The sequence below is a fragment of the Varanus komodoensis genome, unplaced genomic scaffold, assembly GCF_004798865.1.
Source record: "Varanus komodoensis strain SLA01 unplaced genomic scaffold, ASM479886v1 scaffold3, whole genome shotgun sequence".
NCBI classification, from domain to species: domain Eukaryota; kingdom Metazoa; phylum Chordata; class Lepidosauria; order Squamata; family Varanidae; genus Varanus; species Varanus komodoensis.
In genome coordinates, this window is record NW_025335761.1 from 61,429,153 (window position 1) to 61,571,319 (window position 142,167).

General features: G+C 44.8%; 5 protein-coding genes, 1 long non-coding RNA gene and 1 other non-coding gene across 20 annotated transcripts in view; 3 read left to right on the forward strand and 4 right to left on the reverse strand.

Moving 5' to 3' along the window:
- Positions 1-24,630, reverse strand: part of KIAA0586 (KIAA0586 ortholog) — a 92,999-nt gene extending 68,369 nt beyond the window's left edge. For all 3 annotated transcript variants that reach the window (XM_044436313.1, XM_044436314.1, XM_044436311.1), the window contains exons 1-16: positions 24,558-24,630; positions 22,993-23,349; positions 22,151-22,236; positions 20,727-20,793; positions 18,944-19,013; positions 17,279-17,444; positions 14,641-14,877; positions 12,056-12,221; positions 10,499-10,684; positions 9,872-9,989; positions 8,560-8,695; positions 7,742-7,783; positions 5,765-5,881; positions 3,723-3,946; positions 2,143-2,215; positions 63-218 (exon numbers count right to left, since the gene is read on the reverse strand). In XM_044436313.1, coding sequence (XP_044292248.1) covers positions 63-218; positions 2,143-2,215; positions 3,723-3,946; positions 5,765-5,881; positions 7,742-7,783; positions 8,560-8,695; positions 9,872-9,989; positions 10,499-10,684; positions 12,056-12,221; positions 14,641-14,877; positions 17,279-17,444; positions 18,944-19,013; positions 20,727-20,793; positions 22,151-22,236; positions 22,993-23,317 — 2,169 coding nt within the window. In that variant the 5' untranslated portion in view covers positions 23,318-23,349; positions 24,558-24,630. The remainder of the gene's footprint in view (positions 1-62; positions 219-2,142; positions 2,216-3,722; positions 3,947-5,764; positions 5,882-7,741; positions 7,784-8,559; positions 8,696-9,871; positions 9,990-10,498; positions 10,685-12,055; positions 12,222-14,640; positions 14,878-17,278; positions 17,445-18,943; positions 19,014-20,726; positions 20,794-22,150; positions 22,237-22,992; positions 23,350-24,557) is intronic.
- A 234-nt stretch (positions 24,631-24,864) lies between these two features.
- On the forward strand, positions 24,865-30,859 carry TIMM9 (translocase of inner mitochondrial membrane 9). 3 transcript variants are annotated; one of them, XM_044436982.1, is made up of 4 exons: positions 24,865-25,134; positions 27,903-27,975; positions 28,203-28,298; positions 30,281-30,859. In XM_044436982.1, exons 2-4 carry the CDS (start codon positions 27,937-27,939, stop codon positions 30,413-30,415), a joined length of 270 nt encoding a protein of 89 aa, XP_044292917.1. In that variant the 5' UTR covers positions 24,865-25,134; positions 27,903-27,936; the 3' UTR covers positions 30,416-30,859. The 3 variants fall into 3 exon arrangements, with proteins under 3 accessions (XP_044292917.1, XP_044292918.1, XP_044292919.1); XM_044436983.1 differs by lacking the exon at positions 24,865-25,134 and adding an exon at positions 25,165-26,870; XM_044436984.1 differs by lacking the exon at positions 24,865-25,134 and adding an exon at positions 25,165-25,576.
- TOMM20L (translocase of outer mitochondrial membrane 20 like) lies at positions 30,812-36,982 on the reverse strand. The gene is made up of 5 exons (XM_044436257.1): positions 36,850-36,982; positions 34,627-34,670; positions 33,366-33,447; positions 31,608-31,750; positions 30,812-30,974 (listed from the first exon to the last, which is right to left on the reverse strand). Exons 1-5 carry the CDS (start codon positions 36,980-36,982, stop codon positions 30,930-30,932), a joined length of 447 nt encoding a protein of 148 aa, XP_044292192.1. The 3' UTR covers positions 30,812-30,929.
- A 5,621-nt stretch (positions 36,983-42,603) lies between these two features.
- Positions 42,604-106,677, reverse strand: ARID4A (AT-rich interaction domain 4A). Of its 3 annotated transcripts, XM_044435658.1 has the most exons (25): positions 106,416-106,674; positions 104,949-105,017; positions 101,987-102,097; positions 99,171-99,236; positions 98,051-98,141; positions 89,846-89,925; positions 89,659-89,753; positions 88,061-88,193; positions 82,795-82,874; positions 80,848-80,924; positions 77,033-77,202; positions 63,713-63,785; positions 60,936-61,030; positions 60,461-60,558; positions 59,598-59,826; positions 57,675-57,919; positions 53,818-54,012; positions 53,085-53,169; positions 51,887-52,088; positions 51,630-51,692; positions 49,709-50,833; positions 48,247-48,351; positions 47,397-47,609; positions 46,291-46,437; positions 42,604-44,476 (listed from the first exon to the last, which is right to left on the reverse strand). In XM_044435658.1, exons 2-25 carry the CDS (start codon positions 104,952-104,954, stop codon positions 44,373-44,375), a joined length of 3,888 nt encoding a protein of 1,295 aa, XP_044291593.1. In that variant the 5' UTR covers positions 104,955-105,017; positions 106,416-106,674; the 3' UTR covers positions 42,604-44,372. The 3 variants fall into 3 exon arrangements, with proteins under 3 accessions (XP_044291593.1, XP_044291594.1, XP_044291595.1); XM_044435659.1 differs by lacking the exons at positions 77,033-77,202; positions 80,848-80,924; positions 82,795-82,874 and having other exon boundaries at positions 106,416-106,677; XM_044435660.1 differs by lacking the exons at positions 88,061-88,193; positions 89,659-89,753; positions 89,846-89,925; ... (3 more) ...; positions 104,949-105,017; positions 106,416-106,674 and having other exon boundaries at positions 77,033-77,241; positions 82,795-82,846.
- Positions 106,678-107,289: 612 nt separating this feature from the next.
- LOC123026328 lies at positions 107,290-118,218 on the forward strand. 8 transcript variants are annotated; one of them, XR_006415275.1, is made up of 3 exons: positions 107,290-107,432; positions 107,910-108,133; positions 111,234-118,218. It is a non-coding gene; the product is annotated as an uncharacterized LOC123026328 (long non-coding RNA). The 8 variants fall into 8 exon arrangements; XR_006415276.1 differs by having other exon boundaries at positions 111,237-118,218; XR_006415279.1 differs by lacking the exon at positions 107,910-108,133 and adding an exon at positions 110,594-110,682.
- A 1,697-nt stretch (positions 118,219-119,915) lies between these two features.
- On the reverse strand, positions 119,916-136,646 carry PSMA3 (proteasome 20S subunit alpha 3). The gene is made up of 11 exons (XM_044435806.1): positions 136,493-136,646; positions 132,459-132,541; positions 129,608-129,731; positions 129,201-129,302; positions 128,582-128,655; positions 127,209-127,281; positions 125,422-125,487; positions 122,579-122,625; positions 122,001-122,068; positions 121,431-121,495; positions 119,916-120,079 (listed from the first exon to the last, which is right to left on the reverse strand). The coding sequence occupies exons 1-11, from the start codon at positions 136,511-136,513 to the stop codon at positions 120,035-120,037; spliced, it is 768 nt and encodes a 255-aa protein (XP_044291741.1). The 5' UTR covers positions 136,514-136,646; the 3' UTR covers positions 119,916-120,034.
- A 182-nt stretch (positions 136,647-136,828) lies between these two features.
- TRNAK-CUU lies at positions 136,829-136,901 on the forward strand. Its single transcript has one exon. It is a non-coding gene; the product is annotated as a tRNA-Lys (tRNA).
- Positions 136,902-142,167: the final 5,266 nt, after the last annotated feature.

Here is a 142,167-nt window from a genome sequence, read left to right on the forward strand (position 1 = left end):
CAGCCTCAAGCCACAAGGCTCCTAGGCTGAACCCCCAGCGTCTCCAGGCTGTGCAGTCTCACCTTATCTGCTAGCTTTTGAGAGGGCCTTGCCACAGGAAAAGGCTTCTTAGCAGGGATTCCCGGAGCAGATCGAGATTTTGCATTCATTTCCCTGCTGCCCTTCACAGTCCTGATGGCCTGCTGTGTCTTGAGGCAGTCGTTCTTTGCCATTTCATCCTGAAAACAGAATGAAAAAGCAGCAGTAAGTTTACACTCTGCAATGCTCCCGTGAACAGATCTGACACATCAGTTATGGTTCCAACAGATGGTACTAGGATACAGGAGGGCAGGTAAGGCGTCCGATGACACAAGACCATGAAGGTCATATTGAGCCATTCAACCAACCATTGTCTGTTTTTCAAATAAGCCCTCAAAGGTGCATTTCCACTAGGCCACCAGTGCTCAGTCAATTCACACAGTGCAAGGATAAGCGACCTCTAGCACTACACCAGTAGTGGACGTTTTTGTGGGAAACCTGTCACACTAACGTACACCAGTGTGCTGGAGGCTGCTGATGCCTGGGCCCTGTCAACGCCTTACGTATGGTGGCCCTGTTGGCCAGTCTTTTCCATAAAGTAAATGTGACGAAAGGCACGATCCTACATATGCCGAAGCAGCAAAAAGCACTGCAATTCCAACGATGCCCAGACAGCTAAAGCATTAATGTATTTGTATTTTAACTTAATGTTGTAAGCCACCCCAAGGCTTCGGCGAATGGGGCGGCATAAAAATGTCTTAATAAATAATATAAATAAATAAATAGCCTTTATCACGTCTACAGGTTCAAATCAGGGCACTGTAACAGGCCTGAACCCCAAGAAGTCAGACCTGGGTCTCCAGCCCTTGAAGCTGCTAGTACAGAAGCGCTTTAGTCAGCATTGCTCTGACAGTCTGCGTTCACAAAACTAGGGAGTTTTCCTTTCCTGATGTCGAGATGGCACAAGGACAATGCACACTGCCCTTAAACACTCTTTATCAGGTGTTACTTCTGTGAGCAAGAGGCAGTAATGAGCTATGCTTTGATGTTCAGAGAGATGAAACATCGGCCATCAGGGAGGCCTCTTCCTTGCTAACTCACTATACTTCATTCTCTCTTAGCACCTGTGTAAACAATGTAACTCCTATAACCATATATTTTGATTACGTAGAATGTTGTATGCATACATTGCAAGGCCACAGGGTTTTAATCTATACAAGCTAGCCACTTTCTTTGTTCTTTGGTTCAGAGTCTTTTCAAGGGGGAGTCTGCTTTTTTTTCTGAACCTAGCTGACTGGAGTCCTACCTTGCAGGAGCCCTTGCTGTGTGGTGTAAGAGGCCTGCTGCTAACAGTTTTGGAAGGCTAGCTAGTATGTTTGGATATTATTATTTTGTAAGCTTCTTTTATATTTTTTATTTATTTTATATTGTTAATTTTAATTTTATATTGTTATTTTTGTATTTTATTGTATTTTATTGTGTTGTAAGCCGCCCCGAGGCTTCGGCAAGGGGCGGCATAGAAATGTTTTAATAAATTAATAAATAAATAAATAAGCTGTCCTAAGCACTTGAAGTGATAGGACGGGGTATAAATATATGGGAGGGAGGGAGGGAGGGAGGGAGAACGAACGAATGAATAAATGACCTTAGTAAAGACTTAAGACATTAGATCTTAGTAAACCTGGAGGTGGCATATCACTCTCTGGAAATTATCTAAAAAACATCCCGCCCCCAGACAGGGCAACAGACATGTCTAACGCAGCCCACTGCTGTATTTTCAGGAACCACCCTATACTCTAGATAACTTTTACAAATGTCCTGATGAGCTTTTGCTCTAGGGCAGTACAGAGCGAAAATGAATGATGGCAGTCCCAAAATAAATATGGTCTTCACCATTATGAGGCCCTGGTATCTCGACCACTGAATTATTCAACACAAGAATGACTCTGCACATGACAGAGATACACAACTGAAATATGGACTCTCCCTTGCCTTGGAAGAGCCACCAAGGAATGGGTGGGAAGCTCATCCAGATTGCTGTTAAATCATCTTCGAGGCCACCTAAAGTCAGTTAAGAAGTCAAATATCCTCTTGCTCCGTTAGCCATAGGTCAAGAGGCCATACCTGGATTTCCTTGCTGATGGCTTTAATCCATTCGTCTACAGTCTTTCTGATCCTTATCTCCTCCAGGACATCTCTAGAAGAAAGGAGGAGAAGGCTAGGTAGCAGAGCATTCCAGCACCTGCTGAAGTGAAACATTGTCCCCAAGGAAGAATTTTGACCTTGTGCAGAAGTGGATTCTCTTTTTGAGTGACAGGAATGTGCACTTTAAACTTTGTTTATCTCCCTGCTCTCTCCAGTGTAACTTCTATAAGTAATTCTGGGATGCACCAACTGTGCTGCCGAGTCTCCCCGATCTCTTGGGAGCTTCGGACACCATCATGCTCGCTATCTTGTGGCACTGCCTCTGTGCACTGCAGCTAGAGCTCTGGGCCGCTGCCACACCGCAGCCCCATGCGCATGCGTCGGCTGGTTTCAGAAAGTAGCACTGGAGCTGTGGGGCCCTGCGAGACTCCATCTTGTCCTCAGTGCTCATTGGTATCCATGGGAAGCTACAGTTTGTGATCTGCAATCCCAGCAGAATTTCAGAAAATCAACAGCTGAAACCCTCCCGCTTCCATTATTATTCCTCCTTCTATATTTTCTGCACCTAAGCCCCTTGTCAGCTAGGTCTAATGGAAGGAATTTTTGAAATGCAGATGTATTTCTTACTTCTAGACTTCCAGACTAGGTCTTACAGTTCAGGAAATACAGAGCATTTTAAGTTAAATTTCTTTTTGCAAAAGTTGGCTTGAAACTCAACATTAAGAAAACTAAGATCATGGCATCCAGTCCTCTCACTTCCTGGCAAATAGATGCAGAAGAAATGGAGGTAGTGACACATTTTATTTTCCTGGGCTCCAAGATCACCTCGGATGGGGACTGCAGCCAAGAAATTAAAAGACGCTTGCTTCTGGGGAGGAAAGCTATGGCAAATCTAGACAGCACACTAAAAAGCAGAGACATCACCCTGCCAACAAAAGTGCGTATAGTCAAGGCTATGGTTTTCCCAGTTGCAATGTATGGCTGTGAAAGCTGGACCATAAGGAAGGCTGAGCGCTGAAGAACTGAGGCCTTTGAATTGCGGTGCTGGTGGAGACTCCTGCGAGTCCCTTGGACCGCAAGGCGATCAAACCGGTCAGTCCAGAGGAGATCAACCCTGGCTGCTCTTTAGAAGGCCAGATCCTGAAGATGAAGCTCAAATACTTTGGCCACCTAATGAGAAGGAAGGACTCCCTGGAGAAGAGCCTAATGCTGGGAACAATTGAGGGCAAAAGAAGAAGGGGATGGCAGAGAATGAAGTGGCTGGATGGAGTCACTGAAGCAGTCGGCATGAGCTTAAGTGGACTCTGGGGGATGGTGGAGGACAGGAAGGCCTGGAGTAATGTTGTCCATGGGGTCATGATGGGTCGGACACGACTTCTCAACAACAACAACAACCTTTTTAATTACCAATCTGAAAGGTCAGTCACGACCACTTTCAAATATGTAATGTTCGATAGGGGAGGAGAGTGGATGAATATCAGTGCAGCCTTGTGGCTAATGGAGTGGGATAAAAAGCTAACAAACTAACAAACACAGATTAAAAAGCAACCGAACTCTACCTGTCTGCTGTCAGCTCATCTATGAAGGAATGCAAGGCATTGCCATCCTTGGCACGAATTATGGCTTCAAGGTTTTCTTCAAGGAGCTTCTTGTTCTTGCGTACTGTTCTCAGGATCTTTTCGGCATCTCTCAGTATGGATTTTGATGCCTTGGTTGACTGGAGAATGGATGACTTAGAAATCTGCTGAAGTTCCGTCAAATTTGGGGCAATGGGATCTTTTTGCTAGATTTCAAGCAAAATCAGCAATGGAAATATCAGCCCCTAATATCCAGCCATTTGAGATATACTGGATAGCACGCCATTAGCCTCTACCTGCTGACAGAAGTGCTTTTCCCAGGGAACTCTCCCTCTTCCTGCAGGCCCCTCACATCCCCTCAGAATCTGTTCCATGGGGTCAAGGACAGATTAGATGGGGGCTGCAGGAGGGAAGGAAGGGAAGCAGCTTTGCGTTGTTTTACTTTGTTATCTACTGTCAAATAAGCACCTCTTGAAATACAGAAGCCTTCCAATGGGACTAGCATTATATGAATATCATTGCCAAAGGCAAACACAGATCACAACATTCATAAAGGAGCCTACCTGTTGTTAAAGCACTGAAGTATAGCTATAGTGTTTCACAATGAAGACTGCAAGCACAGTTCTATAAACATCTACTCAAAAGTCAGTCCCACTGAGTTCAATGGAGCTTGCTTGCACATGTGTGTGACTCCGGCCTTGCCCTGGACGGGGTTGCACTCCCTCTAAAGGACAGAGTCCGCAGCTTAGGAGTGTTCCTCGACCTGGAGCAGTCCTTGGAAGCCCAAGTGACGGCGGTGGCGAGGAGCGCTTTCCTTCAGCTTCGGCTAATCTATCAGCTGCATCCCTACCTGGAGAACGACTGCCTGGCAACAGCAACACACGCACTGGTTACTTCCCGGTTGGACTTCTGTAACATGCTTTATGTGGGGCTGCCCTTGAAGACAGGCCGGATATTTAAGATGGTGCAAAACAGAGCTGCCAGGATGCTGTTGGGGACTGGGTGTTATTCTCATATAACCCCAATCCTCCGTCAGCTCCATTGGCTTCCCATCAAAGTCCAGGCTCAATTCAAGGTGCTGGTTATTACCTATAAAGCCCTTAACGGCTTGGGACCAGGATACCTAAAGGAATGCCTTTTTCCCTATTTGCCCTCCCGCCCCGAGATCGGCAGCAGAGGCCCTCCTCCGGAGGCCCTCCTCCGGGAACCCTCCGTGAAAGATGTTAGGAGACAGAGTACCCAGAGGAGGGCCTTCTCTGCGGTGGCACCCTGACTATGGTATGCGCTCCCCAGAGAGGTCCACCTGGCACTGTCGTTATATGTTTTTTGGCACCAGGTTAAGACCTTTTTATTTAATCAATATTTTAATATGTTTTAATATTGAATTTTATTATTGTATTTTATTAATTTGCAGCCAGAGTGGGTCGTCAATTTATTTATGCTGTTAGCTGTCCAGAAACGTTAGTAATTGGACGGCATACAAATTTTTCAAATGAATAAATAAATATAAGACTGCAGTCTGCAGGGAAATGTTACCAGAAAGCTAAGTAGAAGTAGCTCTGGGTATTTAAGCATACTTCATTCTGATAACACAGCATTTAATGGGATAGCCCACTGCACAGAGCTTCTCGGAATTCAATTTAACTCTTTTTGCTTCTAGAAAATGAACTAATTTTCAGTGAATATGCAGAGTGAAAACATGCCTAGGCCACCTAAAAGCAACCTTTCTAAAATTCCATACAAACTGTATACATTTTCCCTTGCCCTTCACTTCTTTTTTTCTATGGAAAGATCATAACTATGAAATGTAAAAACTCAGCATAAATATAACAGAATTGCCATTAAAAGCAGCATTAAATCAGTCCAGTGACTAAGTTATTTTAAAAGCTGAAAAATGAGCAGGTTTTGTCTGGAGTCAAAAGCAGAGCAATGTGAGTATCAGGTGAGCATTTTTGTGAAGAGCACTCCAACAGACAGAACATAGCAGCTAATGTAGACCTGCACCTGCTTGTCACCAACTGTACCTGAGTCAGTGGGAGCACCTGGTGAAGAGCCTCTGATGACGACTGCAACGAGCAGGCGGCCTGTTCTGGAACTACACGGTCCTTCCCTCGGACGGCTTCTCTTAAGTGTGAGGTAGTCTACAAGTGAACAGAAAAAGGAAGTGACGGAATCTTCACTACTAAAAAAACATTGCCCAGTCTTGCTATGTGTTTGGAGGGCAGCCGGGGGCAATCTGCGATAGCAGAAGCCAGGAAAACCAGCTCCAAGTCCCACTGGGGAACCTTGATTCTTACTGCATGAGGAAGAAAAACAGGAGTGCCTTCGAAGCAGAGGCGGCCTGCTTCGGACCATGGGACTGCCAGTCCCCACTACTGCCCAAGCTGTACAGAAGCAGCACTATACTGTCAGCAGGGTTTTTTTTTAAATAAAGCAACACCCATTTTGCTAATATATGGTGACCAGAAGTTTGACACCAGTGCATTAAGCTAGACGTGTCCACAAACTGAAAGTCTGATGGCCAGACTTATTTAAGTTGTGCACAGACCACTGCTGCTTTGGAGGATTTCAACTGTTTCATGTTCTTATTTAAAAAAAAACTAAGAACATATGAAGAGCTGTACTGAATCAGGCAATGTCCTATGTAGCCAAGCAACGTGTTCCCACACTACCCTACCAGATGCTTTTGGGGAGCCCAGAGGCAGGACATGACGACAACTGCACGCTTCTGCTTGTGTTTCCCAGCAACTGGCATCGTCAGCCACATTTTCTTTATTAGTGGAGATAAACTCTGAATTAGGGGACTGCTACACACTCCCATGGGGCTGCCCTTGAAGATTCTTCGGAAACTGCAGCTTGTGAAACCTGTGGCAGGCAGGCCAATCCCCAGGACCCAAATATCTGAGCACCCACACCAGTTCTGGCCAGTTTGCATTAGTAGCCTATTATGCTTTCAGGCCTGATGCAAATTTGTTCAGCTTAACCCATGCGTCCTCAGACTATGGCCTGCAGGAACGATCCGGCCCACCATGCCCTTTCATCCAGCCCGTGCTGCCGCCCTCGCACGCAATTGCCGTGGGGGCAGGAGGCGGTGGCTTGCTCGCTCCGAGATGGTTTTGGACTCGCTGGGAGATCTCCAAGTGAGCAAGTCGGTGCCGCGCGCACCCAACACCACTTTGCGCGCATTCTATGACGCCTCACCGGCCCACGTGCCCAACCTGCCCCCCTCACCAGCCCGAGTGTGTAGCTGCCACCTTTCCACTGGCCCCCTATTGAAAAAGTTTGAGGACCCCTGGCTTAACCTGTAAAGCTTTACACAGCTTTAGACCACAATTCTTGGCAGAATGCTTCTAGAAGTGGTCTACCAGGATGCTACAATCAACATCTGAGGACTTTCCCTGAGTGCCACCTCCAAGGAGGCTCAGAGGGTGGCAAAAAGGAGGAAGGTCATCTCAGTGGCAGCCCCTCCCCCAACCTCTGGAACGCCCCCCCCCCGCCCCCCCCCCCCCCCCCGGCTGCAACTTGGTCATCTTTTCAGCACCAGGTTAAGACAATCCTCTGTGCAGAGGCATTTAAACATATTAAAGATCTTACGGCCAATGGGAACACCCACATCTGGGGTTTGAACTGGTCATTAAGCACTGTTCTAGCTATGATTTTTTTTAATTCAATTCTTTATTATGGAATATGTTAACATGATTTTTATTGTATCAGGATTCTGTTTAGAAACTACTGTAAGCCACTCAAAGGGTTTTGGCTATTGAGTGGTAAACATGTTAAATGACTATGTAAATAGCCTTCAAGACAATTTTTAATGTTGCCCCATTTCAGGAACAGAAACAAGACAAGTGCTGCTGCTACAGTTTAGTTGTTGCATTGCTATGTTTTGGCACATCTATTTTACCAAGGTTTTTATCTTATTCTTTTGGTCTCTTGGAACAGAAAGGCAGTTGATAAATATCAACCAATCAGTAAATAAATAAATAAATGTGACGTAGGACCTTTATGAAATTATGTGTGTCTGATTTCCATTCCTTTGCATCCTGTAAGACAAAAAATAAAAATACATTATGCTTAAGGCAAATGTCTTAACAGATACACTAGAACTCTGTTAAGATCCACTCTGTATAACTGCAGCAGCTGCTAATACAACTGTGTACTCTTGCTGAAGATTGCATCGAACACAGCCACAAATTCTTCCGCCTGTTTATTAAAAGTGCTTTCAAACTGCTCTTCATTCCTACGGAGAGCGCAGTGGCATGCAAGACCATACAGTCCCTTTATGATCATGCTGGTACATCAAATCCTAGCATTCTCTTATTCTTGGAACACTTTACACTCTGATTAAAGAAAGATCTTGACTCCTTCAAGTCTAAAATTACTCTCCAGGTCTAATAAAAGTGCAGCTCGCAGAAACATGATTTGTACATGATGGTCTGATATAGGGAAGACTGGCTGAGCAAGCTTCATGGCCAGGCAGAGCAGTTTCCCGGGTTCAAGACTCTCTTTCCACACCACCACTCCGTACGTGCCGCAAGCCCTCCCCTTTCCTTCAGAAGCAACCCTAACCCCAACCCCCTCCACCCCGCAAGGGGATGCAAACGGCTTCTGACCTAAAATGGGGAGTGCTGTGCCACTGCATGCTGCCTGCCTGACTTAACCTGCTTACAGCTAAGGCTGAAGACTGAATGTCCAGGCGGTCATGTTTCTGTTTGCTGTCCATATCTCCAAGTGCCTGCTTTTCAGGATTCTAACTTATAGGTCCTTTCACCTTGTTCAAAGTTAAAATATAATTGCATTACTGAAACAGTTAAGTTACCTGCAGGATATTATGCATTTCTCTCTTCAGTTGCCCGAGTTCATGGAGGACATCGTCTGCTTTCTTAACTGTTTTCTCAATTGGATTGATATATGGATTTGTGCTTTTAAATGGCTCTTTCTGCAAAACACTGGGTCTGCCAAAAAGCATATTTCAGGTACTCGTTAATCTTTTGATCATATTATATATTTCTCTTTATAAGTGTGCCTAGAGCAGAAGTGAGTCAAAGGTTTCTAGGTGCATTTGGTTCAGACTTCTAGCAACAGCAATTTGATCCTTCCCTGGCAGCCTACTGGGAAGTAACAGAAATAATGGGGTGGCAGAAAGAAAAAAAGAGGAAGAAAGAGGGTCTGGGGGAGAAGGCAGCATGCGAGAAACCCAAGCTTTCCAGAAGTACAATTGTTTAAAATAATCCTAAGGGAACAAAGAGCAGAAAAAAACAGCCTATCAAGACTGGGCATGTTTAGTAGCAATGGAATGCCGACTGTAAGTTGGGGAGAAAAAAAGGAAATGGGTGGCTGGAGTATATACTGCAACATTTTGTTGTAGGTCATACTAGTTTGATTCTAATTAGGTAATTAAGATTAGGTAGTCCAAGAGAGACAGACAAAGTACAAAGAGGAATTCCCATAGTTTATAAGCTCAAATGTAAATTTTTTTACTTTTTTTTTTTTGTATTTTTTGTGAGCCGCCCTGAGGCTTTGTTGCGATGGGGAGCGGCATAGAAATTTTTTAAATAAATAAATGAAGGAAACAAGGTGTACAATGGACACTTTTGAACCTTGTGCCCATGCAAATCTCTCCCTTTCACACAGAAATAAAACTGCCTCTTCCATTTCAAGCAAGTACATAAGTGCATTATAGGAACAATGTGCCAAGAATTAAGCAAGCGGTGATACAGAAGTAATCTAAGGAAGCATCTTAGTTTTCTAAAGCTTTGATTGATTGAACTGATAGCGGAGTAATTCCTGCTGATCAGGTGAAACATGATTTAGTTTTGTTCAGTTTTTACAGGCCTTCTCTGTGTCCTGCTAAAAAACAAAGTAGTGGGGAGCAACCAGCGCCCCCCCAGATATTTTAGCCTAGAACAGTCACCAGTACCACCAAGGACAGCCCAGCCTTCCCCAGCCTGATGGAATTCCCAGCATTCCAGCCTGCTGGTCATATTGGGTGGGGCTGCCAGCAGCAGAAGGCACCAGGTGGGGAACAGGTGGCATTCTGCGCCCTGACAAATTACGTGTGCTGCCGGGTAGCACACCTGGAGACCATAAGTTGCCCACCCATGGCTTAAATTGACAAGGAACATACTTACCGCTCTCTTTCAAAATACCACGGCATCACACGTTTGTCCGCTGGCTTCTTCCAAGATGTTGTCTGACTTAATGGGGTTTCCTGCGAATTCAGGATTTGCTCTAGAAGTTTCCCTCCACCTGGAAGAGAACATGCCATATTGTGGTGAAATGTGCTTTGTATGGTCTGTGTGAGCACGTTCAATACATAGGGAGTATTATTAGTTTCTCCTCCAGAGAAAGAACACTTTTATCGATTTAGAATTCATCTCTAGGCATGAAGACCAATACCTCATCTATGGACAACAAACTTCTACAGTAAATCTACTGTACAAGCCACTTGTTAAAGCTCTGGAGCAACAGTGAATTGATCTGACCAATATCTGATATTTGTAAGCCAGACAAGGAAATGTCAATTAACAATGCCTGACCTATAACAGACAATTACTGTATAAAGGACTAGAGTACATTTTAATTGTCTGAGATACTTGAAATTCCTGGTGCTCAAAAACTACATATTCTAAAGCAATTCAGAATGCCATCCAGTTAAGTCCAGAACGAACAGGCTGAAGGGCAACAGGGTACACCAGCCAGTGGCACACCTGGTTGGATGAAAAGGAGAAGCACCTTGGAACCCTCCCAGGCCTCACCTGCAGTTCCTCCACAAGAAGACTGGTGCACATTTTCTTTTTCTCCAATAGGTTGCTCCCTCCCTGACATTTTCTGTGACATTTTAGCATCTTTAGAAACGGGCACAGGCGCATATCTACGCGGTGTGGGCGTTCGCAGGGGGGACTTTTGTCTATGAACATGGTTTCCAGAGTGCTGAGAAAAGACTGCAAAGTAGAGGAGGGAATCACTTTACCAGTGGGAAAAACACACATTTAAAGAGAGGGCCAGAAATTACAGATTGTGTTCAAAAGCAGGGCTGGGGATCATGTGGGTCTCCAGATACGGTTCAATTGCAATTCCCATCACCCCTCACCACTGGTCTTGTCGGCTAAGGTTGATGAACACTGCAGTCCAATAACATCCTAAAGGCTGTAGTTTCCTCACTACTGTTCTAAAGCCACCAGAACATGCAAAAGTTAGACATTTACCAAGAGCAAATCATCCCAAAGGATCAGAAAGGATAACTGACACACCGCAAGCTGAAAATGGGTGTGTCATAAACAATGTTAAGTGACAAACTTCTACAGTAGCTTTGCCCAAATTGGTGCAACCCAGATGGCCAACACCTCTGAGAGCACGAGGCCCCGCGGGGAAGACTAATCATCTACTGCAAGCAATCTTTGGCAAGATTGTCATGGATGCTGCCACATCAGCAAGTGCTCCAGGGTAATGTCAGAACCTGAACATGTTTGGTAAGTGGATTTTTCATTAACGTGCCTTTCATTCATCCGCAAAACTGACTGGCGTACTCCTTGGGATGGGAAGAAATGGCCAAGTACAAGCTCGACCATTTCATTCCAGTTCGGAATTTTCAGCTATTCACAGCAGAAGCTATTTGAACATACAATCAACTCCAGATAACACATCAGCCCATGGTTTAAGGACATTTAACCCATTTCATGAGATGGCTGGACTGAGAAACCATGTTTTATATTTGGCTGGCAAACCAGACCTAGAAACCATGGTGTGAAGTAGGTTCGGAAACCCTGGTTTGCTGCTGCTGCATGAATTTCTCCCACCACAAGTATGCCCACTAGTTCCTCCTCAGATATTTTGGCCTACCACTGCCATCAGCCCCAGCCAATGGTGAGGACTGAAGGGAGCTGAGGCCAAGTTGCCCAGCTCCTGCTCATCAGCACAGACCGCACAACAATAAGTGGACAGTGTGAAAACAGACAAGAAATACTGCCCTGTGGTTTGCCTACTGTATGCCTGGAAGCTCATATCATAGTTTAGATTCTGAACTGTGATTAATTCAAACCATGGCTTGCTGAGATCTGAGTTGAACCACCATCTGAGCAGGACAAGGAAGGCAAGAATTTCTCAATCTATGCACAGGGGAATTAAACAATTTTAATGCTATACTTCATTCAAATGTTATGAAGATTTATAAAAAACCTAGATTGCCAAGGACCGAAAAGCACATGACTTGAACAAGAGAAAAAGGAGGTATGCAGCCATGCTCTTTGGTCTTTTGCGGTTCTGTTTACGTTGACAAGAAGACAGAGTAGAAAAGAGAACCTGGGTGTTCTTACCCGGAGCATGTGCTGCTGTAGAAGAAAACGGATGCTGCTGAAGAGAGGAAGGCTGGCGGGCAAGCAAGTTCCCTCCCTTCCGATCATGAACTGCCATTTCTTCGGAAGGTGCTGCACTGAGAGCTCGGAACTGACCCGAGTTGAGTGCGGAGTTAATTAAATGGGACTAGAAAGAAGAGGTCATTGTTTAACATAAAAGTCACTTGATAAAAAGTCACATAAAAGTCAACCTCTGTACACTCAGAGAAAATACCACAACAGCCTGGGGTTCTGCAATGTTTGAAGAGAGGCATACAGCCCCCACCCCCCCGAGGCAAGCTTCTATAAAGACTAGGCAACTAGGAGATTAGCGGCGCAATCCAGCCTCTAGGGACTTCCATTCTGGACTCTACTTAGCCCCAGACTTCAAGGACTTACCTGCCCCCTTTAAAAATCCCCTCAGTCATCTTTTCCCACAGCAGAAGCACACAGCTAATAACAGCCAGTGTGGAACAGTGGTTAGAGGGATGCCATGAGACTTGAGAGGTTCTAGCCTGTTTGGCCACAAAACTTGCTAAATGGTTGGAGCTAGTCCTTGAATCTCAGTAAAACCATGCGTGTTGGAACTGACAGGAAGATATTGTAAGACGACATCAGTATGAACTGTTGGCAGTGTCTGGTACAGTCCTAAATTAGAGGCATTGGAGTATGTAGCATTTAGGCCTAGATTCTCTATAAGGGTCCCAGGAGATAAACAGGTGCAAGACACCGTGATGTGATCATTACACACATCATGTTCCTGAGAGGAGGATTAACTGGGACAGCTGGGTCCTCTTCATCTCGCTCCTCCCCACTCCCAGGCTGCTAGCCTGGAGCTTCAGGAAAGTGCAGAGGCATCTATACAACACACAGCACTGCTTGGTGTAAGTGGCCTTCTCCACAGAATCAGGAGCACGCAGGCGCCCGGGGTTCTTGACAGCCCCCGGGTGACATCCGTCCCACAAGGCCTGCAATCTGAAGGGCCACGTGTATAAGCCCTGCTCTGCTTTCTTATCTACACCCATTTTCTATTAACGTGTGTGGATTCCTTTAATTAGTTTTTAGGGATAACACAAAGGTTTAGCTTCTTCTCAGGCATCCTTGAATCAAAGCTAAGAACCTTGGGTGAACTGCACCCCTCCGGTTAAATCAGCTCCCTTGAAGCGTGGTTGTGAGGATAAAATGGAAGAGGGGGATTGTGTATGTTGCCCAGGGCTCTCTGGAGAAAAAGCTGGGACAGGGATCTAACAAATAACGGGTCCCCAACCACCACCACCCCTCGGCAAGCATCAGCAGCAACAGAAAGGCAGTCAGAAACGTTCTTCTGCAACTGGCATGCCAATTCCCATCCACGGCAAACGAGGGAGTACTTTTTGGGCGTAGGAAAAAAATGGACCAACGTTCTCAGTGGCCGGTCTCATTGGGGAGAAGGGGGCTGGATAAAGAGCCTTTGCCTGCATCTGAGCTCACGTCAGCAAGTCAACAAGCCAAGCCTGTTCAAAAGTTGGCCCCTGCTACAAAGCGAGCGATCGTCGACAGGAGCATCAGAAATACACGGATTCAAACTGGGCATCAAGGATTGAAACTGGGCCAGGGAGGGGGAGAGGAGGGAGGAAAACTGCCAGAACAGAGTGTGGTATGATTTCATATCCCAAGCTGGCATGTCCCCAGACCTAGTTCAGCTGCTGCTTTACCTGTGGGAAATCAGGATTCAGCCCAGGTTCATGGGCACTTTCTCTCCCATCCCTGTCACCAGGCAGACATCAAGGGCTACAGCTGCCAACTGGTTAGCTACCTAGCCTACCTGACCTTGAGAGAGAAAGCCATTAAATGCAGTCCTGGTAATTTAATGTATAAATCACTGCAGCAGGCAGGGCGTGCTCAACACACTGGCTGCGGTCCTGCTGAAAATGGCTTCTCTGAAGCTGCTGTGTTTTATCTGGAGGAAAGGTCTCATCACACTCCTTTAATGTGCAGGATCCCCAAGGTCAACATTCCCCAGCAGCTGCTACTTTCACTTTGGAAAGGGCAACATGCACAGGGGAAGACCTTTTTATTGGATCAACATTTTAATAAGTTTTAATATTGTATTTTTACCATTATATTTTAACCGCAGCCAGAGTGGGTTGATTATTTATTTATGTTTGGTGAAATTTATATTTTATCTGTGTAAGCCATCCTGAGGCTTTTGCAAAGGACGGCATATAAATATCCTAAACAAACAAATAATAAATAAAAACATGAACACTACCACCATGTCATACTGGAATCCATCAAATCACCACACCCAACGGCTTATTAAGTTTGTCTGACACAGAATAAGAGATGTTTAGGCTAACTCTAACTACTCAGGTGACTACAGCCATAATAATTATTATGGGATTTCCACAGTAATGCATATCGGCTGTTTGGACAGCAGCACAAAATGATTGATACAGGATCGGCATAAAGCCGACTTCCCCCCATGTGGAGCCCTCCAGATGCGCTGCTCCTTTCCTCTCCCACCAGCATGGCCACAGCTGGATGAATGCAACACTGCAGGGCTCCTTATGTGCTCTTGCCGATACCTGAATATCCATTTGCCGCTGCTGCAGGTTTTCCAGATGCTGAATTCGCGGTCCCATGAACAGATTCACCTGCTTCTCAAGCTCGCCGACTCTCTGATGGCAAGGGAGCTGCTCCAGCTGCTGAGCCTTCATGTTGGCTTGCTGCTCAGCAACACGCTGCAAATGCTTGTCTGTCTCCTGTAACTTGCTCAGGATTTCAGACACAGAACTCACTTTTGCTTCCAACTCATTCTGGACCTGCAGGAAAAGGCTCTCGTTAAAATTGGAGGAGCTGCGAAAGACGAGCCTTCTTTGTCCTCTCCCACCTGCAGCTGAAGCTGCTTGCAGGTTGGTCTCACCAGCACGAAAACTGTCCTTCAGCACAGCTGAGCCTGGCCTGACAATTTGGAGGACTGTCCAAATTTGCAAAGGATTTCACCCTATGAGGTTCAGTCCTTGAGTTAAACTGGCCTCTCCCAGAGCCATGAATCTGACATTTAGCTTTTTAAAATACCGAGGAAAATGCAAAATAATGATTCTCGTGTTCCATTAGGAGAAAGGCTCACCATGAAAACTTTCTCACCAGAGACATGCTGGCATCACGGCAGCATGAAACGTTTTTGCCTCCCTGTACAGCAGCCTCCTCCAACCTGATGCGCCGACGCAACTCCCAGCTTCTCCCAGCCAGCCAAGGCGGGACTCGCAGCTCAACGCATTCGGGGGGCACCAGACTGGGGAAGCTTCCATCCACGCACCTGCCTAGCAAGTTTATACCACACTGACTTTTCAGCTGGGCAAACACTTCAGTTCCATGACTTGGGTGTAAGAGGGCTTCCCCCAGGTGCCAGCTTCCCCTTTCCGCATCTGCTACCCGCACTCCTGGGCCCCTCTCTCCAGAGCGGCTTCTTCAACCCACATGAAATGAAGGGCTGACAAAACTCTGATTCGCTCTCCCACACGTACATGGAAATGTCTTCTGCATGTGGATGGCGCTCTTGGATTGGGATACCTTCACACACGCATCACAACGCATTGTCAACGATCTGGTCTCTATTCCTCATTTTAAAGGGGAGTGCAGCCTTTCCCAGAACCGTGCTTTGATCTGCACTAGCAAAACACGATTCATATGTAGAACTGAGCAAGAACGCAAGAACATCAAGAGCCCTCCAGGACCAAGCCAAGGTCTACCAAGTCCGGCATTCTGCGTGCACAGTGGCCCACCAGCTGCTCATAGGAAACCCACAAGCAGGTTAGGAGTGGAACCCTTTCTGCCCAAGCGCAGTGCACACGTTCCCTGCAGAACTCTAGAGCAAGATCCAGACGCCTGCTCAGTCACTAGCCCGGTTCATTCAACCATCAAAGCCCAGCTGGGCACGCCATGTTCTGGTGCCCACCAGGACCAGGCTGCCGAGACGAGCGCACACAGCCACAGCCTCTCGCTACCTGTGAGCCTAGCCAGAGTGGGCTGCCAGGGTATTGAGAAGCCACCCAAAACCCATGGCCTGTTTTAGGGTGGCATGTGGCTTATCAGCCAATCCACCTTCTCTGGGGTTGCACAGAGAAGCGTGCCCCCCTATTTTTTAAATTGGCCACTGCCATGAGAGGCCCTGCGGGACAATTCACCTGTGGTGCCTTTCCATACGTGAGAAGTGGGCCAACGACTCATGAGGTGACCCGAGGCAAGCCACTGCTTCAGTCCTCCAACTTGAATCAGAACAAGAGTTAGTTACTTCCTGGGGTTATTCAAGGCAATATTTGTCTGCTATAAGTATTCTTCAAAATAAGAAGCTGCTAAAAATAGCACTGACCACAAAAAGGCCATTAGAATTAACTCAGGTTCCAGCCGAAATGGATGCACTGCCAGGTAGAAATCAGTGCCTCAAGCAGACATAGCAAACTGCAGGGACAAAGATGAGGAAGCTGGATCAAAAAATGTCTGGCCCAAACCTGTATCCACAAATATTAAGACAACCTTAATCCTGATTTTCTATGTCTAATTCTTGGCTACATGTAGAAACAGAGTATTTAAGAATCCCCTCCCAATCACAAAGACAACTTTTCAAGCTCTGTAAGAGGAAAAACATAGCAGAATGACTAAGCAAAATATTTATTACATTTCTAATATTTATTTATTTATTTAGAATTTTTTGTATGCCATCCCATCGCATAGCCTTGGGATGGCTTACATAAAATAAACAAACATAATACAAATAAAATCCAGATTCACCCTGGCTGCAAATTAAAACCTATAGATGATATTAAAAGTTATTAAAATATTGTTTAAATAAAAAGGTCTTGGCCTGGCACCAAAAAACAAATAACGATGGCGCCAGGCGGACCTCTCTGGGGAGCGCATTCCACGGATGGGGCGCCACCACAGAGAAAGCCCTCCTCCGGGTACTTTGCCTCCTAATGTCTTTCACGGAGGGTTCCCAGAGGAGGGCCTCTGCTGCTGATCTCAGGGGGTGGGAGGGCAAATATGGAAACATGGCACATATCCAGTACGGAATGTTCTCTGCTCAGTCGTTAAAACCCACGCATCCCTTGCCTGACACATTCCAGGCACAGGACAGCTCCATTTCCCGTGTGTGCGCTTCCGAGCACCATTCTCAAACACGGAGGGTTTAACTTGACGGACTTATTAAAAGTGGCTCCTTACTTTGAGAAGTGGGGCAGTAGAAGCAATGGCTGCCGCTGTTGCAGCCGCGATGGTCGCAGCCGAATCCATCTCACTAAGGGCTGATTTGGTGCTATCCTTTTTATCTGGCTGCACATTATCCAGAAGCTGAACCTTCACCTCCTTAAATACAGGAACACTTTGAATTCTAAATATACAAAACAGATGCAAGGATAAGTGGGGTTCCTTTTAAACACATTTTTCATGACCGCTTCTCTTTTTTTAAAGAATATTTTAACAATGTTAAATTACAGTCATGTACTCAACCTTATTCATACGTTTGTAAATAATACAATTAGAAAATTAAAACTATTATTAGTTTGTCCATTTGTATGACAAATTAGAATCTACTACTTCAGAAATCAAGATAATTCATTCTTCACTGTTCAGATCTGAAGAATACAAGTCAGTCAGTCAGTCAGTCAGCCAGTCAGTCTTTTAGACCATCCCTTACCATAGTCTCAGGACGGTTTAACAGTAAGACAAAAATAAAACAAAACACAGCATCCTAATCAAATTCTTAACCAGTAAACAGTAAAACCCATGTTAAAAACTGTCAAACCTTAACACTTTGGGAAAATTAAAAGGTTTTAGCCTGGTGCCAAAAAGAATAAAGTGACAGCGCCAGGCAAACCCCTCTGGGGAATGAGTTCCACAACTGGGACATCACTGCAGAGAAGGCCCTTCCCTGGTAGTCACCCTTCTAATCTCCTTCAAGGAGGGCTCCCAGAGAAGGGCCTCTGCCCCAGATCTTAAGGGGCGGTCGGGCACATATGGAAGGAAACACTGTTGTACCAAGTTGTTAAAAAAAATCTTTTCTTATTTATCCTCTAGCTGCACAAAAGCAACTGACTGGTTTTTCCACCAGTGCCATCTACCATATTGCTCAAATACCTTGATGGAATGAGAGCCCTTGGGCATTTTTCCAAGTTCTGGCAGTCTCTGTTTTCGCAGCCCCTACAGGCTCCACCAACAATTCTGTATAACACAATCCTCATTCTCCACAGCAAACAGTGAAACAGAAATAAGGTTTTCTTAGCAGTCATATTTTCTTGTGTTGGTTTATTCAGGCACTCTACCACCTCAGGCCAAAACAGCTTGATCTTCGGAGTGCTCAAATGCCATATATGTTTAAGCATTCTCTTAAGCTGTAGTTTCTCCAACACATATCACATAACTCATTATTAGCTTTATGTAACTTTGTGGGGCACAAATGCCATCTACAAACTGTTTTTAATACCATTTATTTAGATCTAGCTGATACCAAGGAAAGGTTGCAAGGACGATATTCTTGCCCTTGACTCTTCCGATACCCAGATAGTTCAGTTCATTTTCCAAGTCATTTAGCTTGACCACACCCCAAGAAGTGTAGAATAACCCAGACACAGTGGACTGTAAGGCCAGATGTCCAGCAGCGCTTCTAACTTTGCAAGTCCACTAGCCAGTCAGAATGACCTAACACTTGGACTGCCTTGAAGACAGGACGTGGCCAAGGTACATTCAGAGGAAGATGCTACTTATTCCATCAGCTCTTCAAGCACTTTTGGGGTCCTCAAACATTCCTGTGCAAGCTGTGTGTGGGATGTGGAAGTCAAGAGTCATTAAAAGAGAGCAGAACGTCACTTTTTTCTGAGCGGTGACTCTTACCGCTGTTTGAATACAGCTCGGACAGCATCCTTCTGTCCAGGATCAAACTGGGAGATGAAAATGTCAGCTGCTGTGGAACAAAGGGAGAATAAAACATGCTAAGCAGAAACAAATACACCACGAAACACCATCTTTTGAGAAAGGAAGTGCCTTGTGGTGGGCACTGTGGCGCAGCAGCACCTCTGCACACGGCAGGACTAGACTGCAGGTCCACACACACCCTGCTCCAACCTCACATAGCACATAATGCCAGAGGTGGAGGTTTCAGGGTTTGCTGAGATCTGGTCATTCTCTTGCTTGCCAGGGGACTGTGGATCAGAGGGCCAACAAGAAAGCACACGCCTTCCAAACTTAGCATCTCGCCATCAGTCATTGCTCTCTGTGGAAGATACGGGGTTCCAGGAAGGAGGCACTGTAAAATATGCACTTTGTCTCATTGGGCAGTTTTGACTCAGTTCAGGTTCAGCCACAACTGAAGTTATTTCAGTCTGGTCAATATAGGTTCAGTTTGGAACACATAATGAACCAGTTCAGTTCTGGTTCACACGAAAAAAATTTACATCAGGCCCATTTATAATGATCATACTTTGGATTGAAACAAGCTAATTTAGTGGGAGTGAGACTGAAAAATATTGCAGCATCGACCTTTGTGCAAGTAAAACGCCTGCACCGGAACACAAACCTCACCAGTGGCATGAGCCCTTCCCACCACAGAGGCAGATCCCAGATCCAGCGCAAAGTGTTTTCCAATTGAGTCAACAAAATGAGAGAGATAAACACCCTAAAGCAGATGAGTTCTTTGTCCTGTCAGAAAGGGGGAAGCTAATCCCTGCATGCTTGCGCCAAAGCAAGCATTTGAAGAGCGCAAAAAGCACAAGTTTGAACAAACCCCAAATACAGTAATACCTCGGTTAATGAATGCTTCTGCTCGCGAACAATTTGGTCAGCGAACAGAAAGTTGGGCAAAATTTTGCTTCTGTTCGCGAACTCCGCATCAGGTGACAAACATGATCACGGCCATCTTCCCCGCACCACATGTCAGAGCGTGTTCGAGCGGGGAAGATGGCCATGATGAACACGACTGCGGCCATCTTCTCCGCTCTGGCATGTGGTCGTGGCTTCTTCTAGTTGAGATCGCGGTCACAGACTCTCCCTCCAAACAATAACCTCCTCCCCACCCACCTTCCTGTCCTCCACGCCAGAAGTCACCCCAAGCAAGGTTAGTGTTCTCTCTCTTCATACTGTACTGTATTGTACTTTGTTTCATATTTTTGTGGTTAAAAAATTTACATATGGTTCAGAACTGATTAACCTTATTTTAGATTGAATCTTACGGGGAAATTTGATTCCGTTCGTGACCAATCTGGTTCACAACCAGAATTGTGGAATGAATTAAGTTCGAGAATTGAGGTACCACTGTATATAAATCCACTCAGATACTGGTTCTACTTTATGGGTTTCTTCTTGTGGAGCCAGTAAGGTCACATGGCAGATATTCATTCAACCCTCATCACGAAAAGGTTAGCTAAATCGCACCCCCCTGCACACCCACCGCCTGCCCAGGTCTGCATCGGTTTAGAGAAAGGTTCAGGCTCCATTTCTGATCAGGAAGAAGTACAAGTTCATCCCCACTTCCGAGTCACATTCATGACAGAAATATGGAATTTTATTCCCAAAAAACAAAGGACCAAGCCTGCAGTCCTACGCATGCTGAGGATGTGAGCCTTGTAGTACACATTTGTCATTCTGGAGTATAGGTGCACTGCGCTGCAAATTATGTTACCTTTTTCTTTACCTGCATCCCCTTTCAGGTGCGAAGGGACGGGTACTGCAAAGTCAAGGGTGGCAGCCTGGGGAAACAAAGCAGGGGGAGAAGAGCAGCGCATGTCAGAAGCTTCCGTCCTAACAAGCATCAGAGTTTATTATTTATTAACCGAGGTATTTATACTGATAATTTTAATTTTGTATTTGTAAATCAATGTATTTTTTGTATTTTTATATTTAATGGTAATTTATTATGTACTATTGTATTTCAATGTATTTTATCATGTTGTAAGCCGCCCCGAGGTTTCGGCAAGGGGCGGCATAGAAATGTTATAATAATAATAATAATAATTATTATTATTATTATTATTATGGTGGTGGTGGTGGTGGTGGTGGTGGTGGTGGTGAGGATGCAACTTAGCTCCAGATGGGTTGACTCTTGAACTGGATGCCACAAAAAGTCTTCTGACTCGTTAAGACTAAGAGATATACTGTGGCATAACAATACATTTGCTAGCTTTTAAGATGCCTGGAGACTCATGGCATGCAGCAAAGGGTCTCTTGGCAAGTTGAGGGTGTAGGCAGAGCAGAGACGGGCGAGGGCGGAGTTCTCTTTCCCCGTTGCCACTCAAAGATATACATGCCACACAAGCCCCATCTTCTCCTTCCCAGAATTATTGCCTTGCTGTCCCAATTCACTACTTGACTCTCACTCGCACCACTCCCTTATCATCCTTGGTGGGGGAGAGTCTCTGTTAGGATCCTGAAGGAGGTGCTGGTTAAATCTCTTCATCACCACAACTTCCCTTTTCTGGCTTCCTGTTTGGGGAGGAAACGGATGTAGACTACCTTACTCCAGAGTTACTTCCTCAAGAACTGGATTCGTGAAAGAGAAACCGTGGAGCCCAGGGACTGAGAGCAACTTTTGCTAACCTAGCCTGCTGTATTCCAGAGTGCACTTGACTACAATAGTAAGAACATCCATTACAGGCTCCAAACATAGAGAGCAAAGTGTGAGGAGGGGAGTTGTGGGGAGGGAAGGGGAACTGGGGGTTACGCAATGCCCATACGTGGCTTAAACAAACAGTTTATAGACTTAAATAGTGGCAAAGTTCAGATGATGGCAAAGTTTTCAGCTGAAAGGGAAAGAAGGAAAAAGCAATCAGGATTATGTTCAACTATCATAAATTCCAGGTCCTTAAAAAAATTGTCAACATCCAAGTCAGCTTCTCCAGTTTGATTGTAATAACTTCAGAATAGGCACATTATGAAATTGAGGAAACATTTAGGGTGGTAACAGTCCTTTAGTAATGAACAAGCAAAGAGATTCTGCCAAAGAGAAATACAGACACTCTGATGTCGGGTCAGCAAGATGTAACCATATGGAAAAGAGCAGGTGAACTATGCTTTGTGGAATGAAGGACGGAACATCACTGTTCTTACCTCTGGAGACGGCTGTGAGGGCTGCCCATCTTTTTCAGGTGACAACAGCTGTTCAGAATGTCTGCCAGTACTCTTGCTTAAGGCACCTAGAAGAAATGCTCACTTACTGCATTATCTATTTTAGTTGACTCCATGGCTTATTTCAGCACACGTAAGCCCAACAAAGTCCTGCTAAAAGGCATAGGGAAGAACTAGATGTGTTGCGCATGCTGTTAACACACATCGCAACTCTTTCAGAAGTACTACAACATACATAGATTCTAATCTATTCAGATAAATAGTGAGTGTCCTGCCTATTTTTGCAGGCAGCCTCCAGAATCATTCAACCAATACACATCATTGTACACACCAATCACCAAAATCCCAGACCACACTGGCAATATCAAACGCTGCTTAATCTGCTCGTGGAAGTGGAAATTCAGGTTCCATCTCAGTACTCAGGGACCTCACAGTTTCTCTTTTACCTCACAGCATCTGTACCAATGGCAACCAGAAGGGCTGTGAACCTTTCACCAAAGGGCTGAGGGTGCAGGCAAGGCAGCAAACACAGAAAACAAAGGCCAAGGGAAAACAGGAAGGGATAAAACAGCTGGAATGGTGAGCCTGCCCTCTCTTGCCATTCAATGGACATTTTGTTAGTGGCTTACTTTTAAATGTGTTATACCCTAAAGAAACACACATTTTTCATAGGGAAGGTTAGATCTATTAAGCTGACAACCTCAAATATGTTGTCAATCAGAAGCTCCAGTGTTACACGTATCTACATCTAACTGATGATATCTAAATGATGCTAACTGCAGAAGTGCAAAACACTGAGAATTGAACATTACACGCATACATACCTTCTGCTACTTCTTCAGGACTTCCTGCTGTTGGCTTCTGAGATGTGGGTCTGTTTGCCAACAAAGCTGGAGGAATATAAACTGCATTATCATGTATCGGCCCAGAACATTCTGGGTGATGTGGTGGAGCCACTTCCCGAAGTTTCTTCACTGAAATGCAAACCTTCTTCTTCGTGCAAGCAGTAAGCTTGCTGTCAGCAGATGTGATCTGGCTGTCGGAGGATTTCTTTTTCATGTGGAAGCTGGTGGAGTGGATAGGAATGTCCCTGGCAGTGAGGCCAGCCAAAGAACCCTCACTCAAGTTGCTTGTCTCCTCCACTTCCATTAACAACCCACAGCACAGCTTTCAGTTTGTTTCTGTTAAAGAAAGCACAAGACACTAAACACTAAATGACAGAGTTAAAGACAAACCAAAGTGAGAAAAGTGGGAGGCAATGAGTGCCTACTCATTATGATAAAACACTCCAATGATAAGCCCCATCACCAAATTTAATACCAAAAATCAACAGAGTGTGTGTTTGAGTCCCAAGAAAGGTTCTAATCACAGATGACCTTAGAATAAAAACCTGCATTAGAGGAATCTCAGTTAAGCCTCTCTCAGAAGACTTTCTGCAGAGAAAAACCACAACAGAAAATGATCTAGTCAACTTGCCTGGGATCTCAAGGACCTTCCAAACCGCATTCCAAGACAACCCCTGCCCCCCATTCCACATTTTCCTATACCACAAGGGATGCACAGCTATCATAGACTGTGAACTGGGATAAGGAGTCCTATTCAACTCAGGCCAAATTCACAGGGCTTCAAAGGGACACTCACTCTCCACTGGCTCCACAGGGATGCTGGAGTTACTTAAATCTTGTTTTAAGGAAGGAGAAATGCACACCACTTTCTAGAGGCATCCCAAACTCATAAGCCATCTCCCTAAGATGCACACAAGTGGTCCCCACACAAGGACTCCCATTCTTTAGACAATCGAGTTCCATCCTGGCAATAATCTGTTTATGGGAAGGCCATGAAAATGCCTCAAACTCCGCTGCATCTAATACCCTCTGCCCCCAGTTAATAGCCCTCTTCACCATGGATGCAGGCAAAGCACCTTTGAACCCCCCCCCCCCCCCCCGTCCCCGAAGTGCTGGCCACTGACACCTCTTGTGACAAGTGAAGGAGAAGCCACAGTCAGCTCTCCAGTCGGTTCACCCACAATGTTATGCAAGGCCTCGGCCGTGGGCTGCCAGCCTGAGCACAGCGACGCAGGAGGAAGACCCCAAAGGCCTTTGTGGGACTTCCTTCCGAGAAACCCCTCTCGGCTTCAGCGGCACTTGGGATGCAAGCATTGTGCCTCGCTGCGGCGCACAATCGGATCTGAGATATACCAGAAACCGCAGCAATAGCAGATCATAATTATCATTATTATTGTAGCTCCCACGATTTCGGGTCAAAGCCTCCCTCCACATAGAACTAGGGGACGGGGTGGGGGGACAGAAGCCCGGCAAGTCTCTACCCCCGTGCAGCGCAGAGGCTCCCCCCCACACGCCGTGCCTTCCTCCCCTCAGGAGAGACCCACCTTCCCGCCCACCATTTCTCTCTCTGGGACAGACTACTTGCCCTGCGGCCACGCACGACCCCCGCCCACCGGAAACACCGGTTGCCATGGTAACAGCAACACCCACGCCAGAAATTCGCGCCGCTTCCAAACTGGCGAGTTTAGCCCAACCCCTTCCTCATCCTTTCCTAAAAAGGACTTGGGTGGAGCAATGCGCCTGCGCAGCTCAGAACCCATCCCGCTATCGAGGCTTCGGGGATGCCCTGCGCATGCGCCTGGATTGGGTCGTTCCCTCCGACACTCTCTCTCTTTCTTTCCTTTCTCTCGCTCTGGTTGAAGGACTGTCCGGGTGGAAACAAATCCGCTGTACAAGCGGCCTCGCTTTTTAATCCGTCCTGCTGTAGAGGGCCATCCGACCCACACGAGGCCTCAGAATTCATGGGTCTTGTCCAGAGGGGATAGGACCGAGACCGGTCTTGGGAGCGATGGTCATGATTGTTTGAGGCGAGGGGGACACTTTATAGTGGTGCACCCCACGCGGTGGAGGGCAGGTAAACCTATCCGCATTTCGCCATCGCTGTTTCGCCCGCAGCACGAGGTAGGTAAGACGGGGCCAAGGCGCTGCCTGCGGCGAGCGCGGGTTCGGCGAGGGACGGAGCGTGTGGGGGGCCAGGGAAGGAGCCCCGGCATCGTGGGCCCACGCTGTGAACGGAATGGGGTTGCCAGCTTTCAAAATCGGGAACTGTGCCGGTGTCTTTAACAGCAGAGGATCCTATTTGTTGCTGCAAATCGGCATGCTTTAGCGTTACTTTGCATTATATCTGTATTTTGCCTTTATGGGCTTTACTGTTTTAATCGGTTAAAAATATTGCGCGGTGGTAGGGGGCTAATATTGCGTGGTGGGGAACAGGGAGGAAAAGAGCTGGGGGACGCTTCGCTTGCGTAAAATTTTTCGCATATTGGGCTGCTGTTAAGGGCACTGGAGCAGGGCAAGTTGGAAAAAAAATGGAAACATGGCAACTCGGGGATGACGCGTGGAGGTAGGAAGAGATCGGCAGGCTGGGCGTTGGGTTCCTGACTGTCTTCCAACGTTACTCTCCCAAAGCAAGAAGGTTCAGAAGAATTCAGCCTGACCTTGGCAGTCCCCTGAGCTGCCATCCAATGTCCTTCGCTCTAGGAGACACCTGGAAGCTAGTGAATGAGGTTTAGGGCATAGACAAGTGAATGGAAACTGAAAGACTTGAGCTCACGTGCCTCCTGTGTAATGGATGTGCCTTGAGCAAGTTATGTACCTCTTCGTTTTAAGCCTTCGAATTCAAGCATGAAGATTATTGCTTCAAACGAGTATGTGGCCAGAGATGTGCATCTTCTGCTGCCTTGGATACTCAAATCTGTTGCATTTGCACCTTAGGTTTACATTTCCATGTGAAAATGCAATATGCAAAAGAGCGTAGAAGGCTTGTTGGGGGATGACCGCATAAAGTGTATAAGCACTTGTATGTTCCACATGACAAAGACACTGATGAGTAAGCAAACAGCTGCCCATCACTGCTCTGGTGTTGCAAAAAGTATATTTCTGAGTGTAGTCCTGTGTATTAACAGAGGATGGCTCATCCTGCTTGTCAGTTTTGGGTGGGAATGGGGAGATGTTTGTTTTAAGTAAATTCCCAAGAAGCCTTCAAAGCTAGCAACTTGGATATTGCCTGTGCCAAGCTCAAGAAGAAGAGAGAATAGTGTAGTGGATGCATTATACTCGGGACTTCAAGGGAAAGGCAGAGTTCAGGTTTACAGGATCTATCTGATTTTTCAAAAGAACCACGATAGCAACCAGTCAGAACCAAGTGCAACATAATGGCTCAGACACATTCGGGATTAAGGAACAGGGTGCCACCGAGCTGGGGAATGTGTCAGGGCCAGAACCAAGCTCACAAGCTCTTTAACACAAAATTACCCTTCTGCTTTTTCCCAAAATGTTCTTTCTCTGTAACCAAGTTTGTGTGTGACAGTGAATCTTTTTTAACCTGTTCTTTTTTACATTGGGAGACAAAAACCCTAAATAATATTGGAAGTCAACCAGAAATCTGCTGATAGACCCTGGTCCGTCTTCTGTTATACCTGTGCTATATTTCCTAGGCCTTGTTTTCTCTTCCCTAACCACCAGCAAAGCTATTTCTCAGGGGAAAGGTGTATTGTTGCCTAATCTTCATGGCAGGAGGAGGGAGGATGAGTACATGGTCGGCGTCAGCTGTGAAGACCTTGGCTGCTTGCTGGAACTTCAGAGAGGCCATTGGCACATCAGCATTGCCATTCCAGAAACAGTGACAGGAAGTTTAGGTAGCTCCAACTGTGCCAGATGCTTTGTCCAAGAGCTTCCAACCCCAAATTCAGTAGCTAGCACTGTCTGTCTTCTGCTGAGGAAGGACACAAGGACTGCCCAGGACTTTGGTCATTCGGCTGTTAGGGCAATGAGAGTTTGAACAAGTGATGGTTAGTGAATATTTGACATTATCAGGAAGTGCTCAACTTGTAACCATAGCTTGAATCCTATGGTGTCCTTCTACCAGCAGAATGAAATCCAAAGAAGGAATTTCCCCTCCTCCTAACCTCATATGCCTTCTCAGATCTGTGCATCCAGATTTTGCAGTGTAGAGGGAGCTGCAGGGGATGAGGAAGTCCTGTTTTACAAATGGAAATCCATCTGTGCCATGTTGAATTTGAGTTGAAGTGCAGAACACTCACTTTGTGTTGAAGGGTGCAATCCTATGTGAATTGAGACAGGAAAAACCTCAAAACTTCCAGCGTGCCCCAGCCGGCCAGAGCACATGCAGAGTGGATCCCATACTCCCCTTTGTTTGCACCTTACAGGGAAGATCACAAAGGGTCGGCGGGCCCATATTCAGGGAAATGAGGGGCACAAATTCATGCCTATTTGGACCAAAAAATGTTTTACAACTCCCAACCCGCCCATGCCAGTAAAGCTGGCTTGTGTGTATGGGAGGTTGGTTTTTTCCCCCAAGGACATACCCTTAGAGTCAATGGTGTCTTTTTTGATGCTTCTTAAAGAGGTCACAATAAGTAATCAGACTCTACAGGATTACTAGCATGTCAGATCCCTTTAAATGGTGATGTACATCATCAGCCTCTGTTGGTTCAAAAATGATGTATGAAATGTAAATGGAAGGACATGCTGAGGATGCGTCCCTGGGCAGCCAGGATCAAAATAAAGTTACTTACCTTTCCCTTATGTCCTTTCTTGCTTCTCCTCACTCAGTTGATACAAATTTAAAATAAATGTTTGAAATGTAGAGTGTTGCTTTTCAATTATCAATGTTGGAATCAGTGTTGATCTATATATCATGTATTTAGTTTAGGTGGTGTCTGGCTGAGCAAGTGCTAAGTCATGGCGGGGCAAATATCGGAATCAGATCAGATCAAGCAGGTAAATGGTGCATCTTTAAAGGGTTTTTGCATTATCTAAGTTTGGCAACTTGAATGACATTCTTAATAGCCGTACTTAGCCATGGATTTATCAGTTTGCAGAGTGCATAATTATTATATGCTCCCTGTACCCTTCACTTTGGTGGGTGTATCCCTGTTACCCCATACGTATTATCCTGTGAAGGAAGGATTCAGCCAGTTCTGAAGACCTGTTTGGTTTATTCGCAGTTCAAGGAATTTCTTGGGACGTACAACAAACTGACAGAAACCTGCTTCCTGGATTGTGTGAAAGATTTCACTAGCCGAGAAGTTAAGCAAGAAGAGGTACACAGTTCTATCTGCTTTGGATTTTTACCCAGTGGAACTTCTGTGTAAATCTGAAAGTTCCAGTTCAATCAAGACAGGTTAGCTAAACCAATACAAAAATATCCAACTTCTCTGTCCATGTGGCTCCCTGATCATATCTTAATTTGAACAGACATAAAGAGAACCCTTCAGGATTAGGCCAAAGGATTATCTAATCTAGCAATCATGCGAAAACCCATTTTGTGCCACATTTTCACACAGCGGCCGACCACTGCACATAGGTTCTCAAATTAAGTATTGAGAGGCATATGGCGATAATGACTTGTAGCCGTTGATAGCCTTCTCCTTCACAAATGTGTTCAATCCCCTTTTTAAAAAGTCCAAATTGATAGATGTTACTGCATGTTATCATAGGGAATGTCATGGTTTAACTGTGTATTGTGTGAAGAAGTGCTTTTTTTATCTGCTCCTGAATCCCCCACTATTCAGCTTCAAGAGATACCCCCCTCTCCCAGTTCCAGTTCCAATAATAGGAGATGCCACAGGGGTCTAGTATCCACTTTCTCCATGGCACACATAATTTTAAATATCAAGTCCTCCTGTTACTCATGTTTTTCTAAGTTAAAATCCCCGAACATTGTAATCTGTCCTGAAGGGGAGCTGCTCTGGCCCTTTGATCACGGTGATTATGCTTTTCCAGCACTACAGTATCCTTTTTTAGGTGCAGTATCCAGAGTCATACATAGTATTCCAATTGTGGTCACACCGCAGTGTTCTGTAAGGCCATTATGATATTAGCAGTCCTTTTTGATTCCTTTCCTGGTGAATCCCATCACGGAATTGGCTTTTTTCACACCAGCTAAGTACAGTGGTATCTCGGCTCACGAATGCCTCAGTTCATGACCAAATCAGATAGCGAACAGAAATTTCTGAAAAATTTTGCCTGGAGTCGTGAACTCCGCATTAGGTGATGATTACGATCGCACCTGCCCCCCCCCCCGAGCACGACCACAATGCGTCCGCCTCCCCACCGGATCGTGCCCACGATCACGCCTGACCACCCCCCAGCATGGCTGCTTCAGATTTTTGTGATTAAAGAAAAATAGTTACAGAACGGATTAAACTTATTTACATTGAACCTTATGGGGAAATTTGACTTGGCTCACAATCAGTTTGGATCACGATCAGAGTCCTGGAACAGATTAAGTTTGTGAGCCAAGGTACCACTGTACATGGAGCAGGAAGGCAGTTGTCTTATCACCTTGTATGTCCCTAGTACCTGATATCTGGCATTGTGCTGCCTCTGACCATGAAGGTCCATCTAGCTATGAATGGGTGAAATCCGACATTGCACAGGTGGAAGACAAGCTCGCACAGTGGATCTTTCATTTCTCTCCTTCTGCCCCTCCCCTGCCACACAGTGGAACTTCTGTGTAAATCTGAAAGTTCCAGTTCCACATGTACCCCCACAAAGGGCTCCCCAGTTAGAGAGGACTTGCCTGAGGTGCTGGCCTAGAACTGCGTGTGGGGGGAATTGCCTGAACAGGGTCCTCCTGCCTGGACTGACTTCTGATCATGTGGGACTGGTTTTGTGGTGGGTAGATCTCTCCTGCCAAACTCTGCATCCTGCAGGAGCCAACGCACCACCGAGACCCCCAGCACAGCAGGTGCTTTGCTTGCAGTTGTTCCCTTGAGGTGCCCCTGGAAGTTAGAAAATCATGGGCCAAGTGACCCTCTATCCCAGCAGAGGGCCCTGTAAACACATTGCTTAATTGCTTTGAAATTGCCCTGGAATACCTTAACCAAGATAGCATTGCCGCCCTCCAAAGGAGGTTGGCCAACAGGTCCCATAGTCCTAGCCAGTGGTAAGAGGAGCTAGGAATGGTAGGCCAAAACGGTATTATGGAAAGCCACTGGAAAATACTGGGTCGTTAAAAGCATTAAATTTCTAAAAATGTGGGTGACTGCCAGGGTGACTCAACTCTTCCTTCTTGATACAGATGAGTTGTGCAGAGCACTGTTTGCAGAAGTATTTAAAAATGACCCAGAGGATATCTATGAGATTCCAGGAGTACCACATCCAGCAGAACGAAGCACTGGCTGCCAAAGCGGGACTTCTCAGCCAGCCTCGCTAGAAGGCAGATGGGTACACAAAGGATTGCCAGCGCTGACTGCCCTGCATGTGAGGGTGCCTCATTTTCCACTGCTGCTGCAGGAACACCTTCTAGCACAGAACAGCTCTGGGAACAATTGGGCTGCGGGAACTATCGGGGGCTGGCAGTGGCCATGGAGCTGGAGTTGGCAGTGGCCAGGCAACTGATGGAGTCCATTCTGAGATCCTGTTTTCCCGTGCAGTGGCGTAATCTTGATGCTGCCTTTTCTGCAGGCCTCTGGACTGGCCCTGCCAGTCACTAGGTTAAACATGGGAAGGGAGCAAACACTTTAAAGAAATTGTTTCCCGTACAATGACTGTTCATTTTAAAACAAGCGAGTTATCCAGAAATTATATCTTAAAGTGTCTAAAGCAAGGTTTATTTTTTATTTAATCAAACTAAAATAAATGGAAATTACTGTTTGTACAGAGAGTCTTTTGAAGTGGGTTTTATAAGGTCCTGCCTTAAGAGTTGCCTTTGGGGTGATGCTGCATTCTCATTCATCTCTAGCATCCTGCTCGTTCAGGGCTGTCTCAAGCCGCTAGCAGAAAGGGAAAACAGTCAGCTGCAAGAGTGCTAATGCAGGAAAACACTTGAGCTTTGGATGTTTAGAACTAGGCTGCTTCCACAGCTTGCCTTCCAACTCACAGGGAAAAATAACTCCTACAGTGAACAAATGGAAGCAGGCTGTTGGAACATAACAGGCCGGACTAAACATGTGGGGGACTCTTAATTCTTCCTCGATACAGACAAGTTGGGCAGAACAGAGTTTGCAGAGAATTTAAAATGACCCAGCGGACATGAGTGCCACGTTCTGTGGCATGAAGACTGGTCCAGAGTCACACAGGGAGCTGTAGGACTGTGTTCTACGTGAAATGCAGCACTGTCACTTAGAATCTCTTGGCAAGAGTTGGATCTAGCCAGCACAAGAGTTCTTCGGTGCACCGTATTCATGTAGTGTTACTCAGCACTTTTGCTGCAGTGCAGAGGCCTGGTCTGATGTAGCTAAATACCTGTTGCATCCTGTCTCTGGAGCCAGGGGCTCCGACCTCTACCAGTGCAGAAAAGGGGGCCTTGTGGATTAAGGAGGCTCCGTGTGTGAACACCGTGTAGTCATACAGCAAGCCTAACGCGTTGCAGGGCTGTGTTCCCGGGGCTTGAAAAAGGTACCTACTTGCATCGCATACGGAATGCTGCGCACAAGCATCTCAAACACCTGGGGAGGCAGCGTCTGCTCGAAGACTTGCATGAGCTGGTTTGGATGTGTGCACACGGCCACAGCATTGGCAAGGTGTCCGATGCTCTTCTTGTGCTCTCCTGGAACGAATTCACACTCCTAAATCTCAGTCAACATGATTTTTAAAACTACTGTCGGCACTTGCGTGCCCGGTGCCATCGACCTCCGTATGCACCTGCCCTGCCCCCTCCTGCCTTTGTCCAGCTCGCTGCTGTGAAGGAAAACAGTATTTCTGCTTCCTCCGATTATTGACAGACAGGGTGGTGAAGGGACTTCAGGAAAACAAAGACAGACGTTATCTGCTCTTTGCTGCTTCCGGGCAGATGCTACAGGGAAGGCTCTGAATGCCTGTCTAGTATTAATATTATATGCATGTCCAATACAATAGAACCACTGCCACTGAAAAATCCAGCTCAAGCAGAGCATCTAAAATACTCATTCTTCTGTAAAAACAGGATTTGGTACATTCTAAAACGTTTACGCTTATGACCTCTCACTGCTACTTAGAAAAATCCAGGAATATATGTGGATACTGCTGTCCTTGTATAGGTGTGAGTTCCAGGGAGGAGGGGAGGTAAGACGGGGAAACACTGCAGCCAAAGTGACATTTGAATCGAGTCCTTTTTGGTTTCCAGCTTACATTACCTTGATTCAAGCAAAACCCCAGTTGGCTGGATTAATTTAAAAGCACAAATGTTTGCCAATTCTTTTATAGAATGATGTATAATACGGCATGGGATGTATAACGCATGGGATTTATAATAGGATATGGAGGAAAGTGTGCGCCCCCTTCCCCCGGTTCTACTCTTGTACTTCCTGAGGGAATACAGTGCTCAGGTGTTTCTCCTGTTCTAAGTTTGGCCCTTGACACATCAGTCTAAGACTGACTTCACCATTTGGCAAGGTCTGCAAGCTCCCCGACCCGTCACACGTGTTCCCCTAACTCACCCTTCCCTGCCTGATGCTTCCTGATTTTTCTGACTGCAACCCTCATGCTACTCTGGCTGGCAATAATGGGAGCTGCAGTCCAGCCTATCTGGAGGGCACCGTGTCAAGAAAAGCTCCTTTAACTGGTGATGCTTTGACTGATTTTGACACACAAAAGCACTTGTCCTGTTGCAGAGCTGTAGCCTTTCCCTTTCACCTGTTCATTTGCCCTTGACTTCCTTTTTGCTCTTTTCTGTTCCAGTCATTATGAAAACATCTGAATGATTTTGGATCCTCAAGTTGAATGATGACCATTAAAACAAATGCAGTGTTGCTTTTTTCCAAACCCCTCTTGTATGTTCGCAGATGTACTGCCTCTGATTCTGAATCTGGATCAAAGCTGTATCCAGTCTGCAACTCAGAGCTGCTTTTAAAGGGAGAACTTACCTCTGGGTTGAAACCTGGCAGAACTTCAGTTACACACTTTTACATCTCCTTTTTTCCATTGTCATGGAAGGAAAAGTTTATAAACAAGTGAAATGGTTACAGCTCTCTTCAATATTCAATTTTTCATTCAGCACTCTATATAACATATTCCCACAGGATGCCCCTCACGAAGAGTATGAGACAGGTATATGCCTGTGGTATGTCCAAATTATCTGGCTCATCTGCATTATTAAGATATGCATTACATAATACTAGTAACGGACTGTTTCCAAGCATTTTTGGACAAATATTCCAACTAAAAGCAATTCCTCCTGTCCTTACCTCGTGCCAACCAGAGTTCCCCCAGCTGTATCTCTTGCAGAAAGAACTCTTGTACCTTAGCCGTATCTTTCAGTTCACGTAACTGAGGGTATCATAAACATATTTTCATCTTAGAAAAATGGAGTATCAGTTAATCTGCTTAAGGGTTAATGAGAGTGAGGCTGTGATAGAAGTAAAAAATATGTCATTTTCTAAGATTACTTTTCCTGCAGAGTTTCCATGCCTGCATTTTGTAAATAAACCCATTAACTTTTGCACTCAATAGCTACTGACATGTAAAAGGGCATATGTAGTTCCAGAATTATTTTCATACTATTAGAACTAGATTTCAGTATTCCAAAAATAATTGTCAACCTGATATGCAGTCTTGTGAAATTGGTGGCTGGCTGTACAGATATTGCACAGTATAAGTGCCACAAGAAATGCATGCATTACATATACAGCCTTCAGAGATGAATACAATACCCATCCCTGCCTTATCAGAAAGGATTAGAGATGGAGGCAGAACTGACAATCTGTTCAGTATTAAAAGCTACATAGAACATTCACATAGGAAGATCGTGGATAAAATTTGCACAGCTGTGAGTGCTTTTAACTGCAAGGAAAATGACAGTAAATGTGTTTCTATAACATCTTTGCTCTGATGTCTATACCCTCTAACTTAACCAATGTTGAAAAATAATCATAGGCATAGAAAACATGAAAATTAATGCATATTTTTGGCTTCTTTCTGTTTGTCAGTAGCCAAAATGCAGTTTAAATCAATTGCCAAGTTAGGCCTCCTGAACCATGAAGGCTAGTTTTCTCTTTAAGCGAAAACTAAGATTCTCAAGGGTCTATGAAGATTCTCTGACATAAACAGAGGGACTATGTGATGCACTGAAGCTGTCCCCTTAATTATGTTAATTTGTTGTTGATAAAACAAAAGTAACTACAATGAACAGGCCTGGAAGAAAAATGCTTTAAAGATACAGCTCTGTGCATGTTTAGATAAAAAACTGGGGGATGTAGTTGACCTTTTTTGCTGTCTAAACATGCACAGGATTGCCATCCAAAAGGCGGTTTTCACTGGCAACTATGGCATGTGCTGATTTTTAGCCCTCAGATCTGCATAGCAACTTCCATGAAGGCTGGGATACACAGAGTACATCAGAGAAGTGGCTTTTTTGTATACCCTGCCCCACAAAGATGAATTAGGTTGTACTTTAAGGCTAATACACCATCTGAAAAAACTGCACTATTTCCAAATGTTATCTTTCACCTCTGCTTCACGTTCTTTTGCCTTTTCACGTTCTTTTCTTCTTTCTGTAATGGTAATATGGAATGTTTAGTATCTGTATTAAATAGCCCAGAACTCTGAATGTAAAGGCTAAAGGCTAACGGGATCTTCCAACATTTGTCCTTCTTCTCAAATTAAGCTTTCTGGTCCCAGTTGTTCTTGCACAGGAAAAAAAATATGAAACTCTTTATGGAAAGCAATTAGAGCTCAAGGTAGCTTTTTTAAATTAAAAGCAGAACTGTTGGGAGATTTGATTAAGGCTCTCCCTCATCCTGAGTAGTATGAACTTCATATATACTTAACTTCCAATGAGAAAATGGTATGTCACTAGGGGGAAAGAAGCCTATACATTTTGAGTGGTTTCTGGTTCTCATGTTGAAAATTTTGCTGTCAGGGAAAGTAGCAGTAGGATGAGGGAGGGGATGAGACAGAAATTATAAGGTTTGAGCCTATTTGAGAGTTTGCTTGCTTCCTCTCAAACAGCCACTGTGTGCTCCAACAGTGACTTCAGCAGGAAAAGATGCAGAAGATGCAACAGCACTAAAGTAAAGAGGGATTGTTTAATCTCCCTCACTTTGTCAGTGCAGGCAGTAAAAGGAAGGACTTCACATCTAAAGTCATTCTTGGAGTAAGGTACTATTTGAAAGGATAAAGTGTGGGTGCATTTTACAGCGTATGCCAACTGTGTCTAATTTCTGGTACCTGCTCCTGGTAATCACTGTGTGCAAATTCACTTCTGGGAAGGTTTGTGTAACACCTTTTAAAAAGAAGGATGACAGTTTAGCCTTCTCTTCCCCTGGATCTCCGAAAGTTAAACCTTGTGAGGCTGCAATTCTATCGCACCTTCTCTGGAATAAGCTGCATTAAGCAAACTGGAACATAATTTGGAATAAATAGGCATAAGATTACTTTGCAAGTAATGTATGTAATTGGGGGGGTCCTTATGTATGAATGTTAAGTTACTATTATGTACACTGTCTGTCATCTCATATGTCACAGCTTGGTGAGGATCATTTTAAACTGTTGAAAATGTAAGATATTCTCTGCCTGGTTGCCCCCTCAATCTTTAACCATCAAAAGAAACATTCTCTTTGCTTTTAAATGCTGGAAGGCAGACTGAACACATTACTACAGTAAAACACCTGATATGAATGCAAAGGAAAGGTTAGGAAGGTTCCTGTCTGAAACCCTGGAGTCTGAGATGCTGGCAGTTGGTGTGAGAAGAATGTAGATGGACTAAGTAAATGGAATAATAATTCTACTAAGTATAATGCAGTCAGAGTTCCAAATTCCAGCCTGGAGAAGCTTGTTCTGGTGGCTTGCAGGGTGAAAAGCAAACATTAAAAATAAAGTAAGGGTGCAATTGGATGGAGGTTTAGGCAGATTCCCTGTAAAAGGTTCAATTAAATAAATGGGGCCAATGATGCGCAAGCCACAGGCTGGCAACAGCCGCAAATGTGTGAATGGGTTTGGACAAACACGATAAGCCATGCTCAGCCCTTGACATTGTGTATTGTCCGAACCCAGCCAAGACAGCAACCCATGGTCAACAAGCACCAGTTCACAACCTGACAACAAACCATGCATTCTCTTTGTTGGCTATTCATGGTTACAAGCCATGACTTGATAGCACAGGCAACCTGACGACACAGGGGCAACTCCGAGCCAGTGTGGCTTGGCGGGCCGTGAGGCCTGCGACGCAGGAGCCCGGGGCTCCGGCCAGCGCTCGGCCACGCAGCCTTGGCCCAGCCGCAGGCCCTCAGCCTAGCTCGCCACCCGCAGTCGCTGCAGGGCCTCCTCCCGGCCTGAGCGGCCTCGGGCATGACCCGTGGGAGCGGCGGGCTCTCCACGACACCCGCTGCGGGTCCCGCCTGGCGGGCTGCATCGTAGGCGGCGCGTCCGCTTTAACGTCTGCGCCCTGCCCAAGGTCTGCGTCGCCTATAGAACCACTGCTATCGGCAGCCCTGGCGTTGCTACTAGTAGCAGCAGCACTGCGAGCCTCCCCTAGAGAGCGGGAGAGGGCGAGTCCGGCTCCGCCTTCCCGTCGCGGCCTCTGTCCTGGCCTACCTCACAGGGCTGTTGTGAGGATAAGGCGCGCCCGCGGGGCGAACCGCGCGTCACGCCCCCCCCCCCCCGGCTCCTCGGCCGCCTCCGGGCCGAGGGGGGCGAGCCATCGCCGTCCCCGCCGCCGCCGCCGCCACTCACTTTCCCTCAGCCTCCGCGGGAAGTCGGGCGCGCTCCGCCGCTTGGCGTCGAAGTAGAGGCAGAAGCCGAGCACGGCCAGGCCGCACGCGGCCGCCAGCAGCCAGGGCAGCGCCCGCCGCGCCCCGCGCTCCATGGCCGCCCGCGCCCGCCCGCGCCGCCCTCCCCGGCCCGGCCGCCGCCTCAGGCGAGCGCAGGGGGCCTCGGCGCTTCGTCTGCCGAGGAAGCTCGCCGCGCTCGGCGCCAGCAGATCCGGGAAGGCCGCGGCGCCGGGGCCCCGCCGGACTTGCTTGCGGGGGCGCCCGACTCCGTGAGTTGCGCTGCTGGGAGCAGACCCATCGCAGCGGGCGAGTCCCGAGGGAGCGGGACCCGGGGTTTGCCCTGCTTGGGGAGCACGTGTGAAAAGGGGGGAAGCCCCAGTGAGGCCCGAGTAGCTGAAGCCTCGTTTATTTCAGTGGGTCTACTCGGTGCTCAGCTTACTCGGGCGGCTGCCCCAGGAGGCTGCAGGAGGAGGAGGACTCGGGCCTTTCCATTTTGTGGAGCTGCGGGAAGAGCGCTTACCTTGCTCCCTGCACGGTGCTTGGGAGACGGTGGATGCTGCTTACCTGACAACGTTTAGGGGCAGCAGCAAGATGGGACCTTTCCTGTTTCAGCAGCAGGGAACTGCTGAAGCGCCCTTTCTTCTGCTACTGTTACGAATTTTATTTCTGTAGTGCCCAGTAGCCAAAACTCTGGGTGGTTTCCAGCAATTCATGCAATACCATCAAAGACTGTTTGCATTTGATACAGGCTTTCGTGGTATTGTATGAATTGCTGGAAACCACCCAGAGTTTGTAAGGCAAACAATATAAACACAACCAAATTCAAGAAAGAAATGTAAAAACTAAGTTTAAGAATTGAATTTAAATAACCTGAATAAGGTTAACACAGCCAGGTTTCTTAAAACAGTGGACTTAACCTCCCAGGCACACACCACCCTTTGGTTGCCTTGGCATAGAGAACAGCCTTAAGCTGTGGAAAAAAATGGTGACATTGGTCCCTGGGGGCTTTTGTGGAGAGTTTGTTCCATAATTACAGGCTGTAATTGTGAAGACCCTCTTCCTGGTTGCCCCAAAACAAGCCTTCCTGGAGGCAGCAATTCAAGGAAGGTAGCAGATGTTGAGCAGTGTCCAGGCAAACTGCAGTTGGGAGAGGTGTTTTCCCAAGTATTGCTGCCACAGGGCACCTAGATTTGGGCCTAGAAGCATAGAAGCAGCCAATGCAAGTGAGGCAGAAATGGTGGATTCATGTGCATATCTTCAGATTCTGGTTCTTAGTCTGCCCGCTGTGTTTTGCACAAGCTACAGTTTCTGAACAGTCTTCAAGGGCAGTGCCACTTAGCATGTATTGCAGTAGTCTGGGTCAGCGATTACCAAGCTTGCCCTGTCTAGATAGGGTGGTAGCTGGGACATCCTGAAGCTGGTAGAGGTATCCCATGCTGCTGAAGCCATCAGAATTGGCTCAAGGAGGACCTCCAAGCTATGAACCTGCTCCTTCAAGGAGAGTGTGACCCCACTGAGAATGGGGCTGAACACCCTCATCTGGTCAGAGGAAGCACCCACTATCAGCATTTCCGTCTTGTCTGGACTGAGCTCCAGTTTGTTAGCTCTTATTCAGTCCGCTGTGGTCTGGGTTAGCATTGAGATAGCACACCCACAACCTCACCTGCTGGAAGTAAAAAGCTGCATGTCGTCAGTGCACCTGTGGCAGCACACTGCAAAACTCTGCATGATGCTGAGCAGCATGGTAGACAAAACTGACCCCTGAGGAACCCCATATTGGAGAGTCCATGAGGCCAAGTATTATTCCCCAGCCACCACTTTCTGAAGTTGACCATGAAAGCAAGAGCAGAATCAGTGCAAGCTGTTGAGATCTTCCAGGTCCAGAGAGAGTCTCTTTAGAAGCAGCCTCACTGCTGTCTGTTTCATATCCCATGGGACCACTTCCTCTTGCAAGGAAGCTTTGCTCACCTCCCTGCTCAGCCGGCTTGTTCCCTTCCTGCTGGTTTTTATAAGTCAAGAACGACAAGGATTCAGTACAGATAGGGTTGTGTGGATTTGTCTAAGCACCTTGCTGACATCTTTGAGCTGTACCAGCAGCAACTCATCCAGTAGAACCTGACTAGGCTGTGGCTTAGGTACTTCACCAGTTCAGCTGGCCTAGCATTGCCATCTGAAGTGCTGGCAGATGGAAGAGATTTTTTTTCTGGAAATGCCTAGCAGATGTATTTGCAGCAGACCTCAGATGGGTCTAAAACGTCATTGGGGCCACAATATAATAGGTCCTGGACAACCCTAAAGAGCTCTGCTGGGTGGCCAAGACTGAACAGAGGTGGTGAAATGTGATTTCTTTGCTGCTCTCACCACCCCCAGAAATACCTGATTAGAGGCACATGCCAGGGCTTGGATGTGTTCACCGGGAGCTTTTGCCACCTGCATGCAAGTCATCCTGTTTTGTTTTACTGCTTTTACTTACCACAGAGCTGCATGAGCTCTGCAAAGATGGCACTCAGGAGCGATCAAGTCAACTGCCAGGATCTCTGTATTCTGGTATGACCAGGGATTCATCAGGACCAGAACTGTATCACCCGGAAAGCTACCTGGAGCCAGTAGCCTCTGGGAGCAGATCATTTCAATAGGTTTCCCCACCATTGCAGCGGGGGAAAGTTACTGCTCATCCAAATCTCAGCATGCAGGGATCTAACCAAGGCAAATCCAAAGTCCCTCATGCCTGTCTGAAAACAAAAACAATCCAGAGTGTGCCATGTTGCATGCTTTGGACTGATGATGTATTAGGACAGCCTCATGGTTGTCATGAAGTTCATGAAATTCTGAGCTGCCACAGATAGGGTGTCTTTGGCACAGATGTTTACATCCCCCAAGACCAACAGCCTGAGGACCTCAACATCACACCCACAACTGCCAGCTCCTTTTTAAATCATCTTCCCTGGAGACTGTTCCAGTTGGCTTGCAGGCTTCAGATCTTCCATCTATCCCATCTGCTTGGCTGCCCTGAGCTCGCTCAGTTGTGCTGCAGACCGCCAACAATGAAATACAATTTAAAAACAAAATATTAATAAGACAACATAAAAATGAATACAAACCAAGAAAGGGACTGCCCAAATTAAAGATAAAACCCTTCTGCAGCAGGCCAACATATGAATAAAAGCATTTCTGCAGCAGAACGGAAAAGGGCAATCTTTCCTCTCTCAGCCAGACTTCAAAGCCTGTGAGCGGCCACCGGGAAGATCCTTATGTTCCCTCTGAATACGCTTCTGATGGTGGTGGAACCAGGAGGGCCCCTCCTGAAGAGCGTAAAACTTGGGCAAACGTGTGGGGAATGCAGTCTTTCAGCTAGCCTGCTCCATTGCTGAGAGGAACAACTAGCAGAGGAAGGCAGCCTTCAGGCACCACTTGTGGGCTTCCCAGAAGCAGCACTGCCCATGTTAACAAAATGCCGGTATGCAACTTTTAACTTGCATAGAGCTCCAAAGGGCAGTGTGAATGAAGGTTGCTCTCCAGTCTATGCTGGTCTTTCCATTATGTGGAAAATCTCATCAAATTAAGGTTAATTCAATTAATTCACCCAATTAAAACTAACAATCCTGTCTTAAGGCTTGTTACTGGGCTCCAGTATGATGTGCTGCTTTCCCCAATGCCCCATTTTTCCTTAACTTCAAGCCTGGAGAATGTGAAAGTGCACTCACAATTGTGTCATTGTCATTTGGAAAAAGACTTACCCCTTCCACTCAGTTTCACCAGCTCTTATGAACTTCTTCTGTGGCTTTAGGACAGCACTTTGCTATCACTGAACAATTAAGGGTTAGGGCTGCGTACTGACTTATCCACCTTCCCATTTGCTTAACCCCAATTTTGCACTTCAGGGAATGCCCCAAATTTACAGGCAGTCCACTTAGCCTTTGTTACAAAGCTGAGATTAATGGAATGGTAGAACAGCAGAGTTGGAAGGGGTCAGAGGGCCATCAAGTCCAACCCCCTTGCTCAGTGCAGGACTCCATGCAGGAATTTGAGGCTCTGTACTTCAAGAAGCATGGGAATTAAGAACTAGCTATACTTTTGGTAGAATTGGGTGTATTGGCAGGTTCAGTGGCCCCTTAGGGAGCGATTATGTCAAGCCATTTATCAGAGAAATCAGTGTAGACATTTTGGTGTTTATACATTCTTGCTTTTTTAAAAAGGGAACTGCCAATGGACTTTTGGACACGGCTGAAGGAGAAGTGCCCCTTCTAAGGGGATCAAGCCTGCTAGGCTTGATGAACAGGTGCATTTTTTTAATTATTTGAGAAAGAACAGCCTTGACTAGGGTGTCTGAAGAGGGCATTTCAATTTGTCTAGGGTTCATACGTACCATTGTGAAAATACAAGCCTAATGGTGACCCCCTGTAAGAAATCCAGCTTCAGGGCAGGTGCAGGAAATTGTGTAGGATAGACCATCTATAGTTCTTGTGTGGGGGGGTGGATGCCTTCCCTACTTGTGTATGAAAGTAACTCACATCAGAGATATGCAAGAAACCTGTTCAAAATAGGTGCATGAACTGGGGAGACAGGATGGTTGGAAACCAGTTCAAGGGCTTTTCCATAGCAAAGGCTGGTGCTGTAGAAAGCAGTTCATAGTCCTGCTCTTGCTTTCCCCAAAACTTAGACTGAGTGCTCTTGGCAAACCGTGTCCTTGGATTAGAAGGTGGACCTGTCAGTCACTCAGGTGTCCTTCAACTTACTCATTGGCGTTTTAGAGTAACAAAACCAAAGCACTATTGGGAGAAAGCCCGCAACTCAGAGTAGGAATTGGTCATGAAGCCTCACTGAGACCTAGCTTTGACAGGGAGCTCAAGAGCTTCACTCCAGAAAGCACCAGAAACTGTCCAAGGGGACGTGATTCTCTTGGGTGGTTCATCCAGATAAACACACTCCTACTTAAGATGCAGTACAGACTAGTGGTGAAGGCCAACATACTTTCAATATGTTTAGATGACTTTAATGGCCCACTGCTACTTGTTAAGTTAGCATCTATATAATTAATCAACTTTTGTCATGACGTCCAAGTGCTATGTAAAGATCTCTAACATTTTAAAGTAATAATCCGAATGTTAAACCCATTTTGCTGCCCCAGGGTGTTGGAGACAGTGCAGATGTTTGAGAATGTGTATCGACCACTAAAGGACAAGGGATAAAGGTTCCAGAAATACAGCCTGAATCCAAATGTGCCTTTTTGCCAACAGAAGCCCTTTATTTGCAGAAATCTTCCACCGGATTAGTGGAAACTGCTGCTAATGAAAGAAGAGGGAGGCGATCTTCAGATATTTCCCCTGTCCTTGAAGCTCCACATGTACTTCCATATTGATCTGATGCTCCCACAGCCCTCTTAAGATTTTGAGGGTGCAGGAGGAATTTGAGAAAATCCTCTCCCCTGTCCCCATTAGCTAGGTTAATGTTCTTCTATAAAGGAAAGGGCACAATTAGAATCAACCCTAAATATGCAAGTTCTGCCCAGGCTCAAATTAAGTTATTAATGGAAATGTTGAACATGATAACATGTGACCCAAGTTTTTACTGTAATGATAATTTCTTTTATTATTAAATATATAATCAAGTTAGCGCTGAAGAGTCTTTACAACACATTATGAAGCCATATCTTTCTATTGTTTGGACATGACGACAAGTTTACAAAATCACTTAAAAAAATAAAATAAAGCCTATGTTTAAAAACATAACCTTTATTAATGCTCTCCATTGAGCTTCATTTTTATCATACATTGAAATAGCTCTGCTTAAGAAAAAGACAGAAAAAGTGCATTTTTACAAGAGTACTTTTTCCTTTAGTTCTCTGTGAAAATGGAAGGAATTGGAATCACAAGTTGACAACAAAGTGGTAAAATGAACAGTGGGAGACACCCAATTTTAGCTCCACAACCCCTTTACCAGTCTCTCCTGAGACCTTTGGATTTTGTGGATTTTAATATCTGGACAAGTCTAGAGAATCTGTTATAACTCTTTACCGTATTAACAAGGAAAAATGGCAGAAAACCCCTTTTCAATGTACAAAGGTGAATTTAAAAAATGAATAAAAAATCACTTTATACACAATGTATATGCAAACCGCCTTAAATACATGGTTTTGGGAAAGTTATTTACAAACTGTTTTCAGTCTGTGGGACAATCCACAGCCAAAGCAGTTAGCTTAACTCTTTGATGATACAACTCAACTTTGGCAGATAATAGAAGACTAATTTCAGCACTACAGAAAATGAAAGGGTGTGACAAAAAGCATTGGAAGGGCAACCCAAGAAAATCTGTTCCTCAAAAGCAACAAAAGTACTAGGACTGCCAAAGTTTTCAAGAAAGATTATAGTTTAATCCAGATGCCAGATTACAGTTTACACTGTGAAAGGTTGAACAGACAAAACCCACTTCGTATACAGGACTGGCTAGCACATACTGCCACCTGTATTTTTTTTCCTAAGTGACAGGCATATTTTCTTGAAAGAGTGAACCTAACTTAGACTTTTTCTCCCCAATTTTATTATTTTTTTAAAAAATACATAAAAATACAACATCCAATGTCTGAATAAATATATTTAACAAGTTGCAAGATACCTTATTTTACACAAAAATTCACCTTTAGAAATCTTGTTAAATAACTTCATTGTTATATATTTTATTTTTTTGCCTTTTTGTAACAAAATAAAAACTCTGAAATACATAGAAAAAAAAGACAAAATACCTTTGTCAAGGGATAAGATAGTCCACTGAAAACCTATTCACAATTCCACTGTAAACATTAAACATTAAAATATTTGCATAATCATGTGCTCAAAAATCCTATAAAAAGTGGAAGACTCATTACAACGGTAGTTTCCAGTCAACTACACTTCCTTTCACAATTTATTTTGTCCAATTTACACCTTTAAAATTGGGCACATTGCTGAATACACACTTTGGCAGGTCTGTATAGCAAGTGCTTCTCCAAAAATAAACAAAAATGGGACTCTCATTTAGGATTAAGATACCGTTTGGTGAAAAAAGTGCAGCAGTAGCTCTTTTCAGGTGAACTTATTCGATGCCAGTTTGGTGCACTTGTTCTTTGCTTATTCCTTAAAAAAAAAATCCTTATAAACCCGCAAATGCTTCATTGGATATTCAGGTTTCCAAATTTGATTAAGTGCCCTTTTTCTGTTTTAACCAAAAACACACACAAAAACAATAAGCACAAAGACAGAGGTGTCCTCGTGCACCCACAAACCTTCCGTTGCCAATTAGCTTAATTTTCTTAATAAAAAGCATGTTTAAAAATCCACAATGACAAAATGGAGGGAGGGATGCGAGGAGGAGAGGGGGAAGACACAGTCCAGCAGTGGAAGAGTACACAGAACATACTTGGCAATGTCAAACCAGCCGAGTGCTTTCTATGGTATTTCAGGAGTTCTGTCCATGACAGCCATGTGCTGAACACGGCAGAGGAGACCAGCATCACCTGCACTCCACAGCCAGCACGTTCTGTGGAGGAGAGGACGACGACGGGCTCATTCCAGTGTCGGAGGAAGCGGAGGACATGGAAGCTCCTGGATGGGTCACTGGAAAAGGGAGAAAAGAATGAGGCACCCTCTTCACCAGCTCCAGCAGCCGCTGCCTTTGCCCATGGGCCGTGCCCTCTCCACCCAGAAGCCCTCTAAATCTGGGGACTTCTCATCCTCCAAAGCAGGGCAGGACTCTTGGTGGCAGGCTGGGAAGGGCAAGAGAGGTGGCGACGGCGGCACCCACCTCTTGGGGGGCAGGCGTCATTCCTCCTGAGCCTTTCTACCAAGGGCATCTGGAGAGGCAGGGAAGGAAGCAGGAGCTGCCTTGGGGTCTCTTCTTGGCCCTCTCCTCTGGGCTCCCTGTTGCTGCCTTGGGGCTGCTAGCATGGGCCTTTACCACCAACTTCAAGGGGGTGTGTGTGTGTCGGGGGGGGGGCTGGATCTCCACACACCCACTCAGCTGGAGCTAAAAAGCCCTTCAGTGAGCCCCCAAACCATGACACCACTGTGCTGTAAGACACTTCCAACACCTCTACTTCGTACAGCAGCAGATGGAAACAAACCAGCAGCAGTATTTTGTAGGGTGAAATGTTCAAGACCTCCCCCCCGACCCCAAGTACAACTTTAGATGTGTAGTAAAAAATAAGAAATTAACATGCTTGGATGAAAAAATGCTCATTTCAGAACCACCATTCCCTCTGTAGCCCTGCAAATCTTACGCGGAAACTAGCTCCCCAAAGGTTCAAGGACACTTCGAAACCAAATTCTGTACAGTGAAGAGCTGCTTCTCTAGCAGGAATAAATGTGTCAGTGCTAAAGCCCAGTGCACACAGGGCTACAGGTCTTTCTGTATTCTAATTCGACAAGTATAAACGGGCACTTAACACGTCTCATTTTGTCCTTCGCTTTTGCAGAAAGTATCTGGCATGTTTCTCCATACATATAAGCCTCTGTGTTTCCGTAATAACTGCTGAAGCACCAAGCTTGGTTAGGGCAGCCTCCGCCAAGCTTGGGTCTTCAGTTTTACTGCCAACGGCCATGGTGGTTAGGAAGCTGTAGTGTAAAACATTTAGAGAGCATCACGTTGTGGGAGGCTGGGAGGGGTGCCTCCTTTCCTCTGCCCAATAAGCACACACCCCTAGACAATTTTTCAAGTGTATTTGCAATGGCACACACATTTTCCATTAGGATTAATATTTTTTTAATGTGGGAAAAAACTCCAATAATGAAGGTCTAAGTCAGTGTCCAGGAATAGAAACTGCCTAAGACTTCTGATGAGGCCACTCACACAAAACTGCCTAAGGATTGTAATATATTCAGAGTGCAATCCTACAGGTGTTTGGACAGGAGAAAAGTAATGCATTTACTAGCACTTTATGATCAGCCTTGCTCTCTGGGAAACACTGGAAGCTCTAGGACCTTTTTCTATTGAAACAGGCATGCAACTGAACCCTGAGAGGTACAAGGGAGGGAGGGATCTGGTGGCCCCTAGTCATTGTCTGAGTGGCCAAAGGGTTTTCCAGCTTCCCAGAGCCAAGGCTTGTGATGGCACCGACCCTGGACATGGGGATTGGTGCTTCAGGCCTGCTCACCCAAAAGAACTGCAGGAAACTGATGTTAAAGAGGAGGTGAGGGGCACTCTGGGGTCAAGGGAGCCTGGGAAAACCACAATTTGAGGCATCCTGGGGCCTCTCCAGCCTCCTCCTCTAAACAATCAACGGCACAGCTGAAAACAGGCATCTAGCAAAAATGTGCTGGTTAAGTAAAGGCCTCCAAATTGGGGGCCTTAAGATTTCTCCACAGGATTATACCCTAAAAGCAAAGTAAATAATTAAACAAAAGCTTGTATGTCTTATGAAGAATTAACTTGCCTTCTCGGTCTTTCTTTTTCAATCTTTTTCTTCTCCTGTCTATGGTGGCTACTTCAGACTTTAGAGACATATAATATTTCCTGATTTCCTGAAGTTTTTCTTGTAGAAAGGAGATCCTCTCTGTGCTACTCATGTTGTCCAGTTCATCTTAAAGAATCAATGATATTAAAAAAGAAACACTTTAAGTCTTTTTTCCCACTTGCAAACAGGTACCGAGAAAGGCATGTGTTTTTCCAAATGCAAAAACCTTGGATAAAATCAATCTCTTTCCTTTTTGTAATTAAATATAAAAATAACTCCCAAAGGGGGAGAGAATATGAACACCCCCCCACACAAAATTATTGCTTACAGTGATCAAAATCTAACCCAGGCCCTTTTGCCACAAGGTAAGCATTCTGCACCTCCGCTCCTCCATTCAGAGCACCAGGTGCGACCAGTACAGCCTAGTGCACCCCATAAGGTAGAGAAGGGGGGAACCCACTCCCCAATTCTGAGCCACTTGCCAATCTGTGCTGGGCAAAAAGATCGTGTCTACTCTTGATGACAGAAGCATGGAAGGTTCTCCAGTGCGGCCCCCAGAAGTACACATTTTGAAAACAGAGGCATAAATTTCAAGATCCAAAAGGAGTATCTAAGTCCTCCCTGTACACCCATCTGCACAAACAGATCCAGGCTGGAGTAGTTCTTTGTTTGATAAAGCAACACCTTCCCAAATTAAAAAACGGCTCTTGTCCTGGTGTACTTCCTGTAACTCCCCCGCTAAGGCTCCATCTGTTCCATTCCCCTGAACGGGTTGCCCAGTCACTGCCTAGCCAGTTACTCTGCAGGGCAACAAGCAGACGCAAAGCTCTAGTTAGGAAGGTCAGCTGTTCAGTGACTCCAGATGGAACTGCAGCCTGGTGCCACTTAAATGATACACAGGCCCATTTAAATGACTTCAAATGGGAATGTTTTTAGAACCAGGTAACCTTGAGGTGCACATTCATAAAGTCCCCTTAGGATGCACGCCATGTTTCAGGCGGCCAAGTTTCCTGATCTTGGCACTATGGTGCTGATAGTTTCTGTTATTCCTGTTACTATAACATATTACTGCGCAAGGGACTTACTGAGCTGGACACTCCATTTGTACACTCGTGGAGAAACGTTCTGATTGTTCTTCTCTCTCTGCTTGTCCTTCTCCCCATCTTTGATGTTTGGGGATATCACTCTGGCAGGTGATCGAGTGAGCTTCTGTGGCTTGGACATGCCAAGGTGTTTCACTGAAGTACATTTGCTCGAGCTGTCCAGAGCAGGAAGATCTTCGCTATCACTGCTTTGCCCTGGAAAAGTGCAGGTTTTGGGGGTGACTCAGCCAGCCTTTTAAAAGGCACAACTACAGTACAAATACTGATTCTCTGCTTTAAATTACAAATCCTTTAAATAACAAATCCAAGTGTAATCTCTTCAGAAGTATTCCTTGTGGGATGCCATACAATATAACATTTTCAAGATTGCATTCTGAAGCATGTTAGCGAAACTACAAGCTTCTGTGTCTCCAGCTTTGGCTCTATTAGTATGCAATCAAGTGCAGGGAATATTTGTTGATGCTGAGTAAAATATTATACCCAAAACAACAGTTCACCTTTAAAACTAAAGGAGTTGCTTTTGTTTTTTCTTCAGTCATTATAAAGGATGGCTATTCATGTTGTGGAACAGCAGCCAAATCTGGAGTATATAGCATATTAAAAACATCTGCAGTGGCTGCAAAATTCCACCTTGAACATTTCCACTACCACTGGTGAAAAGACACCAACTATCACTTCCTGGACACAAAACCATTTCTTCCTGGTAAAACAGTCAGCTTTCTGTCGAATCAACAAAAATGAAATCCACTTATCTGTAGTCATGGGATACATGAGCAAATTAGGACTGATGAAGTAGAGCACAACTGGTTCCACAACAAGATACCAAACATACCTGTCCCATTTTTCTCATTTTTGGCTACAGTGCTTGCTCGTTTTGGAGCACGCTTTTGCTTCTTTGCCACTGAGCTGCTACTGTTGTCCCCAGACCGTTTTTGACCTGAAAATGTAATTTATTAATTATATTTATATCCTGCTATTTTCCACATAACTTAAAGCAGCTTACAACATTCGCCTCCTGCTCTCAATCTTATCCCCACAACAACAACCCTGTGAGATAGGTTGGGGCAAGAGTCTGGCCCAAAGTCACCCAACTGGCTCCATGGCTGAATGAGAACTAGAACCCAGATCACCTGAGTCCCAGTTCCACAGTCTTAACTATTATACCACGTTGCTCTCTTAATGAATGGTGACCTTTTTCCTTTAGCAATCTTTACTTAATTTTATGATGTAAATTGTCATCCAACTCTGCAGCTGTGCTCACACAAAACACTATGCCACACTTTATGTTAACTGTGGCTTGCTGCTTTAAGCAATTAACTGTCTTGGAGCAAGGGAAAAAACCACAAGTTCATTTTCCCTATTTCTGGTTTTTCTCCAACCCATTTTACCAGCCTTCAGAGCACAGACATTTCTAGGTTTCTTTTGCTAAACACTTGAGTTCATGGGAAGACTGCAACCTAAACAAGGCAAGGGAAAAGCAAGGTTCCAGGTTTAGACATCACCATGGACTATAGCTTAAACAAGTCAGATTTTATATGCCACGAACAAACCATGGCTTCAATTTGTGATTTGCAGTGGCTGGCGAACCATGGTTGGTTTGTGGGAATGGGTCTGGACACCACGTGAAGCCAAATTTTACTGAAGCACTGTGTGGCTTAGTGTTGTGTGTGAACCAGGCCTACAAGAAGGTACCTGGAAGACTCACCTCTCCCGGAATATCCAGAAGTACCATTAGGGACACAAGTCAAAATAGAAGCCTGTACTAACTGTAGGACAAGGAATAACCTTAGACAGACATGCCCTAACAGAAGGCCACGACGTTCCACAGGGGAAGGAGGGGAAGTGGCAGGAAATGCAGGGGAGTAATAATGCTGTTAAGTCGGCCCTGCCATGGGAAGCAGTAGGAGGGAATAAAGGAACAAGAAAATCCAACTGGAGGCTCCCAGCCCCAGTAAAACAAGGAAGATTATTTCAGGGGGTAAGGCCACGTGAGAACGCCTGGTGATGGGTGACCAATTGCTGCTGACTTGCAAGCTGCAACTAATTTCAGTAATTTAATCCCACAAGAAATTCACCGTTAGTGGCCTTGAAAGGGAACAAGTAAGGATGAGTAACTGAAACATTCAAGCTTTTGAGTCAGCCCTCAGAGCCAAAATTGGGAGGGGGGGGGTCCCTTTGACTCCCTTGTTCCTGATCTGTCAGCATTCTGGAGCCACATTTTCAGCATGTTCTGACCCCTGCAGTGGACCAGAAGTTCAATTTTATGGATTACCAAAACAGGCGGAGAGACATACCCTTCTCTCCAGGCTCCCTGTCGGGGAGGGCTGTGCTACAATTGCTGGATGTGGTACACGCCTCAAACCCATTGGCGGACTCGCTCTCGCAGAGACCTTCCTGAGACTCTTCAGCCACGCTGTCCACCTCAATGGTGATGTCACTCTCACTTTTTATGCTTCGCGATTCATCCTGACTGAGGGTCAGAGGTGAGGCCACAGAGAAGTTTGGCTGAACCACAGAAGGTAAGGCAGGCGGGTTTGCCCCGAGATTACTAGTGTCCTGTTTTTCTGCTACCAAGGTTTCAGATCCGCTTTTGTCCTTTTCATCAGGGTCATCCAGATCCACTTCATGACAAAGGAGTGTTTCTGGCCCAATCTGAGGCATAGAATCATCTTCATCTTTCAGTGGTGTGCTGTGATTTTCCTCCGAAGAGCAATCAAAATGCTCGCCTCCCCGAGCTTGAAGGCATTGATCTGATTCTGCCACTAAAGATGGCATTTCCTCATTCTCATTTCGCAGGGAGTCACTGCCACTGAAACCTTTACATTCTTCTGTCCCAGAACATTCATTTGTCCTCCCCTCAGTCATGATATTTGGCACATCCATCTCACCTTCCAATCGCATCCGTTTATCAGGTGATGGCTGTTCCACCGTTTTCCGTTTTGAAAGTTTCTTATCTTTTGCACAAGGTTCTGTTTCACTCTCAGGGGAGGGGGTCTGGCCTTTACTATCCAAGGGAGGTGCATCTAATCTTTCAGCTTCCGTATGATGTTCACCTATTGCCTCTTCCTGGTTTAGCTGCGCAATCTTTACACTCTCTAGTGACAAATCTCTTGTCCTGTTCCTTCTTCCTTTCCCTTTAGGCGATTTTTCCATCTCTCTCTTGAGTTCTTCCACTTGGTCACTTTTGCTTCCAAAAATCTGAACTACTTGTTCATTCTCTTCAACTTCTAGTTTCAACACTTCTAAAGGGTGAGCTTGATTCCTATCATTCTCTTTCAGCACATGTGAAATCTTTGAGTTCTCTTCACCAGCTTTTTCAACAGTTAGCTTCTCATCTTTTTCCAGTTCTGAATTGACCAGAAAAAACTCTTCATTCTTTTCAGAAACTTCTTCTGCATCACTGTCTGATGAAACCGAGTCTAGCAAAAACACATACCACAGAGGACACAATCAATGCAAGGCAAGCAACTGCAGATAGTATCTACTAAAATATTCTTCAAATGGAGTTAACTAAACAGTGCATCAGGAAAAGGTACAATTTGAACATGTCTACTTTTACAGTAGAAGGCAAACTCTTTCTATTCAAAGAATGGTTTGTTTTTAGCTTCCCAACAGAAGAAAATGCTTCTCTGAAAATGTGTCTTCCCAACCACAAGATAACCCACACAATTTCGTTCGGGAGGAGACAGAAACAGCAGATTGGGAGCTGACTTAAGACCACTTCTCAGGAGATGCTTCTTGCAAATACCTGTATACAACATCCACACAGACCCCATCAAATGCAAAAGGTGCATATGCATATAGTCCTCAGCTTTTCTCCCCTTGGTAGTGGTGACTGGAATATCACTCAGAAGGATAAAAAGCTTCAACTTGTAAGCAGAAATCCTTTACAAGCCAATGCAACATCATTGCATTTTATCTGCTGATACATGAATCAAAAGTACAAACATCCCATTGGGAGCAGTCCCTGGAGGAAACCCTTCAAATGCCTGGGCAGCTAAATAAGGAATTCAGAGGAACCAACTGATACTTATACTAGAGAAAATACCATTTTGGCTATGGCTAAAGTAAAAGTGAAGTCCAGACCTTCCCTCAACTGCAGGTACTACCCCAAATTTATTTGCTGTAGCTCTAGGTGTCTTGCATTTGCCACCCATCTCCTCACCCTGAGATGGTAAAACATTTTCCCACAACTGATTTAAAAAGTCGACTCACCATTTGACCCCCTGTCAGAATCCAATACGCCTGAGCTACGCCTTGTCTGCCTGCGAGGCATACCTAAAAATTAGAAAAAGAGTCTTTAACGCCGAAAAAGAATTAAACAATGTTCTGCAAGGCTGTGTACACACGCATGCGGGCCCCTGAACACAATGCACATTCTGCGGGCTTTCACGAGCAAAAGCTCGTCAGCCTAACAAGCATCATTCGCGCAAGAGCCCTTGATGTGCACCCCAACGCTGAACCAGAAATACCTTCTGTCCCATTGGGCAAGAGCGAGCAATCTGGCAGGCTGCTGCGTGCACTGCGGATCCCTGGCTTGCCTTCCCCGTGAGGCGTTTTGGGCAGGCCGCAGGACAGATTCGAAAGGAGCGCAGACTTCAGAGGAGGGCGTCCACGTTTCGCCTTTTGCTTTTCCTCTTCTTTCTTTTCATCTTTTTCACAGTCTTCTTTACTCTGAACACAAACCAAATGCAGTCCTTTTTAGGGGTGTCCGTTAATCAAAGTTTAACGTGCAGCCCGGTTTGATCATTCAGAACATTCAGCTCGATTCCGCTCAAGAAGGCTTTCCAGCCAGAGTGCTTTCAAAAAAGGATGTCATTTTCTGCCTTTCGTTTTGGGAACATCAGTATGAAATTGACGTCCGTGTGCCTCTACATTACGTACGTGCAACATTTCAGAAGGTCAGGTGCAAGGGATGAGGAGCTATGATGAGCAAGTAATGGGCAAGGGCCTGAGACCACTACAATCACGCAACGCTTTAAGTGCCTCCCAGCTCCAAAACACGATGAGAGCACAGGAGTTGCTTCTCGTAAGTTCCTTACGCATCTCTCTTAAAAGCACCCTGACTGACTGGAGGCAAAAAGGAGAGATGTGGTAGCAATTCCACGACTGTTAGCTGCAAAACCACAATGCCATCTTGCCTCCGCCTCATGTTTTCTGGCGAAGGGAATGTACAAATTTTTTCATTTATTTATTTAGTCATTTATATGCCGCCTGTTTCGCCGTGGCATCTCTAGGCAGCTAACAACAGACCATTAAAATGCTTTATAAAACTATGGCATAAATGAATATAAAACTAGACAGAATTACATTAAAAGCAATCCTATTACGGACCGACCTGACACTGAACAGCAGCGCCGAGAGGCCAGAGGGCCGGCTGATACGGCGACGCGCCACGACGCGCTTGCAGCTGTGGCCTCCGAGCTGTCAGTGAGGCTTTGCGAGTGCACGCGTTTGTTTCAGAGTGATTCCCTGAGTTATTCAGAGAGTAAGCAGAGTGATTCAGCTTGAGATATACCTGGACCAGATGCACAACCCTAGTCCATTTATTACTTCGTAACGCTTCCTGTTACCTGAGATCTTTCCATGGAATGATCAGGAGGGGAAGAGACAGGCTTTAGAAAAAGTTGTTTTATGTGAAAAATCAAAATGATGAATAAAGCTGCTTACTTTTGCTTTTTTCTTTTGCTTCTTCTTTGGGCCTCCCTTCTCTGCCGGCCAGATAATCCTATCAGCTTTTACCCATTCGTCATACCTACAGAAACAGATGCCAAATGCTTATTCTTGTCAGCAAAGGGTTTACCTATAAAAAGAACCTCAACCCTTAATGCAGAATCCTTAAACGTTTTTGACTGCAAACCTGAGAGCAAAGCTTAGTCCCATACTTCTAATTTCTTTTTAAAGGTTAATAAGAGTCTTATAAATAAATAGACTTTCCTAAGAAACCCAGTACGTTGGCAGTCACTTCACATCTTGATTACATCTAGAATGTTAAAAGATTGTTTTCCCAAACCAAAGTGTTTTTCTGAAGAAGCATCCTATATATTTTTTCTTTATCGATACCACTCTGGGGATTTTGACTATACCTTGATTTACTATTTGGGCAGGGCTAACAGGACCTAAACAAAAGCACCTGGTTCTGCCCAGAGCCTGCCCTGGGGCAAGCACACAGGAGAAGCACAATGGCAGAGCAGCACCTCAAGACGGAGCTCTTCACATAGCCCAGCCGCAGCTCTGACGGTGCTTCTGTCTGACCACTGCCAGGAGCAATCACAGCAAAAGGAAACGCAAGCAGGGAGGGCCGCACTAGGCACCTCTCTGCAGCAGCCTCAGGTAGCCCACCTCAAATTTTACAAGCCACTCTGTGCCACCACCAGAGCCAGACTACCTTCCTTCTCCTTACCTTACATTCCAGCCATAGTAATGCACCAAATACAAAAGCTCTCCATCATCATTTTCTGTACTTTTAATGCTGGCTTCATAAATTTTCTGAGTTTTTCCACGACCATATTTTACTTTCACTTTGGTTCCTGTTAGACAAGGTTCTGCATCTTCTTCGCCCTCTTCTCCTGATTCTCCCTGGTTTTCAAGTTCGTCCCTGCAGCGAGAAAGACACCAGGATGCGGACTAAGCAGAGGCCAAACGTGGACAGCAGTTCTGACCTTCTTTGTCCTCGCTAGACTGTCACAGCAGCCTGCAGTGCTGCCAATCTCTGCCTTGGAGAAGCATGACTCAGCAACTGAATCTTGGCGAAACCTGCGCTTTGCAAGTAATGAATCTTTTACATGCCCCTAATCAAGCTCCCAGTGACAGAGCAGTCAATGGAAATTTCCCAAATCAATCTCAATGCAAGTTGTGGTAACTTAATTTGCTTTTGCAGAGTTTTCCAAGAAAATACTTTTTGGTCAGCACATCGTCTTTTCTTTCCTGTGGTACCTTTAGCTAGATTTGATGTGGAACACAATGGTGAAAAAAACTCCAGACAGCATCTACAGTAACTATTTGTTGAGCACACAGTCCCTTCCATGTCAAGAACTGCACACACAGATACGTGCAATCAAAATGAACACACGTATTCTGCCACAGGTACATGCCGAGGAAACCCAGTACTCATCAATTCCAAATGCGAGTCCATGCAGCCAAAAGAGGTGTGTATGCGCACACACTTTGTGCAATTCCCGAGGAGGTAGCGAAGCAGGCCCAGACAGGCCGTCGTGTCGTTGGCACAGGGCCGGCAGTGCACACCTCTACATGTAACCCAAGTGACTAAAGAGGCAGGTGCAACGAGGTATTTGGGAGCATCATTGGCTGCAGTGTGGCGGGACAGAGTGACCCACACGAAGCTGCCTCAGTTCAGCTGCCCATCAGTCCCTGCACTCACGCCTGGCAGAAGCAGCAGCTCCAGCAACCCGTGTCTCAGGTCATGGCCGTTTATTGCTCTGGGCCCAAGGCGAGCCGCTGAATTATGCCTTCTCTTCCCACAGAGAAGAGTTTATTGGAGGCACGGGTACTCAAAGGTTTGAGGCAATGCTTCAGCATGACTTGTTATGCTAATGTACCAGATCAAGACTAACAGCAAAGATGTAATGGCTTCATTTCTGCATATTTTATATAAAATTATTTTTTTTAAATTAAGGCTTTAATTGTGTTCCCATATACTTCTTTTGAAAGTGCTCTTGTCTAGGGATGTATGAGAAAACTGTCAAGAGAGCCAGTGTGGCCTAGTGGTTAAGAGCATGGGACTGGGATTCAGACGATCCAGGTTCTAGTCCCCACTCAGCCATGGAGCCAACTGGGTGGCTTTGGGCCAGTCCCAGACTCTCAGCCCAGTCTACCTCACAGGGTTGCTGTTGTGGGAATAAGAGGGAGGAGGAGAATGATGTAAGCTGCCTTGAGCCCTTTGTAGGAAAAAGGCAGGAAAATGCCCCGGGCTCGGCTCAGCCCCCCAGGCTCCAGTCCACTTTGCAGCAGCCCAGAGTCCAAGCGTTGCCGAGTGTGTCTGTGCCTGCAGGGCGCTTGCCAGGCACGGATCCCTGTGTGCCACTGCTGCTGGGAAGCCTCCAAACAGGCCATGAGTGCAAAAGCACCCTTGCACCCATGTTCCCCAGACGCTGATATACAGAGGCACACTGCCTCTTATCCTGGGAGAGGTCTTCACGACAGGTGCCACCGATAACTTTATCTGCCATGGTTTTGTCTTATCTCTTTATGGTTAGCAGTATTTCTGAACAAAAAGCTTTTTTTTTTTTTTTGGTTCTATAAATGTGTTATTGAGGTACTTGACACAACACTGGAGAGGGAGAAATGGCTTCACAAGATGCTACGTGCTCTTGTCATTTTTACTAGCAATTCCTTTAAAAAAAAAAAGCTGCTACCCAATTCAACTGGGGCACCATCGCAGTAAATTAATTTTAATTGATTACACTTAACTGAACAAAATATTGCAACCTTAATAGGGTGACCAACTTGAAAATTAGACTTTTAAAGGAAGAATGTTTGTGTCTGAGTGTCTTTTAAAATAGGAGAGAAGCTTAAGGGTGAAAGTAACATCTAAGAGCACGAAAGAAATAGTGGGACTTGGGACCTCTTTTGTCAGGATGAGACCTCTGCATCCTTTACACCTCAGCCCTGTTCACCAATGACTCCACAGCCTTATCCCAAGCCAGCATTTCATGATTTTCAATTACGCCCTCTCTGGTGCTGCTGCACTATAGTATACGTTGTTACCTGGGCAAAAGTCCCACTGAACTCAATGGGACTTACTTCCAAGTAGATACATATGGAATTGCACTGCAAAACAGAGAGCTGAAACAGAGAGTTAGTCTTAGCTAATATGGACCCTAGCAATGGAAAAGCAATGGAAAAGCAGTATCTTCTCTGCATGTCAGAAACAGAGATTAGATCTGATAAGACCCAGTGAAGGCTTTATCAAACTACATCTAATATATAACTCGCATATTCTATTCTACTCCCTGAAAGTCTGAAGAAACTGGCTTTCCAGGTTTAGACTGTGCCATTTATTTTTGTTAAAATTAAGAGTCTCCTCCAAAAGGCTATGCAATAACAGCCTGGGTCGCAGTTTAAAAGAGGAGGAAAATATTCAGCACCGAGACCACAATTAGGAGCTAGAGGAAGCAGCAACTGGGTGGGGCGGGGAGAGGTACAATTCCTGTTCTGCAGCCACAGCAAAGTTAGGCATTTTCTTTTCTGTCAAGGGTTGCATTCCTTTGGGAACAGTGTGTTTGGGGGGGGGGGCGTGCTGCTAGTGGGTGTGGACAACCATGCGCAAAGCCACCCACTTTTCTCTCTGCCACCCTTTCCTTTGCAGGAGGGAGGAGGAGTGTTTTGGTCCGCTAGCGCACGAAGGACTCGCCCTCCTTGCAATTTGATTCTTCAGACACAGACATGGTCACGAGGAGACATTTGCAACCTAACAGCAAACGCAGTCGTGCTGGATCAGTCCGAGGGCTCACCTTACCCAGCACTCTGCTCAGTGGCCAACCCGCTACCCACAGCAACCCGCAAGCACGACCCGAGCGCAGCAGCACATCTGTGCCCGTCTTTCCTACAACCGGCATACCCAGGCAGACATCCTCCGCTAATGGAGGAAGCACACAGCCATCAGGACAACTAGTCATTCATAGCCTTCTCCTCCCTGTAAAACATCCAAAATGGCGGCTACCACTCCATCTTGTAGTGGCGAATTCCATAGCTTAAGCATGCGCTGTGCAAAGCAGTCTTTCCTTTCATCTGTCATGAATATCCCACCAAGCAGCTTCATGGAATTCACTGAAAGCTTCACTGGAACTTTTAATTTCTGTTTAAATGGAGCTGCCACTTGTGCACTGTCCAAACTGTGGTTAATCTTATGACTCCTGCTTATTTTCACTGGCCTTTTTTGAGATTAGCTGCAGTTTATGGTTCAGACAACATGAAAACTGCACTTCGCCCAAAGCTTCCAGTGTCCTCTCTGTGGGTACACCTTCAGGAGAAAGGGACACACAGAACAGAAGCTCCAGGCTCACGTTCCCACCGCTAAGCCACAGTTGCTATACTGTTCTCAAAAACCATGAGGACTAACTAGCGACAACTTAAGGAGGCCAAAGTTCATATAGGTCTAATTTGTTTTTAAAATTGATGCTGCCAAATAAAAGCACTTTCTCAAGCTAATATAGCTTAAATGTCATTTGCACAAACGGTCCAATTTCAAGCCTTTTGTATTTCGGAGCATATGCTACATCAGAGAAAAAAAATCCTTGCCTTCTCTCCTCCTCCTCCTCCGACTCCCTGTCAGATTCTTCTTCCTGTTTTGCTTTCTTTTCCTTTTGCTTTGGTGTGGTCTTTCTGCTTCCAGGTGCCACCTCGTTTTCCCTCTTTTCTGCATTATTGGACATGTCTTCAATGTCTTTGTTCTCTTTGTTGCTGTCTTTTAGCTTGTCCTGCATTTTATCATCTTCACCTTCCTTTTTAGTAGCTGTGACATCCCGGACAAGTCTCCTTCGTCCCTGCATGGAGGAAGAAAGGCAACGACAATGCTGTTCAAGATGCCTGGATGCCTTCCAGGCAACAGCACTGCAGCACTGGGGGAACACGCACTCTTGCAAATAGTGCATCGGAGAAATTCATGTACAAGACGACCGGTTTTCCACTGCCAAAGCTTTCCCGCTCCGAGATCATAAATGGGAATTCTATCATCGCACAGATAAGGCAGTCATGAACACAATTCCGGAAAAATCAGGAGGGTGAAACAGCAAAGACAAGAAATAAGCTGCCAGCCTGTCTAAAAAGGAACAGAGAGGCAGAAACACGCTCCACCAGAGATTTCAGCCCTGCCAACAGAAGGGCAGTGCAGCCACATTGCTGAGACTGCTGGGCAATTCAGGCAATCCCCTTGGAGCCCCCCCCCCCACCGAAGGCCCGTTCCTCAACAAATTCTGTGTAAACTAGGACTGCACGCTGTAAATGATTAATCAAGTAGACTGGCCGTACATCCTGATTAAATGAAACAACACCTTTTATCTTTACAAAATTAACTAAGCATTTCTAAAGACCTGAGATGGCAGGCATCTTCTTAGAAGAGGGATTCCCTGCTGTGGAACAGTGAAGGGGAGATGCTTATTCTAGGAGGATGCCTGCTGCGACACGCACACGCACATCTAGTAACAAAAGGAAGTCTGTTTTTTCCTTCAGAACTGTTTCAGCCACATGCAAGTTAATGGAGACCCAAATCAATGAATACTAGTTTGATGATTCAGCAGGTCTCCATTCGAATCACAGCCCTAGTATGAAACAACAGAGACAACCAGACAGGGAGTCGCCAAGACAGATGCATTTCTCAACAGGTTTCAGTGAAAACTCTATGAAAAGGAAATTTATGAAAAGAACACTCTCACAAAGTTATCTCCACTCTGAAATACACCACCTTTGCTAAAAAAAAAAAAAAAAGCACAGATAAAAAGGGATGCTGCAAGCAAAAGCTCTTACTTGCATTTTTATTTGCTATGTGTTGCAATGTAAGGTCAGAGATTAAGCTCAAGGTTTTGGGGGAAAGTAGGTATTGATAATGGATTTGGGAGAAGGGAAAAAACCGTACAAGTCTTCAGGAAGTGCGTTCAAGGTATGGAGGAAGCTGTGGAGCTGCTCTTCCTCTGAGTGCAATCCAGCAGAGATTTCCCGGAACCAACGGATAAAGGAGGCAACATATGCCATCTTTCCTTTCTCACAGCTCCCTGCACTGTCTCCCACATGTTTCACGGTGGTCCCCTAATCACCTGGAGCAGGTTTACTAGTGTGCAGGATTCTGGAAAAGGAATGGGGAAATGGAAAACATATCTGGCCCCAGGTTCACATGCATGCCCACTGGATTAGGAGCAGTTACAAGCCCTTGACATTGTGCTGTGGGACAGCATGGTTTCCTTGTGTGATTTCGTTTTGCTTTGTTCCAGAACTCTGCTCTGAGAACATGTTATAGGGCAGTTTACAATTACTGAAAAATAGAATGAAAAATTTAAAAGGGTGGAACAAACCCAGGAACTTGGAAGGGATGAACGATCAATGAATTTGTGCCTGCTGCGGACAGCAACGAGAAGGTAATGGAAGAATCTGAGGACACGCACAGTGCAGTCTGAATTATGAGAGCAATGCATGATTTTAACAGCAGACAACTTCTTTAAAAGAGCTTACCCTTGGAGACATCTGTTCAATCTCTTCCTTTTCGCTTTCGCTGCTACAGTCATTTTCTTGCACCTCGTTCTGAACCTCCACAGGAGACATCTCTGGCTCTTCTTTTACACTTTCCTCCATTGGCGCTTCTGTTTTCTGTTGCACTTCTATTGTTTTTGGTTCATTGTGGTGAATGGTTCTAAACTGAATGTTTGCAGAGCGGCAATATTCTTCAAAACCATAAAGATACCTAAAGGTTTTTGAAAAGACAGTATTTTCAATCTGTAAGAAAAATTCTTCTGATTCTCTTGCAGCACACAGGGAAAATACACACTTTTATAAACCCCATCGTCTCATGCTGATTACACAATACTCAGATCTAGGGAAGAATTCCTAGCTTCATCTCTAGCACCAGCCTTACCACACAAACCTCTTCTCCTTTTAAGCAGCAGAGGGAAGATTCCCTCCCTCTCTATCTTTCTGACACACTGAGAAACAATGGGCCAGGATGTGAAGGAGAGTGGAAAATGCAACTTATTAATTCTGGTTGTTGTCAACTAGCTTGTTATTTTGCTTTTAATTACATCATGTTTTATGTTTTTGGTTGCTAGCCACTGGGTGGGAGAATATATAAAGATATATATTTAACAGATGAAACCAAGTGTTTGCAGCACAGTGAAGTTATTGTTCACGAGATTTCCTATCACTAGTGCCCATTCCCTGTTCTGTACCTCCTCCACAATTCCTGATTCTTTGAGTACATGTTATTCTGAGTATTTGGATGAGAGCTGCTGAAACAGCAGCTTGCTGGCAAAATCTACATAGAAGCTCTGGCTTTTTAGGCTGCAACCCAAACAGTCGAAACGCAAAAGGAGAGTACTTACTTTCTATAAGCAGTTTTTACATTGTAGGAAGCAGCTGAGTTCAAAATAGGAATACCAAGGTCCATATAAATTTGCTTCCATACAGCTCCACTATCAATCTGTAGGGATAAGGAAAAGGCACAGGCAATGTCACTGTTAACTTTATTATACTGCCAACATCTGAGGCCCTCTGGGCAGTTAACAAAAGTTAAAATTAAACAAATGTTTAAAAAAACACAGAGACATTAATTTAAAAGAATAAAACCATAATGGCAGTTGCAGCTGCTATGATTCAGTGGTACAAAATAAAACAGAATATATAAAAACAAAGTTAAAAAGTTAAACTATTAACATACTGTGGGAAAATTAAAAGGTCTTTACCTGGTGCCAAAAACAATACAAAGTAGGCGCCAGGCGCCAGTATTTCTAACGAAGATTTTAACTCAGTCTGAAATTAAAGTACCATTGCAAGCCAATGTTAAGAAACATCACTTACGTTGTCACACCCACCCTGCTGATAGACCAGTCTGAAAAGTTTGAAGAGGTTAAGATCCTTATAGCCCAGAACAGGTGGTTTATTGATAGGAGTTCCTGATATTAAAAAGAGGACAGATTAAAAACCATTGCCACGCAAGAGCCGTAATTTTGCTGTTGAGCACAAACTCACACACAGACATTCATTTTGGTAAGCTTGTAAACAGGACCGATGCCCAAGGGCCTCCAGCTGACACAGCAGTGCAATGTAACCAAAGCCGATCCTGTCTTTTTTTTTTTTTTTTGTGACCACAGTGAACAGTGAAAAGTTTTGTTGCAGGCTCCTGCTTCTAACTGTTTACCCCTAAGATGCATCTTAAAACAGAGAAATTCAAACTCATTACCTGCCTTGGTGAACTACATAATTCTAAATAAGATACAGCAATGCATAGAGATGCAGATGTTCCCGGTTTAATGTCACTAGTATTGGTAATGGGGATCCCAGCACATTCTTTTCTTCCAAAGAGTGGAGAAGATGTTAGATCAACAACTGTTTAAATTCACAGATTGCTGGAGGCGGCAATCTGATCAATCTTATTGCAATGCCCATATGCCCCAAACTGGGAAATTGATGAGCATCCAATACAATGCAGACTGAGAGCAGCAGCCAAGGGGATCTTTGCCACTGTGTCTCCCCATTCTGCATTTTCACTGGAAAGGCTGTTTTTGCTCATGTATCCAGAGTTCCTCGGGGGGAAGGAAGGATGCCAGAATGGCTTCAGAATACCTTCTATCTCAGCCTCCCCACTCCTCCACCCCCACCAAGCCCCGGAGCTTTTCTTTCTGTGCTCGCTCCAAACGAGGGAGGTTGGTGCTCCGATTCCCTGCTCCTAGAGTAGAGCTCTGTCTCCAGGTTGGATCTGGGAATCCATTGCTTGGGGTCACAGAATCACTTCCACCATCATTCGATTAGTGATTCTGCAGAATCATTTTTCCTCGCAAATAGGAACCATTTTAAAGAAGCAGCAGAGGAGCAGTGAGATGCAGCAAAAAACCTTAAGCAGCAGTGAGACCTTAAATCATCACCCTTCTGCTCAACAATTCCTAATCCAGAAATTATTACAGAAAATAATTACAGTCAATCACCCTTATTTATATGCATGTTAGGAGAATTATTAGAAAGTTAGTAAAAGATGATGGCTCACCAGTAATTCTAAACCAGTAAGAACCAGACAAAAGTGCCAGAAAATTCAGACATTTACCAATAAAGTTCCAAGTCAATGAACCTCTGATTTCTGGAGGTCACAATCAATGGTATGGTAAGTTGGTTGGTCTTTATAATGGTTTACTATATTGATTTTATGCTGTGACTGCCACATTAGAGTCACCAGATAATTTTATTTAGATATAGTCACCAGATAATTTTATTTATTGTTTTAATTTGGTAATTTAGATGTTTTATTGACTGTGTATTTTGATGCTGCATTTTATTGTATTTCATTGTATTACCATCCTGAGACACGGTGAAAGGCAGAATATAAAAGCTTAAAATAAAATAAAGGGTTTTATTAACTGAATGTCTGATTTTATTGTTTTACTGTACTATTTTATTGATTTACTTTGCATTGTTTTATGTGTAATTGTTTTAATTGTTGATACTGTATGTCCTGTAAGCTGCTCAGAGAACCTCATGGCTATGGGCGCAGCATATAAGCGTAGGAAATAAACAAATAAATAAATAGTTCCGCCTTTCTCGAGCTTGTAATGGCATTCCTAGGCCATTAGTCTACCTTGAGATACGAGTTTCTACAGCTCATATAGGCAGCTCCCTTACGCCAAGTCTGGCACAGTTTATTTTGGCTAGCATTACCTCCCCAGGATCACAAACAATGGTTTTCCAGTACTGCTGCCAGCGGGGTTTGTTTTGTTTTTTTAAACTGGACAGATCAGTAATTGAACCAGGGACTTTCTGCTAGCAAAACCTCTAGTCCACTGATCTAAATATGTTAATTCATTCAGGCACACTGTAATTCATGGTCAAGAATTTTACACTGGACCTGGAATAAGAATTCCACAATTAGCAGCAACGATGAGCTTCTACATATCAAAATTTCTGGCGTCCAAATCAAGAGAGATTCTTGCAGCATTGCCTTATATTAGGAAATCTAATTCTACTAGCGTAGTGATACATGAATTCTTCTCTCCATTCTTGGGGTGAGGAATAGGCCACATTTTAGATGGATGAATGAAATTCAGGCATATATACACTTTGCAACCAACCCCTGGCAAGACAATGTCTTTGCCTTGTCATCTGGCAAGGTTGCTCCTTGAGGCAGCACAGGCTGCAACAACAGCAAAACTCAGTGCCCAGGGTGACAGAATCAGCCACGGGGCAAGCTGCACCAGGATGGTATTCCTGCTTTCTACTGCCCGATGAGACAGGGGTAGAAACATGCATTCCACTAAATGAAAAGCCCCCACATACCTAAGCAAGTGCTTTGCCTCACAAATGCTACTTTAATTCTGTGTGACACAACTGTTGCATATTTGATGAGTTTTAGGCCACGGCAATGCTCCATCGTTATAAAGTACAGTTCCATTCAATGCTTGTTTATTCAAGGTAATTGCCACCAAGTTGACCAGAACTTGCTCTTGGGTTAAGCATGCAAAAGAATGGAGCTACCAATGTAGTATTCAAAGCCCCTCATTGGCTCTCTGCACAAAGATATAGCACTAGCAAATGCACATCCACATTATTTTAAAGTTTCTCCATTCCTGGCTCAAGTTCAATACTATTACCTCTGTCTTCCATAAACTTGTAAAGCTGTTGGAGGAAATTGTCCCTCTCTTCAGGATCAAGCTCTTCCTCAGGCTGCCAAAACAAAAAGTAGACACATTAAGTATTTCTACATATACATCTGCTTTAATTGCAGTACCATAAGCATCTGCCTTTTTTGTAGAGAGCTGTGTTTGACACATCTCATGTCTGGTTTAAAAAAAAAAGTAAAAATGGCAAATTATGAGGGAATTATTCACTAAATGCATTACGTGGAATCCAACCAACTTGACAGAAAGCATCGTCTAGACTGGCAGGGTCTGAAGCACCCCTGCAATGCAAGTGGTCAGACTCTATCTTGTAAGGACTCTAAAAGCTGACTCAGTCCCAAGAGGCCACTGCCCTGAAAACGGAACATTACTGGCCCTGAGCTGAAACTAAGTGCTCCTTAATCTCTGATCCGTTTTTCCACTGAAAAAGGCACAGGACAAATGCCCCATGCTCACTTCCTGGTAGGAGTGATTCTGCTCAGGTCCCACCCCTACGAGTGATGTCCATCTGCAGCTGTTCGCCAGCCTTCCCGATCCCCGGGGCCCTTCGAGATCTATCCTGCTGCACCTCCCACCTCCCTAACTGGCTGGGATCGCATGCGGAGGACACTAGGTGGAGGAGGGCTGCCGTAAGCTAACAAAGCTCGAGCTGAGCGTTCCCTTTCATCCCCTACCCTATTGGAAACTGCATAGCACCTTTGCAGGGAAACTGCGCATTTCTTAGCATCTCCTGTACGTCGGTTTCTTTTCCAGCTGATAAGTCAGCAACATTCTATGGCTATTAAACCAGCTCCCTCTGCTTAAGCCTTTTCTCCAAGTCTCCATGCTCCTAAGTCTGCCAATACGTCCTCATTTCTCCGCAGCCCCAGTGTGGCTCCATTTCTCAGGTGTTCACCGCCTGAATTCCTCAGAGTGAGCAACAAAAAATGCTATTCTGAAGGTGAGCAATAACAAATGCTATTCTGAAGGCAACAAAAAAATCAAATGCATGCTGTCGATTTTAAAATTCTGTTGAAACATGGCAAACCAATTTTGCCCTAACATGACAAGCAGGAAAACTGCACACTCATATTTTGTTACATTTGTAGAACTCCCTCCTCTAAGCTGAGTGATGCATTTTGTTCCCCTCCATTTTGTCACCTTACACCCCCAGTGGAAGTATTTTAGGTTTAAAAGGAACTGATCCAAGGTGACTCAGTGGGCTTCTAGGCTCAGGTTGACTTTAACTCTGGCCATCATCTGGTACTCTAATCGCAACATCACACATTTCAGATATGCATACACTGCGGCAGTATGTGTTACCAATGCAGCTTGCTTGAAGGTGGGCACCTGATCAGAGGCCAAATTCTGGAATAGGTACCGGACATGATATTATCAAATAATCTCAGGCACTAAGTGAAAAGTCACTTTTTTGCAAGTTAGCTTTACATCGCAAGCCAGTTTTATGGCTACACGCCCACGAGAACACCCCTGCGAATCCCAGCCTGCATCAGAAGTGACAAAAATATATTTAGACGGAGCTTTTTCCGGGATATTTCCCCCTCCAGACTCTGCAAATTGTGCCCTTGCATAATGAACATCTCTGTTGACAAGACTGCTCAACTGAAGAAATATTTAACAATGATTTTATGTTGTTCATAAGTGTTAAGGGTGATTCACATGTTGAACCAAAACTCAATTGTTTTCCGCCTTGATAGTCAACTCACTGTTAAGGGAATATTTGGGTGCCAACATTATTTACTCTGGCAGTGCTACCACAGGACAACATCAAGGATCCCCAAGCGTCATTTTAATTGTTAACAGTATTTGCTTATTTATCTGGCCAGGGCAACTTCTTTTTATATTGTTATTTATTTTATATTGTTATTTTTGTATTTTATGTTGTGAGCCGCCCCGAGGCTTCGGCGAATGGGGCAGCATAGAAATGTTTTAATTAATTAATTAATTAATTAATTAATGTGCTCATCTTCCAGTGCTATGTATGCCAACAGTTGCCAGCAATGCCCTATGGCATTCTTCATGGGGCAGACAAGCCACTCATCATGCAAAAAGATCAAAGTTAACTGCTCGGTTGTCTCGCTCAACAACCCAGCGGTCAAGCTTTGCACACCATGCTCAGCAACCTGCAGAGTTTGGACGAAGAAGGGATGGAGGGAGGGAGGGATGGGGTTCCCTGCTAGAGTGTACAATTCCTCATGTTTAATCTCCAGTACCTGTGAGGAACACCGGCAAGTCACCTCAGCCTTAATCTTATTGTTGTAAACTGCCCAGAAAGCTTCCACTATGGGATGGTACAGGAATGACTGAATGAATGAATGAATGCTCTCTGAAGGACAAAGCCACACACATTTTATTTTTTGCAGTATTTATATTACTTGCCCTACTGGACAACTCACAAAGATCAAAAATGAAAAAGCATAAAAATGGCAAGCACAAAAACTTCCAGAAGAACTAGAATATCCAGTACAAGCACTGGGATTAAAAAAAAAAACAACAACCCAGTTTAAGAGAAACAGATTTTAAAAGCCTGGAAGAAATAAAAGGGTCTTCATTCAGTATGAAAAGAAACGTAAAAGCAAGATCAGGTAATTCTCTCTCAGAGGCTATTCTGCTTTCCCCCAGTTGGGTGACATCACCAACACTCTTCTTCACAGCTGCCCATCTTGCCTGGCAGCGGAACTCAGCACAGGACAAATCGAGATATTAAGAGGTGCAGGAGCAGCAGATCTGTAGTTCCTTTTTTTTTGATGCAATGCACTTAGATATCTAGCAATCAAATACACTCAGTGATACTCTTTGATATTATCTGAGTGAGGGACAAAGCTGTTTCTTCTCAAAAGTATATGCATCATGCATTCTCTTAGTTTTTTTAAAAAATAATAGGTTAATTATTATTAATTCCACCATTATGATCACAATGATTTAGGCAGGATTGAATCAAGGTAATGAAAAACATACTCTGCCTTTAGTCTGTCAATATTACAGATGTTGCCCCCTACATCAAGTAACATATAAAAATTGCTATTTATTTTATTTTACACAGTTATTACATTTTTTAAAACTGGCTTTGACAATCAGAGAGAAATAGAACACACTGACACCCACAGAAATAATGGCCAACTTCTAGCACCCAGTGGTAACTCTTTCCCTCGCTGTGGCTTTAGGCATTAGAAGAGTTTTAAATACCGAGAGCATGCATTACTGCTTATTATTTTTCCAGAAGAGGTTAAACAGGAACCTGTGCATCCAATGTTTGGACAACTGAAACCCCTCCATCTTGTTTAAAGTCCCAAAGGAAGAACTATTATATTTAGCAAGATGCATAAACTGGTATAGACCATGTATGCCAAATATTTATAATACCAGCTGAAGTCACCACGCCGTGTAAGCACAGAAATACTAGAACATGCTAGAAAGGGGGTAATTCAGATTTTTGGATCCTAAATAAGTCAAAAGACTACAAATGTGTTTTTCTGTTGTTGCATTTTTTGATCAAAGTACTATGAAATTGCTAGAGAGGCGCACACGTCTCATGTAGGAAATAGCTCCACAATAAATGTGCATACAACACCTTCCAACAAGGACATAAGAGTCAAATGGATATTGTAATTAGGCTGCAGCAGAGAGTTGTCTGTCTGATGGGAGGCACCGAAAAGATGTATAGTCAAAAGGAGATGGAGCCTTCAGATTTATTTCATTTTTCTGAGGCTTTAAAGAATTTTGAAGCATAAGAATTGTCCTAGCTAAATATACATTTTGCACCAACACTTATGGGCCGTTTAGGTAACAATTTGATTTCTCAAGGCCATTTAGTTAGGAACACAGTCTTGCAGAATAAGCACTATTAAAAGCTATCAATCATCTCAAGGAATGTTAGAATTTCCATCCTAAAATAGTAGTCCCTTCCCAACCCTTTAAATATCATGTTTGCAAGATACTGAAAACTGGCCTTTAGAAAGTGAAATTAATTATCTACCCTGAACTAGGTGAGACCTTCAAGGACCATGCTGTGCAATGAGAAGGACGATCCCAAGCAGTCCGGGGAAATGACAGCTTTCCATCTGTATGAACCTCCTCTGAACAAAAGCCTCTTGAACCTGCACAATACTCTTAGGAACATGGTCCCGCTCAACCAGAAGTCTAAAGGTCAGTATATGCGGGAAGGTACCTACTGCAATTTTATTGAGTTGCAGGTAAATCTGACTTATTTCAAGGCCAGGCGTTCCTATTTAGCTAAAACGGAAACCGAGAGCACAGCCTCTGGGGAATGGAAATGGCACATATTTCAGCTTAGTTAAAAAGGAGCATAAGAACAACTGGAATAGCTTCCAAAACTGGTAAAACCCCAGCTTGAGAGCATCCAATGGGTACTCAAAGGCAGCTTATTAATGCTCAGAATTAACACGCACTATTTTCGGATGATGGCAAAAAATGAGTCTGACTGCCCGGGCATCGCTTCCTTGAGGCACATGTGGTGGCACTCAAAACACTCTGGAAAGGCAGTTCAAAAGCCACCTCTGGCTTCTGCAAGAACCGATTTTGCAAGTCACCTCACACCAGAGACATCACGCCAACTTGCTACAGGTGCCATTTAAATAGTTACATGTAAACAAAATCCCAGGTTGCAGGCCAGTTGCTGGAGAATTCAGTGGCCCTCTAAGCTTTATCCAAGGTGATTCTTCAGTTTTCCACTAAGAGCCCTGTGTGTTTCCACTGTCCACTACGGCACAAGCTCCATTCATTTCAAGAGCAGATGGGCTGGAGCCTCCAACAAGTTCTGCCAGAATGAATGACCTGGAGATTGGTGGATTGGGTCCTGTGTGTCATTTATCCTGGAGAAGGCCCACAGCACAGCAAAAGCTGCAATGCAAATGCCTGAGTGACAAAATATGAGCTAAAAAAGCAGCCTGACTAGGGAAGAACTACAATCCATGATTTTAAAATACACAATACAGAAAGGTGTTCTATTTTACAAAAAGAGAGAGAGAGAGTAACACAGTCAGTGTATTTGCTTATCAGTTTGCTGAGCACTGCATTTTGCTTCCGAGGAAAACCACAGGACAGGAAAAAAAATCTGACCAACCCCCACCCCATCCGAATATTCCCTCCAGCAAGAAACGTGGGGGGGGGGGAAGAGGTGGTGAGGGAGTGACGGCACTCTGTTTCAGCATTTAAAATAAATTAGCTTGATGATTCCGTTTGACGGTTTTCTGCTACCATTAAAAGCAACCCCTGCGTTTGACCATCTTACATGCCTTATTGCAGAAGAATCTGGACTGCCACTGGAAACAATAGATCCTGCCGTTTCCCCTACGGTACTCTCTTTCGAACATACTTCACCTTCCCGTCTTCACCAACAGTTGATTAAATTCCTAACTAGGTCTGAAAAAATTCACAGGAATGCCGTTTTATGCTTAATTTTTAAACAAAGCTTCCTGCTCCCTCCTCTTTTGTCTGAAAGGCAGAAGCTCTTTGAAGCAAAGTCTTCGCTGCAAAGGCACGACATGCAAAAAATATTACCCGGACTCTCCTTCCTTATCCACTTACCTGCAAGGACGGGATATTTACAAACGCGAACACAAAAAGCCTGGTCTGCCAGCAACAGTTCACACCCTGCAAAATGTGGCCTGTGTACCGTGTATAACAACATGGGGGAGGGGGAGAAAGAGATTCTACATTCCACAAACGATCAAGCCCTTACACTTTGCTCAGTATTAGCACGTTTGCATGGAAAGTGACTCCATTTTGTTAAAAAGCCATTCTTTTATGGCAGAGCAAAACCTATTAATAGATTCCAATTGTCTTTTTTTCCCCTTTAGGCAAAAGGGGAGGGTTACATGCACCGCTACATTGTCGAGGGGGAAAGAGAAAAGATCAGAAACTTGCAAAATCTAAACCCCACCTCCTCAAAACCCAGATGCAGAGTGGTCCAAACGGGAATGCCACCGACTGGACGTGCAAGGAGTCCTTACCCAGGTGCTGCATTTTCTCCCAAGTGCAGAAGGCTTGATATTCGCTTTCCTACCTAAATCTGCACACGGGGTGCCGCGCCGCACTTCAGTCTAACTTGGAAATATTTGCGCTCCTTCTTGTGCTGCACCGAATCCACCGTTAGGCAGCATTACTCACATTCTCTCCCATATTAAAAAAAAAAAAATCAGACATTACATGAAAGGAAAAGAAAGAGACAGCCCATTGCAAAGCATCTGGTAAGCCTCCCCGGGCAGCCTGCCAAGCCCCTGCTAAAGCTGCCCCTCTCCGCCGAGCGTGCGCACTCGCAGCCAACAGTGCGTCGCCATGGCAACCCCGGGGCAGCCTGGAAGCAGGAACAGCCATTCGGCCCGCAGCCTGCGCGGCCCAGCGCGGCCGGGGGGAAGCGAAAGGGGCACGGCCCAGCTTCCCCGGGCCGCCGCCGCCGCCTTCCAAGCCGCGCCGCGCCGCGCCCCGCGGGCTGGCCCAGCGCCGCCCGGCCTGCTTCGGACCCGCCCGCGCCGCGCCCGGTTTCCCGAGCCTCCCTCCGCCGGGACTCGGCGGCGGCGGCCCCCGCCCCCGCGCAAAGCATGCAGCTGCAGGATCCGGGCAGCGCGGAGTCGCAGCGCTCCGGTTCCCGCCGGCGGACGTGTCATGTTTTACCGCGCCCCCCCCCACCCGCGCCCGGGCTTTGTGTTTCTCTCCGGGTGGGCGTATAACGCTGACAGGGCTGAGGCATTCCTGAACTCGCTTCGCCCGCCGGAAAAAAGGGACGAGACAAATCCGGACTACGAGCAGCACGCGCGAGTCCCCGAGCACGCCCGCCGCACCTCCGAGGCTCCCTGCGAAGAAAGGGCTTGGCAGGAGGGTAACCGGCCATGTGCCCGGAGCCGCCGCCGCCGCCGAGGGGTGGCCCGGGCGCAGGAATAGGGCCCCTCGCGGGCCGCCGGCGTGCGGAGGGAGCCTCCAGCCAAGCCGCCCGAAAGGGGGCTTGAAGGCCCCCCCGCGCCGCGCGTGTCAAACGCGCCAGTTGTAGCCGGTGGCGCTTTCCACATCGCCCACCTCCCCAAAGGGGGGAGAAGCCCGAAGCGCGAGGCCACCTTCCTCACCAAGCCAGCCCAGCCCAGCCCAGCCCAGCGCCCCGCAGCGCGGCGCCCCCCCCCGCAAAGAAAGCCCGTCTCGTTAAAGCAGCCCTCGGCGGTCCCTGGGACTCGCCTTCGGGCACCCCACGAAGCCTCAGCGGCGGGGCCTTCGGCTGAGCCCCCGCGCGAGAGCCAGCCACTTCTATTTTACACGCGGCAGTTCCACCCTCGGGGGAATTCAGCGCCCACCTGTGCCCGCCACGGCGCCTATTTTATGAATGGGCCGCGCTCTGCACAGCAGCCATTTTGTGAGAGTGCCCACGAGCCTCCCTCAACATTCCCAATTTGCCCACTGACCCAAAAAGGCTGGGGACTCGGCCTCAATTTATTTTTCTAGGGTTCATTAAAGAGCATACGTGCAAGGGCCTGAAGTGGGGAGACAGGTATTTCACAACAGCGTTGTTACTATCCCCATATTACATATGGAAGACTTTAAGTCAGTAACTTGCTAAAGGCTGCCTCACACATTCATTGCCAAGGAAAGATTTGAACTGGGAAGATTCATACACTGGGTGAATTTTTCTTTTTAAGTAATAGTTTGCCCCCATTTCTCTTTATACAAGAAATAAAGCCGTTCAAATTAGGTTTGGTACAAGATGAAACAGCTGTATAAACATTAACCCACAAGTACCGACTGGGTTAGTACTTGTCAACAAATAACATGTAGTACTTATCAACAATTATTAAAATGAACGCTACTGCATTCAACGACCTGATCAGTGTTTTCCTCTCCTCTACATTCCTCTATTGTGTCTGTCTTGCACACACAGTAGACAAATTGTATTTTTGCAAGAGTTTTGGCCTTTGGCACCCTCCCAGGTGGGTTCAACGTGGCAAATGAGGCCTCCCTTTTGCACCTGAAGAATTCGATTTTTCCTGCCACGTGGCAATCCCGAATTTGGTTCCCAAGCAGGGGTGGGGGAGGCTAGAGGAAGAGGGAACTTAGCACAGGAGGCTGGAGTTGAGATACTTCAGATGGCACTCGGCATTTGGGCACAAGACAAAAAGGGCCTTACTGCTTCTGAGAGCTCATCTCTGAGCATATGCAACCCGGTATGTAAGAAAATGAAAGGCCTTTTACATGCTCTAGCAACACAGTATGTGAATTTCCCCATGTATTAACTTTTCATTATAAAGCACTCAGCCTCAAACACTGCAATAACAACACTCCAGTAACGGTTTTCCCATGTTTTTGCAGCCTCCTTCACTTTTCATATTAAGCACTCAACACTTTTGGCCGTAATTCTAGGTAAGTGTAGCCAGAAAGACGCCTGTTGGAGGAGTTGTATCCCAGCATTCCCTAAATTATGGATCATATTAATAGGGTTTTGTTTTCTTTAAATGTTCTATTCTACGAGTCAGCTGCTATCCTGTCCTTTTTTGACAAAGTTAGGGTGGGGAGGGGGGAGAGAAATAATTCAAGATAAAAAACTTTTGGTGGATCCTTTTTTCTTATAGTTGTAAAGCAAACTAGTCACAAAAAATGTCAAAAGGAATTTAAGAACCTCAGGACAGTCATACAGAGTCACACATACATGTCTTCCAAATCGTGAAATAAAAGTAATATTAATATATTTTTCTTTAAAAGCAGCTGCTGAATCTTTTTTAAGGAGTGAATTTTCTTTCAAGAAAAAGATTCTAGTCCTCATGGGTGAAGAGAAGGAAGGTTTAAGATCATCAAAATCAAGATCATTGTCGTCGTCGTCATCAAACTGCATTTATATCCCACATTTTCCCCCTCTTGTGAGGAATCTAAGGCAGCTTACATGTCTCCCTTTATCCTCACAAGAACCATACTGTGGAGTAGGTTACCTGAGAATGAGTGGCCGGCCCAAAGTCACCCAGGGAGCTTCATGGCCCAGCAGACGCTAGAACTTTATCTCCTGGCTCCCCAACCCAACACTCTAAGGCAGGGGTCTCAAACTCAGCTGACCTGGGGGCCGCTGGAAGCAGAGTCCGGGTGAGGCCGGGCCGCATCAAGTATTCCACCCCCGCGGTGGTGGGGGGCCGCTCATCCCGCGGCCAGCCAGGGCGCCACCGGGGCTTTGAAGGCCACAGGGCCCGTCCCCCGTGCCCTGCCCGTCCTGGCAATCGGCCCGCTGGCCGCGAGTTTGAGACCCCTGCTCTAAGGCTAAGCACTGGCTCTCGGCCTACTTCCCAGGCAGTCTCCCATCCAAACACTAATCAGGCCTAAACCAGTTCAGCTGCCAAATTCCAGTGAGATCAGGTACATTCTGGGCAATATGACTGCAGCCATGAGCCCCTGGAGGCTGACTCCTTGACTCCCAAGAAAAGGCACTGAGATAAATCATCACTGTTTGGCTCCTGTAGCTTCAAGCGGCCAGCCACGGTAGGCAAACATGTAAACAAAAACTGCAAAAAGGGATCAACATGTAGATCCTGCCTCGGTCAAGGGTATGTTACAGGGTATCATGAAGGAGACCTGACTGTAGGCATCGAAGAGGAAGAGTTTACATGAGGGTAATGAGTTCAGGAATGCCTGCCTTCTTCCCAAAGCACCATGACTTTTGAGCATTTGGGATTAAAATTTTTGCCTTATACAAAAGTAGAGAGTCACATTTAACTTCTTCAGATTCGCCTGCATCACAATCTGACTATACAAGTATTTCACATTAGCATCCATTTAATCTGTATCTAGCCTGCAGCAACTTTGTGGTTTGTGGCTGGGAGCTTATATAGCCCCAAGTGTTTTAAAGTTATACCATACTAAAATGTCTGGTATATCAACTAAACGTCAGCTTAAATGTCATTTCAAATATACAGAGCTTCAGAAAGGTGCGACAGATATCCAGAATAATTGTGTCTGAGTATATTATATGCCTAATAAAATGCAGAGGAGGAAGATCATGGTAGCCCTTCAGTTTCCCTTCAGTGGGAAAAGGTGGAATATAAATGTAATAATATACAGTATGTACACATGCATATGTATCTATGCAGTGTGAGAGCAAGCACGCTTGTGAAATAAATATGTGGGACATGCATCAAACCTGGCCAGTGGACTCTACAGACTGTTCAAGGTGTTCCCAAAGGTGCGGTAGCCTTCCCTCTGAACTGAAACGGGGCCATGCAGAAAGCTTCCTTTGCAATTCAGTTTCAAGAAGGTAGACATCAAGTGTGCACAAGTGTGCAAGCCATTGTGGTTCACTAGCCACGGTGGATTGTGCTTTGTAAACCTGGACTGCTTTACACAGGATGGCTTGTTTTACCCCCAACACATAAAACGCAAAGATGCAAAAAGATAACTGAAAGCAGGTAGTGACTATATCACCTCCTCTGTGGTGAGATCCTCTAGTTTTATGTGCAGACCTGACAGTCTCAGTATCTTCTACCCTCTTCTGTTCCTGAGCCTTTAGCTGCTTGGGAAAGTGGACAACAACCCACTGCCCTTACTTCTGACAGCTGTCGAAAGCAGCATCTTTGACAGGGGTACATACAGCTTTCATAACTGCATCTAACTCTGTCAAAAAACCTATGCTCAGCCCCGTTGAAAACACAGTTTTCAAAGAAAACCTTATTTTTGCCAAAAGCCATTGCTCCTGTAAATGTTTTTTCCTTCTTTTGAGCACATTGAAGTTCAAAAGCAAAATACCTTCTTGCAGCTCTCTTCTGTGCTTCACGGCTCACCATTTGATAGTGCTCAAATGAAAGAAAAATATTTGAAGCCGGGCTTGACATCCATGGAAGGTACGTAACCAGGCAAGGCTTCAAATTTTAAGAAGTTGGAGTAGTACGACTCCAAAATACCACCACAAGCAAAAAACTAACCAAAGCATTTGTGCACATTTCTGGCACAACAGGAAAGATAGAAAACTAGTGACAGCTGTTCCAATGTGCTCCTTGGGAATCTGCTACTGACTACCATTTTGGAGATCATAAAAACTCCCCTGCCCCCTAAAAAAAGCTGTGGGGAACCCATAAGCGCTTACATCCATATATGCCCAGCCGCCCCTTGAGATCTGCGGGAGAGGCCCTTCTCCGGGAACCCTCCATGAAAGAAATTAGGAGGGTAGGTACTCGGAGGAGGGCTTTCTCTGCGGTGGTGCCCAATCTATGGAATGCACTCCCCTGAGAGGTCCGCCTGGCGCTGTCGTTATTTGTTTTTCGGCGCCAGGCAAAGACCTTTTTATTTAAACGTCATTTTAATTGTTAACGATATCTGCTTATTTATCTGGCCAGGGTGACTTCTTTTTATATTGTTATTTATTTTATATTGTTAATTTTATATTGTTATTTTTGTATTTTATTGTATTTTATTGTGTTGTAAGCTGCCCCGAGGCTTCGGCAAGGGGCAGCATAGAAATGTTTTAATTAATAAATAAATAAATAAATAAATAAATAAATAAATAAATAAGGGGTCACACAGGTAAAAGTGGGAAGCCTGGATCTGCCATTCAGGTTCCTGGGATACCTGCAGGTGAACCAAGGGGGAAAGAGAAGGATGGGACAACTCATGGTGAACCTTTTCATCTGCTGGGGACTCTGTAGAGGTTGTCCCATGAACAACTCACACTATGTTGATTAGTCACAGGGTGGGTTGTTCTGCCATAGAAAAGTAACCAGCGTCTTTACATGTGGGGAGTTAATGTGGGGAGTGACTGACAGGTCCACTTTCTAAAATGCAAAGAACGTTTTCCTTGGGCCCTTTCTCTACTTCCAGCTTTTGGTGTACATGTGTACGTACTCCCCCGCCCCGCCTAGTTCTGCACCCTACAAGTGCAAAGTAATGCAACTTGAGAAAATACTTGATTTTAGAACTTGAGAGAGAATCAAGTCACCCTAAACATCCTGAGAGAAAGCATAAAGTTATCCACTGGGGGCATAAGCAAAAGGAAACACAGCTCTGAGGAGCAAAGTATACTCTCAGTACAAGATAAACCATGCTTATGTGGCAAAATTGTCTTCACTTGTAAAGGTGTCTTGATTTACTGATATAATAATATTCTGTCTATAAACTCAACATTTTAAAGGTTACTATTTATTAACATAGTCCCTGAATAAAGTTACGAATGGTGTCTGTTCTTCCACAAGCACATACGGAAGAGTTACATCATTTCTCCTTGCACAATATATGCTGGAGAATATATTAAATAAATTGATTAAATAAATTGATATAGTTAATCAATTTTTGCAGTTTGAGAGAGGAGTAAGTGAGGGCACCGTCCCAAGCTGGACTGAAAGCTCACCGTGCTGTTCTTGCTTACCTCAGAACTCACCACATGATCAATCAGTAACACCAGTTCTGCTTTGTATCAGCACTGCCTAGGCGGCACCCACCACCCCCCAGCCCCAGGAAGAGCTGGGTAAGAGCTTTCCCTTCCCACGTCTCCCAGTTGCTAGCAGGCACGGTCCGATAGCTACCCAAGAGAGACATACCCCTCAACTGAATGGAACCTGGAGGCTTTCCTCATTTGTCCTACGGTGCACTGGTCACATTTGCACAGAGCAGTTAACCAAAACAGCCAAGAACGCTGGCATATTAATAACAGGCAGGTGCGCCAGTATATGTGGAGACATCACTCCTGCTTGGCTCCTCATGCAAGTGGGAGTGGGTACAGTAACCAAGAACTTACTAATTATTTAAGCTTTTATATCTTGTTCGTTAGCACAGTTCTCTGGTAACAGTTATAAAAAACTCAGGGTTGCAATCCTCTTACAAAGCAAGATTTGGAAGTCAACTACATAATTTAACTCCAAACACAGGTCTGTGGGAGGAAAGACAAGCCAGAAGCCTGGGTTCAGATGTTAACACTAGGTCCCAACTCTGGAAAATTGTTTTCTGTGAACATAGCAGCACTTTGTAATTTTTACTCACTGTTAAAGTTGTAGTCCCATAGCTACTTACCTAGAAACAAACTAAACACACCAGGGCTTACTTCTATGTAAGCATCCACAGCAGCAAAGAAGAAGCTGCAGCCCTCCAGAATAGCTAAAGGCCAAGGATTATGGAAGTTGTAGTTCAACTACACAAGGAGGGACTAAACTTCCCAACTAATGGATCCTACTAACATTTTTCTTTAAGGTGTTTTCAAACATATTTGAGAAACACCATTACATTTGGAGCATGCAAAGCAACCCATTTGCCCAATTCAAAAGCCATAATTATTGGTATTGCTATTTCCTGCCTGTTCCCAGAGGTTGGGATGCTAGGCGGCTCACTCACCACTACTTCCTCTTCTTTCTGTTCCCCTTTTTCTTCCACTTCATCATCACTCTCTGCTTCGGCGCCATCTTCTTCATCACTGCTGGAGGATTCCAAGATTTCACGCATATCCATCTTCCAATTCACCGGTATAATTCTCAGACTGAAGAAGGAGCTTGCCTCTTGTAACCCTTCAGAGGAAAATGTCCTGTGCTTACACATTCAAGGTACTAAAAATCAAAACTGTAGTATTACCTATTGGCAGTAGCTGTGCTTCTTTGCTCAGCTATTATAATTTTCAAGTTATGCTCCCAAAATTCAATGGTCAGCTGAGAAACAGGAGGTTAAAAAGCCATTCTAAAAATCATAAAGGGGTCTTGTTCACACGTTTCTCCTTATACCAAACTGATTTGCATACATGATTGTTGGCTCTTAAATCATAATCATGAACTGCTATTCTCCATACAAGGGTATTCTAGGATTATGAAGCTAACCTGTGTCATGTCAGTTTTGCACGCAAGCAAGTCTCCAAGTCGCCAAATGCCAGGCTGGGGGGCAGATTTTTCCCAGTCCTGCTCCTAAAATTCTTTTAACTGAAAATGTAGGGATAAAAAAGCCCATTGCCATCCATGTCACAACTGAGCCTGAGAGGGAGCGAGAGCAGGGGAGTGAGATGGGGAGGAACTGGGGCTGAGGGCTTGCGGCAAATGTTACTGGCACGCTGGCCTCTCTCCCTGGCGCTTTATCTACTGAAAGGGCTACTTAAACAAGACACACGGTGTGGTGGTGGCACCTTGGTCTGTGTGCACTGTGCGTGTCAGCCGCTGAGTCCCGAGGCACACACCCAGAGAGGGCATCAAGCCCCAGAGTGCTCCCTTTGCTCTTTTAGTAACGTAAATGTTAAAATGCCGTATCTTGCCCAGGTAACTATTAAAATCACGCACATTTAAAAGTAAACCCAGTTATTGTCTAAATAAGTTTTACGTTTAATATCCCAATTACTGATAACACATTTTAGGAACTTCAAGCAATTCCAGAAACATCTGAATCATCCCAGAAGCTAGAAGGGGCAGGAACAACTGGAGGGAAAAATGCTGCACAGCATCAGCTCCTGTTTGTGAGGAACTGGTCAGAGTGGAGTTTAGAGAAATCTGGCCTGAAAAAGGGCTATGGAGAGCAACAAGAAATTACAAGTTTATTTAGTTTAATAGCCCATAGGCCATACACCATAATTTAAGAATTGGGAGCTTATTTTGCTGGGGAAGACTGTATTACCTATTAGGAATGGTAGCTAAGTAGCTTAGTTTAGTTTAAACTATAGCATGTAGCAATTAATTCTAAATAATAATTCAACATCCTACAAGCAAATTTCAACCCTATTATAAGAAGAATGCAATTTTATTTCCTATTATACATAGTTCCCTTTAATAAACACTGTAATTTTTGCTCTGTTTCTCTTTAGTAGTGGTGCTAATCCCTATTGCCTATACCACAGGACTCAGACTACCAAATTTCCTTACTGAGGTGGCTCTCAGTGGCTTCTAGCCTTGCTGGCCGTGGGCTCCCTGCTTCGCCAGAGGCAGCCTGCCTTCAAACACCGGTGGCTAAGGAGTTGGGCAGGAGGCGGCCTTGCACCCATCCTCTGGAGGGATCCTGTGGGCAGCTGGTTGGCCAGCCTGTGCATGAAGTGCTGGGCTGGAGGGATCTGTGGCCTGGTCCAGCAGGGCTGGTCTTATGTTCTTGTATAGAACTGGGGTGGGCGGCACACAGCCCCTCGTGGCCTTGACTGCAGCCCCACTGTCACCCCACTGAAATTCAGCAGTGTTTCTTTGCATGTTTTATGGCAGTGGCAGGGTAACGGAGTGTTTTTCTCGTGTGTGTGTTTTACAACTACATTCACTGACTGCTAGAGCAACTAATCAGAACAAGTGTAGAAACAATGGACTGTATAGAGCAAAATCCCAACCGACATGAATGCACATTTATCTCATGATATAGTGATTCTGGCCACATATTGGAAAGCAGAGAATGATACATTGGATCAATGATTTTGAGTAAAAAAAACTGAAGAAAAAACTGTGCCGGGAATCTTACTGAGAGGATTAAAAAGTGTTTTCCCCCTGACATGGCATGGAAATTCCCATAAATTTTACACTTCCAAAGTCTCCTTATGATGCAGTTTCTCAAAATCATTTTGGGGAACTATTGGCCAGGCAACAATATACATACTTTGTTTTAATCATTTTATTCATATTTATATGAAAAATTATTTCATAGCCCAATGTGGTTAGGTTTTCCCCATTTCTTGTAAAGAAACAAAAAATGTTTTGAAGAGGAGGTCAGCAAAGCCTTGCTTTTTTCTCATGGCCCGCCATGCCTGCATGTCTCTGGCCATCAGATGGCGTTGTTACGAGTCATCAGGACATATCCACCGTCTTGAATCTCCAAAATGTCCTGTCCTTTATCAACCCTACTCAGCAATAGACATGCCAAAAATCAGACTTAAGATTTTTAAAAAACCAAAAGACTCTGGTTTTTTAAGCAATCCATTCCCAATTTGGTGCCTTCTAGATGTGTTGGACTAAAGTTAAGGCATGCTGGGAGTCTTAATCCAATAAAAATGGAGGGCATTTGGTTGGGGAAGTCCGCTTGCATCTCCTTGAGAGTGCTCTGCCAATTGTTTCATATAGCAGTGTGGCTATAAGCCTAGAGATATACCCCAACACCTAAACTTAGTCATTTTTAACCAATATAGTATATATCATCATCATTATTATTTCTAAACTGCCCAAGAGCCAAGACTCTCTCATATCGGTGGAGTATGCCAGCATATTATACATACTCATCTACCAGTGAAAATGTCTTAACGTAAAGACACTGATTATCCAGTCATAATGAGCTTTCTTCAAAAGGCACGATACTCTGCCATTTCAAATCAAAATACACAAGTCCTCATGGCAAGGAGGAAACTACCTACAACTTGTACAAGAACCATTTCTTTCACAACTCGGGTGGGCAGAAGGTAGATCTCTGGGTGATTTGCAGATTTGCAAGAATATCTGATTCCCAATGATCCAACATTAGTATCAACTAAAATCGTTTCCCTCTAAAATGTAGGAAAAAGAATGTTCAGGGGGAAACCAGGTGTGGATTTGGGTGTCAAAAGGTATTGCATGGTGTCCCAGCAGAAGCTCTAATGGCATTGCACTACAATAAGCCAACAGAGGGCAAGTCCTGTTCTGAAGAAAACCTGACTTTCTCGCTACTACATTTCCATGTTGTGCTTTTGTGTGATGCACACATTGGGTTCACAGTAGCACAGTGCCACAGCCCCACTGGCACGCTACCTCTCCTAAGGCTGACTTATCACAATTCCTGAGCTGAGCTGAGCACCCCGTTCTTTGATTCTTAGCATGTATGAAGGCTGCTTCAGTCACTAGTTTTCACCTGGCTCTGCTTGGCTGGTTTTAGGGTTCTAGGTTTAAAAAAAAAGAACCGCCACCTGGGAGCCTGAAGTCTTCCCATCTTGGCTCCAGAACCGCAAACCCCACACACTGCAAAACACCCTTGTGGCCACAGTGCCTTGCCATGGGCACCTCCTGTGTGCATAATTGTATCAGAATCCACATGAGCCTCGGTGGTGCTTCTTGCATGCTGAACAGCACATGGCACAGCACAGGTAGCTCCCACAATGATGTCTGGTACTGATAGGCCTGATCTATTGCACCAGCAGCAACAACTGCAACTCTGTATATATTGTCATTTTCATGAATATGATAATTACTGCATAAGGAATGTGCTTATTAATTATCTAAACAGACAACTTTGAAATTTACCTTTTCTAGTAGACAACTCTTGTTTTGTAACATTTAGGATGTCTAATTCCTCAATCTCTTTTCTTGCTACTGAATAACTGCAAAAGAATGGTTCAGTTCCATTAGGTCTGGCACTCTAAAACATTGGCCAAGTTATCATTCCCCCCAAGTACTTCAGTTTAACAAGTATACCTTTGTTTATGTGTTGTCAGTGACAAAATGTGAACAATCCCCCAAAACTGAGCATTTTATTCCATTGTTTAAAGTTTAGTAGGCTTGCAAATTTTGCACATTCCACTTAACATACCAATTAAAAGGGTAAACATTAATAAGCATTTCAGCAGCTTTCTAAGTCACTAACTATATACTATTAGAAAACCCGAATCACATAAATGAAAGGATTCTGTCTAGTTTTAGTTGCCTTATTTGTGCAAGAATTCTGTACAGGCACTAGTAGACATGCATTTGACTTGATCATGGGATCAAATTCCTGTTTTACCATAAACTTACTAGTTAGGTTTGGTCTCTCAGGCTAAGCTCCCAATCTTTAAGAAAGGAACATGGACCCAACCCATATTATATGCTCACCAAGATAATAAACTTGGTGAGCATATAATACTTTAAGTTCTGTTAAATGCTGCAAATAATATCATTCAAGCTTCACCTCTCTATAAAAAGCAGACTATGCATCAGCACTGACACTGACTTGTCACAGGGTTCCAAAAAACAGCCTTTTTTAGCCCTCTTGGGAGATGGCTGGGACTTCTGTTGGGTAAATCAGTTGCTCTGCCTCTGAACCATGCCCCTCCCCGAGCTTAGATCCCTGCTGAACAGTCAGCAGCCCTAGAGTTCAGGGCCATTATATGCATTGTGTTCAAAGGCCATTTTGGGTCTGGCGTGTTTTGTTAACAAAGAAAATGAAAATAGTATAGATGACCTTTCATTCTATCACACGGTAGCTTTTGTTTTTGAACTGTAACATGCTGGAACACCTTCATCTGTATCAAAGACTTAGTGATATGGATTCTAAAATGTCACCGAATGGGTTAAGAAAGGCACACAAGTAACAGGCGACGTGTGTTTCTAATGCTTCAATATGCTCTCTTTACTTCCTGTTCAGTTCTTATAGTAAGCAGATGCAGAGTTCAGGCACTCTGCCCAGGGAAATGACGGTTCGTCTGATGGCGGGCTCACCAGAACACAGGTCCTGTTGCCAACAGGTGAATAAAGGTTGCTCTGACATGAAAGCCATTAAGCAATACAATTATAGCCAAAAATATCAGTTTTTAAAAAGCTACACACATGTGAAGAATCCTGTAATGTTAAGTCTAGATCTCCAACTGGTTACTTTTCACCAGGAGCCTTTCCGACATAAGGAACTAGGGTGAAAGCTTTTTTTTTTTTAGGTTTTTTTGCGTCAACAAAAAAAATTATTAGATAATTTTAAGGCAGAAAGCTATGCTGTGCAATGCTGTGCAATTTAAATGTAATCCAAGCATCTCCTTTTGGTCCATATCTGCAGTATTACTGAACATTTCAAATTTACAGACTATAAAATGCAAGGTAATACTCTGTATGAAACCCAAACATGCAATTCATCTTGCAATCAAGTCTTCCAAAAAAGTCATGTTGATCTTTAGGAATTAATAACATTATCTAAAACTGTGGATGATTTTATGCTTGCCCAGTTATATATTCAAGGCTGTCATTCTGCCAACATGCCGCTTCTTTCACTAGTAGTTCTTGTTCTAGTGGCAGGTGTACAACTCCAGGAAGAACACCAACTCCTGTGATTTTTCCATCAACATAACATTGGAAATGACCCTCTGCCTTAATTATGACATCCCTGCGTTAAATGTGGATGACAGAATCATGTCGAAAATGTTCTGACATTTTGGGGTTGTATTCTTTGTTACAATAGTTTATGGATTTATTTTGCTGCAGCCTAAGTCTAAAAAATTTACTCACAATTTGGAATCTGCGAAAGATCGAACTAAACACTGGTCCTTTTTCACTGAAATGTCATCACTGCAGCTGGGGGATAAGACCTGGAGATTCAAATGAAACACATCAAATTGGCTTTTTAAAAATTCCTTCTCCTAAGGAAAGGATCAGCTTGCATAAATACATTTTTCATCTGCATTATAGCAACTCCAGGAGCGACTGTTAATTCTCCAGAAGAAATCTACTCCAAGTAATGACTGTGCATGGAGAAACGTTATTCTCCCTCTTTTATAACATTGCAAGTCACTCAGTAAAGACAGAAGTATGTTTAGGACAGATCCAAAGTACTCCACACAATGAATTATGTAACATATGAAAATCACTGCCACACTTGCCACAGGTTTGGATTTTTTTTTTTTTCAGGGTAAGACAATTTCGTACAAAATGGGTCCAGCAATGGCTGTTAGCCAAGATAGCAGAATGTACGGAGAATGCAGACCTGTGGAAAAACTTGGAGAAAGGCAAGCACATTCTAGCTGGCTTTTGGCTGGTTACTGTCAGAAAAAGGATGGCGCTCCAAATAGAGCTTGGACTGATCCAGCAAGATAATTATGTTTTTGAAATACTGTCCATCTCCCTTCGAACACAATACAGACAATTATCCAGAGAGTTGCAAACTTGGGCACAGATCAATGTTAATTTCAACCCTCACAAAAAGAAGCACAGTTATGCATCTGCAGTTACATCCAAGATCAAATTGGCTCAGATTTATGCTTAAAGGCAGCAATCCTGGTCAGCTCCTTAACATGCAGGGCTAAAAATCTGTGACAAAGGTCATCCACAGTAGTAAGACAAGCTTAAGACATCACCTTGTATGCGCAAACTTCTAAGCACAATCATAGGGTAATATTTCTTGATTTTGTTCTTTTCTGGGTGCACACTGCCTTATGGATGTGTATCCACATCACTGGACTGGGAAACACCACCCTTCTTTTGTTAAGGGACTGCTCGAATTGCGCAGTTCTCAGAATTAGAAGAGTGACTGCATTTATGTTAAACAGCACCAGGAGTTATACATGGAAGCCACTAAATGCAGCTGCTTCCAAAATGTTATATGAATTCTTGTAATCAAACTTCTTCCTAATTGCACCCTGAAATCCTTCCCCTACCTGCACATTCTTCCACTTGGGAGAATTATGCCAAAAGGAAAACTCCTCTAACCAGACAGCATTCCAGGGACTGCCAATGCACTCTCCTCTGCTAGTTACAAAGATCTCTAAATCTGCATATTATACTTTTTTTAAATATGTATCTACAGATGTAGGTTGTCCAAGTCACAAACGAGTTCTGTTTCTGAGAAAATGGAAATTTGTCTTTAAGTCAAATTTGTATGTAAGTCGAATCACATACAGTCAGCCCTCCACATTTGCAGGGGTTAGGGGCTGAGGCCCCCATGAAAGTGGAAAAACCACGCATCTCTCTACTCCACGCCCGAACTCCGAACTCGCCAGTACTTCCTCTTTGCAGCAAGGAAATGCCAGAGAGATTTCCCTCTCCAGATGGGTGTAGCAGGAAGGCATGTTTTGCAGGCCCCACACTCCCCATGCTGATGGCAATTTTCTGCCGTAATTTTTAAAATTAACAGCCTGCAAGACAGTTCATTCGTAAGTACCGGTTGTTCATAACGTGGACATTCGTAACTCGGGAACCGCCTGTATTCAATTAAGAGACCAGCTGCCATGTGACGCCTCTTCTCCCTCCGCCATCATTTAGCAGCGATTCCACCTGACTGCAGCAGCAGGAGAGGCAGGACACCGAGGCCACTCCGACGTTGCGGTGAGGATGGCTGTCATTTGACTGTTTGCATTCAAGCCAGAACATGGTACCTGGAAGCGCTGGCAAATGTGTTTGTTCCCCTCTTCCCTTGTCTCCCTTTCCCACTGGGTCATTTATTTTGACCTGAAAGCTTGCAGGTAGAGCTGTCTTACTTTTAATCTGTGCACAGCACCAAATAACTTCCTACATTTTTAAAAAAAGTGTTTTAACAGTAAAAATTGCATAACCACCTAACATTTACATCCCCTATGAAAGGTCCCCTCCTCTGCCCCAAGCAACAACAATACATTAGAAATCCTGAAAGGCTATTGTTAACCAGGAAAACACAAATATGAATGCAAAAACAGGAAAAAGGAAAACCCCGGGGCAAGCACTAAGATTCCACTCATGTCTAGAGGAGGAATCACTGCAAATCCAAAGGGAGGGTTGGTTGTTTTTGTTTAAAGACCATCAAGGTCAGTCACCAGGGTTAGCAAGACAAGGTTAGTAAGAGTTTTTTTAAAGAGTTACATTTCCTTACCTTCTCTGGAATCGACTAACCTTGATCCCTAAAAGTTAATCCAAATAGGTGGCTCTTCGAATGTTTTAAAGTTTAAAAGGTGCTCAAGTTGCAGGTGGGGGGGGAGGGGTAAATGTGCCCTTTTCTCTCTGCAACTGAGCCTGATGCAGATACAGCACCAAGATGTGGTGGATTTCACAGATTCAGTGAGGTATGAGAAAGAAGGCAATCTTCAATTGTATTTTTAAAAAATTAAGTGGGATTATTTCAGCAAACTGATTATCTACTCAATTATTATTTGCTCAAAATGAAAGCATATTCCAAGTATATACAATTTCTTTAAACCAAATTCACAACTGTCAAACATCATTTTTAAGAACCTGCTTTTCTATTAAAGCAACACTGGACAAAAACCTATGTTAGTGAATTGTAAATTTTTTACTTATTTACGGTACTGCTTAGACTGCTAGGCAAAGAGCACGGAAGTATATTTGCCATCTTATTGGGGGTAGGGGAAGACCCCCTGGTCCTCACTTTCAGTAACTTCTATGTGTTCTGCCTTCCAGGAAGCGATTCTGCTTCAAGGTATGCTAAGAAAGCAAGACAGAAATCCTTCGAGTTTCACCACGGCCCCCATGCAGACATCAATGACAAAGTCAGGGCCACCTCTGGCAAAACACAGCCTTTCAAGGTTGTCACCTCAGGATCTGAATCAGAATGGGAAGAAAAATTGTTAGCTGAAATACCAAGCCCAGCAGACCCAGTGATCATCCAAGAAGTCAATGAAAACCAGATCATGCCAGTGGAGGCAACTGTCACATGAGCAGTCTCAGAGTCTGGCACCAGATCAAAAGGGTAGTGTCGGCATCCCTGCTGTCTGGAACCACCCTGAAGGTGGAACCAAGCCCTTCTGATTGGGAAGGGAGTGGTTCAGATTAAAACCAACTATTTAGCATTGATAGCTGGTGTTGCTAGTGTTTTCATCAATGGTTTCTGCAATATTCCCTTTTTGTATCACAAAGGCAGCCTAGCTTGCCAGTTTCAACATAAGACAGTAGTTAAAAGCCCCTGCCATACAATGCTTGGAAGGTCGAGGGAAGACATTCAATTCCATAATGAAAAAGGACTTGGTTGACCAACAGTTGTGGAATAGGATTTGGGTAGTAGCTACCAGATACTGGCACTTTTAATTGTTTTAACAGGCAAGTAGGGTACACCCTTGTTCGTGAAACATAAAATAGGAAACAGTCCTCAACACGTACCAAACTAGAGTTTTTAGGTTCCTACAGTGTATGCTACCTTTAGCTAAAAATAATTTTAGAATTCAATAGTACTCAATATAAAAAGCACTCAAGCAACATTAACGCACATGCACACAGAGAAGCAGCTGTGATTTTTCACACCAAGCTCTGGAGTAGGCAGGCAGAAGGCCACAAGCTATTTCTGCTTGCTCCAAAACTCAAGTCCTTTACAAGGTTCCTATGGTAGGACAACCTAGTGTGGGTGACAGACCATCGTAGGCTGTCATGCTGAGTAAACAGACTGCTCCTGGCAGGGTGCTTGCTCCTGGCCAACAAGATGCTGGACCCACAACGCGCTGTCCTGTTGCCTCAAGCTGGGCGACGGCCCCATCCTGGGTGGGGAGAAGCACCGATCAAGGACCCTGCAGAAGTGGCGGAACTCCTTTTGCCATTCCCGCCAGCCTCGCCCACTTGCCACGACCAGCCACCCCGTAAGCGTCCAAGCACTGCCTGGAGCTCCGTGACCCCGCTCGGATCCAGCTCTTTTTGTTCACTGCGTCTCCCTAAACCTTTCCCAACTCGAGACATCCTGAATAGCGATCTTTAAACTGAAAGTCCGTGCCAAGAAGCGTTTAAAATAATGCATGGTGTGGAGAAAGCGGAGATGCATAGATTCCACTCCCTTTCTGTTCATGCTCAAGCCCGGGCTCATCCCCTGAAGCTGACTGGCGGGAGGTGTAGGACAGATAAAAGGAAGTACATGACACAATGTATAGTTAAACAGTGAAGTGAAGTGGTGATGGCCACCCACCTGGATGACTTTAGAAGGGGATTGGTCAGATTCATGGAGGAGGAGGAGGAGGAGGAGGAGGAGGAGGAGGAGGTGGTCCATGGCTACCAGCCTTGCTGGCTATGGGCTACCTCCTTTACCAGAAGAGGCTCGCCAGCATATACCAGTTGCTGAGGAGCTTGGACAGGCAGAGGTCTTGCACCGTCCTGATTGAGCGATCCTGTGGGCAGCTGGTGTGCTGCTGGGTGTAGGGCACGCTGGACTAGATGAACCTTTGGCCTGTTCCAGCATGGCTTGTCTTACGTTCTTAGGTAATGCTCCCAAATTTTCCACCCATTCCTGAGACCCCAGGTGCACAGGAATGTGGAAAAGTGCTAGCTTCCCTTCTGCTTGCTCTTATTTTTGATAGGTGTCAGAAGTGAGGCTTTCTTTGAAAACAGGGATTTAGACAGGGCTAAACAGGCAGTTTGACAAGGGAGGTAGATATGATTCGGTACTAGCAGACACAAGGATATTTGTGTGAACCTAACATATCTTTGATTCAGAAGTGAACAAAAGTAGCATGAAGATTCACACTCCAGATAGCAGGCTAACAGAATCTAGCTTTGTAGTGGAAGGGAATACAAAGTTGTAAGTTCTTGGAAATGTTGAAGATTAATTAGCACTTTTAAAAGCACTTCATATGTTCTTTTTTCTGTTTTTCAAGAAATGTTGAAGGAGCTTGAGAAGGATCGCTTCTTTTGATTTGCAGAGGAAGTCTGACAGAATTTGGTTATGCTTTAAATGTTAACTCCAGCTTTGTTGAACAAGAGCTGAAAGCTAAAATCATATCAAAAAGGTGTTTTGACCTGATGAGTTCCTCTCCTTTGAGAAGCATTTAATTTGTGTGGCTTATTATGAGTGCCCTAGATACGCTTTACTTACCAAAGCTGGATACCACTCTGCCTCTTCGGAACTGGGTGTCACACTGACAACTTTACCAAGCAATTCATCAGTAAGACGCCGCTTATCATCCTCCTCCTCCTCGCTACTTTCTTCCTCTTTTTCATCTTCATTACTAGAGGATTAAGCAGTGATTCAGACAGCTTGAGTGTGGAGATAACAGCCAAAAGAAGAATACAACCTCATCAAAGCCGCTGTATCTTGGACTCAACACCTCAGGAGTTCCTGCTTGGCAACCCCCATGTTCCGCAGAAAATGATCAGCACAGCTGGGATTCCCAATGCTAACAAATATAGGTGCTGCTACACGGAGGACCAGACACCCTAGGACCTGTGTGCCACTGCCCCACCTGTAAAGCTACCAAAGCTACAGTTCAGTGGATTCAAAGGATTACACTGTTCCTAGGTTCTATGTCACTCGGAAGTCCACTGCTCAAGATCCCGTCTTGCCAGCTAAAGTCTTTCTCTGCTCCCATCTCCATGCCTCTTCTCTTCACAGTCTCCTCTTCTGAAGATACTGTAACTGCCTTCAGAATAAAGGAAGGATGCATCTATTAAGAGCTTAAGAAATCCAAAAATCCTGTACCAAAAATAGTCCTGCACTACGAAGAGCTGAACTCAGCAACTTACCATATAAATTATGCAAATTCTCAAAATGTTACTATTTTTAATGACATTTTTCTACTTCTGATAGTCACTATAGCAGGCAGCTTTACAGAGCATTGAAGCTCTGTCCTCTGTTCATTCCCATTCCAGTTTCTTCCTCCACCACAATTTTAAACTTCACATGGCAACAGAGGCTAGAAACTTGTGTTACCTTTAAAGCCCAAAGATGTGGTGGCTGCAGAATTCAACACACACAGAATCCTGGGACACATACAAACTTGCTCAGAGCCAAAAAGGTTACACTTCCTCTGCCTGTGCATCCCAGACTAGAATTTCTGCAACTCCCTCATGCAGCTTGATCTTCAACCTGCTCCTACCAGAATAATTTATTCTATTTCAGAGGAGGATGGGAGGAGAGGCAATGGAGAAAGCCCAGTACATTTGGGCTGCCTGTTCCTTCTTCGTCTCAGAAGCTGTTCACAGACTGTAATCTTTATGGGCAACAGGTGCCTCCTTCTGACCTGCACCCAATCAATCAGTCGGACTAGTTCTATGCTGCCTGGAATTGCAAGTCTTTGGGCTTGTTGCTGTTCTTTTACAGCAATTTCGCCCATGCCAAAACCTTGAGAAGGAAGAACATTGTGGAAGCAGTTTCTGATGTGCCCACAGTGGGACGTGGGAGACATGTGCCTGCCTCTGACTGGGAGGTGAGGTGCCTAACGCAGGCTTTTGGGTTCCACTCTGATTCCTGCATATTATACCATGCTGTTGCAACTAAACAAACGTTTAAGGGTAGCAATCCTAAATGGAGAGAAAGCACAAGATAACTTCCTGCAGCTGTTCTGCTCCTTACAGGGGAAGCTCAAAAGACAAAACCCCCCTGACTCACTCCCTGCACAGGAAGACGTGAGCTCCTTAATTTTGAGAAAAGCTCATTAAGCCCGTTAAGGAAATACCACATTATGGAACACTCACACAGGGAGAGAGGATCTCCTTCCTCGGTTGGATTTCTTCCCAATCACTGGTGTTCCAAAGTGCTCTGGGTTTGTTAGTGGCAGTTGGTCAAGCGTCTGGGGGAGGGAGGGAAAAAGACAGCTTACTAACTTTCCAATTTAAAAATGTTTAAGAAACTAACTTGCAGCTTTACAGTTAACCAACCTACCTCACTTTCTGCGAAGTGCCTCTCTCCCTTCAAACACAACGATGTCCTTCGCAACGTCCTCTCGTCACCATCATCAAAGACTAAAACGAAAGTCAAATTAAAAAATAGCATCAACAGGCATTTTATTTGTTACAATTATATCCTGCTTTTCCTCCAAGGAGCCCAAGGTAGAACATAATTAGACTGCAGGTATCTTCTGTCTTTCCCTACCTCTTGTAAGGAACCTGAGGCAGCTTACATCTCTTCCTCCACTCTCTTTTATCCTCACAACAGCAACCCTGTGAAGTACACTAGGCTAAGAATCCATCACTGGCCCAAAATCAAACTAGAACTCTATCCTCCTGGGTCTCCAAGTCCAACTCTCTAACTGATATGCCACACTGGCTCTTGCTCTAAAACACAGCTGAATGAAAAGTGCAAAACAAGCAAGCAAGCAAAATTCCACAGAAGAGTTACATTGCAAGAGAGATAAATCCACAAAGACTGGCAGACCTTCTGGTTCATGGATTCAAATGCAATTTTAAGGCTATACCAATGCCGACTTTGTCACAGTTATTCTTTTTAAAATAAGGACATCATATGTACGCCCTGCCCCTACACAGAGATTGAAATGGTTCTGATCATCTTGCTTTGGAGCTTACACATTATTATATATTAAAAACTTGTTCTCATACACACTTTTCATATACGTTTTTCCAATCATATTTTGCCCCACAAATCGCCAAAATAAAAACTTTCATTAAAGCCATGAGATCCCACACCATGAGCAGTTCTTAAAACATGTAGGACACTGATTAACATATGAAGATTCGATGTATTTTCGTTAAGAATGGAAGCCTGGAACCAAACCAGGAATTATGCTCAAGAAATCTTCCTTCTCAGCAAAGATTCAAAACAAAATACTAACTGAATATGCATCTTGAGCTGGGCAAAGAGCCACATCTACGTAACTGTAGACAGGATACATAAAATGGTGACTGTCAAAACATCCTCCACTTTCTGAGATTCAAGAGTCTTCTTCCCTTCAACATCCCCTGGAAGGAAACTTTCAAACCTCTTCTGTATCCCTAACCAACCCTCATCTGGAACTGTATCCCAGAGCTTGCATTTAAATACACCCATCTCCTTTCAAGCACAACCATTTCTGTTCTGGCAGAAGGCCAGCTACACCAGCAACTCTAGCACGGTTCATCGTCAACTTCCAGAAGCAGTTGCCAGAACTGCAAGTCCCAAGGCCCCCTACAACTTCCAAAGCAACAGCAAAAAATGTAGAAAGTCAAGAACTTTGTGCTTAGAAATGCCTTGAAAGATTTGAGATGCATTCCCCTCCCCATGTCTCCTTTGTATGTCTGGAGAGGCATCTACTGCTGAAGTGCTTATTCAGAAATGGGAACAGAAATCATGCTTTCTAAGATGCAGCTGCCCAGGCAATTGGGTTAGAGTTTGAACAAGATCAGAAAATCTCTTGAGTAGACACCTGTGAGTCTCCTGGCTGGGATAAAGGAAATGCATCACAGATCTTAAAACTGCACAATCCCTTGAATTGAACTCAGGGAAGCCTCAATTATGACATGTAAGGATGTGCAGGGTTGATGGTTTGTGAAATTGATGTTCAAGCTGCTATACAGCCAAGTCGGTTGAATCAGAAAGATTAGTTAAAGATAAGCCAAACAATGCATTAAATCTGCTTTGATCCAACCTTCTAAGAACTACTCAAGGCCAGCTGAGAGCCAAATGAAGACAAACAGCATACAAATGAACAAACTGCATACTGCCTTTTCCCTGTGCTAAGAAATTAATTACATTTCTACCCCACCACTAGCCAAAGCTCTGTGGTTCACAAAACTAACTTCAAACCAACACAGTAGCATGTAATTAAAAAAATTTGCTGTTAAAATCAGAGTAAGAATCCTGATAAAAGCTACCAACTGTATCATCAAGATGCAAACTCACAATTAAAATGCTTTCAAAGCAAAGGGCCAGATCACCTGTGGAAACCAAAACATACCCTAAAGACTAGTGTTGGTGCCAAGCAGCTGCCCTGGATCCGTACTGGAAAGCTGGGAGGGGACCAATGATGATAATCCAGTGCTGATCCTCGATCAGATGCCTCTCCGCCATACAGACAGATCCTACCTGCTGCTACAGCAGAACAGCCCCATTCTATGTTGAACTGGGTGTACTAAAGCGCAGTCATTTCTTCAAGCACAAGCATGTAGGTATATTCATTCGTGCAAGATGAAGATGGCTTCCTGCACTCTGCAAATATACCAACTTTACAGCATAATATTCTGTAAAAAGTGGCAAGCCATTGTTTTTCAGCCTAAGAAAAGGAGCCAAAAGATATACAGAAGCAGTGTTTCACTGAGCCAACGTTTATTGATGTGATTACTTTTATTTAATCTGAAAGCATGTTGTCTCAGAATAGTGCATTAAGTAAACAGCACATGTTTGCAATGCTTCTTAGACTCGGAAAAAACTATAGGGCGTAATCAACCCATAGTTACACAGAATCCATTTCCCCTGTTCAGACATGCAGCAGTATAGGAAAACAATGGATTCTAATAGGTATCGAATCACACCTGTCTAGAAAAGGAGGTGATGAGACAGAAAAGATAGTGCAAAAAGCAACACAGTTTAGTAATATATGAAATAAACAGTGTATTTCCTCAATTAGAAATTTGGACCGCACCACTGTTATTGGTATTGCACGAAGGAGGGACAAACATCTGGCTCCTAAATGCCAGTTTTTTACAAACCACTCTTCCATCGTTTCACCTCCCACTCTTTCCCCCCAGTTAAGTATTCCTTGCCATTTTAAATCTCCTTTCTTTTTAATCTGCTTCACATGCAGCCTCCTTCAAATTAAAGCCTCTCTTAGCATGACCCTTTCAATACACTTAACTGTTCTTAAAGTGTACATTGTCAAGGAGCCATAAATTAAGGATTCCTAAACAAATAGTTGAGAGACGAGTATTACTGCTTCTTTTCCCAGTACTAAATAGACCCCTGAGTCCGAGATATTGCTAATACTTTAATTTTATATTGCAGAATGTCGAAAGCACACCATTCCCACCCCTTGAGGAAGGTATTGTTTACTGAAATGCATAAAATAAAAGTACAATGAAGAATGGGGAACCAGAAAAAGGAAAACTAAACTGTCTTTCTTACAAAACATGACTAGTCCATTTCTTTACAGGGTTTATGTCTGAAGAGCATAAAGGGCATGATGCTTTGGCACTATCCCCTTCCTCTTCAAGGAATTCAGGGCAGCTCCCCATTTCATGCTGTGAGGAAGAATAACTCAAATGATGTTAATTGCCCCAAGGTCGCCCACCGAAGTGAATGGCCAACTGGAGATGTAAACCTGGCTCTCCACTACTTATTGAACAATCTATTCACCCTTTGTGTGATCATTTGGGGGCACAGGTATCGTTTTTCAGAGTAACACAGAAAAGAGCAACATAGAAAAGAACTTGAGCTGTTACCCCCATACTGCAGACGAAGGGCTTGTAGGTAAGACCACCTAGCCAACTCATGGCTGAGATGAGATTTGTCCTGTGTTTACATACCTAGAAGATCTACATGACATTTATTCCCTCTTCTTTGGATCTGCCTATCTTGCATCTCACATGAAATGAGCCACCATCAGCCTGCTTGATCCCCTGCTTTTCACCTTTGCACAATAGCTTGCTTATATGTTGCTGAGGTAGACGAAGTGGCCCAACCTAGTTGAGAGACTTTAGACAGACACTTCTCTTATAGACAAAATGCAAGTGTACTTATTTTAAGATCTGCTGGGCAGTCTGTACTGACGACAACTCAGCTTACTTAACTATGCTTAGGTCTCTAGCCAGGCAGGCCTGCTGTCAGTGTGTTTAATGCAAAATTAAGTTCTGCTACATTCAGTCAGACCTGCTCGTCAGTAAATATTTGTAGGGATGCATCCTTCAGATGCAACACCACAGAGTGGTATAGGAGCTGCTTCCTCTACTGCCCATTGCGTGTTCCATTTTCAACAGCAGCCTGCTAAATGCCTTTGGCAGCTCAGAAGCAGGGTAAAAAGATGGGCCGTTCCCTATTCGTCTTCAGCATGCCGTCCTCAGAGGGATACTGAAGCTTCATTCTGCGGTTTTGGCTAATGCCTCTTGATAGACCAACCACCCATGACTTCGTCCTTTTTAAAGAGGCGCATAAGCTAATGACCATCTTGCAGCAGTGACTTCTATTCCATTTATGTACCTTTTACTCAGCCTCAAATGAAACTCAAATGTCAGCCTCTCTTGCAGTGCTGCTAGAAAAAGTGATTTGAAGTGACATGGACTGTGCTACACTCATCTGAGTAAAAGGCAATATTATTACGGCCAGTTTGCCAAAAGCAAAGACATTCTGGGCTTGGATGGGAAGTTAGCCTTCCACTCACAGAAAGGTTCTTTCAATGCACCAAAACCTGTTGATCCAGAAGATACCAATGATGGGGAGAGACCATTTCCTCTGATTCCCCCTCACTGCAGTCAGACTGTCCCACTGCTCCCGAGTAGATTTAAGGGGAGAACCTGGGAGTGCAGGGAACGGACAGTGAACACTGTCCCTTCATCAGCAGAAGTGCTCCAAGGACAGAGCTCCATTCCTGACACGTTTCCTGCTGGTAAAGCTGATATCTGAATCTGTGCCACTGTTTCTTCCCCCCATAAAGCTGGTGCCACCAAGGAACAGTGCACATTCTTTCCTTTATAGATTTTAGGGTGTTTCTTCCTCCCACATTTGGGTTACAATGAAAACATGTAAGGGTTTAATTACAAACCAGATGCCTTATTCAGGTAAAGGTAATTATTCATTATAGCATATGGCTGCAACCCTACTCACTTGTATGCTCAATTAAAACCTAAATCTAAATCTTGGCATCTATCTGGAAACAAACACTAGCTTCTAAGCAGAAACGTGCAACAAAACAACAAGAAACGGTTACTTGCAATAAGCTACTTGGCCCGTCAATCCAGTCCATTTTCAGTAGGCCAAGGGGACACTATCCAAACCATAAGGTTCATATTCTGAACAAAGCAGTGCTAGTGTCTGCTTAAAGCGTACACACCCCAGCCATTTCCAGAGGCATGTCATATTTTAATGCATTCCCCTGTCAAATGTTTTATATCGTACAAGGAAGCAAAATCAGGGCAAAGTACAGAAAGCCTTTTCTGGACGTCACACACAGGGCTTAAAGCACCAAATCTCATAAAGTTTAGTTACTGCAAAGTTTACCAGAACAAATTCCCAGTTATAAGCCTATTTTAATTCTTATTTCTTAGTACTGGAGGTTGAATCTGATTATCACTACGGTCTTGTCCTTGACACTTGCATAAAACAGTCTAAGAGCATATTTAAGTCATTCTTTCAAAGATCAATATTTGATCAAGTAATAAGTTTGCAAAGTGCTTAGGAAACCTTCTGAAGAGGCAACTTACAAATAAAGCCTTTGTTTTAATGGGATGAAGACTGTTTCAGATCTATGCAATTATCTCTCAGCAACCCGTAGGACATTCTAAACTTATAAATCCTATTCATTAACAACACTATAGCACTCTTTAATTCAAAAAGCCAATTGAAAGCCTTTAAACTACTCTTATTTTGTAAATTTTATCTGCCAGACTAAAGAGACACTGCAGTCATTGATTTTTCAAGTGGCCAAGACTACATGTGTGCACACTGAGGGCACCATCCTATGCAGGTTTAGACAGAAAGAAGTCCTGCTACACAGCTGACTGGGGAATGCTGGGAGTTCTGTCCAAACATGCGTAGGGTTGTGTCTTAAGCTTTCTAACAGTGAGTCCAACTATTGATTTGCTGAGCTCAGTGGCTCCAAAACTTTGATCCCCAGAAGTTTCCAGAGAACAATTCTGTTATCCCTCGGCCCTTGGCCTTGTTGGCTGAAGATGAGGGGAGATAAAGTCCAACAGCATCTGGAGACCCAAGCTCAGTGGACACTCGCTGCATTCTTACTATTTGTGGTTGCTCTGCAAGAGCCTGGGTGTCTCTCATACCGGAAGCCCGTGTAACCAGAACATCCAGGGAGTGGGCCTGGCATGTTCTACATGCCAAGAGTGTGTTCTACCACCCAGTCATTCCTCTGGAGAACATAAGAAAAGGGAGAGAAAGTATCTCGTATCAGCCAAAGAAACTGACCTTCATGTAACTTTGTGGTCAGCTGCTAATTATACTGTTGGTGCGTTTCTGAAACAATCACTCAGCTTCTGACCAGCATTACCAGGCCAATGATACAACAGCTGCACACATGCAACAAACCAATTCTGCACCTTTCTCAGGGCTCCGACCAGACAAAAGGACACCAAATTCCAGTATTCCTGCTATGTGAACTATTTTATTAGAAACCACCTTCTACTCTGGCTTTGTGGTTAGGGCTAGTAGATATGGGAGTGTGGGCAAAATCGTCCATCTTGGCCTTCCAAAGGCCTCGCAACAAGACTGCACAAGTTACTATTTGCCCACACAAATCCACATTTGTGTCCAACAACAGGAAAGAAGGTTCTCTGCCTGGAAGCAGCTCTTGCCCATCTACACCAAGTGGCCGTTTATACGCTTGGGTTATAGCGTGCTTCACCATATTCAGAACCACACCCCTCCTTCTCTAGCCTTGCGTTCAAAAGCACCTCCAACCATACAAATGGCAACAGCGAAGCTCTGTGTGCCGCCACGATGAACTCTACATAACTAATTAAAACCAATTCTTCCTCAATCGGGTGCTTCCTAAACCAAAGTCCAGCTTTTCCTAAGGTGCCGAGCCTCAAAGCTACTACTGCAATTATTTCAACAAAGGCTGAGAAACAACACGGACAACTAAGGTGATCCGAGATGAAACAGCTCCCCTGTTAGGAAGAGTTACAGTATTGCGGGCCTTTGACTAAGTAGGGGAAGACATGAGAGTGGTCTATACAGTTATGCACGGTTCAGGTATAATAAATAGAGTAAGTTTTTCTCCTTAGAAACAGTGTCAACTAAGAAAGCTGATTGGTGGGAGATTCGGGACAGATAAAAGGGAGTGCTTCTTTATACAGCATTTAGTTAAACCATGGGATTTGCTACCGCGTGACCTAGTGATGATTACCAGTTTGGATTGGTTGTACAGAACAACTGTTTGGAGGACAAGCTATCAAGGGTGACTAGCTGCGATATCAATCTATTGCTTCCAGTACCAGGCACGGTACGCACATCCGCCACCAGGCACCTATGCAAGAGGTTTTAGTGTGTCCATGTCTCCTGTGTGGACTTCCCACTGGGCATCTGGCTGGACACCCTGTGAACAGAATGGTGTCCTGGGCAGGCCTCGGGTGCAGCACTGGGCACAGCGCTTAAGCTGTTAACATAGCAGGTTAAGAACACACAAGGCATCTATAATTCAGTTCCTCCATTTCCGAATGTGGATAGGAAAATCCAGCAACGGCATCTTCTTATAAAACACTTCCCACATGCAAATCTAGCATGTCAGGGGGGAAAAGTAGGCCAGAATCCCTCTTGCAGAGATGCTACTACTGTACATTCAGGGAGATGCTTTTGCTGTGATTGAACAACAGGTACAACAACTGGACCACTGGCACTACCACTGATCACAAATCATGATTTAACTCGACAAAGTAACAGATGTGTTATTTCTTAATTCTGGAAGACCCACTAAATATCGGGGCCCAGTGGAAACACCATGTTGCTTGCTTGGGTTTCTTTGCCCCAAGTGACCACTGGGACCACTTTGTCCCAAGTGTAACCAGCATGTTGACATGCCAGTCTTCTCCATCAATTTATTGATTTCAGCTGTTATGTTCGGCAAAAAAGTCTTCTGCAGAAATACTATGCTTCTGCCCTGCTCCAACAGGGGCCTGAAAAGAGGTATTCCAACTCTTCTCATAGTCCCCTTCATCAATCTAAACTACTCCGCCAGATTTAATAATTTCCATTATTGCAAACACCGTATTTTAATGGCAATCCGCTTGTTGTTCTCGCTGTTGCTATTTTTGTATCTCACCTATTCCCAGTGATTGGGACTCAAAACTTTAAAACTTATACAATTAAAAAATAAATTAAGTTAGGAGAATTGCACAGGAAAATAAGATGCCTGGAGCAGAGAAGAACCAAGATGCATGCTGGTAGTAATGGAATGTACTTTGGCGCTGGAAATAGAGCAAGCTAGTTACTCACCTACAGTATACCAGCTGGCGTCTGTCAGTTTACTGATGGTGGCTTCTTGAAAGGATCCATCAGGCATCCTGGTTTCAACAATTGCACCAGCCTATAAACAAATGTTCAAGGCAACACTTTATGTCCTCTTATAAATACTTTTAATAAAACACCTAGTATTGTAGTATCTTCCAGACTTTTGATATCTGGGGCACAGGATTTTAACAAAGACATTAAATTACATGGATTAAAAGTTGAGGCAAATTTACACTTAACAGTGCTTTTACAGAAGCCCTTCTACAGCCTCTGCAAAAATGCCATTTTCCATTCAACAGTGAGACAGCTGCATTAATATGGCTTCTCAGTGACTCTTGGTCTCCCCTCTGCCCAATCAGTCAAAGCTAAAGGACTTGGCAAGAGAGATAAATGTGGGATACTCTCAGACACGTCAACTGAAGCACAGTTTCTGCCTCCTAATTCTCTCCCTCAGTACTTGAGTCATGCACTGGCAATGAGAATAGGGAGAAAATCAGTGCTAAATAGGGCCTCCACGGAGCCCTTGGATATATCTAACCCAATGGCTCAATTTTCATGGCACGTCTCTTTTGCAAAAGGGGTAAACAATGGCCTACAGCAACAGTCGTTTTAAAGGCAACAACTTTTTAAAGAAATAGATCAAAGACCCTCGTTTCATAGAGTATTAGTTACACTGAAAATGTTTTGATTTCACTGAACCTCTCTGAACTGGGACCTGTGCGCTTTTTACTGGGAGTTGAACCATGTGTATTTCACAGAACCAAGAATGGGGACTATTCTACCAAAGGCCACACTTTTGAACTAAAACTTTGTATCAAGTTAGGTGCCTTTGAAAGAAATAGTTACATAAATGTATACACATCAGTGAAATGAATGCTAGTATCCCAATTTTGACTATATTTTTCTTTTTGTGAATAGTACTCTCAATTTTTGACTGAGCTGTTTATAAATCTTTCATGTAATATTGCACTGAAAAGCTATACCTGTAAGAGCAGACTAGAAATGTGAATATATTCAAATCAATTTGAATCAAATAGTCAACCAAATGAAAATAATTATTTCTGAATGTACTGATCTACTTGAAGAAAACATGCTACATACATACCCTTAAAGGTCCTTTCACTTGGTCATCTTGCACTAATTGTGTTGAATTATCTTGCTTTAAGATTACCTAAAAGTTTTGAGAAAGATTTCAAAGAATTAAATTTGCAAAGTAATTGTATCTACATCTACCCACCTATATGAAATACATAGCAGCTGAGACCCAGACTAGCCATCAACAGAACTCTTGCTCTTCAACGTCTACATGAAACTGCTGGGAGAGGTCATCAGGAGGAGTGGGCTACGGAATCATCAGTACGCTGATGATACCCAGCTCCACCTCTCGTTTTCCACCAATCCAGGTGAGGCAGTGGCTCTGCTGAACCGGTGCCTGGCCGAGGTAATGGGCTGGATGAGGGCCAATAAACTGAAGCTCAATCCAGACAAGACAGAGGTCCTGTTGGTGGGTGGATCAAGCTCCTGGATAGGTGGCCTGGTCCTTGTCCTGGATGGGGTTGCACTCCCTCTAAAGGGCAGGGTCCGCAGCTTGGGAGTGCTCCTCAACCTGGAGCAGTCCTTGGAAGCCCAAGTGTCGGCGGTAGCAAGGAGCGCCTTCCTTCAGCTTCGGCTAATCTATCAGCTGCGCCCTTACCTGGAGGAAGACTGCCTAACGACAGTGACACATGCATTGGTTACTTCCCGGTTGGATTTCTGCAACGCGCTCTACGTGGGGCTGCCCCTGAAGACAGTCTGGATACTTCAGATGGTGCAGAATAGGGCAGCCAGGTTGCTGATGGGGACTGGGTGTTATTCTCACATATCCCCAGTTCTCTACCAGCTTCACTGGCTCCCCAGCTAAGTCCAGGCCCAATTCAAGGTGCTGGTTATCACCTATAAAGCCCTTAATGGTTTTGGACCTGGATACCTGAAGGAGTGCCTTCTTCCATATTTGCCCTCCTGCCCCTTGAGATCGGCAGCAGAGGCTCTCCTCCGGGAGCCCTCCGTGAAAGACATCAGGAGGCAAAGTACCTAGGGAAGGGCCTTCTCTATGGTGGCGCCCCGCCTATGGAATGCGCTCCCCAGAGAGGTCCGCCTGGAACCGTCGTTATTTGTTTTTCGGCGCCAGGTTAAGACCTTTTTATTCCAGCAGTATTTTAATAAGTTTTAATATTGTTTTTTTCTATATTTTTAATTGAAGCCAGTGTGGGTCGGGAATTTTATTTATGCTATTACACTGTAAGTTGTCCTGAGGCTTTTTTGCGATTAGGACAGCATATAAATATTTTAAATAAATAAATAAATAAATAAATAATAAACTCTGTTCATTGAACAATCCTATTGAATTATGTGTGTGTGGGGGGGGGAGGGAAGCTGTTTTCTGCCAATTCTCCTTGCAGCCTCCTTCCATAAGATGTTTTGGAGGGTCAGAGGACCCTCGGAAACAGAGTAAGAGGTGTCAGAAGAGCAATCTATGAAATATGCCTCCTCCACCTGGATATAGGCCTCTGCCTGTTCAAGGATACAACTGGATCCAATCTTATGCATGGCAGCACCAAGATTAGAACTTCATTCCTAGCAAGAGTATTTATTTGTTTTATTTTTATTTAGCAAGCTTATATGCCACCCCATTCGCCAAAGCCTATGCTCACAAAGGCATAGGTCAGAGGCATAGGTCTATGTATGTTAAAGTACAGCACAAAATGACATGGCAAGATGGGAAACATTTATTAGGAAGTAATTCCATACTAACAACTGTGTATGTGCATTGGTCTGGCTGCATAAAGCCAACCGAGTAACTTAACCAGCAATGCAAAAGCACCCATCATACCACCTAAATGAAGCTTTTGCAGCAATGCTTCTAAACTCCTGACACATACCTGACCGACTGAACTCCAGCCCACAGTAACAGTGCAATGCTCTGTTATGTGTCTACTCAAAAGAAAGGCTCAATGTGCTTACTCCCAGGAAAGTGAAAAACTCCTAAGAAAAAGGACATAGGATTGCAGCCTAAACCTGTTACCTTGTAACCGTGCTGCATGGCTTAATTATTGGATAAAGCACCAATATTAGGCTGTTCAGAGGCTGTTAAGGCTGCTAATACTAGGCTGTTAAGAGAGTTCTATTCAAGATACTTCCTCTGCTGAATGACTGAGCAAATCACAACGCATGATACACTAGCGACTGGCCATTACGTCTGTTTGATAACACACTGGACTAAATCAATTTATCAATGAGTGACCAAAGCACCTGCAGGCCTGCACACTTCGTTGCTAGGAAATATCCTGTTGGAAATTAATGCATTTTAAAGCAGAATTTAAGATATCATATAGGTCAGGCCCACAAAGGTCTTTCATTATTCATTTCAGCGTCAGCATTTACAAAAACTCCAATTAAGTTATAAGAACTATTATTATTAATTATGCAACATTTGCCTTTTTAGCCAAGATTAACTCAAAGCACAAGACGAACCAAGGCAACCGCTGTGGAGAAATATGGGTCCGCCCACATTTTATTATATTGGGAGGGAGAACCAAAGTATTAAACACATATATTTGCACTCAATTGCCGCTAAAGGTTGGGAGAACTACTTTATACCTTTGCAACTTTTTTATTTCTCTGCTGTGCCTCTCTTAGCACAGATAACAGCCCAGCAATAGAAAAAGTATTCTGCGAGGGAAAGGCCCCAGGTTTGGTTTGCTGCATGCCCCATTTAAAGGAGCTGAGGGAGCAGGTGAGGTGAAAGATGCGAACCTGTAGAGAGCATTTGCCAAGCAGAGTGGATAAATGGGCTAGCTGCACCAATGGGCAGTATCAAGCAGTATCGGGAGGCCCTCGGTCCCCAGCGGCATCCAACATGCTGTCCGTCAAGCTTTGCCTCACCTTAACTTTCACCAGCCTTTTCACCGTCTTGATTTTTGCCTCACAGAAGGCACCCCGGTACTTGGCACTGACATCCGTCCCCTCTGTCAGGTAGGCAGGCTCATCTGCTGCCTGGAGACAGATCAACAACAAGGGCCCGTTAACCGAAGCATGCAAAAATACTTCTCAGATCTATCGTCCCAACTTACGTTGCTCATAATACAACAGCAGACGAAGCATCAAAAGGCAAGAACCTCCAAAACGGCAGCTGCTGGATGTAGACTGGCCACTCACAAAACACCCAAAGCGAGAGGACATACATGCAAATCCCTGCTACCGAAAAAGGAAGGTAGGAAATAAAATAATCCTAATCTTTATTCTACCGTTTCCAACTACTGTTTGGACTCCAACCGGCTATGATCAATATTTCAGAAGTACTAGGCACTGGGAACAGTGTAAGAACAATCCTGTAAGAATATGCATTTCTGGAAAGCTAATGTTATGCCGTCAAGTCTTCACAGAAGAGAATGCTAACTAGTTGTTAGAATTATTAAAAACAAGATTTGCCAAAATACTTTGGCCAAAGCACTTTACCTCATATGGGTTTCTCAGAGGTACTAGCAGGCCAGGCTTTTTTTAAAGGAATGAACATTATTCAAACAATTTGGGGTAAACCCCCAAACATTTCAGTTGATGCCTAATAAATGAAGACCCCCCCACCCCACCCACAACACTAATTTCCTTTGAATGTTTCTTCATTTCCCAAAAGGAGGCTGTGTACATCTTCAAAATAAACACCTGGAGAACAGGACACAGTGGTTAATTTCCATCACGATGTCAGCACATAGCTGAACAGCACATTTAAATAGTATGTCCTGGAATGTTAGATGGGGCTTGCTTCAGGATTGCAGTCATAGTCCTGCAGTCAGGATGCAAGTCATCGACCTGGTTCTCACAAAAGAGCTCAAGGTCTGCCAGGCACAGGCAGAAGAGAACACGTGCTCTGGGCAGCGTGCCCCATGCGCCCACTTTTACTCCACAGCCCACCATCAGGTGTTGAGGAGTATGCCATCTGTCACTAAGGAGTGTTTGTTGTTGGGTTCACTGCTAGGCTGTTTAGCCCGTAAACAACCCAGCAGCCCCGGTGCAGACGTCACATACAACTTCCTACAAAGAAGCCAACAATATGTTGCTGAGTAAAAGCAGAAGTGGAGGGCAGACAGGAAGGAGCGCACTCACTCTCTTCCACTCATTCCTGACAGTCTCTGGCTTCTTTAAGTCAATGAGTTATTACATGTGAATGAGACCATTAAAATGCAATATATTTTAAGTGATGGTACCGTATCACTAACTGAAGCAGGTATAATACATGTGAATCCAAGCAGAGTTATCCCTGCATGACAGGGCTTTCTCCTGCTCACTTCCAAGAACTGCTCTAGTGTCCTTCAACTCTCCCAGGCATACTTTCAGGGTGCAGGGAATTTTTTAATTATTATTTATTTTTATTTATTAAAACATTTTTATGCCGCCCCATTCTTCCCTTCCTGGTCTCACTGATCCATAGTTCTGCCAATGAAAGGACTTAATTTTATTTCTCCCTACATTTTTGGAGGTGTCTTACATACAGTACTCTACTTTCACTTGGAATTTACTCATATGTCAACTTGAGTTCAACCAACAGGTAACACTGAATGACACTGGCAATTTTACACCCATTTCCAAAAATCAAGATCCAGAGAACTGATAAACAACCTTAGCATTTAGTGAAGAAATGGGAATGGTTCTCATTTCTCTTTTCTTCCTCACAGCCATAGTACAAAAATGTGTATTGGACAGCATTTCAGAACAAATATTTCACACTATGCAAAAATATATTAGGACTTTTACCACTAAAAAGAGCATCTCCGGTTACTTACTAATTAGTTTTTGTGAAAAAAAACAAGGAAAAAGCCTCAATTTATTCCTCACAAAATTTAGCCCGCTGGAAAAGTAACTTTCTGGGACACACACGCACATAAAATGTTAACGTGCATCTTCCATACGTTTTAGCAATGCTATTCATAGCACCACTACCTTACCTGCAAAGGTGCATCATGCTACAATATAAAAACTACACATCAGGATTTCATTACATAGAGAAGATCATTTCATGCTGCAGGCTTTTCACCCCTACCTGTTGGGAAATTGTTTACACAGGCAAAATTGTTCTCATTTGTTATCTTCTTTATCTGTGAAACCCATAACTTACTGACAGGTCAAAAATTTGTACTTTGTAAACTTTCCAACAGGAAAACAGAGAAAATGCATTAGAAGAAAAAATCCAGAAGCAAAACCCAGAATGTTCTGCCACATCCAAGCTATCTACAGTCAAGCACATTCAAACACAAACACTTTCTTCAACACATATAGGTCTCCACAACTTCTTACTCCTAAGGGAATAATCAATGGATGAACATATAATTTCTATGAAGAATATCTCAGGTTCAGTTCCCAACATTGGTGAGCAAGTAATGGAAAAAACTTTGCCAAAGACGAGTGTGATTTAGTACTGGGACTCAGGAGATGAGTTCTAGTCCCTGTTCAATCAAGAGGTCAACTTTGGGCCAGCCACACTCTCAGCCCAACCTGCCTCACTGGGTCGTTGTTGTTGTTGGGATGAGACTAAGAGCAGGAGGAAGAGAATTGTGTAAGCCACTCAGGACTCTGAGAAAATAAATCTAAATAAATAAGACCCCAAGCAGAGTCAAAGAGCCACTGCCAGGTTAGACAGTTGTCTGGAGTGGTAAAAGTTTCCTACGTTACTACACCCCTATGCAATATGATTATTAACTGGCTCCCTGAGTTCACAGCTTCTGCCACAGCTCAGCAACCGACAAGTTTGCTGTGCACTTAATAGGATGCTTGATTTCAGACACTGTAAGAAACATAAGCACAAAAACATACGATCAACAGAGGGAAGGAAGAAAATAACACTGAGATTTACCTTCATCTTTGAGGTTATTTGAGGGATTCCAGCTCAAAAAGTTTTCCTTTACAACAGTTGAAGAAATACCTAGAAGACAAGGAGAAGATGATTAAATTCATTCATATGCTTATAAGAATGGTGGCAGGAGGTCAAGAGCACAGAATTCACCTACAAAGTTTCTGGCCAATTAAACAGACCCTTTCCCTGGAGTGTACACAGTGCACAGCCTCTGCTTGTCGAGAACACACACCCTGTGTTTAACAAGCATTAGAAAGGCGAGTGGAAAATGCTAGAGGACCGAATGGACTTCTGGAGTTCTGGGTCAGCGGCAGCTCATGCTGCCCACCTCGCCAGGCCCCTCTCGTTCATCTCCGAGCCCCCGCTGCATCCACGGCCGGCGAGGGCCCCCCTTTCTTGGCGGCCTGTGGCGGGGAGACCCCGGGTCCACGCAGGGGAGGGCAGGCCGAGCAGAGGCCGGCGTGCATCCACGGGCAGCACCTTTAGACCTCTGCACTGCGTGCACCGGGAGCCAAGTCACCACCACCAGCGGGCCGGGACGCGGTCCTGTGAAGAGGCGGCTGACAGGCCGGCGACGGCGGCGCCTCCACCTGCTCCTGCCCTCCTCCAGGGAGCAGAGCGCAAGGAGGCGGCCCACGTCCCCCCCCAGGCGCCCCGCGCCTCCGAGCGCTGGAGCCCCACTCTCCCGGGAGGCCTCGCAGCCCACGGCGCCCTCCGAGCCCGGCTCTCCCCGGGGAAGCCACTTCCCGAAGCCGGGCGGGCTCCTCCGCGCCCGGCCACCGGCGACAACACAGTTCACATGACATCTCGTTAAAGCCCGGTCTGCCCGGCCCGGCCCTCCCCCCACCGGGCCCGCCAGCGCCTCACCGCCGGCCGCGCGGCAGTCGCCCCGGACGCCCTCCCACCACGAGCGGCGCCCCGGGCACGCCTCCCCCGGCGCCCCTCGGGCCCCGGCCCGGGAGAGGGGCGCCGGGGAGCCTCGCGCCCTCGCGGGGCGGCCGGGGCCACGGGCGGGGGCGGGCACCGGAGGCCATGCCCGCCCAGCAGCCGGAAAGGCCCCGCTCCGGCCCCCCTCCGCCCCAGGGCGCCAGGGGCGCCGGACTGCAACTCCCGCGACCCCCGGGGCTTGTGGGAGCGGTAGTCCGGCGCCCCGGGAGGGGAGGGCTGCCCCCGCCTCGGGGCTGGCGGGCCGCGGCGGAGACCCCACGCCTCCGCCGCTCCCGCGGCCGGCCCGGCTCCCTGCCCAGGGCGGCGGGGCACCCGCGCCTCCCGGCTGCCCCGCTCCGGCGCCCTTCCTGAGGCGAGGCGCCCCCCACCGCGCGGCCGCTCTCGCCAGCCTCCCTTCCGGGCAGGAGCAGCCCGGTCCCCGAGATCGAGCGGGCGGGCTCCGGCCCCGGATCGGTCCCCGGCCCCACCTCACCCCTCCGGCCGCTGGCGGTCCCCCTGCAAGTCCCGCTCCCCACTCACAGCCGAGTGATCCGGCGACGGCCCTGCCCGGTCGAGGTCGGTCGGTCTGCCTGCCTGCCTGCCAGCGAGCGCGGGCGCCCCGGCCAAAGGCGCCGTCCGAGCCCGGCAGGAACAGGCGACGGAGGACAGGAGCGGCGGTGGCGGCGGCGGCGGGGGATGTTCGGCTCCGCCCCGCCTTCGCACTCTGCCCGCCCCGGCCCGGGCTCCGCCGCACTCGCGGGCGCCCGACTCTCTTCCGCGGGGCGCCGCTCAGCCCCCCGAGAACAAGCTGTTGAGCAGGAGCTGCGCTGCGCGGCCTCCCATTGGCTCCGCCCCTCGCGCGCGCCCCCTCCCCGCCCGTGACGCCCGAGGGGCCCTGCCCCTCCCTTATTGGGCGCTGCGTGCGTCTCCCGCCTTTCATTGGACTGCGGAAGGGCATCTTCCGGGAGGAGATGGGGCTGGCCGGGCTGGCGGGAGGGCGGTCCGCGCTCCTCCCTCCCGCTGCCTTCTTTCTTTCGTGGGGTTTTTTGTTTTTTGGGGTAAGAGAGAAAGGAGACTTTTCATTGGTCGAGACTGTGAGACGGCAGAGCCCCTCGTTGGACGCCCCGGGCTTAAAAAGGGAGTGAAGTCAAAGTTTCCACCCGTCCTTTCTCGTCCTCCTCTGATTGGGAAGGAAACGAGTGAAAGGGCTTCCGGAAGTGAAGTGCCGCGCGCGGGGATTGGTGGAAGCCTGGCAGGGCAGGAAATTGCGGGGGAGGGGAGCGAGGGGGGGGAAGAGGAGGAGTGGCCGGAGCGGATTGGCCAGCTGCGTCCGTCTCATGGAAACGAAAAGGCGGGGGGTGGGGCTACCAGAAAGCTTGCAGCGGTGGCGAAGGAAGGCAGCCGCGCATGCGTTGTTTGGCCGTCGGCAAGGGAGGGGGAGGTGTTCTTTCTCGCCTCCACCGGGCGCCATTTTGTGCGCTCTTCGGTCACGTCTTCGTTCCATTTCGCTGGGAGGCCGAAGGAGGACAGCGGTGCCGCGGCCTTGCTCGGGCTGAGGTAACGAAAGCCCCCGGGGAAGTGACACAGCCAAGGGTGTTGGAGAGAGTGGAGGGGAGAGAAGCCCGCTCCTCCGTTGAAAATAGGCCTTTTCCGCGTGGGGTCAGGCTTTGGGGGGGGCGGCGGCGGAGGGGGGAAGGTCGGGGGGGGCGGCGGCGGGGACCGGCGGAAACCGGCCGGTGGGCTGAGGGGAGGCTCACGTAGAGGGGCGGGCACAGCAACGGAAGTTAATATGACGCGAGGACTGCGCAGCCGCGCGGAGGGGGCGGGGCTCATCCCTCCCTTGCTCTCGCTTGCAATAATCTGGGCACGGGCGACGCTTCCCCTCTCCTTCATTGGAAAGAGGAAGCACGTTAGTAGCTCAATCCTGTGAAAGTTGAAACAGAAATAGACCCTACAGCTGCCAAGATGTGTGCCAGCCAGCACAGCTAAAGTGCATTCCTACAATTAAAGGCGCAATCCTTTTGTTGTTGTTAGTCACGAAGTCGTGTCCGACCCATCGCGACCCCACGGACAACACTCCTCCAGGCCTTCCTGTCCTGCACCAGCCCCCGGAGTCCACCCAAGCTCACACCAACTGCTTCAGTGACTCCATCTAGCCATCCTATGCGAGTTTAGATAGTCGGGTGGCCTCTTGGCCTGGCTGGGGCCTGCTGGGAGTTTTTTTCCTTCTCTGAACCTGCATGGGACTGCCCCTTTAGGTACGCTGGCTAGGGCAGCTTGGGAGATGTATATTCCAAAAATACCTTTTTGTATGAACTTTTATTGGGTCACGCCTTGAAGAAACCAGCATCACCAAAATTATTGCAGCAGTCATTTTACGAGCTCCTTGTGGACTAGTGTCATGGCTGTACAAAAACTAATACCTTTGCCAGAAGGCTTCACATGTTGTTCCAGTATTGTCTCTCTCTCTCACACGCACCATGTGCACACAGAAACAGGGCCAATGGTTCTTGTGGCACTTCAGAGGCCTCTTCATGGTGATATGTAAAGGTTTTGCAGACTGCAGATTCCTGCATAAGATCCAGGACGTGTTATCTTTTTGTGGGCAGCTTCTTACATCTGCTGATTGAAGATAATGCGTTGTGCATCTGATGAAGAATACTGGTTTTCTTTATTTTTGTTAGTCTGCAGCAACTTCTTCCTGTGTCATCTTAAAAGACTAATATGTAATTCTTTCTGGAAGTAGTTTTTACATAGTGGTTTCAGCATGTATCTTAAGTTAGTCTCTCTCATATTCTTGTATATTCTGTGCCTGGGCCACTGCTTAACTTTGAGATAGACTTCTGCTAATAGGATACATTTTCAGGGTGTGGGGGTGTCTGTTATGGTGTAGACTCTTTGTATTTACTCAGTCTTATAAATGATGTTTTGGTCAATGAGAGATCTTTGCAAAAGATTTCCCCCCTTTCCTCTTAGGTAACAAGTAAAAAATATACAGGCATGTGGTCTATTAAGTACTTTTAGATTATTAACTTTGAAACCTTTTGGCAAGGCTGCCATCAAGTAAGTATAGAGGGAAATCTTGTATCAGAAAGAGAAATTATTACAAATGCCAACTTGATGAAGAAAATCTCAGAACACTTTGTGTCTTTTCCTAGCTTTTCATTGTCTGGGTTCACACAACATAATAAGGTGTAGTATTGTGTAAGCCAGAGTTCTAGGGGAGGCTTGCCATTTGTCTGAATCCAAACAGAATGGTTAACAAACCAAGCTGTGTGGTACAGAAAACATGATAAACCATACCTGCTTATAGGCTGTCATGGGTATCACACAGGGTGAACTGTACTGTATATTAGCTGTCTGGTTTGTCAGCTATACACAAGCCACTCTGGCTGGGTTCAGATAATGCAGCAAGCCATCCCTGCCTTATAAGCTGTATGAACCCAGTCTCTAACTTGCCAAGGGGTGAGAAGAAGGCAGGGGGAATGGTCTTCTTTCAACAGCAGTAAGAGAACTTTTGTCACTATCAATATAGAGCAGTTTGTCTCAGTTACTATATAGGGGGAAGATAATATGCTCATGTTCAGTTGCAGCAGTTATCTTAGAACTGATTGGGTGGGAGAAATCATTCATTCATTATATTATTGTACTCTAGCCAGAAAGGCTGTCTGGGCAGTTTACAGAGTTAAAATTCATTCTGCATTCTGGTGAGGAGGTGCTTGCAAAACCCAGGGTCATACTAGTATACACGAGTGCATGGCTCAGTTCCCATCAGCCCACTGTTGCATAGTTGTACTTTTTCATCCTAGTCCAAGTTTCCGTATGGATGAACTGAACATGGTTGAACTGCCTGTTGAAGAGCCAGGGAGTACTAGCTTCACTTTTATAGCCATACGTGGTCAGTAACCATGGCTTTTCACTTAGTAATAGAACTGGGTGTTGATGGAGACTGTTTTGGTTCAGTTAAAAGGGGCCAGTTAGCTCTTCAAGTCTGCACTTGCCAGAGGACGAATGGAGATGTGAGAGTGATAGCCCTGTCAAGTTTGAGCAGAGAAGCATCCAACTTTCACGGGTTTAACTTTTGCAGATTTGATCATTTGCGAGTTTGCCACCAGTAATTAAATGGAGTCCTGTACCCCTAAGCCCCACAAATGTGGAGGTTTGAGTGTAATATGTATATTGTAAAGACTGCAATACTTTCACCTTAACACTTGTTACCTATGCTTTGAACTTTAAGGGGAAATACCCCTAGGTCGCAGGTTTCTCAAAAAATGGGATGGAGCCTCTGCTTGAGAGGTGTCAAATCATAGTCTGCTGATCTGGATGTCACGGCACTTGACACTTTAGTTACCAGATCAACCAGTAATGAAGCAGTTGTGACACCTCCTAGAGAGCATTAAACAGCTGCTCATCATCATGTTTTCAGGCTTCGTCATTTTGCCTCTCATGACATAGATCAGCAGACACTTCCTCATGCATAGTTCATCTTAATTAAGTAACATGTATGGTTGGCTTCTTTAAAACATTGATTGAAATAATGTTTGCCCTATTTTTCAGCTAAAAAACTTGCCAGAACAGTGTACCTATAATTATAAACAAGATAGTCCTTTTCCACAAGCACACAATCTTGCCAATATCTGTAGTTTCTCTTTCCTGAGTATTCTTGCTCATGTGGGTGGTTCAAGGAAGGAGCTGACTCAGCATTATGTTTATTCCAGGCCCTTGCCATACATGGAAACAAAGCTGACGGTCCCAAATCCGAGTACCATGACACGAGTTGCTTCTTTGCAAGTTCCAGAAAATTGGGGTGAGGGATAGAATCCTGCTCTTCCCAGTGGCATGAAGTGGGACTCCCCCCAGTGCCTTGTCTGCAGTACATGGAAGAAGGGGTGTCCTCCTTGTCCTGGACACTTGCAGGAAAGGAATCTGTAGTAGCTGGTGATCACCCACTGACTGGATTTATCAAAGACTAACTGCAGTAGGTGTTCAGAGAGCCATAGGGATGTTAAGGCAAGCAGAACCTTCTGGACCCAGGAAGCAAAGACATGAATGGTTTGAATGCCACATGGTAGAGGAACTCCATATATTCATATCAAGTGTATGAGGGAAGGTGCTTCCCCACCTGATTGGGCAAGACCTGCCAAAGCAAGCTTTGTTCATAGTGCTAGAGCAGTGTCCTACTATGCAGGTGTTTGTGCACGCTGAGGACAAGTTCTGCGTGCCGTCCTTCAAGCAGACGCTTGGTTTCAACAAGGAGGAAATAATAAACACGGAGGGGAATTCAAATGGTTTGAGAAAGGGCTCTAAGGCTTACACATTACAACTCAGATTACTGATGATTTCTGTCTCTTATTTCAGTAGCAGCTTTATACAAGAACTTACTCCAATGAGGCCTCTGTTACATGTTCACCCAAAGCAATGACAAATAGAATTGGAGCTGAGAAGAAATAGCTTGTAAAGATGCCTGTGACATCAAAAGGCCTAAGAAGGAAGAGGATGTTGCACTTGTGAAACTGGACTCAAGAAGAGAGCCAGCCTTGGACGTAAGAGACACAGGAGAGCTGAGTAGGGGCTGCTGCACACAGCATGTTGAAGCAGTTGACAAAATTGTACCAAAGAGCAACTGAGACAGTGGGTCTCAATCATGGTTAGTAATTGGTGGGGTGCAGGTGTCATACGATGTGTGTCATCTGTGTTGCATACTTACCAGAAAAATGGCATCAGCTTCTTGGATGTCATGCTCGTAGCTTGGGAGGAAAGCATAGCTGCACCATGAGTTGACAGGCCAAACACTTAAGTCAGAGCTCTTGCATGCCATTTGGTAGGGATGTAAAAGAGGGCCTCCTTGGTGACATTGCTGGGTTCAGAAACTCTCTACCTAGAAATGCTGGGTTGGCTCCTTTTGTGTTGTCTTGCAGACAGGAAATATGACATCTTTATTCAGGGAGGTTTTTAGCATTTAAGCTTGCCTGCTGCTTATTTTTTTTTGCGTTTAATCATTTTTAATTTATTTCTTTTTAAGCTGAAAATGTGAGTTTCTTTTAATTCAGTGTGTGTTAGCTGCCTTGACTCCCATAATTTAGCAGAAAGGAGGGATATAAATTGAATAAAATGAGGCAAATGGCGAGTGCTAGTAAATTTATGGTAGTGCTGCTGGGCATAGGACAGTGGTGTCCTAAAAGACTTCAGTTATGAAAATGATAAAGATCAAGACATCAAAAAGTTACTTGGTTTGGCTGTAAACAAGCTTGGTAGTATAGGGTAACTGGCCAGTATGGTCTTTGAACTGCTTATCCAACGTCAGAAGACTCCTTCCTGTTGCAGCCTGCAACCTTCCTGTCATCTCCAAAGCCCAGCAATTTCAAGGCTAAATCCTTCATATGGTGATTGTCTTTTGATGTCTTTGTTGAGAGAGTCAGCTGTTACTTTTTTGTGGGGGAAGGGTTTTGTTCTGCTTGAATTCTTGAACAGTCAGGGTCTGCACTAGAGACCCTTTGTTCTAACTGGCATCTCAGTAGGTGTGAGATTTGGAAAGCAAGGAGGAAAGGAAAATAGGTACAGCTGCATTTTTCTTTTCCTCTTCTAATTTGCACATTGTCACCATACTTAGCTGAAGTGGGATGTATAGCTATGATTTCAGGCAAGGGAGTTGTTAAGTCTGTAAAATTTCCAAGGGAGCTCAGTTGTTTGGCCTTTGTTTGGCGATTAATTCTAGGTTGTGTTTAATACATTAGGTGTTCATTTATTGGTGAAATGCCTAGCCACTGCACTTACTTAGGATACTAACTTGTAAAAAATGGCATCAATCAAATTGACAGATAATCACTTTTAGCAGTTTCATTTTCTGGAAATATATTGAACAACTTTGCTCACATGTGTGCTGCCCTATTACATGTGTAGCCTTAAGCATTTGTAGCCTCTTCTCCTTGCATGCTTAACTCTCTCCCATTTTGTGGCAAACATTAATTTGCTAGTATAGCCAAACCAGTAAAATGATCCTGTTTCATGGGCCAGAAACACAAACCATGTGTTGGTCATAGACAAGGAAGCCTGAGAGTCCAGCACTCTCTTGTAATATCAAACATGGTAGGCCAGCACTGTATGAATCAGCTCCCAGGTGCATTCAGTTACAAATTTTTGAGCTGTGGTTGAACATGCTGTCAATAAACAAGATACAGTTTTTGCCCCTCGATAGTGTAACTGCTGGAAAAAGTTGCTGAGCCTTTGCAAATTCAAGTAGTGGGAAGAAAAATCAGTAGAACTGAGTATGGTGCAGTGTGTATCAAGGTGGGACAGCCGCAGAGTGAGATACTCCTTTAGCTAAGAGGCAAGGTCCTGGCAAGCAGCTACATCCACTAGTTTTGTTTGCACATTCCTCAGCTGCAACCAGTTCCCTTCTTCAGCTGTTGGTTCACCACTCTCCTCTCTCCAGAGTGCTATCTTAAGGAAAGGAAAACCAGACCGATCTGGTCTGTTTTCCCTATTCCAGACTCTAAAAGTGTTGTTTGAATTTTGCAGGGTGGAGGGAGGTAGACAATTAGGTGACACTACAGAGTTTAAGGATAGGATGACAGTGTCCCCTCCCAAGTTATTAATAAGGCCAGACTGCAAACGATCAGTTCAGGCTTCTAAATATAGTGCAAACCTGATTTTGCTGTCCCTAGTCCTATTTGAAGTGGCATATTTCACAACATAGTTTCACCCTCCTCACTTCTATGTCTAAGGAAAGTTAGCTGATGCCACGTGGGCTTGTGCAAAGGTGTAGTTAGTTCATGTTCTAGACTTCTATATACATTCATCGTTGCTTTTCCGTCAGATATATCTGTCTTGCAGTGATTTTTCAGGTGTTTCCACACGCTCCACTCCTGTTCCTGCTGCCATAACAGGAGTCTGTAAAAGCAAGACCTGGCAGGAAGCTCCTGCTATTGCTTGCTGGTGCCCTTTCCTTCTGAAAGCCTGCAGTAGTCATGCCATGTTCGGGATTTTTGTGCATAGCAATGGCCCACACAGTATGCAAAGCAGAGGCTGTCAGGGACGAGTAGGGGAGGAGAGCAGGGCCATTGGCCACAGCATGCTGGCCACTCCCACTTTTCCATTAACTCAGAATCAGTTCCTTCATGGATTGCTTAATGTGCTGTTTGAACCGAGCAATGATTTCAACAAAAAACCATGATTAACCACTGGATTGTTTTGTCCCTAAATCCAGGTTCCGGTATCATGCTTGGCAACTTACAGAGGAGTCATTTGTGGGTTGTTGACTAAAAGTAGAAAGAGTGGGCATGCAGGAAGGAGCACACTCACTATCTTCCCCTCATGCATGGCAACCGAAAGTTCATTTAAACCTTGAGTTGCCCTTATGTAAAAAAAACCAGGTTTTCACGTTATCCCTCGCTGGAGGGACCTGGTCAAGCAATTAGGCTGTTGGTAGCCACAGTGTGGAAAAGAGAAAAGGATACGCAATTTGCTGCAGGTGAATTCACTGGGGAATAGTTATTACTTGTCCCTCTTTAAATTCCCTGTTGTGTCACAAATAGAGATGTTGCCATTTGTGCAACATCTCAGGGTCAAAGGAGATACTTTCACTGGTCTACAAAAATACACAGTACCATTTTTAGACATAGAACTTCTGCTAACATCAGCTTGCAGGGAGCATTGGGAAATTGATGAACTCACTAACTGGAGAGCTAATAAAGTTCCTCAATATCTACAAGCTATGTAGACATGCCCTTTCTGGTTCTAATTTGCTTATTTTTGTGTTTTTGTCAACATTGCTGTATTGTATATACTAGTATTCCACTCATTCTTAGTGTGTTTTTTATGCAGCTAAAACAGCTGTATCCATACAACTCCAAGTAGGCTTGGAGGAACCTAAGATGTGCAGAAATAGAAAAGTGAGTGGGGAGGGGGCAGGATCCTGGCAAGGTGAGGAGACTTGTTATTTTTTTAAACGTATAGCCCATTTTAGGGCTCTCGAGGCTGTGACCCACTGGGGATGGAGGAGATCTGAAAGGTGCTAGTCCAATACACAGAGTCCACATGGGCTTCCTAAGCAGCCTGGAGGAATGTTTTCCATGGGGTCGTGATGGGACGATGACTTTGCGACTAAACAAACAATAAAGCACTGAATAACTGTATAAAAGGTATCTAACTGGTCCAGAGGCATTACCTTCTCACGAAGGGGGAAAATATAAGGGTTTTTTCTGTTAAGATAGGTTGTTTTGGTAAAAACTTTCCCTCCCCGCTACATAGAAACAGCGCGAGTCAGAAGGGATCTCCTGAGCCATCTAGTCTGACCCCCGGCTCCAGCCGGCTCTGCTCATGACATGCCCACCTTTATGAAAAGCATCTGGCCTCCAATAGATTTGACCTGGATTTTTTTTTCCTTTTTGGATTTGCCTACTTCCTACCCCATGTATGTCTCTTGGGTTGCAACACTCGCTGGAAGTAGCTACATGCTGAGTCTAAGCTTCTTAGCACTTTAGATTGAAACTGACAAATATTCCTTGGCCACTGAATGCCACTTAAGGAAGCCACAGGTGGAAATATAAAAAGACCAGCCTACTGGTTGGGAATGATGGGACTCATGTCCCAGCACATCGAACAGGCAATGGTTAAACTAGGCTGATCTTACTACTGGCTTTTCTGCCTGAGTAGCTGAAAAGCGTTTACTGTTTTAATGTTGGAGTTCAAGGAAGTAGTTTTCCTTGTGTGGTAGTCATTTATATGGATCCCTGGTGATCTAGAGTTGGCAAAATTGCCAGTACTTTGTAAACCCTTCCCCAATTATGGAGGAGTTGTACATTTTGCACAGAAAAATAATACAAACCTAAAAGTAGCAGAGATTACCTGCTTTCTTAAGCCAAGTAGCATTTCCCAGTAATAGAAGTAACAGAAGTTATAGAAATGTCCTTTCTGATCTTTTAGTACAAGATCTTACCCATCCTGTCCCCCAAAACAGCCATGAGTGATGGGAACTGTAGTCCAACATCCACTGGAAGGCTACAGGGTTCACTTTCCTATACATCCTGAGCAGCCTATGTAGATGATTGGCAAGAAACACTTTGTTCTGTAGCTACCTTATTAAGGCATTACTATTTAAAACACGTAGTGTGATTCTTTTAATTGCTCAGGGTATCATTGTGTTAGGATGGCATCTTGCCTTGCTGAGATATGCATTGTTCTTTCTACAATTGATGGTTGTAATACAAACAATAACAGTACCAATACTGTAGAAGCAAATATTTGCTTTTGGCTTTCTTCCAAGGTGCTTTAAAGGGCTATTCAGTAACTGGCTTTTCTGTGTTGTCTTGGATACTTGACTTGTGCATTGTATTATAGGCAAATCTTTAACTGCATGGTGCTGTGTGCTCTTTTACTCTGAAGGTGGTAGACTTTTGTTTACCAGATTCACACAATTCCTTCGAACTACCAACTGTGACTTGTCATTTTTTCATTACTTCCTGGCCTCCACACTCATAGTGTGAGCTTATCTTACCTGTCAACAGAAATGTGGCTATTAATATGTAGATCCTAGCTGCAAAATAAAACCATTTTTCCCCAGGACCTGGATCAGCATGAACTTGCATATATGGCCACAAGCAAGAATGAAACTTGCTAAGTCACATGTGGGATTAGTTCTTGTGTCCAGTTCATCCAGTACAAAAGTGCTATTGCTGTTGTGCTAGTTATAATCAGGTCCTAAACTATTGTCTGCAATGTCTTCAGCGAATAACTTAAGTTGCATCAAACATTATTAGTATATTTAGCTCCCAACCTGCTCTATCATTGCAGAACAGGACAGGGAGGGAGATAAGATGTCCATGGACTCAACAGGTTCTGCTAGGGCCAGGGTTTGCCAAAAGTTTGCCTTCCTCTGTTTGGTTCTAATGAAAAGGTTTTGTCATGACTACCTGCATTTATGGGAACACCATGTAGTAAATAAAGAGCTACATTAGGCTTGAATTTTTGAGGAGAAAGGATGATAAACTTAGCAGTGGAGTAAGGCTGTTTCTGTTGAGACAAATCTGGCCTGGCTCTTGCTAGAGAGTAGGCCACCAATGTGTCCTGCTTTCTGGACTACAAAGGAATAACCTCTGTGAGCGTGTTCTTAGAGGCATGTTCAGACAAATGTCCTTTTGTACATCTGTGTAGCAGCATGACGAATTAAACTATTTTTAATCAAGTAGTACATAATGACTTGCCACTACTTCCCAGCATCCAGCAGTGTGCTCCCGCTAGTATTCATGTTGTGCTGGTGAAAACTACCCAACCCACAACAACCTTGTGCAAGTGTTGGCTTACACTCACACACAGCAGTTGTGCTAGTGCAACATTAGATGGTACCTCCTATTCCATTTTATAGGAAGAGAACATATCCAAAGCCAGACATATGGGAAGTTTTCTTAGATGAAACATCAATGTTTTTAAAAATTGCATTTCCACATGCAAATGCTTAAAATAGTGAAAATGTTCTCTCCTTCTCCCTTAGCTTCCTGTAACAAGAGGAAGAAGTGAGTGAGTAGTGGTGGGCTCAGATACAGTATTTATTTCATTTCTCCCATCACAGGACATGAGCATCAAGATGTGTGGTTTTAAATGTTGGTATTACTTGATTATAATTAAATTATTTCACTCCTTCAACTAGAAATATATATATTCACAGTCAGACAGTGACGTGAATTTGAGCAGAGCAGGGCCATATGGCTTATTCTTAAGCCATTCTTGGACAGAACAAGTAAATAGTTTTTGATTTATATCCCACTTTTTTCCTTCCAAGAAAAGCAAAGCAGCTTACATAATGCTCCTTTTCCCCTCGATTATTAGACAATAACTGTTGCCTTAAAGTTGCTTTTGAATTAACGGACTTGAACGTGCTTCTCAAATTCAAAGATGTTCCCCTAATTAGAAGTGGTAGCCCCAAGACTGGGATTCATGGAACTTCGAGCTCATAATGGGTGGGCAATATCCTATTCATTTCCACCCCTAACCAATTATTTTGCACTAGTGGAAGTGACCTCCACAGCCCAGCACTGGTGACATTTATAAGCAGGACAAATTTCCATGGAAAATCAGTCACATCAAGCACTATTGGCCTAGCGCTAGTTCACTTATGCTAGCACATCATCATTTATCTCAGCGACTGAGGCATGCAGTACTTCCGGCTGTAATGCAGAAGATTCTGAACATTAGTTGCTGAAGAACACCATTGAGAGGCTTCTGCTTTCATATGGTAATTCTGGGTTTCCCAAAGCTAAATAGTTAGCTAAGCCACTCAAGTTTCAGGATTGAGCAGCATTTTTATCAAATTTTAGTGTTCATGACAGTAACAATGAAGTCGTTTTTTTTTTTAAATTTACAGTAGAGCTAAGATGTTACAAGTAGAGAGTAAGCTTAAAAGTTATACAAGATGCAACAGGGTAGATTTTAAAAAGCTGAGCAAGATGTAACAGGAAAAGGAAGAAGGCTGGTTTTCATTTGGGAGATGACAGAGAACCAGCTTTTCTCCCTCCTTCCCCTACTGCTTTGTCTAACACCTGCTCTGATTCAAAGGTCTAGTAAATGCAAAAGCTCGCTCAGTATTCTGTTGGTGCGGTTGTTCCTAATACTGGCATTGCCCAGCTGCGGATTTTGGATTTTTTCATAACCTGAGTTTGTTTTTCTTTAAGACAAGGTTTCTTTCAACTCAACACAAGTCTTAGAGGGACTCTCACAACACTTCTGACAGTGAGCAAAATCTGATGCCCCATTATTTTGGGTGCTTTCACACCAACTGCAGGAAATGAATTTCCTTCTCATAGTGAATTCTTAAACAATTAGGATCTCTCATCACATCTTTCATTAGTTACTCACATCTAACTCATTCAGTTTTGCTGGCCATTTAAAAAGATGTGTGAATGCACCACCTGAGCAAAAGAAACAAGTCTTTTCACCCAAGGCTTCTTCAGATACTACTAAAAGCTCAGGAAAGAGTGATCACAACTCCTAACACTGCCCTGCCTTGCCAGCGCATGTGTACAGTACAGGACGCTGCTCTTTTAAGAATGGCTTACAGAGAATTACCAGAGAGCTCCTTCCTGCTCAGCTATTAAGTGCTCCCTGACTATTTGCATATGAGCTACATGTTGTCTTATGCTAATTTACTGATGAAACACAGGGGATCCACAAGGCAGAAATAGTTGTTGAGTCAAAATGTTTCTCTTAAAGACACCCTTGACACACACAGTGTTAACCTCTTCTGTTTATTTCACTGGCTCCAGTCCAGAAGGGTAAGCCTCATTACCAAATCAACTTAAGTTTTCAAGATGCCCTCCAGCTAAGTACACTTCCTTTCCTCTCACCTGCCAGACTGGAAAGGTGAATCGTAAAGCTTGACAGCAACATTCCTGAAAGCCAATTATGGAATGGCCCGTGAATTTACCAACCTTCAAAGTAAGGTGTGGCATTTCAGATGATGTGTATATGATCATGTGTGTAGACATAGGTGTGCTTAATATATTATACAAGCTTAAAGCTGCTTTACCATCTCTGGGCAGCATTAGTTGCACTTTATTTCTTTTGTGGACAGTAAGATCAACCAGGCCAGAAGGAATTGCGAGGGAGGAGTTCCAGCCCCAGGATGGGATATCAGGGCTGTCCCTTTCTAATAATAGTACTGAGCAGCCCCTGAACATGTTTAAATTTTGGCTGGGTTTTTATGGTCATGATTAAGCAGATATAGGAAACTTTACCCTGAAGCAGCCAGGATTCAAAGTACTACTTCATGGATGCCCAGGTTGATTCCTGTACTTTCCCCTTTAACCAGGATATTCTCCCCCCACCCACCCAACATGCACCAACATAATTTCCAGAAAAGTTGTCATGTAGCATTCGGGCAAGGGCTATTCAGGACAATCAGCAAATCCTCAGCAGTCCTGCAAATCTCCTTGGATTCTAGCCAAATATATAAAGTACCCTGTTTTTATTATTTCGCTATGCGCCTGCCCCCACAGGGTTTACTAGTCAGTGCCCTGCATCCAATAATACTCAGATTAAATATAAACAGTAATTGTAAAAATGTTTAGTGCAAGTTGGTCACTCAAAATATTCTTCCAGCACATACATACATAATGGCAAATACATAAACAGGCCTTTTTAAAGATTTTTAAAAAGTCTTAAGCGTGTTACATGTTTTCATCATCTGATTCATCCTCTTCTTTCAGAGATTCCTGTTGAAGGAAAGGAAAAAACAGGTTTCACTGTACATTTTGCATAAAGACAAAACATACAAATCCATGCATAGGGATCCAGCTCTCTACAGTGTGTGAAATCGAGCAGGTGATAGTTTCTGTGGTCTACAGCTATCTATATAGGTTCAAATTCTCAAACAGCCCAAATGTCACTTTCCCGTTTGTGTTTAATTGGTATTCTAATGTAGGATTTCTAACTAGAGCAGGCTATCTTTTGCAAACAAAACTCTTCTTAGGATTCAATCCAGACAAGACGGAGGTCCTGTTGGTGGGCGGCTCGGACCTCGGGATGGGGGACTTGGGCCTTGTCCCAAATGGGGTTGCACTCTCTCTGAGGGACAGGGCTCGCAGCTTGGGAGTGCTCCTCGACCCTGAGCTGTCTCTAGAAGCTCAGGTGACGGCGGTGGTGAGGAGCACCTTCCTTCAGCTTCGGCTGATCCATCAGCTGCGTCCCTTCCTGGAAAACGACTGCCTGGCGACAGTGACACACGCGCTGGTAACTTCCCGATTAGATTTCTGTAATGCACTGTACGTGGGGCTACCCTTGAAAACGGGCTGGATACTTCAGTTGGTGCAGAATAGAGCTGCCAGGCTGCTGACGGGGACTGGGCATTATGTTCACATGACTCCAGTTCTCAGCTCCACTGGCTCCCGATTGAAGTCCGGGCCCGATTCAAGGTGTTGGTTATGACCTATAAAGCCCTAAACGGCTTGGGACCTGGATACTTAAAGGAACGCTTGCGCCCATATATGCCCTCCTGCCCCTTGAGGTCAGCAGCAGATGCCCTTCTCCGGGAACCATCTGTGAATGACATCAGGAGGGTGAGTACCCGGAGGAGGGCTTTCTCGGCAGTGGCGCCCCATTTATGGAATGTGCTCCCCAGAGAGGTCCGCCTGGTGCCGTCGTTATTTGTTTTTCTGCGCCAGGCTAAGACCTTTTTATTTAAAACTTATTTTAATTCTTAATTTATTTATTTAACTAGGTTTTTTTTTTAATTTTTAGCCGAGAATGCACTGAGGTTTTACTGAGGTTTTATGGTATTGGGGTTTTAATGTATGGTTAACTTTTTTTTGATGTTGTGAGCCACCCCGAGGCTTATTGCGATGGGGCAGCATAGAAATGTTATAAATAAATTAAGAAAATACCATGTTTTCTTATAGGAAATGGGATAACGCACTAATCCAACTAAAATTACACATTACATTAGGTTGGGCTAATACAAATATCCTAAAGAAAATTTTAAGTGTGTCTAGGCAGTTCAGAGAAAAATAAAATGTGGAGGTATACTAGTTATGAAAAACCATTTCTGTCTGAAGTTGCAGTGGTTACCTTAGCGTATTTCTCTGCCTCTTCTTTAATGTCTTTTGGGACGATTTCATGTTTTCCTTTAGTAACTGTGAATTAAAGAAAATATTTAAGAACTTGTGACTGTCTCAGAATTATAAAATCATTGCAATGAAACTGTTCTTTGAAATAAAATGTTTACAATATGCAACTGCAGGCTGAAGTTGACTTTAAGTTTTGGAGCAAGTATTTTAAATATTACGGACTCTGGAATGCACTCCCCAGAGAGGTTCACCTGGTGCCAACTTTATATTCTTTACAGTGCCAGGTAAAAACCTTTTTATTTGCCCAACATTTTAAGCTTTAAATAATTTTAATCTGGTTTTATTATATTCTCAGTCATATTTTGTTACTGTATTTTTATTGTTTATGCATTTATTGTTTATATTGTAAACCGCCCTGGAACAATTGGATTGTGTAGGACGGGATAAATATATTCCAAATAAATGAATGAATGAATGTGCTGCTTCATATTTAAGAAAATATACCACAACCAGTTAATGTAACTATTTCCATGGAAGAGTGAATGTTAATTTTTAAAATGTGATACATTACTTTCTCCAACCCAGCTGAGTTCAAGTTCAAAAGCTTTGTCTTTTACTTCATCATGGACTATGTAGATTCTAGAAAGAAGAAACAAAGGGGAAATGTGGTCATTCAATTATTTGTTAACAACTAAAATTGGGTCCATGTATTTATACATTTGTGAAAGTAGGGCATGAATATCTAGTTTTAACTTAAAAGAATCATCAGAAATAGTATATGTTTATTGGGATGCAGGTACATGTTTTCACATAACCTGAAAGGCAGCAGAGATGGGGAACAAGTTGCCTCAAACCAAATAAGGTATGATCTGTGTCTAAATAGCAACTCCAGCTTAGCTGAACTGCTAGATCCCCTGCCCCAGTCACCCAAATCGGAGCGAATGGGCATTTCTGAAAGTCACCTGTGAGCACAATGCTATGCATGCTTGTTCAGACAGAAAACAGTCCTACAGCTCCCAGTATTCCCCAGCCAGTTTTTTCTGTTTAAACACACATCCCACATAACTTTTTTCGTTCATCATGCAACTGAAGTTAAATCCAAACTACAGACAACTTGGGTGCAGGGGGCAAACAACAAAAACAGCTTACATTTTTGCAACTTCTTTAACAACGTCCCGGCAAGTCATCTCTTTCATCTGTGGATATGTTGAGGTGGTTAACAATGTTATCATGTGCTAAATGTAGTATTATCAGAAACAGTGCTGTGAGGCCCTCAAAAGCAAAACAATGTAACATGTCTCTAGAGCATGTTTCCAGACAGAACTAGCACCAGAACCATCCGCAACCTGCGTGAAAAAATTTACATGTTGCACCCGTGTTGTTTACTGCAGTCATTTCAAATAAATGGAGTTCAAGTGGCTTCATGAAGACTGACAGAGTTCAGTAAGCCAGTGTGAAAACCCACTTTGTTCAGAGTGACTTGACCATGTTTGGATGTTCGTACTGAACTATGTGTCTGCATTATGAGGCCAAGCCTCCAACAACTCTCAGATTTGCACATCCCTAAGAGGGAGACAAGAAGTTTTGACTTCCGTTTTAGCAGTGTATCAAGGAAGAATTCCCTGGATGTAAATTCAGAAAAAGCATCCACAGACCTATCCTGTCATCCAATTATTGTGGTTAAATTGAGAGAATGGAGAATACTGCTACAGCGGTTCTTTTTTTATCCATTTTATTGGATTCTATAGCAGTTTCCAACCTTTCCATAGCTGGGGACCGGCAAAAACAGGAAAACCACCTTGGGGACAGCTGAGGCAGAAACAAAAAGTACCATACACATAATACAATATTCAGTGCATTAGTCTCCAGGCACAATACCAAAAAAATAAATTACCCAAAACAACTGGAAACCGAACAAAAAATGCCAACAAAGGAACACGATACCGAAATTGGCATAGCATGGCTCCCAGTTGGCTCCCACTGAGCCATCTCTCCCTGGCCCGCCAGCGGCACTGCTGCACCCCCCACGAACATGATGCCAACTGAAGAGGAGGCGGTGGAGCACAGCCAGACGTGGCGCCGGTCCACAACAAGGGGGATGCAGCCCCCTCCCCCCCAACTGGCTGGAAATCTCCCGCGGACCAGTGCTGGTCTGTGAACTGGTGGTGGAAAACCCCTGCTCTAGATGATAGCATCCAAGAGCATGAATTTGTTTATTGTAGGAGAAAAGTTACTGCCCAGCACTGGTACAGACGCAATAGTTTTCCCTATAAATGAATGCTGTAAAAATGTGTGGTAAGTCACCAATGTGAAGTTAATTTATCATCATGGCTTAATTTACAATAGTTTAATTCCCATCCTTTAGTTGTATAGTTTATAGTAAGTAAGTTAAATCATTGATATATCTGAATTTGTTCTACTAAGATAACAGGATATTTGACATTTTCTAGGAAGAAGCGGATCAAGGTATAAACTCCTAAATTAGTGCATGATTCTAATAGGCATTTTAATACAATTTCATGTTAATAAAATACATCAATTTCAATGTAATTAGCTCTTTCAAACAAAATTTGCAGAATATAGTAGATGTGTGCGCCTTCAAGTAAATAGTCTACAATTTTAAAAAATCCCCATCCAGGCAACCTGAGTTCTGCACCAAGCAAAGCTAAACCACTCTTTCTCAATTAAGGGTGCCATCCTCTGGCATCATGCAGGAGGCTCCAGGATTCTTTGAAGGCTAGCCGCTTTGCCCTTGCAGCTGGTGCAGAAAGAAGCTGGGTGCCCCTCCCTCCACACCACCACAACTGGGCATCGGGGGGGGGGGCAAAATGGGACAGGCTGGGAACAGGGAGAGGTGGAGGCTGGGGCTGCAGACTTACCCCAAACATCCCCGCCTCCTTCCTTCCACCTCCCAGCTCCAAACGTAGAAGGCCAAAACTGGCCATCTAAAGGCGGCCCCCAGTGAGGTGCAGCAGAGATTACGAGTGCACCTCACACCAGGCACAGGAGCTATGCAGGTCATGAGTTCAGATGTTTATGTGCATCTGCCATGGGGGCGATGAGACTGCACCGTAAGTGTGGAATAACTCAAATGTGCTGTGTTTCATCCCAGTCAGTGTAACAGGAAATCGCGGTTTCCCGCCAAAACAGTCCACTGCAGGAAGCCCTGTACACATGTGCTTTCCCACAACTCAGCCCCTTGATTTGATCATTCTTTGCTTTAATAAGGGACAGGTGGAATAAACCACAGTCTCCCGCATTCAAAGATAAACAAGACATTGCTGTTTATTAAAAAATGGAAGCTTCTTATCACTATGTGCAAGGGTGGAAAAGAAGTTGGGTGAACATGAACTGAAGGCAGAAACTCCTTGACAGGGAACCACTGCTTCCCAGTATGGCTGAGCTAGGCCACTGTGCTTTTCCTAAGGACCGTAACAGAGAATTACGCAGGGCACTGGAACTCCAAGTCTAGCTACTGGAAATGTTACTTTGTCATCCACCCTCAGGCCTCCAAGACTTCTCTGGGCACTGCCTGAACTTGCACAAACATCTCCTCAACCTCCCTGGCCTAGCAAGTGTTTTTTTTTTTTTTTTTTTTTCAGTACAATTTTGAGAAAGCTGCACTCTGGGCCTACCACATTATCTCTCCTATGGAAACACAGCCCTTGTTACACACAAGCATGATGAACTTGCAAGGATAGTAGTGCTTGGACAGCCAGCGTGACTGGGGCAGAAGTGAGCAGCGTTCCAGGCAGCTGGAACTGAAGAGCCTTATCACTGCCACAGCCCTGCAAAAACAGGTGCTTTGCTGGCATTCTGACAATACCATTTATTTAATGTGTAGACAGCTAGAAGCCCTTCTGCCATTTTCAGCTCTAGCAGTCATAATCCCTGATATGGGACTCGTAGTCCAAAACATATGAAGGGTAGCGGGTGGCCTATGCCTGTTTAGAGGATAGATCACAAAGAGGGGTATGGCAGTACAGACCTACCTGGAGCTTTTCGATCTCTGTCTTTGCAGCTTGCCTTGCCTTGCCAATGGCACATCCCCAATAACCCTGTAAAAGAAATGGTAAACAACTGAAACCCACACCACCACAGCATCTGTAACTAAGCAGTAGGCAATGGGTAGCCTTCCAGATGTTTTGGCTTGTAACTCCCATTATCCCTCATCGCTGGCTGTGCTGGCGAGTGCTGCTGGGAGTTGCACCCAACACATCCAGAGGGCCACGAGCTGCCCTGTCCTGCTGTAACAAATGCAAATGTCTTAGAAAGCATTAATCACAACCGTACATAATGCAGCCTCAAAACAACAACGCAATCATTAAATCATACCGTTGGAAGAGGCCACTGGGTCCAGCTCCCTGCTCAATGCAGGACTTGGGGCCGACTCTGCTTAGCTTTAGTCATTTTCAGTTTGGACTTTTCAAATCAAGGTTTGTATCTGGTCGATCCCAAATACAGAACTTGTCCAACTTCTAAGATCTATACCCGTCAGTGGAATGCATCACAAACAAGCTGCATTCTCTCAGGTGCTTCCCTTGTCTCATCCCTGACTTCCCAATGGCCCTTGGTGAGACTTTGCCTAGAAAACCTTACAGATTAGATATACTTTCCATCTGCTAAAAGGCAGCACTGGGAGGGGTGAGGCAGCATTTCAAATTGGCCTAGACTGTTATTTTCTAAAAAAATAAGTGATTGGAACATACAGATTTTAACATTTTTCTTTAGCTGAGCCATCATGGAATGTGCTCCCTGGAGAGGTGCGCCTGGCACCGAGTTTATATTCTTTTCGGCACCAGGTTAAAACCTTTTTATTTAATTGCTATTTTAAAAATTAATATTTTATCATTAACCATCACCTTTTTGTTTTTTATATAATTTTATGGAATTGTTATTGTTTTATTGATTTTAACTGTACGTTTGTAAGTTGTCCCAAGATGCTGAGGCATGTGGTGATGGCATATAAAAGTTTTAAATAAATAAATCATGGAAGTAGATGGAAAGCAATACAGCTGCACCTATCATTCGAAATGGGGGAGGGGAAAATATAATGCAGCAAGAAGCACTTTTCAACCAACCAACATAGTGGAAAAAATGTTTTATTCTGCATAACAGTGAAGAGAGAAGAACAGAATCTACAGATTTCCCTTACACCTCACTAGCACAAGACCCTCTGTGAGGCCTATGCAACCAGCCCTGGCATAGCCTGTACATTAAAGTGACTGTATTAAACATTGGGAGCAACAGGTGGCCCTCCTTCCTTGGTACTTAGACGTAGTGGCCACCCAGCAGCCAATGGGTTACGGATCTTTGTTCAATGAGATGGGCCCTGCCATTTTATGGTTTCCAGTTGTGCCAGCCTCTTGCAGCCCTGTGAGAAGTACCTCCTCTTTTGCTTACAACACAGCCACATGTCTCCTTCCCTTTTGCAGCCTAATCCCAGCTTTTCATGGCCAGATTGTCCAGCACAGACATTGGCAGTTCGCCATCAGGATAACTGAGCCTTCATTTCAGGGTGCTTCCCTTGGTAACACCCAGAATTTTTAGCTGTGATAAAACTACCTATAGTTCAACTTCCATCATTTTGTATCTTTAGATCCCCCACTAAATCCCTTTGAATGCCCTGAGAAATTAGAATGCCTATATATTAAACAGATGGTCTACAGTGTGTGGGAGCTTTTCTGATTAGTCTTTACACAGCTAGTTACTTGCTTCTTTCATTAGTTTCTATGTAAACAGAAGTTGTTCATCAGTAGAAAATGGTTAGAATACTTACATATGAAACTCCTGAGGGGTCAATCATGTATAGCTGGGCACCATCATCATCATCGTAGGAGCCCAACATGAAGCTGGAAAGACAAATCTCATTGGAGGGAAGCTGCCAGCCAGAGTGCAACACAACACAATCCTTATGTGCCATAAAAAATGTCTGAATTATTTTGAATGGTTCACTGAAATCAATGGCCACAAGTCACAGCCCACAATGCATCTTGACCATGAAGGTCCTCTTTCAGATTTATTAACATCCATCTTCTACGTAGCAACACGTTGTGGCACTAGTACACAACTTATGCCCCCCCCCCGATATTTTTGCCTACGACCCCAATCCGCCCACACCATCGGTTATGCTTCTGAGGGCTGATCGGAGTTGTAGCCTTCCAAATGTTTTGGCCTGCACTTTGACTCCTTCTGTACTGCAGTATTCATTTAACCAATAGGGAACGCTGGTCACCTATATCATCCTGCCGTATGGTAAATAAGCTCTGCCATTTGCAGATCAGAAAGCACTTTGCAGAATGAGATGAGCAACCTGACGAATGATGGCTTATTTTATTTCTATACTGCTCCACAGCCAAAGCTCTTTCCACACTAGTTAAAAATGCTAGTTGTTCTCCTAGCCAGCAGAAAATGCCATCTCATTTTTTTAAACGTGTATTTCCAAAGTAACTGAAGGCCACGTTTACTGACAAAGAGCCCATGAGCCAGTCATGGCACCTAAAGGCACATTTTGCTGGACCATGGATGCTTCTCAGCTGTTCACCTGCCCTGCCTTGTCGTAAATTGTGGATATACTGAGCTGTCTTTAGTAATACTGCAGAGGAAGATTTGAGTATCATTCTGCAGAATCCAGAGTGAGCTTCTCTTTGAAACTGAAGCCAACTATTCTTGAAGAAAGCACCCTGTCAAAACTTGTCTAGCAGTGTATTTTGCTCTCCACAGGAAGTAGTTTGACTATTACTTTTCACACCCCACCCATCTGAGGCTTTTGCCTTCCAGTCCATTTATGTGCTCTTCTAGCTTCTCTGAAGTTACGGGATTTGTTCTATCTATTTATCCAAGTTCAAACAACACAAATGCTTCCTAGCTCTGAAAATTCTTTCACTTTAAAACTTCCAACAACCCAGCACAGGATCTTTTGGAATGTTATTATTTTGGTCATGCAATTAGTGTTTGGGACAAACACTTAAAAAACCACTTTTATACTTTCTCTGACTTTTTGGGGCACAATTCTATGCACATTTAGAGAAAGAACTACAACTCCCAACATTCCCCAGTCAGCATGAGACTGTGCCATCAGATGTTACTGCAAGCCCTGAAACCTTACTGGCAGAGAGGATTATGAACTGAAATACAGTGAAAAGGCCATACCTGCAACCAAAAGGTCGGACAGCACTGTATAGTGTGTAGGCATGTACATACATAGCCACTCTGTCTGCAAGATGCTGTGGGGGAGAACAGAAGAGTTTTAGAGCACTGGGCAATTAAAAGATGATGCAAACAAGATGCATAGGGCCATCCCACCAGCCCTGCTAAAATACCTCCCCTATGAAGGCCTGTCCTACCTGCACCATCATCACCAGTAGCATTCCAACAAGCTGTACAGAGGACTATGGGAGTGTAAACAGGGCCACCAGCTGTGCTGAAAGACACATTTTTCCTTCTTCCCTTCCTGTCCCTTTTGCCATGTATTTGTATACGTGAAAGAAAGATCAGAAGCCTATGACCATCAACTGTCTAGTTTTACTGATTGCATGTAAGCCCTACCAGGAGCATTTTCTGCCAAGCAGCAGGATAAAAATATTTAAATAGGGAGTTTTTTGGTCAAAGGTAAGCTCTGGAAGAGTTCAGGAAGTTCTTTCACATGTTAACTTACAGTGAAGTGAAAGTTTCCAAATGTCATCTCCTCAGTTCCTCAGGAGCTTGAAGATTAAACCGTCCATACATTTCACAATGTGTACAAGCAGCAGTAAGAAACAACACAACTTACTTTTAGTGGAATATTATAACCATAGTTGGATCTAAAGTTAGAAGCTTCTTCCCTTGCAATGTCAGCCAAAGATCGAGCATCAGCTAGGAGACCTGCTACTGCCTGAAATAAAGATCGCCATCTCAGAATACAATCAAACCAGGAATTTGAAACTCAGCACATGAATCTCCAGGTCTTATTCTGGCATTACCCTTTACATCTGATATGTGATCATCAGGCGCATGTTTCCAGAACTGGTCAGACTAGCATTTCCACCCCCACAAGTTGAGGCCTCAAATTCTTTACAGTTACAACCTGAAAGTTACAAGTTGCTTATCCAAGAGTCTGTTTAACAATGGGATAATCACCACATAAGCCTAGCTATGTGCGAAACAGTGAAAAGTGTAAAACAGTAAAGCACCACTCACCATTCCAACATGTCGATCAACATTAAAGAGGCGTTTATTGGATCCTTCTTCGTAGAGTTTGGACAGAACTAGTTTTTCTACTCCGAAGACTACACCATCTTTACACCGTATCCCAATTGCTGTACTGAAGAGAAGTCACAATGCAAAGTTCAAAGCATAGGATGTTTCTGAAGCACGAGATAAAAGTTTTAAAGCCAATGGAAAGTGAATCTAAAAGAATGAGTCTCTGCCAGTGACCAGCACCCACCCCTGTTCAAAGGACTGCATAGACAATAAACCGTATTCAACTTAAAGGCCAAGGAGTTGGCTTTGAAACTAAAAAAAAAATAAGGTTGTGGTATTTTAATATGCCTTTTGTAGTAATGACAGCATAGAAGAAATACTGTTTTACTTTAATTCTTGAACTGTAGATCCACTTTTACAGAATACTAGTTTCTACCAAAAAACAATCCCACCCCCCAGAAATCTGCCTCTTACAGAGTAGGGAAGAAAAATAATTCCTTAAATATTATTATTACATTGCATTCATATACTATCTTTTTCCCTCTTGTGAGAACCCAAGGTGGCTTAACATAGCTGTTTTATCCTTTCAGCCACCCTGTGAGGTAGGTTTGGCTGACCATGAGTGGCTGGTCCACAGTCACCCAGGGAGCTCCCTGGCAGAGTGGGGTAAGGAGCTGGGTCTCCCCAGTCCCAGTGCAGTACTCTTTACCACTATGGCACAATGGCGGCATCACAACGATCCCGCACAGCCTCAAATTCAGAAGCCCTACGTGCTTTGCATTTTTATTTGAGGCTGCATCAACCTCTCTCTCATCGGGGGTGGGGGGGGCACACTAGGGAACTGCTCTCATGTTCCAGGGCACTCTTGTCCTCAACAGGTTTGAGAGCACAGGATTACAGAAAATGTAACTATAATTCTACTGAGCATGGAAAAACTGGAAAGAAATACAAGCAATGCATCCTTTGCTTGGGATAAGTACATGAATGTTTGCAGGCATTATTTATAGACTTATAACTTCAGCTATTTCAAATTCACACTTCATTTTGAGTACAGTACTGGAGCAAGATAAATGGCTTTCACCCTCAGATAAGGGGAAGAAACCCACATATCTACATTGGCATAGGGTACCAGCTTGCAAACTATATAGAACTTTGCTACATCTTAAAAAATATTTCCTCCTGCCATGAAAATATAGCACAAATGAAACTGTTGCCTTGGTATAAATCTATTCCCTAAGGAATAATATAAAAAAGAGGCTTGGGTAGTGTTGCCATTCAACAGCTAAGAAGTGAATATTTAGGTACTTATTATTAAGTTATTATTATGAGCCAAGGTAATAACTTCCATATAGTCTGGAGTGCTTAGAATCAGACCTGCTTAGAATCTGAATGGGTGACTTGAGTATATAATTCTACTATTATAGTTGTAAACTGCCCAGAGAGCTGTGGCTACAGGCAGTACAGAAATGTTAATAATGTCAAGTCCAACAATATACGCCCTCAAGCCTCTTAAGATCTGTGGGAGAGGCCCTGCTCCGAGAACCTTCCCTGGAGGAGGCGAAGAGGATGTCTACTTGGAGTAAGAACTCCTCTGCAGTGGCACCCAGATTGTGCAATGTGCTCCCTGGAGAGGTTTGCCTGACGCTGAGCTTATTTATTTTATTTAAAACATTTTTATGCCGCCCCCATCGCAACAAAGCCTCGGGGCGGCTCACAACAAGAACAAAATATAACAAATTGTACAATAAAAATATTAAAACCCAGTGCATCTCGGCTTAAAAGATTTAAACCAATAACCAATTAAAATAAGTTTTAAATAAAAAGGTCTTAGCCTGGCGCCGAAAAACAAATAACGACAGTGCCAGGCGGACCTCTCTGGGGAGCGCATTCCATAGATGGGGCGCCACCGCAGAGAAAGCCCTCCTCCAAGTATTATAGCTTATATTCTTTTCGGTGCCAGGTCAAAACCTTTTTATTCAATCATTATTTTAGAAATTAGTATTTTAATGTTTCATCAGCCGGTTTTAATTTTTATTGGTTATATGTTATTTATACGTGTATGTATTGTTTTATTGTATTTTAATTTTAAGGATTGAAAGCCGTCCTGCCATGAATAAGGGACGGCATATAGAAGTTTTAAATAAATAAATAATATCCAAGCAACTTTGAAGGTCAATCAGCTTTCAATACCAATGTGTGACTTTTGTTCAGTATTTGAATAAATAATTTTAGAGCAATGGATTGCAATTTTATGTAAGCCAACCTGCAAGTAAGAAAGATCAGGCTTCATAATTGGAAGCAAGTTCCACCGAAATCAGTTTGATTTACTTTAGCTATAATACAAAGGTCAAATCTTATTCCTATTGAAATGAGGAGCCAAAACTCACATGTGCGTTTTGAGTGAAGACTGCTCATTGGGACTTCTAAGTAAACATGCATATCAGGCTGTAAAGCTAAAATCTTTCAAATGGATAGTAATTGGATTTAATTCCAAGTAAATAAGTTGCATCAGTAACTTCACACTCTTGCGTTTTATCTCACAAGAGTCCAGATGCAACTGGGAGGATCCATATTTCACTGAAAGAAACCAGTCCTCTTCACAAAGAACCACCATTGTTCATGCTATGGCATTTTTGGTTAAAATCATCAGATTGCAGTTAACAGGTTTCAGCCTAGAAATATGGAAAGCTACTGCCAGTAGCTTGATGGAACAGTGTTTCATGTCTTCTATACAGTAGACTGATACATTTTGCCATGCTTACTCTCTCCAGAAGATGTTCTTTTCTGTAAAACTATTTTCTGCTTCAGGTAATCGTTGTTTAAGGACACTAAATAAAAACAGATTTACCTGCTATTCTCAACTGCTTTCATAGCATATTCAACTTGAAATACTCTGCCGTCAGGGGAAAACGTGGAGGCCGACAGGTCATACTGAAAAGAGATAGATAAAACTTTTTCAAACAACAGCTGGAAGAAGTGGTGGAATTGGAATTCATGAGTCAATTCCAGTGTGTCTCGGCGTCTGCATACTGTGGTGGCATTTCTCACATAAGTGTTTACCCTTTACCTAGTGTACAAATGCAAACACAGGGCACCCTCCAAGGCTGCCTGTGCGTCGGCAGCACTTACTGCCGGTGCAAAGGAACATTGAAGCCATCCTGGATTAGAGGGCTGCATCCTGTTTGTGCAGTGGGTGCAGCAACACTCTTCCACTTGTGCTCTTCAGCAATCCGTGTACTGCCACTGATACTGGAGGTGTCATACAGCCATCAGGACCAACAGTGATAGCTTCACAGACCAATGGGAAAGGAGTTGAAACTCATGTGCAGAACAAGGCAGTGACTGTCCCATTCAGGAAAGGAGTGTTTCAGATCGTTTATGGGGTTCAGTTACTCTACCAAGCACGACCTTCCTGCTGTGCCAGGGGTACAATAAAATCAGCACAGGAGCAGGCTCAGTGCTGGATACGGCCCAATGGAAGGCAGTGGCTAGAACCTTTGGGGTCCATCTTACAATACCATTCGAAGCACATTTACTCAGAAGCTGTACTGAACACAGTAGTATTTGCTCCCCAGTAGGTATTACAGTTGCAGCCTTAGTAGACCACCCCAATCAAGCTGAGCACAGACCACCCTAGCCCACCAGATTGTTGACCTTCAACTCCCATCAGCCCCAGATAGCGTGGCTAATAGTCAAGGATGCTGGGAAATGGAGTCCAAAACATCTAAAGGACACTAGATTGGGAAAGTCTGGTCTCGTCTTGACCAGCAGCATAAGCTGTTTGCAGGAGCAGATGTCCATTATTTTCCAATTACCACACTTTCTTAAGAGTATATACAATGCTACCTATTAAATGAATATATTATGCAATATTTCTCTCAAATTGTGAATTCCTGTTAAACATACATTTCATTATAGTTAAATGTAAGTTTTATCTATTTTGGTACATCCTCCTTAGGACAAACTATAACTCAAGCACTTACTCTTCATATTTATTATGACCTATATGAATGGTCATAAATAAATGGTCAGCAGGATTGAAACTGATCCATTTGTTCTCATAATTCAAATTGCTGATTTAAATAAATTCCCTCAGCAACAAAGCCTGGAGCAGCACATTGGTTCGTGCAACACCAGTCAGGACTGGGGAGACCCATGCTTCACACAGTGATCCAAGAGAGAAAGGGAAAGAAGCAGAGTCTTTGAAAAACATATTTAACACTCTGGCAAGCTTTAGAGTTAGAAAGTCTTGGGCTTGTGTGCTGTCAGTTTCCCTGTGCATGGCTGAAACCAGTCAGCTTCAAAAACTACTTCAGAAGTTGGCCTGTTTTCAGCAAACCACTGTTGAAATTAACTGCAGCTTATGACAATTATGCCTGAAGATACTGTGGTTAATCTACAATGGAAGTAAAACTCCTCCTTGTGGCCACACTAGACAAGGGGAGGGAACCCTGAAGGTGGCAACACCTCATTCCATCACCAAGTACAGCCAACTGAAGTGGAGTAAAGTTAAAGTGCACTCAGTGCTTCAACTGATATTAAAAGGGTCAGGAAGAGATTAGAGGGCTACACTTTCAGCTGCAGCCCCACTAGTGACATGAAATCCAATTTCAACTTATGCTGTGAGAATCACTGAGGCAGTGACATCAGTAATCAATTCTGGCACCTCACAACAGAGTACAAAAATCAGGTAATTGCTTGGCTGTTGTGGGGTTTGTTTGTTTTGGCTTACTGGATCCTATCAATTACTTATGGAAACTAAATGGAAACTAAATCCTCCTTCTGTGGGTATGAAAACAACTATTAGCCCATGTTAGATGCCAAACAGTTGTGTTTCAAGTAAGCAATCTGCAACCCTGAGATTTTTTTTTAGAAATAAGTGTTTCTTGTTCTAACTTATTATGCTTGCAATGGACATATGTTGTGCCTTATCAGCATCCATTCTAACCAGCCCTAGAACTAATGTGGTTGTTGGTATCAGGTCTAGAAGCCACATGAGGAGAGCTGACTTAACAGCAACCCCTGCTGGTCAATCAAGAACTGGAATACCTTGCGTCTGCTTCCAACTTTTCAAAGTTGATGTTTGGGCCATTTCACACATTGCGCAACCAAACAACCCAGTTTGACACAAGGTGTTAAGCATGGTTCTGGATTTATATATATGTGCTACAAGTGTTTATTATATTTTATATTAGTGGTTAAGAGTCCTGGGCTGGGACTCAGGAGATGTGGAGAGCTCACTGGGTGACTTTGGGCCAGTCCCAGACTCCCAGCCCAACCTACCTTACAGGGTGGTTGCTGTGAGGATAAGATTGAGAGGAGGAGGAGAATTATTTAAGCTGCCTTGATTTCCTTGAAAGAAAAAAGGGTGGGATAGAAATATAACAAAGAGATTTGGCAGGTGTCAAGTCTGATCTAAAAACTAAACCAGAATGCTTAGCAGAAAGTTGAACTTTGTACATCCAAGTACATAAAGTGTACTATCATAACTGGCTTTAAGTAAGAGGTATAAACAAAAATCCCTGAGATACTGAAGTTTTCTATAAAAGTCACTATTCAGTCCTACTGATAATATAGTTAAATTCATCTAATTTTAAAGGAACTTGTATCAGCTCTTCCCATGCTATGAACCAATTGCTGATTAATTTTAAATGCTATTTCCTAACATGGAAAAGTACGTACAGGTAGCCTAAAGGAAGGCCAGGTTTCTAACGAACAGGTCAATGAAAGAGCAAAAAGTGGATCCGCATCTGTGTGGAGATACTCTGTCTCCACAGCTAGCATCTGAATGTTTTTTGAAAATAGTTTTAAATGAGTGTGATTGCAAAACAGAATGATAGCTAAAACTGCTTCAATCCAGCACTTGCTGAAATCAAATCAATTCCTATTGATTTCAATGTAGCTAGAAAACCTCAGCCTGTGACCCTAACTCTGTATACAGTGAATTAAGGGTGTCTTCATACTTTATCACAGTTGTGTTTGTCACTTGGAAGGAAATCCCACCAGGTTCAGCCTACTCAAAAAGTGTCAACACGACACCTATGCCTTTAAAGTTCAGGTTTGCATGATCTGCAGCCCAGTTAGGGCTCCCAATCACACATGCTGAATGTGGATGCATAACATGGTCTTGAGTATTTGAGTATGTCACAAATGATCTAGTATAAGTACTCAACGCTTGCAAATTGGTTTAACAGAGAATCCAAGATTCAAATTTCAGCTTTATCATATACTTAAAGCCAAGCGAGGGAACACCTATAAGTGGCGGTGCAAGGCGGTAAGGGGCCCATCTGAATATTGCAGACAAAAGGCTCTGACCGCGCTATAAGAGTATTTCGTATTATCGCTACTAGAGATAGGGAGCTGTCACTAAATGCATCGAGAGGCCAACCTGTGCAACCCGTGATTTATCGGGGCTAACACATCTGGAGGGTAGCAAGGGGGAGAAAGCTGGGGGACGGCAGGGGCACATCTGGAGGGCCAGAGGATGGTGGGGGCTGCCGTCAAAAGCGAGGGAAGGCCGGGGCGGGGGACCGGGGGCTTAAACCGAGCCCGACTGGAGGGCCGAAACAGGCAGGCAGGCAGCCGGGCGCCCACCCTGCGCAGCCTCTCCGCCCACGCCGCTCCTTCGCCGCGAGAGGCCTCCGCGCGGCGCCGCTTCCGCTTTCGCTTTGCGCGAGTGACTCAGCGGCCCGGCAGCCGCGGCGCCCCCTCCCCGAAAGCCAGCGGGTGACGTCACGCGCGCGGACCCGCGCGAGGCAGGCCGCCCCCTCCCCCACTTCCCGGCGGCTTGGCCCGCGGGACCCCCGCCGGGAGCTTCCCCGGCCAAGGGGCCGCACCCCTGCCCGCCCCTCCCGCCACCGCTTTCCCCTCAGGCTCGCGTACCCCGGTGCCGATGGAGCTCATGGCGGAGGAACAGCGACGACAGACACCGAACCCCGCTGCTCGCCGGCCTTTCTTTCTCTTCCTCCGTTTCTTCAGTCGGTCTCGCGCTTCTCAGATTCCGCCCCCACTCAACAAGGCGCGCGCCGATTGGACGCCTCTCCCGCACCCTTGATCAATGGCGAATTACGATAGGTTGAGAACCTGGGGAGGTGGAGCCACCATTGCGTGTAGTGCACGCTCACAGGAGGCCGCCGAGTCATTGCAAGGACCGCGGGAGAGCAGTGCGCATGCGTGCGGCACGTACCAAAGACGCTTCTGTAAACCTGCTTCCTTAGTGCCCGGCTAGCTCAGTCGGTAGAGCATGGGACTCTTAATCCCAGGGTCGTGGGTTCGAGCCCCACGTTGGGCGCAAGCTTTTTGTTTTTTAACTTCCTGAAAAAGACAGTCCCAGGATCAGTTCCTCTTTACGTCGGAAAAGCCAAAAGCTGCCTTCGATGCGCGCTTAATTGGAAACAATTCCTGTTGCACTCATTGGATTGTGAACTCAATTTCACACCCCTGTTAGACTGGCCTCTTCCATTCCTCTGCTACATAGGTCAAACTTAGAGACCTGGGTCGGGGGAGGGGGAGGGGAAGGGGAGCAGTTGTGCCCTTCAACACGCAGGAGCTGCAAATAGCCTGCTGAGAGTGACTGCCCATCTCATCCCATCCCTTCATTGGAGCCTGTTAGGGACATGTTCTGTATGATCCTTAAAAGATCAGCAATTTCATACAGTATTTGAACTCTTAACTCTGGGCTGGATGGCATCAGGGCCCACTGAGTTAGTGGCATTCAGTTTATCATTGAGCTACCACTGAGTTTATCATTCAACTTTTGTCACCAACTTTTGGCTTCAGTTTCTGGAACTTCCTTCCTAAAAATATTTCTTCGGGCGTGGGAATCTAACATACATCTTTTGTACTTTAAACAGACAAGAATAATTGGTTTAGCATCTCCTTTTCATCTTTAACTCCTCTGTTATCTGACTGCTTCCAGATAATTTCCTGTTTCTGATGTATTTACATTTACATCTTTTGTTATTGTTGGTCTTAACCTTATTAGCAATAGGCTTCTCAGTTCTTGCCAACTAGAGTGAAATTAAAGCTTTTTCTTATGAAATGCTCTGATATTGTATGATGTGTGTTCCCACTTTGTCATCCCGTACCTTACAGTTCATACAAGTCAGCCTTCCCCAAACCTTCATCTGCTGCCCTCTGTTGTGTTGGATTGCAGCTTCCATCATTCCCAGCCAGCATGTGGGAAGCTCGTACAATTTATCTTTATTTTTATTTCTGTCCATTAATGAAATACCTACCTCCTTGGAAAGGTGGCTAGATGAATCACCAATTGGAATTAAGATTGCTGGGAGAAATATCAACAACCTCAGGTATGCAGATGATACCACTCTCATGGCAGAAAGTGAAGAGGAACTAAAGAGCCTCTTGATGCAGGTGAAGGAGGAGAGTGCAAAAGTTTGCTTGAAACTCAACATTAAGAAAACTATGATCATGGCATCCGGTCCTCTCACTTCCTGGCAAATAGATGGGGAAGAAATGGAGATAGTGACAGATTTTATTTTCCTGGGCTCCAAGATTACCACAGATGGGGACTGCAGTCAAGAAATTAAAAGACGCTTGCTCCTAGGGAGGAAAGCTATGGCAAATCTAGACAGCATACTAAAAAGCAGAGACATCACCCTGCCAACAAGAGTGTGTATAGTCAAGGCTATGGTTTTCCCAGTTGCAATGTATGGCTGTGAAAGTTGGACCATAAGGAAGGCTGAGCGCCGAAGGATTGAGGCCTTTGAATTGTGGTGCCGGAGGAGACTCCTGCAAGTCCCTTGGACCGCAAGGCGATCAAACTGGTCAGTCCTAGAGGAGATCAACCCTGACTGCTCTTTAGAAGGCCAGATAGTGAAGATGAAGCTCAAATACTTTGGCCACCTGATAAGAAGGAAAGACACCCTGGAGAAGAGCCTAATGCTGGGAACAATAGATGGCAAAAGAAGACGGGGACGGCAGAGGTTGAGGTGGCTGGATGGAGTCACTGAAGCAATCGGCGTGAGCTTAAGTGGACTCTGAGGGATGGTGGAGGACAGGAAGGCCTGGAGGAATGTTGTCCATGGGGTCACGATGGGTCGGACACGACTTCGCAACAAACAACAACAACAACAACAACCTCCTTGGTGCTACTTGGAAACAGGAAAAAACAGACCATCCCTACGTGCAGTCTTATAACAAACAACCACAAGTCAAAAGAATGAATCGGGAAGAGAACCGTAAACAACTGGACAGAACAAATCTAGAGTCACATGATGCTGGGACTGGAAATAAGTGGCTGTCTCGGCAGGTCTGTTGTGCAGTAGGGGCTACCCCTCTCCTTGCTTACCTGTGTGGAGTGCTCTGTCCTGGCTCTCCTTGCGCGCATTTCTGGTCGGTGGGTGCCTGTCCCTCGAACAAGCCACGCCAACCGGCTTCGGATGATACGGCAAGACTTGCTTGGGCAGTGTGCCTGACATGCTCTGCCATATAAACAACCTACCGTAGCTTGCACAAGGCGCAGTTTCCATCATCGTTGCCTGGGTGTGGCTGTGGAATCATCCGAACCCAGATGGCATGGCTTCTTGGAGGGGGAGACAACCTCCCAGTAACCCTCCCCTAGCCCAGGGGTTGTTGGAAGGCACTGCCCTCTGCTGGCAGGCCATGCCACTCAGGTCCAGGCGACATGACAAGCTGCAGCCAGACGGTAGTTATGAAAATCACTCTCACAATTCGACAAAGCGGCAGTGGATCATGTGGACCTGGGCATGGACTCTCTGCATGGAGTTGCTGCATTGGAGGTTTTATGCTGAAGCTGAGTGCTGATTGGCACCATATCCTATGCTCTCCTGGTGACATAGGGAAGACCATTAAAAAAATCTTCCCTTCTCTAAGTCTGGGTAAAGATGTATTGGGAAAATTTAGATAAATCCTGGCAGAAAAACGTTGCTTCTTTGTGCCATTGTGTTATAAAATCAAACCTAAATGAACTGTCAAGAATTTGCCAGACTGACCTATGAATAGAGCAATCAGTAATGTTTTCCATGCTATTGTTGCCAGTATTTCCGATCGGTTTAGAACATGGGTCCTCAAACTACGGCCCAGGGGCCGGATACAGCCCACCCTTCTCATTTATCCAGCCCGCCTCGGAGCTTTTGGACTCGCTTGGAAAAAATGATCTTTGGGGGTTTCTTTAGCTGATTTTTTCAAACTGTAGTCCAGCCCACAACAGTCTGAGGGACAGTGAACTGGCCCCGTTTAAAAAGTTTGTGGACCCCTGGTTTAGAACATCATGTCATGCCTAAAGACATCAGGATGCTATTGTACTCAGATTCTCTGGAAACTTGACACTCTGTATTGGTGTATGTGACTAGCAGGTTATAACGGTGTCTGTGCATGGGCTGTGATGTTGTGGTTGGCGGTGAGAACCACTAGCATGCAGTCGTAAGTAACCGCGGGGGTCCTGGGTGATCTTCCAAGAAAACTGCTGAGGTTCAAGGCGAAAGGGGCCTTTCGTGACTGAACCTGGTTATCCCTGCTGCGGCTGCTATCGAGGCTTTCCCAACAGATGCGCCATTGAGGGGGCAGGGTCATGGATTAAAGTACCATGTACCACGGCATAGGCAGGCTGCTTGGCTCTCTGCCATGGCTAGAACTCTCCCCCATCCCACCTAATCTGAAAGGTGCCCCAGTTATGATCGAACAACCAGGAACACTTTTTCAATCAATCAACATTCCCTTATGGGTGCAATTCTATGCATGTTTGTACAGGAAAAAAGGTCCTAGAGCAGGGGTCTCAAACTCGCGGCCCGCGGGCCAATTGCGGCCCATGGGACGATATTTTGTGGCCCCCACTTGATATCAAAGTTTAGTGATAGTGCGGCCCGCGTGTTTTTCTCACACGCACCTGCGTGAGTCGTTACCCTGGGTGCAACGTTCCCTCTAAGCTGTGCGCCGGGATGGGGGGGCACGGGGGAGGGCCCTGCGGCCTTCAAAGCGCCGGCAGCGCCCGGGCCAGCCTCCGGGAGTGACACGGGATGAGCGGCCCACCACCACCGCTGCCACCCAAGGCCGACCACCACAGTGGTGGTGGGTCGCTCATCCCACGTGCCCCTTACCTTCCCTGAGCTTTCCAGGATGTTCAAGCGGACCATGTGCCTTTTTGGGAGCACCTATCTCTGTGAAAAGCTCTTCTCCACCATGAACTTTAATAAGTCAAAGTTCAGGTCCGAACTTACTGATGAGCATCTTCAAGCCATCCTGAGGGTCTCAGTTGCTTCCTCCCTCAAGCCAAATGTGGCTCAGCTGTGTAAGAGGAAGCGCTGTCAGGTCTCTGGCAGAAAGGAGTAGGAGGAAATAAGAGAAGCCTATGTTCTGAAGAACCGTTCATGTTCTGAATTATTATTAGTAAAGATTGAGAAGACTGGATCAGTTGTATTTTTTTTGGAATACTTGAAATCCTTTTTTTGTGGAATACTCAAATACTTTTTTTGTGGAATAACCAGCCTCACCCAGACTCTACTTCCAGCGGCCCCCAGGTAAGTTGAGTTTGAGACCCCTGCCCTACTGCATGTGTAAGAATGCACCTTAAATCAATCACTCTAACCAGCTCTTTACTGATGTGTGTGTTTGGGGGATTCATATTGGGGTGGCTAAGAGGGGGGCACAGGATTGCAGCCTAAATTCTGCCACCTGAATTTCTTTAAGTACTGTAGGGCATTTCTTCATGAGGCATTTATGGTCCATTCATGATCCCTCACTCATGGAAGTCTGTGGGTCCTTTACAGCAATTGACATCTTTTTGAGGCTTCTTCAGTGTTTTCCAGTCATTTTCACTCCAGGCACAGACTCTCAGCCCAACCTGTCTCACAGGGTTGTTGTGGGAGAAGGATGTAAGCTGCCTTGAGCCCTTTGTAGGAAAAAGGCAGGATATAAATCGAAGATAAAAAAAAAAGAGGCAGGATAATATAACATGTTCCTGGAGTATGCCATTATTTACTATGCCATTATTATTTACTATAAGGACCTAAGACAAGCCCTGCTGGATCAGAGCAAAGGTCCAGCCATTCCAGCTCCCAGTACACACGGTGGCCAACCAGCTGCCCACAGGATCCGTCCAGGATGGGTACCAGACCTCCTCCTGCTCAAGCTCCTTCGCAACCCCCCTAGATTGGTGGCCATCCTCACTTCCCATGGCAGTGAATTCCACAGTTTACTAACTGCCATTCTCAACACATACACGGCTCTTTCCCCACCAGACCTAGTTGACCAGAAAATATCCAGACTCTGGGCATGCCCTGCTTCTACACCTCTTTAGTGTGCGATCCTATGGAGATGCATAGAGCCCTTTTTGACGGGGGATTCACGGCATCCTACGCAGACCAGGAGGACTGCAGAAAGAAGTCGACTCTGCCTGCCCCCTGCCCTGTAAAACCGCTGGAGAGCCAATGTTGGCTTCAGAGCCGGAGGGGACAAAGCTGATGATCCACCTGGATATCTTGCATCTCGGTGGCGCCTCCCTCCTCCGCTCCCACTCCTGCAGTGCCTCCTACATGCCTTTCCTGAGGTTGGTTTTGCAACCTGCGAAGACACCTGTG

Coding starts and splice junctions, on each gene's coding strand:
- TIMM9 (XM_044436982.1), top strand. CDS start 27,937: ATGGCGGGGCAAATATCGGAATCAGATCAGATCAAGCAG. Junction 27,976..28,202: donor AATCAGATCAGATCAAGCAG/GTAAATGGTGCA, acceptor GTTTATTCGCAG/TTCAAGGAATTTCTTGGGAC. Junction 28,299..30,280: donor GAGAAGTTAAGCAAGAAGAG/GTACACAGTTCT, acceptor TTCTTGATACAG/ATGAGTTGTGCAGAGCACTG.
- TOMM20L (XM_044436257.1), bottom strand. CDS start 36,982: ATGGAGCGCGGGGCGCGGCGGGCGCTGCCCTGGCTGCTGGCGGCCGCG. Junction 33,448..34,626: donor CAAAAGAACGTGAAGCAGAG/GTGAAAGATAAC, acceptor TGATACCCTCAG/TTACGTGAACTGAAAGATAC. Junction 31,751..33,365: donor GGAACTCTGGTTGGCACGAG/GTAAGGACAGGA, acceptor AATTCGTTCCAG/GAGAGCACAAGAAGAGCATC.
- PSMA3 (XM_044435806.1), bottom strand. CDS start 136,513: ATGAGCTCCATCGGCACCGGG. Junction 127,282..128,581: donor GTCCGACCTTTTGGTTGCAG/GTATGGCCTTTT, acceptor TTGTCTTTCCAG/CTTCATGTTGGGCTCCTACG. Junction 120,080..121,430: donor AGGCAGAGAAATACGCTAAG/GTAACCACTGCA, acceptor TTCCTTCAACAG/GAATCTCTGAAAGAAGAGGA.
- ARID4A (XM_044435658.1), bottom strand. Junction 88,194..89,658: donor AGGAGATCCTCTCTCCCTGT/GTGAGTGTTCCA, acceptor TTAATCCTCTAG/TAATGAAGATGAAAAAGAGG. Junction 47,610..48,246: donor AAATGAGAAAAATGGGACAG/GTATGTTTGGTA, acceptor GCACTTTTCCAG/GGCAAAGCAGTGATAGCGAA.